At 48.5% G+C, this 137,245-nt stretch overlaps 11 protein-coding genes, 1 long non-coding RNA gene and 2 other non-coding genes across 18 annotated transcripts in view; 10 read left to right on the plus strand and 4 right to left on the minus strand.

Annotated features, from left to right (window-relative positions):
- The first annotated feature begins 1,388 nt into the window (after positions 1-1,388).
- nr1d1 (nuclear receptor subfamily 1, group d, member 1) lies at positions 1,389-13,669 on the plus strand. Its single transcript, XM_085455236.1, has 8 exons — positions 1,389-1,780; positions 6,515-6,784; positions 6,869-6,957; positions 8,062-8,206; positions 8,295-8,935; positions 9,011-9,196; positions 11,572-11,782; positions 12,439-13,669. Exons 1-8 carry the CDS (start codon positions 1,741-1,743, stop codon positions 12,657-12,659), a joined length of 1,803 nt encoding a protein of 600 aa, XP_085311362.1. The 5' UTR covers positions 1,389-1,740; the 3' UTR covers positions 12,660-13,669.
- A 2,827-nt stretch (positions 13,670-16,496) lies between these two features.
- LOC146712097 (uncharacterized) lies at positions 16,497-20,352 on the minus strand. 2 transcript variants are annotated; one of them, XM_085455237.1, is made up of 9 exons: positions 20,297-20,352; positions 19,971-20,064; positions 18,994-19,117; positions 18,711-18,868; positions 18,127-18,269; positions 17,872-18,049; positions 17,538-17,677; positions 17,297-17,459; positions 16,498-16,970 (listed from the first exon to the last, which is right to left on the minus strand). In XM_085455237.1, the coding sequence occupies exons 1-9, from the start codon at positions 20,311-20,313 to the stop codon at positions 16,905-16,907; spliced, it is 1,083 nt and encodes a 360-aa protein (XP_085311363.1). In that variant the 5' UTR covers positions 20,314-20,352; the 3' UTR covers positions 16,498-16,904. The 2 variants fall into 2 exon arrangements, with proteins under 2 accessions (XP_085311364.1, XP_085311363.1); XM_085455238.1 differs by lacking the exon at positions 20,297-20,352 and having other exon boundaries at positions 16,497-16,970; positions 18,994-19,165; positions 19,971-20,020.
- Positions 20,353-23,421: 3,069 nt separating this feature from the next.
- Positions 23,422-32,330, plus strand: wipf2b (WAS/WASL interacting protein family, member 2b). 3 transcript variants are annotated; one of them, XM_085455239.1, is made up of 8 exons: positions 23,422-23,589; positions 24,537-24,633; positions 24,726-25,044; positions 28,730-28,855; positions 29,078-29,725; positions 31,428-31,643; positions 31,854-31,955; positions 32,171-32,330. In XM_085455239.1, exons 2-8 carry the CDS (start codon positions 24,568-24,570, stop codon positions 32,209-32,211), a joined length of 1,518 nt encoding a protein of 505 aa, XP_085311365.1. In that variant the 5' UTR covers positions 23,422-23,589; positions 24,537-24,567; the 3' UTR covers positions 32,212-32,330. The 3 variants fall into 3 exon arrangements, with proteins under 3 accessions (XP_085311365.1, XP_085311366.1, XP_085311368.1); XM_085455240.1 differs by having other exon boundaries at positions 24,726-25,023; positions 32,171-32,329; XM_085455242.1 differs by having other exon boundaries at positions 24,726-24,858; positions 32,171-32,329.
- A 187-nt stretch (positions 32,331-32,517) lies between these two features.
- LOC146712099 (uncharacterized) lies at positions 32,518-34,509 on the plus strand. Its single transcript, XR_014920245.1, has 2 exons — positions 32,518-32,818; positions 32,933-34,509. It is a non-coding gene; the product is annotated as an uncharacterized LOC146712099 (long non-coding RNA).
- A 284-nt stretch (positions 34,510-34,793) lies between these two features.
- Positions 34,794-45,383, plus strand: utp18 (UTP18 small subunit processome component). Its single transcript, XM_085455243.1, has 13 exons — positions 34,794-35,209; positions 36,048-36,196; positions 36,304-36,399; positions 36,474-36,547; positions 36,630-36,721; positions 38,913-39,038; positions 39,116-39,290; positions 39,367-39,467; positions 41,783-41,873; positions 41,987-42,110; positions 42,223-42,397; positions 42,469-42,611; positions 44,917-45,383. The coding sequence occupies exons 1-13, from the start codon at positions 34,991-34,993 to the stop codon at positions 44,939-44,941; spliced, it is 1,590 nt and encodes a 529-aa protein (XP_085311369.1). The 5' UTR covers positions 34,794-34,990; the 3' UTR covers positions 44,942-45,383.
- Positions 45,384-46,320: 937 nt separating this feature from the next.
- btr30 (bloodthirsty-related gene family, member 30) lies at positions 46,321-56,487 on the plus strand. Its single transcript, XM_085455244.1, has 13 exons — positions 46,321-46,381; positions 50,133-50,250; positions 50,622-51,065; positions 51,297-51,401; positions 51,786-51,881; positions 51,997-52,230; positions 52,317-52,515; positions 52,598-52,687; positions 53,413-53,439; positions 53,690-53,716; positions 54,603-54,778; positions 54,858-55,013; positions 55,495-56,487. Exons 2-13 carry the CDS (start codon positions 50,143-50,145, stop codon positions 55,702-55,704), a joined length of 1,872 nt encoding a protein of 623 aa, XP_085311370.1. The 5' UTR covers positions 46,321-46,381; positions 50,133-50,142; the 3' UTR covers positions 55,705-56,487.
- A 1,025-nt stretch (positions 56,488-57,512) lies between these two features.
- On the minus strand, positions 57,513-63,371 carry ube2m (ubiquitin conjugating enzyme E2 M). The gene is made up of 6 exons (XM_085455245.1): positions 63,058-63,371; positions 61,218-61,312; positions 60,858-60,896; positions 58,962-59,065; positions 58,794-58,857; positions 57,513-58,678 (listed from the first exon to the last, which is right to left on the minus strand). The coding sequence occupies exons 1-6, from the start codon at positions 63,170-63,172 to the stop codon at positions 58,538-58,540; spliced, it is 558 nt and encodes a 185-aa protein (XP_085311371.1). The 5' UTR covers positions 63,173-63,371; the 3' UTR covers positions 57,513-58,537.
- Positions 63,372-66,632: 3,261 nt separating this feature from the next.
- On the plus strand, positions 66,633-83,060 carry fbxl19 (F-box and leucine rich repeat protein 19). The gene is made up of 11 exons (XM_085455246.1): positions 66,633-67,359; positions 70,325-70,525; positions 72,636-72,779; positions 73,830-73,916; positions 74,000-74,170; positions 74,341-74,373; positions 74,460-75,682; positions 77,109-77,272; positions 77,700-77,861; positions 77,950-78,171; positions 78,251-83,060. The coding sequence occupies exons 2-11, from the start codon at positions 70,340-70,342 to the stop codon at positions 78,508-78,510; spliced, it is 2,652 nt and encodes an 883-aa protein (XP_085311372.1). The 5' UTR covers positions 66,633-67,359; positions 70,325-70,339; the 3' UTR covers positions 78,511-83,060.
- A 2,145-nt stretch (positions 83,061-85,205) lies between these two features.
- Positions 85,206-95,544, plus strand: kpnb1 (karyopherin (importin) beta 1). The gene is made up of 22 exons (XM_085455247.1): positions 85,206-85,539; positions 86,366-86,424; positions 88,503-88,685; positions 88,760-88,960; positions 89,037-89,189; positions 89,278-89,337; positions 89,406-89,495; positions 89,583-89,693; positions 89,784-89,885; positions 89,973-90,197; positions 90,291-90,482; positions 90,603-90,733; positions 91,071-91,218; positions 91,394-91,465; positions 91,543-91,687; positions 91,791-91,873; positions 92,030-92,137; positions 92,655-92,798; positions 93,019-93,124; positions 93,448-93,562; positions 93,952-94,113; positions 94,195-95,544. Coding segments are annotated over exons 1-22 (2,631 nt in total). The 5' UTR covers positions 85,206-85,499; the 3' UTR covers positions 94,196-95,544.
- LOC146712105 (small nucleolar RNA SNORA79) lies at positions 93,248-93,385 on the plus strand. The gene has a single exon (XR_014920318.1). It is a non-coding gene; the product is annotated as a small nucleolar RNA SNORA79 (small nucleolar RNA).
- Positions 95,545-96,775: 1,231 nt separating the features above from the next.
- trnas-uga (transfer RNA serine (anticodon UGA)) lies at positions 96,776-96,857 on the plus strand. The gene has a single exon. It is a non-coding gene; the product is annotated as a tRNA-Ser (tRNA).
- A 405-nt stretch (positions 96,858-97,262) lies between these two features.
- On the plus strand, positions 97,263-104,893 carry LOC146712107 (uncharacterized). Of its 2 annotated transcripts, XM_085455249.1 has the most exons (10): positions 97,263-99,528; positions 100,571-100,632; positions 101,296-101,400; positions 101,652-101,789; positions 102,062-102,201; positions 102,275-102,443; positions 102,522-102,650; positions 103,156-103,291; positions 103,928-104,086; positions 104,439-104,893. In XM_085455249.1, exons 1-9 carry the CDS (start codon positions 97,838-97,840, stop codon positions 104,064-104,066), a joined length of 2,709 nt encoding a protein of 902 aa, XP_085311375.1. In that variant the 5' UTR covers positions 97,263-97,837; the 3' UTR covers positions 104,067-104,086; positions 104,439-104,893. The 2 variants fall into 2 exon arrangements, with proteins under 2 accessions (XP_085311375.1, XP_085311376.1); XM_085455250.1 differs by lacking the exon at positions 101,296-101,400.
- Positions 104,894-108,218: 3,325 nt separating this feature from the next.
- LOC146712108 (properdin-like) lies at positions 108,219-117,968 on the minus strand. Its single transcript, XM_085455251.1, has 11 exons — positions 117,825-117,968; positions 112,202-112,340; positions 111,937-112,106; positions 111,693-111,860; positions 111,291-111,500; positions 111,039-111,206; positions 110,450-110,641; positions 110,132-110,305; positions 109,859-110,053; positions 109,507-109,618; positions 108,219-108,628 (listed from the first exon to the last, which is right to left on the minus strand). Exons 1-11 carry the CDS (start codon positions 117,883-117,885, stop codon positions 108,499-108,501), a joined length of 1,719 nt encoding a protein of 572 aa, XP_085311377.1. The 5' UTR covers positions 117,886-117,968; the 3' UTR covers positions 108,219-108,498.
- Positions 117,969-128,538: 10,570 nt separating this feature from the next.
- The window catches only part of LOC146712109 (NLR family CARD domain-containing protein 3-like), a 10,498-nt gene continuing 1,791 nt past the window's right edge, over positions 128,539-137,245 (minus strand). Inside the window, exons 2-6 of the mRNA XM_085455252.1 lie at positions 136,288-137,245; positions 134,247-134,420; positions 133,964-134,137; positions 131,323-131,369; positions 128,539-129,484 (exon numbers count right to left, since the gene is read on the minus strand). The exon at positions 136,288-137,245 is cut by the window's right edge and continues 891 nt beyond it. Of these exons, the coding sequence (XP_085311378.1) occupies positions 128,910-129,484; positions 131,323-131,369; positions 133,964-134,137; positions 134,247-134,420; positions 136,288-137,245 (1,928 nt within the window). The 3' untranslated portion in view covers positions 128,539-128,909. The remainder of the gene's footprint in view (positions 129,485-131,322; positions 131,370-133,963; positions 134,138-134,246; positions 134,421-136,287) is intronic.

The following is a 137,245-nucleotide window of genomic DNA, read 5'->3' on the forward strand; positions in this document are numbered from 1 at the left end:
CTTTCGCGCATGCGGGGTACCGATCGGGTTTCCGGTACGGATCGGGTAGTGACAGTCCCACTTAAATCCTGCTAAATGAAACAACTGCACCACCTGCTGTCTCAAATGTCACCCTGCACTGACTCCAGTAACAGCAAAGGATGCTGGGTAATATTCAGTGTGGTAAAGAGAGGACCTACGTACTTTGTCCTTGACCATAAATGCTGGAGCTGTGACTGTAAACCTGTAAAGAGCCAGCAGACGTCACCCAGAGGTTACAGCTGCTGGGCCCCAGTCTGACTCATCACTGTGAGCCACAGCTTAGCCCGCACTAAACAACCAGACCGCTGAGCAGCTGTTTTCATGCAGCGTTTGAAGAACACAAAGTCTGTATGCTCTGATCTTAGTTCAGTAACACATCATTTATGAAGTTAAATAAAATGTCCCTTACTTTTCCTCTTCTTTGCATCTTTCTCCATTTCTGAGTGTCACACCCTGTGTTTCTCTCCCTCTGAACTACAGCACACATGTTTAGTGTCAAACGTCACATAAGCACTTTGTGTGTTTGCTGATGTTTGTTGAGCTGTTAAAAAGGTTGCTGTTGAACTTCCCTGCTGTTTGCTCCTCTTCTGCAGCGCTAACTGGATGCTGAACAATGCTTTGCGACTTTACATCTGCACCATGAACGCATCAACAGTGAGGGTGTGAGTGGAGTGTCGCTATTTTCTTATTGCTGAGTAAATATCTGTAGAAGAAACGCCAGGCTGCAGTTCACAAAACCTCCTGGACAGCTCCATGTTTCCTCTCTAACATCAGTCTGCGATGGTCTGATGGAGGATTCCAGCTGTTCAGCAGTCCTGGCTCTGCTTCGTCCTGTTGTTGCTTACATGATGCTCCAGATGTTGTCTGCTGGTCAGAGGTCTGGACTGCAGGCGGGCCGGTTCAGCGGCCGTGCGGCTGGGACAGATGCAGTCTGCGATTTAGCGTTGTTCTGCTCAAACACGAAGGCCTCCCAGAGACACACGTCAGCACGGAGCAGGTGTCAGAGCAGTGTATAAACACCTGTTTATACCTTTGAGCAGTGATGGAGCCTTTCCAGACGTGCCAGCTGTCAGCTCCGATGCCCCCCATGAGAGCTGCAGGCTTTGACCTGAGCTCTGATATCGTTAGTCTGGAGGATGTGGAGTCCATTTTTGGCTCATAAGTAGAATAAGTCATCATAAATATAAGTAGTAATAAATAACGTTAAATGATTGGTCAAAGCATTAAAATTATGTTTTAAAAACTACAAAAAAAAAATCTCCGCCTACGAATCCCAGAATGCCCCTGTGCGAGGAGCAGCCGGCTCCACGTGCTCGGAGGTTTAAACGAGCGGCTGCAGCGCAGAGAAGGGGCGGGAAAGTGTGTCACTGGGGCACGAGGCTCTCCCCGCGGTCACATGGTCCCGTTTTCTGCCGCGTGCGGGCACGGCGGCCCCCGCACATTCATCATCATCAGCGTCCTGCTGCGCGCGCGCCTTGTTTCAAAACACACAGGCAGGCAGACAGAGGCGCGCGTGCAGCAGGACGGATCGCTTGGTTCCGCGTGCAGCAGGAGCAGTAGTTTGAATTCACAGAATAAGACCCCGCTTCTTCTTCTGTGGTGGTTTCTTCTCCCACGTCTCCGAGCCTGGGATGCGTGCGCAGCGGTAGCTTTCTGGGACTTTTAAACGAGGGTCGCGTGTGTGACTTTTTCTCGGATGTCACAGTGACCACCGCTGCCATGGACACGAACAACAACAACAACAACAACAACAACCCAGGTAAATACGTCCCCTACTCTGCACCTCACGCTTACATTAGAGCTGATAAGAGCGACGCTGTGCGCGTGCGGCACATTTATTTTGACTTTTAACAGTGTGGGGGTCTCTGCTGCTGCTTCAGAGGTCGAGTTTTAAAAGTTGTCAAATTTCACATGGAGTTTGGCAGCAGCGCGGGGTGAAGGCTGAGACAAGCAGGTTACTGGTCGATGAGTAAACTGTTGGTATCGTTAGTATCGGACCACAGGTCGAAGCTTTGAGCACCTGCGGCTGTGTGGCGCGCGAACCTCTGTTCCGGTGTTTGTGTCCGCGGTACAGGTTCTCTCAGCGAGGGGGGCGGGAGCATCGGGTTCAGGTCCAGACCAGGTTCTGGACCCCGCATTGTCCTCACTGCAGTCCCCGTGAGCAGGTGTCCGTGGCCGTGTTTCGGGAACAGCGGGTCCCGCTTGGCACATGTCCGGCGGTGGTCACGGGGACCGTGTACGTGACTGCGCCCGTGTGTTCGGGTAAGTGGGTCAGAGTGACAGCGGTCATGTCGGAGGGTGGACAGGTGTCAGGTGGACCCGCAGTAATGTGTGTGTACGTGCTCGCTCGCTCGCTCGCGCCAGTTGCCGGTTCACATGGACCGGCAAACCGAGCCATGTGCGCTATGTTTTCACGGAGCTCCGCGGGCTGTGATTGGCTGCCACTGAGCCTGAGCTCATTGTATAATTCCGCTGCTCCTCCCCCGGCTCCTCCCCCTGTGTGCTCCAAACACGATCACATTTAAAGATTTGCGCACAGTCACGTGGTTTGACGTTTGCTCATTTTCGCTGACGTCAGGAGCCTTTGCTCTCTTCTTCTGCACTTTTATAGTTTGTATTTGTATGTGATCAGATTATTGATCATGGCTGATTCTGATCGATGAGGATCTTTAGCACACACTGATGGTTCATCGATGATAGTAGTTACAGTCCGGCTCTCACCTGTCCTCACCTGTTAAAGCTGCAGTTTGGGTGTTTTTGTCTCCCCCTGCTGGCGCAGACAAGAACAACACAAACACAGCTGAGCGCTGGTTTCTGTGTGTGGCTTTTATCTGCAGCAGCACAGACTGCACTCAGCTTGTTTCAGGCAGGAGTCACAGAGTTTTATTCAAATGCCACTAAGGATGTTGAGCCGTACACAGAGACACGTCACACACCTCGCCACAGACACCTGCAGCTGACCGCGGTGACGTGGAGCTGCTGGGAGACGCAAGAACACAAAAACATGAATCTGTGTTAAAATAATCCCTCAGGAGTTTTTTCAGACTGCAGGCTTACTGATGTAAATAACGATAATATATTTATCACATGATGTAATAAAGTGTAAACCGACAAATAAAACTCGACATAAAACCTGAACACAGTGACGAACACGACAGGTGAGACGATGTACCTGTGCAGCTGATTTATTTACATTTCTGGGACAAAAGGAGCCAATCAGAGGGGAGTGAGGTCAAGGAGGGAGGTGTGAATGAGTGAGGGAATAAAACAGATGTGAATGATGTATGTGATTTATGGAAGCGTCTCCATGTCTGCTCGAAGTCCGATATTCCTGATCCAGGATTCCTGCTGTATCCCCAGGATAGAGCGCCGCTCTGCTCGCTCTCACAGATCACCGTGTTTGTGGTTTAAAGCTCATCACAGCGGACACTTACTGACACTACACTACCCATGAGCCTCAGCTGCTGGTGCTGAGCTCAATGATAACAGACATTCGCCGCACTGACGTTCAAAGAGCGTTTGGCTCGTGTGAACTTCCTGTCAGCTCAGAGTTCAGCTAACACGTTTCCCTGCAGCACGCCCACAAACCTCAGACCAACTTTAAAAAACATGGCGGCGTGACGCTTAAACACGTACTTAAAAGGTGATAAAGAGGGTTCTTAGAGAACGTTTAGTAAAACATCACTGCAGCACTGTCAGAGAGACTCTCAGGACACGTCAGCGTTCGACCTCGAGTCGTTAGCCGTTAGCCACTTTGAAATTCCCACGGTGAGCAGAGACCCTGATGAAACGCGTTTACGCTCAGTCAAAGAGGGCGAACATGTGTCAGCAGCTGGATCCTCTCCTCTGGAGGTCAGCACAGTGCCTGAAGGAAGCACAGCGTCTTATTCCAAGCACGGATCGTTTAAAACCTTCACGAGGGCCTGAAGATCATGTGATCTGTCCTGAGACCTCGTGAGCAGCAGAGACGGGCCACGTCACCACCGCGAGCGTCAGCGCTAACGGGAAACTTTATTAGAAAATGATTCCCAGCTGGAGCATGATGCTGTTGTCAGGTGGAGGTGAAATGAAGCTTTCTTACCCCACAGTCTGATAGGAGCCTTTGCAGATTACCCAGAATGCACTTTGTGGAGCTTCCTGCAGGGCACGCTGGTTACTGCTCCTCTGAGGATGTGACTGATGAAGTCAGATGAAGGTTATTCTTCTTCTGCGGTTTCAGCTTTAATTATCTCTGAGTGGCTGTCGCTCACGAGACGAAGCAACTCATCTGCCAATTAGAAGGTTGGTGGTTCAATCCCTGGCTCCTCCAGGCTGGGGCAAGACACCAGCCCCAAAATGTTCTCTGACACATCCAACGGCGTGTGTGTGTGTGTGTGTGTGTGTGTGTGTGTGTGTGTGTCACTGTGTGTGTCAGTGTGTGTGCGTGAGTGTGTGTGTGTCAGTGTGCGTGTGTGTGTGTCAGTGTGCGTGTGTGTGTGTCACTGTGTGTGTGTGTGTGTGTGTGTGTCACTGTGTGTGTCACTGTGTGTGTCAGTGTGTGTGCGTGCGTGTGTGTGTGTCAGTGTGCGTGTGTGTGTGTGTGTGTGTGTGTGTGTGTGTGTGTGTGTGTCAGTGTGCGTGTGTGTGTGCTCTGGGAGTAGAAGAATCAGTCCAAAAACAAGCCCCTCCTCTTCGCTTTCTCTTCTTATTCTTGGACTGTGAGCAGCTTTGCATGACTGACAGTTCATAATAATCCTTCTGTATCTGACTCTGGGCTGACTCCGCAGGCTCTCATTCATCCTCTGGGTTTACTCTCTGTGATGTCATAGAGGTCTGCAGTCTGCAGTCTTGGCTCACACTCAGCTCGTTACGAGAAACTCTAGATTGTTGAGTATGAACATCGCCATAGCAACAGCAGATATATGACAGGAAGTGAGGAGGAGGTCACGTTTAAGCTGAAGAATCTTATTTTACTGCAGCAGAAAACGCTGCAGATCTGTGTGTGTGTGTGTGTGTGTGTGTGTGTGTGTGTGTGTGTGTGTGTGTGTGTGTGTGTGTGTGTGTGAGAGAGAGATGAATGGCGGGAACGTGAGAGTGTGTGCAGAGGGAGGGTAGGCGTGGGTGTGGGCGGGCCTCTGGCGCTCCAGTCCCGTTGCAGAGCCGTCTGAGTGGAGCAGGCACGTGTCTCAGGGGCGTGACCACGGAGTACACACGAGCCTCCCGCCGAGGCTGCGTGAGGGGGAGGAGGGGAGGAGGAGGGAGGCAGCAGGTTCAGCACAGACATGAGCACAGCTCGGATATTTCTGTGGTCAGACGCTCAGAGGCCATGTGCAGCTTTATAAACACGTCACGTGACCTTCATCAGCACTCGTTTGTGTCTGCATTTCCACGCTGAGTCCTCTGTCTGAGTGTCTGTGCTGGTCTGTGAGCTCGCTGTGGTTCCTCGTGTAGCGTGAAGGTGATGGCGGCTGCTCTCCTTGTTCCTGTCTTGGTGACCCAGTTTGTGAGCTGGCAGCGGGCCTTGCTGTGTGAGTGTGTGAGCACAGACTCACAAAGCACACATTCAGCCTGAGTCTGAGCAGCAGAACATGAAGGTGATCACAGCTCGCACTGGTCGTGTGTGTGTGTGTGTGTGTGTGTGTGTGTGTGTGTGTGTGTGTGTGTGTGTCACGTGCAGCTCTGACATGTGCAGACAAACATCATCCTCTCATAACAAACAAAGAATCAGGGGTTTCCTCCTGTTAGTGCTTCTGACTCCTCGCCGTGTGTTGACTAACAAACACATCGTTAGTCAACACTAATGCTCTGTGAAGGTCGCTGCGTGTCACGAGGTGAAAGGTGTTTGTCCCAACCTCAGTGGGGTCAGGTAGTTAGTGATATTGTATCATACAGGGACACCAGAAGCTGATACTTAATCAGATAAATTCAAATATTTTGGGAACACTACAAAACAGAGGGCCCATCTCTGCAGCGTGGTCCTGACATAACGTCCAACGCCATCGAAGCCACGGCGGTAAAAACAGGACTGCAGCCTCCCACAGAGATCAAACCTGCCGCTGCACCGATCGTGTTCAGCGGTCACAGTCTGCATGTGCTGCTGATGAAATCGTTGCTCAGAGCTTCACGTGATTTACAGGATGCTGATGGGAGGCAACAGGTCTGCAAACAGTCGCTCTCAGACGCTGTGCACATGTGGCAGCCGATCACTTCATTTTGAGCCCGCTCGGCGGCAGACCAACATTCACGGCAGCTTTCACTGGTGCTTTGATGAAACCTGAGAAGGTGTGAGTCTAAATCCCGCCTCTGCTGAGCGGCGGTACAAAGTCACGCTGCGCTGCACAACGAGCAGAACAAAGAGCAGAAATAAGCACTTACAGGCTTTTATTTTGTAGGAGGAGGCTGTGATGTGTACAAGCAGTAAAACCGAGTCGCTCAGAGCGTTCGAGGAGTAGAGGTGGAACGCTTCCCCCTCACCACTGTCAATAACCTCTGACCTCCCCTTGCTCTCCTGCAGGAGGCGTGATCTCCTACGTGGGCTCCTCCGGAGGCTCTCCCACTCGGACCAGTCCGGTCTCCATGTACAGTGAGAACTCCAACTCCCAGTCCTTCTTCACCTCCTCCTCCTCCCTCACCCTGCCGTTCCTCAGCTCCGGCTCCAGCTCAGGGTCAGCCGGAGACGACGGGTCCTCCTCGGCCTCCTCGTCGGCGGCAGGCTCGCCTCGAGGCCGCGACGACGGCGGCTCTCTGAGGACGTCGCCCAGCAAGTCTGTGGCCAGTCTGACCAGTAAGTACGCAGTTCGTTTGCATGTTTGTGTGTTGAGCTGAACGGAACCTCTGATGTCACTTCCTGTATGTGACTGTGTTTCAGAGCTGAACGGCATGGTGCTGCTCTGTAAGGTCTGCGGCGATGTCGCCTCGGGTTTCCATTACGGCGTGCACGCCTGCGAAGGCTGCAAGGTGAGATCTCACACACACAATGGAACTACCGACTCAATGATAGTATTTGTGTTAATTAATTAAAATCTAAAACTGTTATTCTTATTTTTTGTTTTTGTAATATTTCAGAGTTATTTACTTCCTGTTTATTTTCAAATGCGTTATTTCTTTATTCACACACATCACATGCACACAGGCTTTAAGTGATGATGTGATGAAGCTTCAGTCCAAACTACTCTGCATTTATTAAGGCTGTTGTGTTTTTAACATGTTTTAATCTTTTGTATCTTGTTCTGTTTAATCTGAACAAGCCCCTAAAAACAGTCAGTGATCCCTGTCGGCCTCTCTCGGCTTTTATTACCACTGTTCATTTTAAAGCTCAGTTTTTAAAACCTTACGATGTAGCTACAGCCCAGCCCAGGCAGCAGTATATGAATGACTAACCTTGTATTGTGGATGGATTATCTCAGTTGTTCTCCTGGCTGAAGTTTGGTCCTTTTACAGCATCCTGCCATGCGATTGCATTTGTTCCTGACCACCGAGAACACTCACGTTAACTTTTATCGAGTGGAAGAAAGTTAGCGTTCATCCTCCAGCTTCACTGTGTTTATGCTAACATAGCTGTGTCGCTAGCGGTCACGTAGCACATCATTATATAGCAGCTAGCCCAACTTCAGTAACCCTGCAAACGCCACTGCTGTTTAGTTTTCTGTCTTCATTTATGTTGGAAGTGATAGCAGAGCTGTACGTTTGAATTTTTTTCAGAAATCTCTCAGTCAGAACATGCTATTTTTGCGTGGAAGCTAGCGAGCTAACTTCCGCTAGCTTCCTGCTAACTTCTAACTCCGTTAAATTTAATAAATTCTGTTTTCATGGATGTTAAACTTAACTGTTACACCTGGTAAAGCAGCAACGCTGATCATTTTATTACAGATGAAAGAGTTTAGACAGTTTTTAACTCTCAGTGATGCCGCAGTGTTCGTTTGGCTTTGGAACCTGAAGCGGCTAATGACGTCAGACTTAAAGACCGGATATACAGTCCGCGGATTTTGGCAGTTTTGGGGCTTGGTGGTGATGACGATGATGATGCTGAAGGTGACGGTGTGGGCGTGTCTGGTCTTGCAGGGCTTCTTCCGCCGCAGCATCCAGCAGAACATTCAGTACAAGAAGTGCGTGAAGAACGAGAGCTGCACCATCGTGAGGATCAACAGGAACCGCTGCCAGCAGTGCCGCTTCAAGAAGTGTCTGTCTGTGGGCATGAGCCGCGACGGTGAGCGCCCGCCTCACCTGCACGCCCACCTGCAAGCCCGCACACTCTGAATCCGACCTAACTCCTCCTCTTCCTCTTCTGTCCACAGCGGTGCGCTTCGGGCGGATCCCGAAGCGCGAGAAGCAGAGGATGTTGGCCGAGATGCAGAGCGCCATGAATAACATGGTGAACAACCAGCTGCAGAGCGACTTCCAGCTCGCCAGCCTGTCGTCGTCCTCCTCTTCCTCATCCTCTTCCTCCTCGCCGTGCCCGGGGGTGACCATCGCCCCCCGGCCTCAGCCCTCAGCCCTGCCTCCAGCCCCCTCCTCACCCTCCCCGCCTGCTTCGGCTTCCTCTTCCTCCCCACCGCCTCTTCCCTCCCATCAGAGCTCCTCCCCCTCCTGCTCCCCACCCCCCAGCCCCGGGATGGACTCCACCATTAGCGCCATTGCTCGCGCTCACCGCGAGACGTTCCTATACGCTCACGACAAGCTGGCCAATAACCACGTCCACCACAATGGGGAGGCGGAGCTCTGGCAGCCCAACCGCTGCCCAAACGGTTACCATGCCAACGGCCTCAACACCATCTACCACCACAATAACAACCTGGCCACAGAGTGCTACCTACCGGAAAACAGCCGCACATATCTTCACCGTAGCAACGGGAGGCAAAGCCAGCAGAGCGGTCCCGCTGGTCATGTGACCCAGGAGCAGCGCTGTCCAGTGAAGAAGCAGACGGGGATCGTGCTGGTAAGAGCTCATCCACTGGGGGAGGGTTTACAAGCTGTCACCTGATTGGCTGACGGTGCTGTCCTGTCTCCGCAGGCTTGTCCAATGAACATGCAGCCTCACGCCGACCCCTCGAAGACCCCGCAGCAGATATGGGAGGACTTCTCGCTGTCCTTCACGCCCGCCGTCAGGGAGGTGGTAGAGTTCGCCAAACATATCCCAGGATTCAGCGGTCTGTCCCAGAACGACCAGGTGGCCCTGCTGAAGGCCGGCACCTTTGAGGTGAACCTGTGATGTCACTCGGTTTAGTGGGCGAGGTTTGTGCTGATTGACCCTGTGCACGAGAAAATGCTAACTTCCTGGTTTGAGACCGGATGTGGGGTTGTACATTTCCGGTAGCTTTACTTTGCGGTCAATCGCTACTGCGAAGATATCCTCCAACATCATGTCCAAAACTCGAAAACGGAAAGATGGCGTTAAGTTACAAAGAGCAGAAGGTGGGAACACTCACCGCTGCTGTGTCATAAAAAATCTAATGATCAGTTTTGACGTTTAAAGCGTTTAGATCGATCAGTTGTTTACATCACTCAACACAAGCAGAACTGCATCACTGCAGCAGAAGACACATCGTCCACACTCAGAAGCACATCTCTGTATAGTGACTGGTCTCATGATTTAAACAGGCAAATGTTCAGCATTCAAACTACAGGTGAAGAACAGTCAAACCAGATGTTTCCCGTTATGTCGAGATCAGCTTGTCAAGTACACACCTACACAGCATGTCAACAAACCGTGAAAAAAGCCACACAAAAATGAATGATTGCTGGTAACGGTTTCTATACATTAGTATGTACGAAGGGTATGTTGTGACTTACCTTCAAAATTACAGCGGTCCCTCGCTATAACGTTCACCTTTCACCTCGCTGTTTCGCAGATTGCAAGTTTGCATGCTTTTTTTTTACGTCACATTGTGTCCTGCGTCCTGATCGCTGCAGACGATCTCCTCCGTGACGTCTCTCCTGTACAGTACAGAGTCGCTGCATCGATGCTAGCAGTGTGACTCTGAAGTGCAGTGCTGTATGTCCACGATGTCCACCAAACGTTTGCACCGTCAAAAAATAAAATTGGCTCCTTGATTTCACCTCTCGCTGGTTATTTTTAGAACATAACACCCGCGATAAACGAGGGACAGCTGAGAAATATAACATTTGAATCCCTTTTCTCTTTTGCTCTGAGGCGCGGGGGAAAATATCGACAAGTCGATGAACATCATTTACAGATATATTGGGTAAATGCCCGAGACATCTATAGAAATGTAAATCGCCGCTTGATTCATTCATTTGCTTAACTTGTTTTGGACAATAAACCAGGCGCGAATAGGACACCGGAAACAAAGCTCCCCACAGGAGTTTCCGCACCGGAAGTAGCATATGCTAACGTGCACATAGTCAGTTGGTTGATTGAGATTCCTTAGATGCTGTACCCGACCTGACCACTAGGCAAACTGGGGGCGCTGCACCCACCCTCTAGATATTTACCATGTCTTCTCACTCAGCCAGTTACAGCACTGTCATCCAATCAGAGCACATTTTAGGGAAATGACCTCTGACCTTTGAAAAAACTATTGAGTTCACCCTCGAGTCCACAAGAGTGCGAGTTTAAAAACTCCCACTAACGTTCCCGAGGTCAAAGATCTGAAGCTCAGGTTGCTGTTTAGTTGCATTTGTTCATGGAGACGTAGCGGTCGCAGCAGTTGCTTGTTGCAGCATTTGGTTAAGTTAGTGAGTTGCCGTGTTTAGTTGCAGCATTATGTTTCATTGTGAGACGCAGTCTTTGCTGTATTCTGCCCTCGCACTTAACTAGACAGATGGACAACCATCTTCCCATGTAGAAAAACCACAGCGCTGTTCCTTTCTGGCAGATTTATTTGACTGGATGCTTCGCATGGCTTTGTTGAAATACATGAATGTGCCATAGGGGTAGCAAACTGTCCTTCTCCCGCTAGACAGGAAGTAATGAGAAATAGCACTTCTGGTAGGATGTCAAAATAAAATGAACAGTGTGCCAGAAACAAATAAAGATTGCATGAACTTATATAACACTACATAACATGAGGGGCGAATCTTAAGGAGCCAGAACATGCTGCATTGTCTGTAGGTACAGAAAATGTTGCAGATGTAGTCCTGGAGCTACAGCATGATGTTTACTTGTTGCTGCAGATGTAGTTTGTGTTGCAGTTGCTTGTTTTCTGTGTAGATTTGCAGTCACCCACGTCACGAAAGCTTTCTTTCCCAGCTCCTTAGGCTAGTTGCTTGTTGTTCAGTTGCAAGTGTTGCATACGTTGCAACGTAGTGGTTGCTAGAGTTGCTGTTGTTGCAGGATTTGGCTTAGCTGCAGGAGTTAACGTGTTGCTGCAGTTGTAATGGGCGGTGTTTGGCTGAAGTTGCTGTGTTTAGTTGCAGGAGTTTGGATGTGGCGAGTTTTCTAGGCAGAGGATGTTGATCTATTAGCAGGAGTTGCAGATGTAATGTTGCTGTAGTTACACGCCTCCTCGTTGGTTGCTCAAACTCGTGTCAGGCTGAGATTGAATGAAACCTAAATGTGTCGGTGACATCATCGCGCTTTCACTGATTGCCCGTCCTTGTTTCCTGTCTCAGGTGCTGATGGTGCGTTTTGCGTCGCTGTTTAACATGAAGGAGCAGACGGTGACGTTCGTCTCCGGCGCCACCTACAACCTGCAGGAGCTGCGGGCGATGGGCATGAGGGACCTGCTGGGAGCCATGTTTGACTTCAGCCACAAGCTGGCGGCGCTGGAGCTGGACAGCGAGGAGCTCGGACTCTTCACCGCCGTGGTGCTCGTGTCAGCAGGTGAGCAAAGATCGCCGCCGCCGTAGATTAGCTGAAACGTATCGCAGTTATTTAAGCAACGTGTTGAGTGTTTAAGAAGGAAGTATAGAAAATCAACTTCCTGTTTGTAGCACATAACTACGGCGAGTGCAGGTGTAGCCCGAGTTTGTGTGGTTTAGCTGTTGTTGTTGTTTTCGATGCACGTTCAATCATCCAGATAAGGAAATCGCTAAAAGTTGATTCTTTCATCTGGATGTTTTCAGAGGAGAAACGTTTCTCCATGTTGCTGCTGTAGTTGCACCAACTTGTTGAGTTGCAGGTTGTGCCAAGTTTTGGTGTAGTTGCAAAAGGTACCGTTTGTTCAAGCTGTTGCTGTAAGTGAAGCGTCGTGGTTGCAGTGATTTAGGTAGCAGCGGCGTATGTAGATGTTGTTGCCGTAGTTGATGTCTTGTGTTTAGTTGCATAGTTAATAATTTTTGGTTGTTGTGTGTCGAAGTTGCACATGTCGAGTTTGTTTTTAAACTGTTTAGTTGCAGCTGTTGCTGTAGATGTAGTGGGTGGAGTAGTCACCGGGTTTGGTTCAGTTGCAGTAGTTGTAGACGTAACAGTTGTTGCAGTTGCTGCAGATGTAGTGGTTGCCCGTTGCTCGCTGACCTGCCCTCTCCGTGTGGTTTCAGACCGCTCCGGCATCGAAGACGTGGCGTCGGTGGAGCAGCTGCAGGAGAATCTGATCCGCGCTCTTCGCTCGTTGGTCAACAAGTCGCCCGTCGCCCCAGAGAGCGAGCACCTCGACGTGGACTCGCCACGCTTCACCAAACTGCTGCTGAAGTTGCCAGATCTGCGGACGCTCAACAACATGCACTCTGAGAAGCTGCTGTCCTTCCGCATCGACGTTTGATGACATCACTGCGATGTCACCGCATCGCCACGCTCTCCAGCCCTTAACATCGCAGCGTCATCCAGACCGCATCGGACTGGCAGGATGATGATGTCATCAGCAGAACTTTGCAAGACATGCGTCTCCCCGCCAAAATAAAAGTCTGCTTTAAAACAGCTGGTTGATGTTTTAAAGGAGCAGGCTGCCATTTTTAAACCACACTATTTTAACCTGTGTAAGCCCAATCCGTTAGCTTAGCCTAGCCAGCCCAGTTCTTTGACTTTACTGGAGCGTCGCCAGCAGGAAGTCTGAAAGACAAAAGAAAGAAGCGTGAAGGACGTGGACGACGACAGTACGCTAACTGACAAGCTCACACAGGACAAACCTGTTCGTTCAGCTTCACTTCCACTTCCTGTTGATGTCATCATTCTGTCTGATTTTAGCTTCGTTAACGTTCATGATGAGTTCAGACGCTTTTAATTTGAAAGTTTTCCCAGCTGGAGACAGATGCACACTAAAAGTAGCTCTTTCAAACATCTGGACGCATCCAGCTGCTTTTAATGATTTTAAGGACTTTGGGATCAGCTCCTTCGATTTTCAGCGGCCGGCGATCTGTGACTGCGGCGGCCTCCACTTCCACTCTGCAGGAAACAGAAACTCTTCCAGTACGAACTGATTCATCCTGAACTTCCAAACTGTGGAGCGCCCGGAATGATGACTCCACCTACTACAGAGATGGAGGAGGCGGGGCGTGACCTGGCGACGCCTCAGACAAACCTTATGCAGCTGATGTTCTGTAAAGAAACTGTACATAGCCATGAACACAAAGATCCAGCTATACTTGAACTGTTTCCCTGAGATCTGTTGTACACAACTATTTTTGGTTAATATGAATATATGCCTGTGCAGATATCGTGACTATTAAAGTATGTACGAGCGAGGAAGTGCACCTGATGAAAGAAGATCTCTGATGTGTTTTAATCTGTGGTTTATGTTGTAAAGACGTTATATAAAAATGATATATAAATATATGCACACATGAGTCGTCCTGAATCTATAATATTCACACTGATCATAAAGACGTTACTGCGATGGACTGATGATTGGACGAGTCTGAGCTGAAGTAAAACGACCTTCAGTTTTCTCTCAGCGAAGCTCATTTTACCCACCAGCAGCGGAGGAGAAGCTGGAGTCAGTTACAGCGGCTGGTGGAGATGCTGTAGTGGCAGGGTTTGATGTCACAGACTCAAGCTGCTGCTGGTTGTAGTTGCAGCAGCTGTAGAGCGGGTGATGTAGCTGTAGAAGAGCCTGATTCGAGCTCTCTGTTATTGTACCGCAGCAGCTGTATGTGCTCTCTTCACGCCCCAAATCAAAATTGAGGAGGCTGTAAAGCAGCTCATGATGTTGGGACTAACAGTCACAAAAACTCATTTTACTACAGTAAAAACTTTTAAAAAAAATCTGAAAACTGAACAATCAGTTTTATTTAAGTAGCGCCAAATCCCCATCCGTCCGTCAGTCAAAGAGACCACGCCCCTAATAATGAGTTTATTTTGACACGGAAGTCTATGGGACTGACTCACTGCTGCCTCTGCTGGGCACCACAGGAACTGCAGCTCTCAGTGCTTCCATGTTGGGTTTATTCTAGTTTATTTAGACACGAAGCTTCGTCTGTGTCACCTAGCTCACCTTTATTAGTGGAATATAAAGGTGTTTAGGGTTATATTCCAGTGGGTCTGAGCTCAGCGGCACAGTCTGCCCTCTGGTGGCGTTTTTGTGCCTTGCACTACAGTCACTGAAATACAACATCTAACATCGTCTCTTCACCATCACACATATTTATCTCTCTGTGAACTGTAAAGTATGAGAAGAAAAGAAAAAATATTTCATGTGTAATTTCAGGTTAAATGTTTAATGTTTCATATAAAAACGAGACACGTTGATGACTTATTAATTAAAACAAATGAAAAACATATTTCATATGAACTATAGGCTGTAAATACAGCAGCGCCAGCTTTCTCCTTCACCAGACTCCTTTGACTTTTTCACTGATTTTAGAGCCGCAGACTGTGACAAACAGACATCCACGTGTGTCTGAGCAGCATGAGGTGAAGCTGATCGTGATTGGTGGGTTTTTGGAGGTTAGTGTCCTGTTGGCTCTGAGCTTTCAGCAGTCAGTGGGACAGCAGGAGAAGAAGGAGAAAGTGAGTCACTCTGAGGAGAAAGTAGGTCGAACTGCAGCCTCATAATCAAACTTCCACTTTCTGGATTCTGATTGGCCAGCTGCATCTCGATCTCAGCATCCCCACTGCCCAATGAGCAGCCAGCGGGCGGAGACGAGCACTGTGTCCCAGTTTCAGATGGACTCGCACATCACTTCCTTTTAGTGCTGTGCGTACTTATATAACACGTTTACAGCCGTGTGGTGCGTCACCGTGACAACGGATCACTCTGATCACTGATTTACAGCAGCAGCAGGAGGAGGAGGTCCACAGCAGGAGGAGGAGGTCGTCAGGCAATAAACAATAACACAAACTGAGATGTTGCACACTTGTTTGTATGTGTGACACTGAGCTGCAGGCGCATGCTTCATAACCACACCTGCATGGTGATGATGTTTTCGCGTGGAAGCAGTCTCCACCAGACTCCAGTCAAAAATGTTCCGTTTTCACACGTTCACTTTTACAGTTACGTGTTTATCAGGGTTAAAGCTCCTTCACTGACGCACCAGACTCCACGCATATACGTGTATTTACAGCTAATAATAGCTGCTTTTATTACGTCTGGCAGCCGTCTCAAACCGTCTGCTCATCTGAGGAGATGCTGACAATCAGTAAATGCTTGGAGCAAAAACACGAAGCAGCCTGGCTTTCGTACGCTAACCCTCAAACCAAACTCCATTCACATTTGTGCTCATTTTAAACACGAACAGAATCCTTCACTTAGTCCACTCAGATATTTTCCTGATGTCAGTTTCCTACTGGTGACTCAGCAGCAGTCACACACGTCCACGTTCCGCTGTATTAAGAGTGGGTGAGATGTGCGTGGAGGGGAAACTCCACAGTGATCTGCAGTAATCTCATTCTTCAGCCGGACTCCTGTGCATACACTAACCAGCAGCTGCTTTTACTCCACTGTCCTCTCACCAGACTCCGGGTGGACCTTTCCACACCTTGCTGTGACCAAAGATCAGTGAAAATCTAACTATGTGCCCAAGAGCATCAGTTTTACAGGCTGTAATTTAGAATTATTTGTTACACCAAACTCCGTTTAAGTTTTGGCTGATTTTACACTTCCGTGCATTTGAACCAAGCCCCAGTGAGAAACGTTAAACCTGTTAAACCTGCATGTTCTGCAGACACACGTGAGCTCCGTGGCTGTTTCCGTGTTTCTATGAGAACACGTGACCCGGTGTGTCAGCAGCAGGAAGTCTTCCCGCGGGCTGTGCTCGGTTTTCCTTCAGGAGCCGCTCTGTCTGGTTTCTGACGGCGTGACATGTCCCCGACATGTTATCTAATCACGCGGACATGCGTGTGTGTCTTACGTCACGTTGTACAGTATCGGTGTAGCAGTGCATGCTGGGAAGCAGCAGACAGCAACACGAAAGGAAACAGCGACTCCCGGTGGCAGCTTTACAAAATAAAAGCTTCAGCTGAAGAATTGAATGAACATTTTTTTCTGCTGGATTATAAATGAAAGAAGTTCATGAAATGTTTTCAAACATGGTTTTTTTAAGTTTACATTTAAAAACAGACCCAGCTCAAGCAGAAATGGGCTTTTAAAAACAGCCTTTCTATTAAAAACAAAAATGGTTTTACTCTGCAAACATGCTTTTATTGATTAAAATCCTCCAATAATTGGTTTATTTTTTCTCACAAATATTCCTTTAATTTGACATATTTACTGACAGTTGCATTATTCCCTAAACATTTTTTATACGTTTTTATTTTCAGTAGTTTTTCTTATTCTTTTATAACTGACTGCAAACAGAACTTTGTTAGAGTACATTTTATTAGTTTAAAAATGAAGTTTCTGCTTCTTCTGTGTGAAACTGATGCTTCTGTAAATTCTATAAACTTCTTTATTTATCAGAGACAAACTTCATGTTTCACACACCCAGTTTGTCCTGCAGGCAGAGGTTTATTTTCATGTCATGTGATCACAGACAAAAACACTTCAGGGCAGGTAACACATGTGCAGGTGAGAGAGCGACCCCCGGTGGATGTGTGAGAGAAGACAGGAAACTGTACAGGAGGAAGACGTCGTTCAGAGGAGAGGACTGCTGTAGAGAAACACCAACCACTCGGTCAGACGCAGCTCACCGCTGGGAGGCTTAGACACACACACACACACACACACACACACACACACGCACACACACACACACACACACACACACACACACACACACACACACACACACGTTCGTGTGAGACGCTGCAGCTGGAGCAAGAACACACGAGGTGAAATCAAAACCACTGAGATGAATGTTTGAGGCGGTCTTTGGGAGGTGGAGGTGGTGTCACGCCCCACCTGTGCAGGGTAACCACGGCGTCTCAAGCATCCTTTACTTCCCCAGACTCCAAGCCTCGCGTACTAACACACCTGAAACGCGATAATTTCACCTAAAAGCAGACTGTGAAGCAGCTTCCTGTTACCTTCAGCCCAGATGTGTCCACATGTTGCCCGTCCCGCCGAACGGACAGCAGGCGCGCCCGCCCCACGCGCGGGTATCCCTCCTCCACCTCCAGATGACACACCAGCGATGCCGTCTTCAGGTAGACGAGGAGGCGCTGGGCGGGGTGCCAGTCAATGGCGAAGCTGAAAGACAGATGGTGATTAAACGCCGTGGGAAAGAGGCCCCGCCCACGTCAATTCAATAATTGGTCAGCGCTTCACCTGGACCGCAGGCTCTGGATCTCAGACAACAGCTCGGCCTGCCCAACATAACACCGCATCACCTCCAGCAGGGCGGCGCTCAGCTCTACCCGTCGGCCCGTCAGGCTGTCCTCCGCGAGGTCCGCCGTCCCCTCGCTCACCTGAGGATCAGACGCCTTCATCACGCTCTATTTGAAGTTGGGCTACACATACTCACGGATCGATTGATCTACAGTTTGTAAGACACCCCTCGCATCTGTGACATCCAATCAGTTTTAATGAGTATTGATTGTTGATTGACTAACAGTTCTTAGTGTCGGAGGAAACCTGACATCACGCACACCTGTGTCCTTACCTGCAGTCTGAAGCGGTCGTCATGACTCCAGGTGACTGACAGCCTCAGCGGCTCCAGTTCATTGGACAACAAGTCAGAAGAGGTGCGTGGCCTGAGCTCCACACACAGCTCTGATTGGTTGAAGGCGAGCAGGTTGATCTGCATGACGTCCTGCGTGGTGCTGACGTGCACCTGCAGCCTGCCAGGTGACAGGAAGTCAGGTTAGCGACCAATCACAAGGGCTTCAATAGAGTCACGTGACTTTGTGGCACTCACTCGTCTCTAAGTCGCTGCCACTCGATCAGGTGACCGAGCATCACCTCTGACTCCGCCCTCAACTGGGCCAGCTGAAGGTCACATGACTGCAAAGCATTCTGGGCGTTCAGCAGAGACGACTCCAGCTGCTCACTCTGCTGCCTCTGCAGGGAACAAGGAGACAAGGGCAGGAGGAGACAAGGAGAGGAGAGGATGAGGCGACAAAGAAAAGCAAGATTACCTGATGTTTCACCTCCTCGACTCTTAGTGACTGACGTTAACCTGTGTGTGTGTGCGTGTGTGCGTGTGTGTGTGTGCGTGTGTGTGTGTGTGCGCGCGCGTGTGTGTGTGTGTGTGTGCGTGTGTGTGTGTGTGTGTGTGTGTGTGTGTGTGTGTGCGTGCGTGTGGATACCATGTTTAGATGTCTTTCTGAGGACCAAAATTGGAATGTGACTGTACTTGTGGGGACCAGATGTCCGTCCCCACAAGATTGAAGACATTTTGAGGCTCAAAATATGGTTTTAGTGTCAGAGTTACAGTTAGTTACAGCATCATGTCAATGAGATGCCCCCACTAAGATATGAAATCAAGTGTGTGTGTGTGACCTTGCTATGCAGATGCTGAACCAGCTGTGTGAGTGTGTGTCGTCTGTCGTGGATCTGTTGGATTCTGTCCTGCAGAGATCTGAGCAGCGCCTCGGTCTCCTCCACCCCTGACCTGCTCTCCACCTTCAGGGCCTTCCACCTGCCCCGAGCCCCACCCTCTGACACACACACACACACACACACACACACACACACACACACACACACACACACACACACACACACACAGTAAGTCACTTTCTTTGTGTTCTTTCCAGGTGAGACAGCACCACAGTGTGTGTACCTGGTTGGGGGGGGCAGGACTGTGCCATCAGTTGCTGGGCAGACTCCAGTCCTTCCAGCAGTGACATCATGGAGTCGAGGACAAACAGCTGACGCCACAGAACCTTCTGCATGCGACGGCGGTCCTGAACACACGTGACAGGACGATTTCAGGGACTGTTTTGATCTGTCAGCTGATTGTAGTAAATACAACATAAAAGAGATGATGTCACACAGAAATTAGAGCCAACTTAAAATAAACAATAAAACAACATCATAGAAACATGAGGGTGACACACTGACGGGGCTCAGTGTTCATACCCACTCACAGGAGCACAGGTATACGAAACATATTCCATAAACAAACACTCACAGTGTGTGTGTTCTGTTAGCACTGTGGACTTTATCAAACACACCAAAACATCTGGATCCTGAGCATGAGGAAGAAGACTGACTGAAGCTCAGCTCACTGAACCACTGGCACGCTCCACCCTGCTGCCTGTGGGTCATGTAACACGGCAGCCATTTTTAATGAGAACAGACAAAGCAAAGCCTTCCGCCAGCGTCTCTCCTTATTGACGTTTCTCAGCCTCGTAGCTGCACTTCATGTATTTGTGGTGATTTTCATCAGACCCCCGTCTGTTTCTGCTGTCAGCCTGGAGCTGCTGAACACCTCCTCTACTTTATTCTAACATTGCAAGGATGGCTGTAGCACGGTGACGTGTTACACACACACACAGAGGAAACTGCTCAGTAACTGCGTGTGTGAGTATCAGCTGTCTCTGGTATGAACACTGATTGAAGTCCGCTCTGACAGGCTGGCCTCACTCAGGTGAGAAACTTGAAAACTTGCGACTGAGCCAACTCAGGGTCTGCTCTCCATTTCATTGTTTACGGTTTAACTATTCCCTCAGTGGGGGTCAGAGGTCAGGGTTTTGTGCGTTTTGCGAGGACTCTGATGTGTTGTGAGGTGTAGGCGGACTATTTTCTGCCACAGACCGTAAGGAAGAGCACCATCCGCGCCGCCTGGTCGCAGTCCGGCTCCGGTTCTCCGCGGGGCTCCAGCAGGGCCGGATCACAACGCCGAAGCACGCTGACAGCAAACAAACAAACGAACAAACGTCAATACTGAACCCTCGGTGACGCAGACCGTTAGCTTCAGCTGCTAACAGCTAATAAACTTCAGATTTTCAATGTTTTATTTCATCACGCGAGGCAGAAAACAGTCGCGTGACCCACGCTTCACGTGTGAAAAGGTTTCTGGAGTGGAAACAAACATTTATTGATGAGATTGATCACAATATATTAAATATTTTCAGACTTACGCTCGCACCGCCGCCATCTCTGTTTTCAAATATCCGCGCTCCCACCCGGGAGCTGATTGGCTCTCTGACAGTGACGCTACAGACAGCTAAGCCAATCATCGTGTTGAAGACAGCGACGCTCAGCGGTGAAAATTTTTTTTTTTTTCACTTTTATTGTCACATCACATGTGCAGGTACATTGGTACAGCACATGTGAGTGAAATTCTTGTGTGCGAGCTTCACAAGCAACAGAGTTGTGCAAAATACAAGAATGTAAACAAGCAAAATACAAGAATGGCTACATCTGAAACTAATAAATATATGTACAATATATAATAGTATATGCATTTCTGGATGTGTATACTAAATATTTTTCTACGTGTGTGTGTGTGTGTGTGTGTGTGTGTGTGTGTGTGTGTGTACACATATTTTACAAATTAAATAGAGTAAACAATGAATAGAATATATAAAATAAAATATACAGAGTGAGACATGTGCAAAACAGTGGCATTACTGTACAGTATGGAGTGCATAATGTTGAAGTTCCAGTAGTGAAGCTGAGGTGTCTATGACGTGTTCAGCAGTCTGATGGCCTGGTGGAAGAAGCTGTCTCTCAGTCTGCTGGTACGGGACCGGATGCTGCAGAACCTCCTTCCTGATGGAAGCAGTCTGAACAGTTTATGGCTGGGGTGACTGGAGTCCTTGATGATCCTCCCCGCTTTCCTCAGGCACCGCTTCCTGTAGATGTCTTGGAGGGAGGGAAGCTCAAATTTGAAAAGCACCCATGAAATAAAAGGGTTTAAACGTTAACATTTTTTTTCAATTATTAAACTTTATTGAGAAACAGTATACAGAACATGTATACAACCAGAATGTCTGTGAAGGTTCTCAGTCATCCAGGTCATCGTAGTCAAAGGAGCTTGCAAAGGAAAGCGTCTGGACTTCTTTAAGTTGCTTGAAGACGTTTCACCTCTCATCCGAGAAGCTTCTTCAGTTCTAAGGTCAAATGGTGGAGAGTCCCAGATATAAACCTAGTGGGAGTTTCCCCCCACAGAGGGACAAAAGGACCCCTGATGATCCTCTAATCACCTGAGCCAAGGTGTGAAACTGGGTGTGGGTCCCAATCAGCCAGAGTTTCGGGTGTGTTCATTGTGAAACCTGGCCCCACCTTATCATGTGAATTCCTGAGGTCAGATGGCCCAGGATGTGAGTGGGCGTTAAGGCGTCTGGGAAGGGATCTCAAAACTGGAATATAGATGGCAGAGAGTTGGTGTCGTAAACCCCCACACACGGACCAGTACCTCCTGTTTGACTCCCATCACCCTCTGGAACACAAACTTGGAGTAATTAGGACCCTACACCACCGGGCAGAACATGTTCCCTCTAAGCCTGAAGGGAAAAAGAAGGAACACACACATGTAAAGGAAGCACTTAAAACATGTGGTTATCCTAAATGGGCGTTCTTAAAGTCAGCAAAGAGGCAGAGAAAAGAAGACCAGACACCAGCGAGGGAGGATAAGAAGGACAGACGCAACAACACTGTCATCCCCTATGTAGCCGGTGTATCAGAGAAACTCAGGAGAGTTTTCTCCAAGCATGACATCCCGGTGCATTTCAGACCCAGCAACACGCTCAGACAGAAACTGGTTCACCTGAAAGACAAAACGCCAAAACACAGACTTAACAATGTGGTGTATGCTGTACAGTGCAGCGAGGAATGCCCAGACCTCTACATTGGAGAGACCAAACAGCCACTTCACAAGTGCATGGCACAACACAGAAGAGCCACCTCCACAGGACAAGACTCAGCAGTCCATCTGCATCTAAAGGTCAAAGGTCACTCTTTCGAGGATGCCAATGTTCACATTTTGGACAGAGAGGACAGATGGTTTGAAAGAGGAGTGAAAGAAGCCATCTATGTCCACTGTGAGCGACCATCTTTGAACAGAGGCGGGGTTTACGACACCAACTCCCTGCCACCTATAATCCAGTTTTGAGATCCTTCCCAGACGCCTTAACGCCCACTCACATCCTGGGCCATCTGACCTCAGGAAATCACATGATAGGGTGGGGCCAGGTTTCACAATGAACTCACCCGAAACTCTGGCTGATTGGGACCCACACCCAGTTTCCCACCTTGGCTCAGGCGATTAGAGGATCATCAGGGGTCCTTTTGTCCCTCTGTGGGGGGTCACTCCCACTAGGTTTATATCTGGGACTCTCCACCATTTGACCTTAGAACTGAAGAAGCTTCTCGGATGAGAGGTGAAACGTCTTCAAGCAACTTAAAGAAGTCCAGACGCTTTTCTCTGCAAGCTCCTTTGACTATACAACAAGAACAAAATGAACATATGCCAGGGGGTGTAATACAAAGAATTACATACATTCAAATAATTTGTAATTACTACAAATAGTAATAGTTTTCACAGCCTTTTTGTTAAGTGATCCACGAATCAATTTTATGTAACATAAAACATCATTATAGTAATGTTTAAAATTAGGCTTTTTGTTACTGTATTTGCATTTGTGAAAATAAAATTTAGCTACGATAAGTAACAAGTTTATTATAAAGTAAACATCTTCTTTTTTTTGCCTTCGAAAGAAACAAAATACTAAACAATAAAAACGTATTTTTTCAGGTTTAACTAATCCTGACGCAGAGGGGGAGGAGCCACGTCAGGTCATTCAGGTAAAACATGGAGTCGAGTGAGAACAGAGTGTACAAACTGGTGTATTACATTTAAACTTTTACATTTTTACAAAGGGTCAAGAGTCTTTACCCGAAAGAATTTTAAAAAGACGTTTAAATGTGTTTTATGAATAGAGAAAATGATTGCTGTTTTTGAGATTCTTTAAAAATTTACTTGATATACATTTTATTTGATATTATAAACTCATAATATTCTGATTGAACGCTCGTGATCAAGACAACATTTGATTTCGGGAACTTCATGTTAAAAGAGATCAAAACGAATCTCTGCTTCTCCTTCTCCTCTAACCCTCTGCATGTCCTCCTTCACTACAAAATAAAATAACAATAATCTTATAAATGCGCTCATTTGTCTTTATTAAAGGGAAATGGGTTTAAACTTGTAATTGTGTAATAAGAATGGCAGAATGCCGTTATTTTAGTGAGCATGCGCAGGTGCAGCAGCAGGTCACGTGTTCTTGTAGAGAAAAATAAAGAAATCTCTGCAGAGCTGAGGCTAACGGCGGAGTTACGGTCCTCACGGCGGAGACTCCGAGAGTGAGAAAGCAGCCAGCGAACCGAGAGAAGCATGAGCTAGGCCACAGAGACGCGGTGACGCTCACAGGTACCGTTTATTCACCTCACCTGTCCGAATGTGCTCAAAGCTAACGCGCATGCTAGCGCTGAGCTAGCAGATTGGGCTCGCGATGGAGCTAACTCCGCATACTGATCAGCCTCTGCGGGGGGAGGATTGCACGGATAGATGTTGGTCACTGTGCACACAGCTGGAGGGGAGCGCGGTGAGGAGGATGAATCGTTAGCCCAGCATCCTAGAGAGACCCGGGCCGGTTAGTCCGGAGCCAACCCCCCCGCCCCCGGACCCGGGCTGGTGGGGTCCAGTGGAGGCAGAGAAGCTGTTCAATAGTTCAGGTTTGACCAACAGAAAACTGGTTTAAGCCACCAGGTGAATCCAGGTTGAAGCCTCAGGGTTCAGGCCTCCATCACAGGAGCAGCCGCTCATCTCTGACACATAGGCTGCGTTCACACTGCAGGCGAAAGCGCATCAAATCTGACGTTTCTGACCCTATGCGACCATCTATCCGATCATGGTCTGACAGTGTGAACGGCGCAAATCCGATATTTTCAAATCCGATCTGGGTCACTTTCGTATGTGGTGCTGAATCCATCCAGTGAAACTGTTGGGAAGACAATGTTGGAGAAACGTGAACATTTTATTTGTTCTGTATAATCTGCAGACTGACAGAAATCTGCAGCTAGAAGCAGCGCTCCTCTAAAACAGCAGTAAGGATCATTATTAGGACAAATGTAAATAACAAGATAACTTTATAACTTAAAGCAAAACTGGGAAACGTAAAGTCAGAAACAGTCAAACACTGTTTGTTTGGTCTAAACGGAGCGCGTTGTGTGTGACGTCTTCTTGTGCGCATGCTGCTTTGAGCGTTCACACTAGAGCGCCTTTGCTGTCGCATTTTATTTGTAGTGTGAACGAGCAGACAAAGAAGAACAGCATTGTCAGGAAGGTATTGATCGGATTGTGTGTCTGTGTTTCAGGTGATCAGGTGTGTGTTGTATCAGCTGCAGGATGCCCATCCCTCCTCCACCTCCTCCTCCACCTGGGGGACCCCCGCCTCCCCCCACCTTCAGCCAGGTGAGCTTTCTCTCATTCATAACCTGTGAGCCTGAGAAGACTTGCAGCATGTCACAGTCTGGTTATTTAACTCCACCTCCATCTCTCAAAAGGCTAATACCAGCCCCCCGAAGCTGAGCAAGGAGGAGGCCAAAGGTCGTGGCGCGCTGCTGTCGGACATCTGCAAAGGCGCCAAGCTGAAGAAGGTGGCGGTGGTAAACGACCGCAGCGCCCCGCTGCTCGACAGTAAGACTCAGACACCAAAGAGCCAAACAACCCCCACTGAGCACCCATACATTCGCTTATACCAGTACCTACACCAGCAGCAGAGCCTGCCCAAACAGCAGGGGGCGCCGTCTGAGGAGCAGAAGAAGACGGTCGGAGATAAGAGCCCCACGCTGTCGCTGGAGAGTAAGAACGCCATCTTCTCTGGTACTGGAGTCAGCGTGCAGGAGGCCGAGCGCAGCCTGAAACAGCCGCCGTGTTTCCTGTCCACCGAGGGAGAGGGGCAGACGGGGCCAGACCCGCTGAGGTCAGCTGACCTGATGGTCAGCAGATCAGCTGAAGGTTTACCCCCCGACGGGGTCCTGGGGGTGCTAAGCTCAGCTACGGAGCGCTTCCTTTAGATTCCTGCGTCTAAAATCAGCTGATCGCTCATAACCATGTGACCAGCAGACGCAGTCAGATCAGAGCTGACCTAAACTTGCCTGCACAGCGGAGCACGCCTCACACTCATCCTGATGAATAACTAAACCTGTGGGGGGGCACGGGGTCCTGATACGGCCCCGGTCATGAGCTCACGCTTCAGCCTGTGATGTGTGTAAACATGGCGTGGGCCACGCGTGTGTGACTTGTTAGTGCTAGCGCTTTAGTTCAGACCCTGCGCATTAACACCACAGACTCCTGTTCTGGGATCTGTTTTCCAAAGTTGCCAAAATAAAGTTTAAACATGTTTCAGGACAAACGCTCAGCAGAGTTGAAACAGGAAGTGAGCGCAGGCAGGTAACACGCAGGTAATTCATCGAACCTGCTTGTGTTTCTGCTGCTGGCCAGCAGGAGCAGCCGCACAGACGGCGTTTAAATGTGACCCGGGTCCTTCGGGCTTATATGCGGTCACCCCTGAAGATCCAGCCTGTGCAGGAAACCCCGTTCCTCCTGGAGCTGTCACACACTGGTCCACAAACACGCTCGTCGTCAGTGTGACGTCACAGCGAGGACGCAGGTGATTAATCTGGTATCAGTGTTGGGATTGGAGAGAGCGTCAGAGCTTCGACTCTTCTTCTGCGCACCCTCGGTGGCGGCGAGGTGTGAACAGCTTCAGCTGTACAGGCAGAGACGGCCGGCAGCAGCCTCTGACGCGCGCTCGGTCAGTTTGTAGAAGCAGGCTGAAACGGACTGCATGAGCTGAAAGACTGGAGGAGCGATCGCTCTGCTGCTGCTCCTCCGTCTGTAGACGGCTCGTCGTCTGTTTGACGGGCGGCTCTGAAAGTGGCCGTGACTCCTGCCCGTCATCGGGCTCACAGTTGACCTCCACACACACACGCCGTGTCCCCTCCGGCTCTGACTTCCTGTTTGTTTCTGTTCCACCTTTTCCTGTTTCTCCTCATCTGATCCGTTCTGTCTGTGTCGGCTTCACCCTGAACCTCCGTCATGTCTGTGCTCTAACTTCTCTTCCTTTCTCCGCCGAGTTCAGACTTCAGGTTAAAGTTGCACCACGGCGGTGGCGTGCGGGCTCGGTGGGCAGGTGACGGAGCGGCTGTTGAAACAGATGCTGCAGCTTCCTGCACAGCTGCTGATGACCTGATGATGCTTTCTGCTTTGCTGTGTGTGTTCCTGCTCTGTAAATGTCTGCCGTCCACGCCACCCACAGTTTCATCCCAAACCATCGACGCACTCGCGACCGCACGTACGCGACACGGCTGAGCGCTCACCTGTCAGTGGAGCTGATGTCCTGGCCTGATGCTGGTTTGCAGAACAGGAATGTTTCTAAAACTCTATAACGTGTCATTGAAAGCCGTGCTCGCCGTTTCCTGCGTAGACTCTGTCGGGCGACTGAAAGCCGCCCTATCACACACCGATCAGCAGGATCATTGTCGTTGTTATTTATGTAGCACATTTAACTCCAACAGCAACGTTGACCAAAGTGCTGAACAGAAATACCAAATAACTCTCAAAGTGTATTAAAAGGCAGTGAATACCATAGATTGACAGTCGGAGCCTGTCTGATGTGTGGGGGGAGATTATTCCACAGTTAAGGCACCACGACCACAAACGTTCGATCGCCTCCGTGAACCAGCCTCGAACTGGGTACGGCTAAAAGCAAAAGATCCTTTGATCTAAGAGATCCAGAGGGTGCAGAAGGCTGCAAGAGGTCCGATTAAACACCCAGGAGCCTGTCCGTTCAGGGCTTTAAGTCTACAGTACAATTTTAAAATCAATTCTGATGTGAACAGGGAGCCAGTGAAGACGGCGAGCATCGGGGAAAATGTTCACGTCTTTTAGTTTGTGTCAGAAGACGAGCTGCAGCAATCTGGACCGACTGCAGTCTTACAAGGCAGGTCCGACTAACTGCAACGTATGAGAAGTTACAACTGTCCAAAAGATAAAAATGATCCCACCTTGGATAAAAGCCTCAGTTTGTACAACTGAGCTAATCTGTATTTTAAAGGTGAAGTTATTGTCAAATATAACTGCCAAATTTTTAACGTGCGACTTAATAAAAGGCTGAAGACTGCAGGCGAGAGTTAAAGTGCTGCGATTGCTACGAAACGTTTAGGAAGTTAGAGGCCATCCAGACACTGAAGGCTTTTACTGGAGCAGAGCAGCTTCTCATCAGTCTGAGTGTCATCAGCGTATCAATCAAGTGTTATATTCGTTATGTGAAAGTTAGCTAGAGGCAGCATATAAATAGAGTAAATTGGGCCCAATATGGAACCCTGAGGAACACCACAAGTAAGGGGAACTGAAGAAGACGTGAAATAGCCAAAGCTCGCAGAGAAAGTCCTGAACCACTATGAGGGAAAACCCTTGGACAGAGCTTTAAAACCAGACTGAAACCTCTCCAGAACATTTTTATAACGACAGCTGTGTGCAAAGAAATTTTGTCTCGACTGTAAAGTAGAAACCCAGAACGTGTCCACAGCGGGTGGATGTTTCAGGAGTGAAACTGAGAGCGTGCAGCGGGATCAGTTAGCTTTTAGCTCGTACGCAGACACACCTTGTTAACCTGCAGCGGGACAAGTGGGCGGCAGACACCTCTGACCTTCCTCTACAGCATGAAGCCTGCCGAGGGCTGCACAGCTCGGTCATCCTGCTGCTTTCACTGCTGAAGGGTTGCTCTGCTTCCTGTACCCGTGTGCTCAGACCAGCTACAACTCGAGTTAGCATTTCCACTTCCTGTTTCCTCGCTTTGAAGTCAGTAGGCTTTCCTTTCAGTGTCTGAGAGGTTTACACTCAGGCCCCGCCCCTAACAATGCAAACTCTGACTCACTGCTGCCTCTACTGGATGGTAGAGGAACTGCAGGATTGGAGGTGAATTTATTTGTTCTAACATCGCCTCGTTAACCCACTGGCTTCATGAGCATGGAAAAGGGGCGGTGCTAACTTTAGAAGCAGAATGAGCCTTCAGGTAAAGGTGAAATAAAGACATTTTATCTCACGGGTGGGCGTGGCCACACTTCAGACCAACTTTACATCTACTTCCTGTAGCATGTTTTCAGTCATCATGACGTCTGGTCTGATGGTGGTGACGTGACTCCTTCCTCTTTCGCCCTACCTGACGGATACAATGTCTCCCGTTTGTTCCTGACTGATGCAGCCCTGATGATGTCACTGTGATGTAATAGGTTATAATCGATGTGTTTTCGACTGTTTGTTGTGCTGGCGATGATGTCATCGGAGCTGCGTGGGAGCGTAAAACACTTAAACTTAAAGTCTCACTTCATCTCACCTCATCTCACCTGTGGCAGTCTCCTGACCTCACCTGCATCCTACCTCGCGCACTAATCCATCCCATCGTCACGTTAGTGTCGTAGCTGTGGTGTCGGTGTAAAGCAGTGATGTCCCACCCTCAGGAGGCGGAGCCCTCACTCATCTGTCCGATGGTTGTGGTTCTCAGAGCCGAAAGGAGGTGGAGCAGCAGCTGCAGGAGCCAATGGAAGCGGAGCAGGCAGTCCATCTGGTTGTGCTGCACCAATCGGAGGCCTGTTCACAGGCGGAGTTCCCAAACTGAGGCCAGTCGGAGGTGAGAGGTCATTTGCTACTTTGTCACTTTGTATTTTTTCAATTTCAGATTGGTTTTTATTTGTTTTCATATTTTTTTTGTTTGTTTTTATAAAAAATCTTGTCAAATTTTAATGATATATTTTTTTTTATTATTTATTTTTATTTAATTTACAAATAAAAATAAACGGGTGTTAATAAAGTTTTAGATGTTTGTAAAGTTACCTTTCCATATTTTCCATAGATGGCGCCGTCGGTCGCTCTCCCTCCACTCGGGCTGCTGCGCCCCGCCCTCCCAGCCATCGCCATGATGATGCAGAGAGCCCCTCCCCTCAGGCATCATCACCCATGGAGACATCTCGCATGCCGCGTCCTTCCCTCCCCAACCTGTCTTCATCCCCTTCTCCCTCTTCCCCCTCCTCTACAGCCTCATCCCCCTCCACCGGCATGAAACACTCTTCCTCTGCCCCTCCTCCACCCCCTCCCTTATGTCGCAGAGGTAACGCCCCCTCCCCTCCCACCTCCGCTTACAACAGAGAGAAGCCCCTTCCCCCCACCCCCAACAACACCCCTCCACTGCCCTCCAAACCCCCACCATCTCCTAGCAACAGCAGGCGCCCTCCTACCTCGGGAGGAAACCCCGTGTCCTCTTCCTCTCTGGCCCCGCCCCCTCCACCATACCGCATCACTAACGGCCCAGGTGGAGAGGCAGCACCCGAGCTGCCACAGCGCCACAACTCACTCAGCAACAAGAGGCCCGCCCCCTCACCAGGGGGCCACACCCCTTCCAGAGGCCCTGCCCCTCCACCTCCTCCAGCGTCACCTACACCCTCCCAGCAGGGTGCCAACAGGCCACCGCCCCCTGTTAGAGAGCCGCCAGGTAGAGGAGCAGGTGAGAGGTGATGTCCTTAAGTTACACAGGCAGTAAGATATAGTGCTCCGGGTGCATTATGGGAAATTTAAGAGCAAATGTTCATTTTATTTTCATGAACGCTTTAACAAATATAACACATTTTAATAAAAAAAATTATTTAAAATAATAATGTTTTGCGTTCTGTAGACATTCCTGCAGTTTAACTCATTGGTGTTATCTGGCCTATAATTAGCTAAGACAGGTCTAGTTTTATTTTTTTATTTCTCCAGGCTAAATGATGATCCTCTAAATTTGTGACACGCCATTTCCTCTCCAGATTACGAGTCATCTGCTTTAGGCTACGTGTTTGAGAATTATACCACGGAGTCAGGTACTTCTGATTTGAGACCTTAGTTTTCACTGGAGCTACAGTATCCAGAGTCGTACGTAGTGAGGAGGTGAAATTATTAACAAGATAATCGACCTCTGTTGGCGTAGCGTTCAGATAGCTGCTCTGCTCTGTGTTGGTACAGGTCATTGAAGATGATAACAGTGGGTGGATTATATTCTTAAACTTAGTTACAGCGCTTTCAGAAAGACATCTACTGTGATAAAGTCTACTCTCCTCTGCTGTGTAATCAATTATTGTAAATGTAAATGTTATCAGGAAATGATCAGACAGCAGAGGGTTTTCAGGAAACACTGTTAAATGTTCAGTTTCTATGCATATGTTAAAACAAGATCTAGAGTGTGATTAAAGTGGTGGGTGGGTTCTTTTACATTTTGAGAGAAACCAATTGAGTCTAATAACAGACTAAATGCCATGTTGAGGCTGTCATTTTTAGCATCTACATGGATGTTAAAATCACCTACAATAATTATTTTATCTGAGCTCAGAACTAAATTAGATATAAAGTCTGAGAAATCAGACAGAAACTCTGTGTAAGGCCCAGGTGGACGATAGATGATAACAAGTAAGACTGGTTTCTGAGTTTACAGCTGGGGTGGACGAGGCTAAGCATCAGGCTTTCAAATGAATTAAAAGTCTGTCTGGGTCTTTGGTTGATTAATAGGCTGGTGTGAAAAATTGCTGCCACACCGCCCCCTCGGCCTGTGCTTCGAGGTTTCTGGTAGTTAGAATGACTCGGGGGTGTTGATTCATTTAAACTAACATAATCATCCTGCTGCAACCAGGTTTCTGTAAGGCAGAGTAAATCGATTTGTTGATCGATTATTAAGTCATGTACTACACCGTTCAGCTGCTTTACTTAGTAAAAGTGTGCTTGCTCGCTCTGGCTGTGAGCTCCTCGCTGACGTGTAATTACAACAGTGAGTGTGTGATGAAGTGGGTGTGTCTGCTCTTCAGTCATGGAGCAGGTAGACCAGCTGCTGTGATCTGAGCACACGAGCTGTGGACACTCAGGGTTTAAATTAGATGCAGAGACGGGTTTAAGGTGGAAATACTGGAATAAAAGAAGAGATTCTGAGGTTTTCACCCTCAGGGGAGTTCAAATCATGTTCAACTCTGGACGTCATGTGATGGAATTTATTTAATCGTACTTGTTCTGAAAATATTCAGATTTTTTACCTTTGGTTTCGTTTTTTCTTTTAAAAATTATTATGAAATTGTTGTAACTTCATAAAAATTTAACAAATTATTTTTGATTGTTAGACAATTTTCAGAAGTACAGTCACCTGTGTCGATCACCTGTGTCGATCACCTGTGTCGATCTCTCCTCAGCTCCTCCGGTTCCGGTCCAGACGTCCTTGAGGGCTGGTGGCAGAGAAGCCCCGCCTCCCCCTCCTTACAGGACACATGGTAGCCCCTCCCTCTCTTCCGATCCCCCGACCCGAGGAAAACCTCCTCCCCCGCCCACCCGCACCCCAGCCGCTCCTCCCCCGCCTCCCCCTCCTCTCCGAAACGGGCACTCCTCCTCCGTCCCTCGCTCGTTTGCGGGTGAGTCCGTCTCCAGCAGGCGGTCGATGAAGCTGCTGCTGATTTCCTCTGATGATCTGATTAGAGCTGAATTCGTCTCCCCGCTGCTGTGTCCTCCTCCTGTCTCTCCCCTCTTCTCCTTTTATTTGTAAAGCCGTGTAAACGCACACGCAGCTGTTTGTATCACTCTGAGCTGTTTCCGTGTCCTGACTCTGTGTCGTCCTCCTGCAGATGATTTTGAGTCCAAGTACTCGTTCCATCCTCTGGACGACTTCCCTCCTCCGGACGAGTACAGACACTTCACCAAGATCTACCCGAGCAAGGCCAACAGAGGTACGACCTCGTGCACGTCTTTGTTTTCATTCGTCCGTTTATTCACGAAAATAACACAGAACAGAAAGTGACGTTAGAACGACAAGTTCTGCTGAAACAGAAAGAGGTTCAGTGGATCCGTCACGTTTTATTATTTATTTATTATTATTACAAACAGAATCCGAGCAGACACAGGGGGAGCTCAGAAGTTTAACAAACATTTTTGTTTGTTTCAGTGATGCGAGGAGCTCCTCCCCTTCCTCCGGTCGGGAGGTGAACCAGGAAGATCACACCCTGGACCACACACACACACACACACACACACACACACACACACACACACAGAGACAGACACACACACACACACACAGAGACAGACACACACACACACACACAGAGACAGACACACACACACACACACACAGAGAGACACACACAGAGAGAGACACACACACACACACAGAGAGACACACACAGAGAGAGACACACACACACACACAGAGAGACACACACAGAGAGAGACACACACACACACACAGAGAGACACACACACAGAGACACAGAGACACACACAGAGACACACACACAGACACACACACACACAGAGACACAGAGACACACACACACACGCAGAGACACACGGACACACGCGGACGGACAAACACGCAGACACACACACGCAGAGACGCAGACACACACAGACACACACACCTTACATCCATCATCCTGTCTGAAGTCTGCGGCGTTCCGGCTTCGTCATCCTCGCCTTCTCCATCGCTGCCTCATCTATGCTCACAGCTGATTGGCTGAGAGAGGTCTGACAGACTGACGAGTCTCAGAGAGATGGCGGGAGGAAGCACTGAGGAGCCTGATTTAAAGGGCCAGTATGTCCGTGCACGAGTCCTCCGAGATAAATGTGAAGCTTGGGAGGCGCTGAGCCTCCTCTCTGCACCGTTTTCATGTTTTTAGTTTTGCACCGGCACTTTTTGTTTTCACAGACGTCTGCACGGACGCAGGACACAAGAACAAAGTCACTCAGTGAATGAGCTGAAAGGAGCCGCTCGGCGTTTTAGGAAACCTTCTACAAGGAGCTGATTGACAGGAGACTCGTCGTGTCCCTGAGACCATGACGAAACGTTGAGTCGCTCCTTTAACGAGGCTTCAACTCATGTTTCCTGTAGGAAGCTGGATCGGGACCTGAACGGAACTCACTTCCTGTGTGAGGAGACACGATGGCAGCGTAACTGCTTCGTCATCATCACCTGCCGTGGTGATGTCATTGACCTCTTACTGAGACTGGAGCTGGTCCGTGAGCAGGCGGGTCTTTAAGTGCCAAGTGGGAGTAACTCATCTGGGATCAGCTGACTCCTGCTGCAGGTCATCAGCAGCTTATACCATGTTGTGGACTGTGTGGGGGGGTGATGGAACAAACCATCACAGACAGACTGGAAGTCTCCCACCTGCAGCGAGGACTTCCTTCCTTTTTTCTTCCCTCTAACTACAGACTAAACCTGGTGCATGTTGTCTTTATCTGAGCTGTGTGTGCGTGAGAGAGCACATTTCTTTTTTTAACATGCAGTGTTAAATAATTACCCATGATGCAGAGTGCGCAGGTGTGAGCAGCAGGTCGACACTCGCTCTGATTTCAGGAGCTGAATCTTGAGTTTTGTTTGAGGTTCAAATCAGGAAGCTGACGATGTAAAATAATCTGAGAGCGACGAAGTCGAGAAGTCGCGATGAAGATTCACACAAGTAAAAATGATACTAATGAAAGTTGTTGGAATAATTTGTCAGTAGAAATGCTTTAATGTTTGATGGGATAAAACATTTAATTCAAAAAAGCTCTGAAAATAATTTTGATTTAATGCTCGAGTTGATTAAAATAATGACATTTAGAGAAAATGAGGAGATTTCTGGAAATGAAGTCCGATTACATTTTTTTGATAAAGCTGAAAAAGAGAAACTAATGTGTAAAATCAGGATGTTTTCATTTACCTCGTTTTCTCTAACGTGTCCGTGTCACACTCATGTTTCCAGTTTCTTGTGACTGTTTCAATGTTTTTAAACGTACGTTCATGTTCGATGACTCGTTTTGTTTGTCACATGAAGCCTTTTTCCCGTCGCGTCCTGAATCCTGGTCACGTGACCCATGAGCGGTTTGAGACTGAATCTGATGTGGTGCTCAGGTTTGAGGTGTTTGCAGTCAGAGCAGATTTCGGCTCTTCTTCTTCTCTGGATCTTCGCTTGCGGTCCTGCAGCAGCAGAATGCGGCTCAGTCTGCACCCTTCGTTCCATTTTATAGCAAACTGTCTGATTTTGTGTTCTTTGATGATGCATTTTGAACTGCAGCAGAGCCTCCTGCCCCATGCCTGCTGTGTTCTGCCTTACACACAGTTAGACTCTGTAAAGAAACTACTAAAAGCTGTAACAAAGCGACCCGTGTGCTGCAGGGTGGTGGTAGTGATGGTAACCGTAGTGACGATAGTGTCGGGCTGTCCTGCAGCTTCACTGAGGCTGAACCTTCAGTCCCAGTTTAACAGCATGCTCCTCTGCTCTCAATAAACTCCTCAGCGACTCTCTGTGTCCTGTCTCATCTCCTCACAAAATATTTCTATGGCTCTGTTATAAAATCTGATGGTGTGTAGAAATTACATGAAAGTTAGCTCAAAAATCACATTTTTTAGCAGCAGTCTAAACATGAAATAGGGTTTGAGGAAATAAATATCATTTAGAAAAAACAGAACATTAATTCAGTAATTATATTATTTGATATTTATGTGGAGACTGAGTTTACAGTTAGTTTAAAAACTAAAAATCTATTTTCTTTTTGGCATTTCTGCTTTCAATCACTAGGGGGCGGACTTTGTTTTTCCGGGTTCGGAGGTCATCTCACCGGAAGCACGTGATTGCACTGCGAGTGAGGGGAAAAAACACGCACTGGTCTCCACATGTGCAACACAGTCTGCTTCATGCTAAGAAAAGGATTACAAGTGTTGTGAGGCTGGCTTAAAGTCGCAGTTTTCTGATTGGAGTTTGGTGCAGAGGACGGAACAAACATGGAGGACATGAGCTTCATTAAGCTGCCGGCCGATGAGGGCAAACAGCCGGCCAAGAAGAGGGCGAAACTCCCGCAGTCTAGCCTGGTGGAAGAAGAGGAGGAGCGGCAGAGGAACGTAAAGAACCTGGCGGTGCTGGGGGAGAAGAACAGCTCGGTGAAGCTGCTGGAGGAGCTGGTGTTCGGGGCCGAGGAGGAGCTGCTGGAGAGACTCGTGGAGGTGACGTTCTCACCAGAGACCGTTTAAAAAAACAGCTCATTTAAACTTTTTTGGACACTAACTGGAAACCTCTGCCTCTGAGACCGAGCTGCCGTAACTCTCATGAAACGCAGTTATTTGTGGTAAATTCGGTTTAACTGACCTGAAAGAAAAGTCACGAAAATCTTTGTTACCTGAAAAACTCTGTTTCCTGCGATCGGCTTCAAATGTTCTTGCACAGGCGCAAAACTGTTTACGTAAAGACAAAGTTTGACATTTACAAAAGTTTGCGGGGTGTTTCTGGTAAACTCGGCTGGCTAATTAACAGCCACGATGTCTGTAATCTGTTCAAGCTTAACTTGTATCAACCAAACTCCGTTCAAAATATCCCTGACTTTTGTTCTCGTGCGCATGAGCAGATATTACTCTGAAAACTAAGGTTACGAAGTTTTCCAACAAACCATTAAACCTTTGGGTTTACCGCCAGACTCCATTTAAAAGTCTTCTAATTTAGATTGCCTCTGTTTGTGTGTGAACCAGGCTGACAGTTATCTACCACCAGACTCCATTTAAAAAAAGTCTTGTTTTTCTTTCCCTGCTCAGAAGCTGAAACTTTTGTATATATAAGACGAAGACGACTGTGTAGGACTTTGGCTTAGACCCGCTGAATAACTGAGCACCAGGTGAAGAAGAGTTTTAGTGGTGAAACACTTTAATGTCAGGTCACCTCCCGTTTGAACGATGCTGTAAAACTGGGTGAATTTTTGAATGGAGTCTGGTTTGTGGAGCTTGGTGATGAATCGTGCTGGGTTCAGGTCAGGTTTTGGTTTTTCACTGATGCTTCCTGTTCCCTGAGCAGGAGGACGAGGACCAAACCGGACTCCTGCTGCTGGAGGACAAAGATGAAGAGGAGGCAAAGGAGTCTGAGGATGAGGGCGGAATGCGGCAGGAGCCGCAGGCCGAGAAGAAAGCGGCGTGGGTGGACGAGGATGACGAGCTGGAGGAAGAGTGAGTGTTTCACAATAAGACGTGTTTTAGGCTGAAAGCGGGAAATCAAAGATGATTGTGGTGAGTGAAGACTCGCGTGATGATGCTGAGGTGTTGGTGTGTTTCAGGGTGGACATGAAGCACCGTTTCCGTAGAAACCTGATGAAAGGCGAGGCAGAGTCCACCATGACCAAACAGAAACTGCAGCAGAGGATGAGGGAGCAGTGAGTATGCACGCACACAGATGCACACACACACACCTATAAACACACCTGGACGTGTGCTGCGTGTGTTTCAGGTTCCAGAAGGCGATGGGAGGAACGCCATCATGGGCGGAGAGCAGCGACCAGAAGAGGAGGAGGAGGAGGAGAGGTAGAATCTAAAATGTTTTTATTATTTTAAGAGTGTTTTCAGTCGACAGAAACTCAGACTCTGCGTCTCTGTGTTCCTGAAGCTGAGGAGGATGAAGATGAGGAGGATGACCTACTGAGGAGGACGGGAAACTTTGTGGCGTCCTCGGACAGCCTGCCCAGCGGCATCCTGAGGGTCAGTGAGTCCAGCAGGCTTCTGTTTGTCTGTCAGGCTGTTCCACCAGACTCCATTCAAAATATTGCTCATTTTACGTGTTTGCTGTAGGTAATGTTACAGAGCGATGAGTGTTACACCGGTGCTGGGATAAGTTTGTGTCTGAGAACAGGATGTGAGGCTTTGTAACATCTGCTGAATCTGGTGTGACGTGGTTGCCAGACTCCATTCAGAATATGGATCATTTTAGCAGCAGTGACTGTGTGATTTGATATACCTTTATTAGTCCCACAAGGGGAAATTTCATAAGGCTGCCGACATATTGCACGCAATGGTGGCGCCATCTTACCCCCCGACCATACATACATGACACAAACATCACATGGGGAAGACAGGTCAGAGAGGTATAACATGGAGAATGCACCACATGAGGAAAGATGAGGAGAAAAATAACTCCCCCCAGACTGAACTCCAACAGGGAGATCAGTTTGAGCACAGAAAAAACACCTCTGCACATGAAAACACTCGTAATACACCAAAGAAACACATGACAAGCAGCAGGGGGATAAAGGTGAGAGACCGCTGATGTAGACAGCACATCCGGGCCTGCGTGCGCTGGTCTCCATGATCCACCGTCAGCATCGGAAGGGAATAAGCATCGAAGGCGTTTGGAAAGGGAGGGGGGATGTGTGTGTGTGTGTGTGTGTGTCTGTGTGTGTGTGTGTGTGTGTGTGTGTGTGTGTGTGTCTGTGTGTGTGTGTGTGTGTGTGTGTGTCCAGAGTTCAGCTGAGACAGTGTCCTTCACCCTGCCAGGCTAAGTAAACAGTCTTCCAGCCAACCCAGGTGGCCTTGCATGGAACAGGAAGAACAGACTCAACACAGTCGTTATCAGGGTGTTGTTGTTCAGCTCCAGCCTTGAGGCCGCAGCTGGTGCCAAAGGGGTCTCCTCATGAAGTGATGGTGCTTTTTACTTTAGTGCGAACAGCTCATATGAATTTCAAAGCTGTTCTACAGTCCAACACTGGTCTCTCACTCTCCCGTTGGAGAGCCGCGAGCTTTCTATGATGTTTTCCAAACTTACGTTCCGTGATGTTGTCGTTCTTTTTGCTCAAAGAGCAGGTTGTTACACTCACGACCGCAGTGCACTTCCCCAAGATGTGATCGAATTTGCGCTCAGGGGTGTTGTTCGAGCGAGCCCCTCCAGATGTAATCCAGTTTTTCACTCAGAGCTCTTGTTCTGAGTGTTCACGGCAGCCGTAGCCTCTCCAAGATCTTCTCCGTGCTGACTCAATGAGTCCATTTTGAGAAACTCACGCCTCGTCCCATCGTTCCAATCCCAGCGGGCAGCCTTGTGGGGGTTTTGAACAGCCGGTTCCGCTTCCTTAATTCTCCGATAAGTCAGGGCCAAGCCAGCTCCGATCCGCCAGAACCCTGTTACCATGGTTCATAGGTAGATATCTTCAGCAGTCAGGTTCACCTGAGCCCAGACTTCTCGTTGAGAAAGGGTGTCGAACGCACCAGTTGATCAGTTGATCAAATCCATAATTCTCTTTTAGGTTTTAGAGAACAGACTGTGAGAGAGTTCCAGGGAAAGTAATACAAAAAACACGAGACGAGACAAGGACACAAGAGGCTAGGCAGGGAAGCTAAGGGAGAGGAGGAGGAGAAAAGTGCGAAAGCCTTCGTCAAGAGCAACATGCTAACATGGGCTTTGTTAAAAACATGTTTGATGCCTCACGGCGCTTCGAGTGAATTCTGAGCTCTTCACTTGAATTTTGTTTGTTTTTACAGATTAATAAAGTGAGGTCGGACGGCTGTTTACTGACAGTTTTGCCACCAAACTTCATTTAAAATCCTCTGAATTTTAGATTCTCTTGCACAGCAGTTTCAGGCTCAGCTTGCAAACTTGGTTCAGGTCATTTTCTACCAGACTCCATTCAAAATCTGCTAATTTTCTGTTCTGCTGTTCATGAGTGAGTTCATGTGGCTTTCTGGCTGTCGATGCAAAACCCCGTCCTCAGACTGAAGCTGAAGGGTTCATGTAAAACCTGTGGCGTGCTTCCTGCCAGACTCCATTAGAAAAACAGCTGATTTCTGTTCTGTAGCTCACAGGTGAAGTAGTTTGATGCTGTCATTTGTTATAAACACACACAGACGAGCACTCGTTAAAACATCGGGTCTGACTTCCTGTCGTCTCTGCGTTCGTAATCAGGTGAAGAAGTGTCTCCACGCCAACAGCACCCGTCCGTCTGAGGACAGGCTGACCACTGTCCAGTTCCACCCCAGCGCTCAAGTCGTCATGACGGCCGGCCTCGACCAGTCCGTCTCCCTGTTCCAGGTACGGTCGAGCCTCTCTGCTCAGGTGTTAGGCTCAGGTGGGAGGGGTCACGTGATTTTGACCTTCCTCCTCTTCAGGTGGACGGGAAGACGAACCCGAAGATCCAGAGCATCCACCTGGAGCGCTTCCCCGTCCACAAGGCGCAGTTCAGCGTGGACGGGGAGATGGTGATCGCCACCAGCCTCAAGAACAAGATGTTCTACCTGTACGACATGATGGAGGGCCGCGTCTCACCTGTGCACACCGTCAGAGGTGAGGCGGGGTCAGAGGTCAGGGGAGGAGGAGGTTCCCGGGATTTCAAATTAAGAGCATGTTTGTTTGTCATCAGGTCTGAATGAAGCTCGAGTGAAGGAGTTCTCCGTGTGTCCTGAAGGAGGCGCTCTGCTGCTCACAGGCACCAACGGATACCTGCACGTCCTCACCCTCAAGGTAACTCCTCCCCCTCGCCCCTCCCCTCTCCTGAGTCCTCCCGATAACTCAAGCTGTGTCCCAATCCAGCAACCGCACACTTCATAGTACCCGCACTTCGCAGACTACGTGGGGCGGGTACTCTGAAGTGCGAGAAGGCCAGAAGAACGAGGCTCGTGAAACGGGACGGTCTGGCCTTCGTCGCGCTGCTCATGTTGCCTAGCAACCATGATACTAACAGCTGGAAACGTTTCATACAGCTTTGTGTGACAGAAATGAAGGAGAACAAATGTTTTTTTGTTTGTTTATTTATGAGATCAGCTGAGTATCTGAGGCTGAGACCACGAGACTGAAACATGCGTGTTGGGCTTCATGTCTGCACTGAACAGTGATTTAAGATTAGTTAGTAAATAACAATTAGTTAATGTTGTTCATGAGACTAACGTCATCTCACTGTGGTGATGTAAATATAATATGGACAATATTAAAGTTATTGTCAGATTATTATGATTTATTACAGCAGAGCTTGAACTCTGGGTCAAAGATTCAAGTTGCAGTTATTTATATTTCCTCTCACCTTAAATCTTCACTCAAAGACGAGTATCTGTGACAGTGTGTATATAGATGTGTTATATAGAAGAGACAAATATTGTTTGTTTAATATGTTGGTACTAAATTTGGCTCAATGCTTACATATATGTGTAAAAGAAAATGTAGGAGCTGTGATAACTGTGTCTGATAGAATGAAGAGTAGACTGATATATGAAATATTCCTTTATTGGGTGAGAAAATCAGACCATGTCATAACTGCTGTAAGTCACACAGAATAGATATCAGAGCCTTAAACAGGCTGACGTCTGCTAAATGGGTCAAACTGGGCAGAAAGTCTACAAACACATAACATCCTTATAGAATATGATGTAACACTATAGATCAACTTAGCTCAGAATATATAAAGCATATAAACAATTACAGCAATATGATGCAACAAACACAGCAGCTACTGATCCAAAATACTCAAAGCTTCATAGAACTGAAACCAACATTTATTTTAGCTCCATTCTGCTGCTGATACAGACTTTAGGTTTCTGAACATTAAACTTGTTGCTGCCTTTCATAGTGTGTAACTTGAAGGCCCTGAGTACTCTGAGTACTTTCTCACACACTGGAAACACTGGGATGATCACATTATTTGAACATTACCTAATAAGACTGATTCAGCACAGACAGTTATGTTAAACTTTCCTAGCAGTCCTTCACAAACAGGGAACAGTCTGTCTATTCTCTCCATCTGTCAGCTGCTGCTGGCTCTTCCTCCTCCTCTTCCTCACACACTGCTGAGTTTGTCCTGGTGGATCATCAGGGGTGCAAAGCCTCACAGATGATGTGCAGCAGTGGGTCCCTCAGTCTGTCCTCACTCTGGACACTTGCAGTCGTCACACATGGAAATGAAATGTGTGATAAGCTGCAGGATTCAAACACAAGTGTAACTTATAAACACATGTTCATACTTTTATTCCACAATCAGAGAGAAAGAAACAGAGAGAGAGTGCAGGACAGACAGACAGGTGACAGTCTCAGGTGTACACACTGCTACACAACAGCACCAGAGAAGCAGGATTTAGTGTTTGTGTTATTACGAGTGTAAACAAGAAGAGTTCCAGATGGTGCAGTGGACACATGTGTGACTGCTGTGATTAAAGCATCTTTCTTTCAGCTTAACGAGTGAACCGTCAGCTCGTTCAAACACACGTTAAAGTCCGTTTGGCTCGACACCACCGAACAGAGGCAGCAATATAACACAGCTCACATTAACAGTGCAGTGAATCCTGCTTGTGCCGTGATGTTCAGGACTGCAAACCGAGCAGCATCACTGACTTTCAGCTCGTTGTGTTTGTGGATATATGACTGACATAACTTTGCAGACATGTGGCCAACAGTAATGTTTTAATGTTCTTCGTTATTAAACATTCGCACATAAAGAGACACAATATTCAGTTCTTACTTTTGACAGTTTAACTTTTCGGCTGCCCCGCTTCAGCCATCCACCTTTTTTTTTTCTGAACAAATTATCCACACCCACCGCCGTGCTATGAATTGTGGGATATATGGGACCACGAAGTGCACAAAGAGAACACTTTAGATTGGGACAGCCTTCGTCGTGTCGCTGTGACGTAATCGGTCTACAAATGCGCACTACGAGGTGTGCGGCCGCTGGATTGGGACATAGCTACAGTGTATCTCTGACAGAGGCGGAGCTTGCAATGTGACCAATCGGAAGCATGGACAGGTGAACTGATGAAACTCTAATATTAGAAAAATCTGTGTGTGTGCAGACAAAGGAGGTGGTTCGCAGTATGAAGATAAACGGTGATGTCAGCGGCGTCGCGTTCTCTCCTGATGGCAGCAAAGTCTTTGCAAACTCAGGTAAGTCGAGGAAAGGTGGGCGTGTGTGTTCCTGCTCATGTCATGTGATTAATCTTTGTGTGTGTGTGTGTGTGTGTGTGTGCGTGCGTGCGTGTGCGTGTGCGCGCGCGCAGAGGATGGGGAGGTGTATGTGTGGGACATGCGCAGCAGTCGGTGTGTGAACAGGTTTACGGACGACGGCTGCGTGAGGGGAACTTCCATCGCCACGTCTCAAAACGGGCAGTACCTGGCCTGTGGGTAAGACACGCCCTCGTAACCGTGCTGCTCTCTGATTGGCTGAGAGCTGTGTGTTATTTAAGGTTAAAGACGCCGGAGTGCTCAGTGCTGAGCTCTTTTTTTTTTTTTTCAGCTCTCAGTCCGGTGTGGTCAACGTCTACTCTCAGGAGGCGTGTCTTAATTCAGCCAATCCGAAGCCTCTGAAGGCAGTGATGAACCTGCTGACCTCAGCGACCGCCCTGACCTTTAACCCCACATCGGAGATCCTGGCCATTGCGTCCCGCGCAGAGGACGAGGCTGTGCGGCTGGTGAGAGACGGCAGTGATGATGATGACGATGGCGATGATGAAGAGCATTAACGGTTTACCTTTGTCCTCAGGTGCACCTGCCCAGCCTCACCGTCTTCTCCAACTTCCCCGTTGCCAAGAGGAAGATCGTTTATCGAGCCAGCTGCCTCGACTTCTCCCCGCACAGCGGCTTCTTCTCACTGGCTAACAACAAAGGCCACGCCCCCCTCTACAGGTGAGACAGTCTGTGGTCCCACAGGCGTGACCCTCTGGAGTCCGGATTTTTTAACCTCTAACTCTTCTTTGTATTTGCCCCGCCTTGTGTTCAGCCTCGTGCGTCTGAATGTGCACGTATTTCTTCAAATGCACACGAGCGTCAGACCGGAGTGTGTCGCACGCCAGCATGATGTCATAACTGCAAACAAAAACTGTTTAGAAACTATTTTTACAAACCGTTTACCTGAAAACGCCGTGATGGCCTCGGGCAGGTCTTCAAGCCCGTTACAGAAGCGGTCACAATAGAGATCGACAGACCACGTGACTTTCGCGCATTGCATGCCGGGAACTCGTGGCAAAACAATCCAAGTACCGCATCAAACGCAAGCACTTGCAGCACCGCAAAACGTTCATTCTCCGGTTCCAATAAATTCTTGCTTTTTCTTTGCCCCCCAAAAAAGTTCTGTACAAAACGAAGCAGAACAATGCCGGTCCGTACAAAGACGGACTCGACGAAAAGACAAAGAAAAGATACGAGGAAAAAATCAAAGGAGTGAAAGGGTCAGACCCTTACGAGCACACAGAGTGGACAAAAGACGTCAGCGTGCTGCCCAACTTTCACCACGCTCATATTTATAATCATACGGTTCTTGGAGTGAGTGCATACACTCGTGAAGTTTAGTAACTTCAGGTCACTGCAACAAGCCCAGGTACAGTTTACCGACGGATGGGTGCAGGACCTTGAAATGCACCGTGTAGAACGAAGGACCATCGTACGTATCATAAGTTTACCAGTCTCACAAATCGTCGTCATAAATACACATTCATTAACCGTTTATTAATATAACCTTTGAGCTCAACGGTAATTAATTAGTAGTGGAAATAATTTCTGGTTCATCACAGAAATGTAGCAGTGACAATAATACTGTATGCTGTAATCGTACTGGGCAATTAGTGAGCAGACTAACCTGTGAGCTGGAGTGTTCTAGGACGTTATATTTGATCTTTGAATGGCTGCAATCCAGGCCATCCGTCGCCTCTTTGTTACTTCGGAAACATGGCTCGAACAATTTCTCTTCAACGACGTAATCCGATAAAAACGATCTCTTTACCCGTCGGCTTCCCGTGGCTGTCATGCGACCGGCTATTGCAGTTAATAATACAACAGCTTCTTGACATTTTTGTGTTTCTTTTTATCGCTGTGTGACTGATTTTAATTGAAAGCCTGCGTGCGCTAGTACCTCTTGCCACGAGTTCCCAGAATCCTTTGCAGTTTTACCCCTGAATGACGTCACATTTTCAATCTCTATAAGACGCCGCGCAAATTATGTGTCACTCCAAAAAGTAGTTCCTGTCCACCACAAGGCAGCGGGGCAGATCACAACCCTGAAACCTAAAGGTGTATCCCTCCTCCTGTCCTCTACCTGGATGCAACGTTTACATCTCATGTGCTTTTGGCGGCAAAATCACGAATCCCCCAAAACGCGCCCTCTCACGTCCTCACCAACTAATGCTACGTGGGGTTTTTTATATCGTGTTTTGATTGGTTCATCTCTTCCACAGTGTCTTTCTCCTGTCTTCCTTCTCTCACCCCAACCAATCACAGCAGATGGCCCCGCCCCTCCCTGAGCCTGGTTCTGCTGGAGGTTTCTTCCTGTTAAAAGGGAGTTTTTCCTTCCCACTGTCACCACAGTGCTGCTCACAGGGGGTCATATGATTGTTGGGTTTTTCTCTGTATGTGTTATTGTAGGGTCAACCTTACAACATAAAGAGCCTTGAGGCGACTGTTGTGCTTTTGCGCTATATAAATAAAGTTGGATTTGAGCGCTTGTCGTCATGAATCGATCATGTGATCGTGACCCCGTCCGTGAACAGCAGGAGGTAAAAGTTTAAAAACGGCAGTTTGGACTTTTCTGTGTGATCAGCTGTTAATACGACACAAAGTCAAACAGGAAACTGAGGGTGAAGTCACCGCCACCACATACAGGTCGCCTCAGCAGCAGTGTGACGTTTGGAGGCGGAGCTCTGATGCCATGTACGCGGTCTGCTGACCCCTAATCACATGACAGCTTTTACTTTGAAATCCAGTTTATCCTGTTTGGAGAGTCACAAAGTGAGCGAGTTCTTGGGGTGAAGAGCGCCCCCGTGTGGTAAAGAGCTGGAACAGCTGAGAGCGCGCCAGAGCGAGTCTCACACACACATTTACATCCATGACACACTGACCTGGACACACTTAGGCTTCTGTGAGATGATTACGTGTGTGCGCGTGCGGCTCGCGTCACGTTCCCGTACATGCTAACGTTGACCCTGCTCTCTGTCTCCAGGTTGCTGCATTACAAAGAGTTCTGAGGGGCGGAGCTTCGAGCAGGAATCAGACCGTTTCTGTAAATACTGAAACCTGCAGAGGACCAATCAGCTGCAGGAGGCGGAGTTTGTTTTATTGTTTGTATGATGTGATTTCATAAAGACTCAAAGAGGATCCCTGCAGTTTCCTCCGTTTGTTCCAAACCAGTTTTATGAAACGCTGACGTCGTTCTGAACAGTTTCAAATGAAACTCACTAAAAATCATCAAAATACAAAAATGTCAAAGAAAAAACGTTTTGTGTGGATTTGACGAACTGTCATCGTAGAAATAATGTTTTTGTTTGTCTTAAAAACACAAAGTTTCATTTTGAGTTCAGATAAAATATTTTATTGATAAATAACATCGCAGTGAGCTTTAATTAAAGAGGAAGAATTTAAGCTGCAGGTTCGTAATGATTGTAAATAAAAGTCTTTTGTAGAATCTCATCACAGAAATCACTGATTAGCTCTCATCGTGTAATAAACACACACACTGTATAATGGGTCATTATGACACATACAGGTCGATAATAATATTCTACAGTCTGTCTCATAATTCCTCGCACAGGTGACGTCTCCACTGATCGACTGGTTGGTTTGATTTGATTACATCAAGTGAATTTAGTGATTTTTGAGCTGTTTGGCATCATTGAGCTTCGGTACAGCAAACAGCTGTCTCATGATCAGTCAGCATTGAGGAAGTTGCAGAGGTGACCAATCAGATGACAGGAAGATAACCGTCAGACTGGATTTGCCAGCTCGCTCGCGCTGCTGCAGGAATGTCCTCGGTCCTGTCCGTCCGCCTCCTTCAGGCTGAAGCATGAAAAGCTCGCGTCCCTCCCAAAAACTCGTCAGCGCTCGCTTCCAACCGTCACGTTAACTTGGCCCTCGAGCCAGGCATCACCCAACCTGCTGCCATCACAGTTCCAGAGGTCAAAGGTCAAATTCTTGTCGAAAATAAAGTTTGAAAGATTTTTTCCTGTTTTATTTAAGCTTTTATTAAATGAATAAATAAATCTAATAATGATGTTTTCATTTCATGTTTATTTTATAACATTTATTAAATACGATTCTTTACTAATATTTGTTTCATCAGCTATAATTTAGATACATTTTTGTTGTCATTTCATTTAGTTTGGGTTTGTTTGAAGTCTGATGACATGATTGAAGTTATGAGAAGATCATTTTAATGTTTCTTTGTTTTTAAACTTCGGGACTGAAACATTTTTAAAAACCAATAAAAGGATTCGATCTGATCGATCGGATGTTAAAATGCGTCTGAAAGTGGGAGGAGCAACAATCTCACCCCCCAGCTGCATAAACATCCACCCACCAAACTAACCTGACCGCTTTCTGCACCTGTTGGCCCCGCCCACGCTGACATCACAGAGGAGCACTAACCAGAGTTTCAGGATCCAGAAACGCCTGACCTGACAGAGAGGAAGGTAAGAGCTTTTCCCTGTTTCACGTAGAATGATCTGGACTCACAGACTGATCTTAAATCACAGGAACAAAAACGTGCGGGTTTGGCGGTGTCTCTGATTGGTCAGGTGAGCACACCTGTGCAGGTGTTCCTGTGAGTTTGGCCTCCTGAGTCCGAGCTGCAGGTGGAGCCTGCTGTAGGTTTGATTCCAGACGTCTAACCTGACGTGAGACAACAAAATCTTTACAACCAAAGTCTCAACCTGTTTGTAATCGTGTGGCGTCTGAGCACCTGTGGAGAGGCTCACACCTGAGCGCCAGCTTTTACTTTCAGTCTGGACCAGGGCTGCCCAATCCCGGTCCTCGAGAGCTACCGTCCTGCAGCTTTTAGATGCATCCCTACTCCAACACAGCTGAATCAAATGGTGTGATTACCTCTTCAGCATGCCATCATGTTTGGCAAAGGCCTGATAACAAGCCATTCATTTGATTCGGGTGTGTGGGAACAAGGATGCATCTAAAAGCTGCAGGACGGTAGCTCTCGAGGACCGGGATTGGGCACCCCTGGTCTGGACTAACACTGGGCTGCAGACACGCTGATGTCTGAAAGTTTGAAGTTTCTGGGTCATGGAGAGGATCTGATTGGCTGCTGTGACGAGGTGTTTCTCTGCTTCCTGTTCCACTTCGTCGCTCACTGGACACGAGCAGCTGTGGGAGGCAGAAGTGAAGCTGTGGTGCTGCCGGGTTAAATCCACACAGTTAGTCTGTGTGCTGGTGGAAGAGCGGCGCCTTTACACCGAAACCAACAGCTGCCGGTTTGTCCTGACTGAGTGGGACGCGTTGGTCCTAACCCACCGGTGGCGTGCAGACACCTGACGACGTCCCCCGCCCCAGTGGAGGCGGTGTCAGGCTGGGTGGCTGACCCGCACAGACGCCCCGAGGATGGACTCGGGTTCAGATTTAGCCCAAACCGACCGAGATGTGCAGAGATGCTCTGACGGCTGTCTCAGGATTCAGTTACATGAAGCATTTTTCACTCTCTGCTCGTTTTGACGCTTTGAAACAAACAAACCGAACTGATCACATTTTTACACTGTTTTCATTTCTCTGGCGTTCTGTCCGGTTACAGTCATTTAAAATGACTCTGACTTGTTTCCATGTGCTGATCTTATCCCAGCTCTGACTCACTGCGACGCAGAGCTGCTCGTGGTGAAACACGTAACAGGTGTTGATGCGTCTGAATTCTCCGATGTGCGTGCAGCACTCGGGGCACGCGCAGCCTTTTATCGGTCGCGTCCACGCTCCCACATGTTTTTAGTCGGCTCTCACTTCCTGTTCTGGAAATAATGGAGGAAATTACATGGTCTCGAGTGGGGGGTTATTAAGTCGATTCGGCACAAACATGTAAACACAGAGCGTGGATCGTCCACAGACGCCGTTTCTGAGCTGCAGGTTTCATCACTCTGACCAACACTGACTGAACCAGCAGCAGAAGATCAAACTACGCTTCATGTTTGATAAACATCATCATCATCACTTCCCTCTGACTCTGGCTGTTGCGTCCTGCACGGCTCTCTCTCTCTGCACTCAGAGACCATCAGATCTGCATTATTCTCTGCTGCTGTGTTCAGTGCTGTCGGCCTCTGACAGCAAAGCCTCATCTCTGCTGTTCACACTGAACAAATGTGAACTTCAACGATTGCTCAGCTGTGTCTGTGACTCTTCTTCACTTCAGCAGCATCAGCTCATCTTCACATGTTGATTCATGGTTTTATTTTAAATGGTAAATGGCCTGTGTTTGTATAGCACTTTACACCACATCCAGTCATCCACACATTCACACACTGGTGATGGAAATCCACAGCCACCCTGGGGCGCACTGACAGAGGCGAGGCTGCACTGGCGCCACCGGGCCCTCTGACCACCACCAGTAGGCAACGGGTGAAGTGTCTTCGGGCCTCGAACCGGCAACCTTCCGAATACAAGGCGAACTCTCACCTCTTGAGCCACGATCGCCCCAGGTTTAAGGTTATCTGCTTTAAAAAGCCAGGCCAGGAAACTCTGCTTCATGTGTTTCTGCTTTAGCCTCAGTGACTTTGACACAAAGGCCTCTGCTGTGATGCTCACACCTCTGATCAAGTCTCACAGTGTCAGCTTGGTTTTATACACAGACACAAAATATGGAGATGAACTGATAACTGATCAGAATTAGAATATTTCTGACTGACTGAGTGAAAACTGAATCGAATCAAAGTGAATCGATACCCAGCCCTGGCCTCGAGGGTCAGCTGTGGTAAACAGCCCTGTGATTGGCTGGTGACCTGTGCAGGTGTGGCTAAGAACAGGTGGGCCGTTTAAGTCCATCCTGGTGCTGCTTCATCATCAGCCGTTTGTTTCTCTGAGGTGAGCAGGTGTGGGCTTTATACTTCACAGACGTCATGCGGACGATTCGGTTTTTATCAGGATTCCTCCGAAACTTGCCGATGGATTTGTTTTACATGTTCCGGAGACGATGAACTTTGTCTGGCTCTGGATCAGGGAATTTTTGGAAGCGTTCTTTCAGACAGAGACTGGACTTTTGGATCAGCTGCTCTCTGAATGTTTTACAGTGTAGATGTGCAGATGTTTCCAGATGTTGGCGGAGCGACGCTTTGATCCTGACGGGAATGAAATCAGCTGAAGCTCAGAGTGAAGATGAGATGAGTTTGTTTGAAATGATCTCATCACAGATGAATCGCCTCAGGCTCGTCCTGGATGTGCCCTCTGGAAAAGGGCACATCCAGACGAGCAGCATCAACCTTTCGGGATTTCCTTACCTGGATGACTGAGCATGAACACAAACTGGAGGATCGCGGTGACGCTGCAGCTGAGGCGCTCGTGCTGCTATCAGAACCAGTTCCTCCAGCGCAGTGACGCTGAATAAACCTGCTGCCGATCTCCTGTGACCAATCCAAACTCAGACGTCACGGAGGAAACGGGCCGAGGCGCAGCAGCCCACCTGACTCGCTCGGCTGCCTCTCCATCAGCATCCAGAGCGTCCAGTTCAGTGGGAGCTCACGCAGCGTGATGCTGCAGGGCGCCGAGGCCATGCCTCTCCTCGCAGACACGCCTCTGCTTCACTCTGAACTGCAGTTTCACGTGTCGGCTTAAAAACACAGTTTTAATCTTTTAAGGCCTGGAAGCTTCACCTGTGACCTCACGGGAACACAAAGGAGCAGGTCCCTTTAAACAGCTGGCCCCGCCCTCTCCACCTGTCCAGGCCTGAGCAGGTGTGCCATGTCTGTCCCCGGGCTCTGACTTATTGCTGTTTTTTTTTTCTGGGTCAGAGTTCAGTGCGGTTTGGCGTGGGCATCCTGCAGGTCTGAGCAGATAAACATCGCCTCCTCATCCTCCGCCCGCTCCACCATCGCTTCACCGCAAAGCTGCTTCATGGCCACCAACCTGACACCACTGGAAAGCCGGGTTATTGATATGCAGCAGCATCTGTGGGTGGATTTGATGATTGAAGAGCGTCGAACACCAGCAGCCTGACACCACCTGCTCCGTGTCACAGCTGTGGGAGACGCCCACAGACTCGGGTCTGCTGCTGCGCCCACAGGTCTGGTTGGTGGCCATGAAGCATCGTCACGGTGAAGCGATGGTGAAGCAAACCCAGATGTTCTGACTGAAGTTTATCAGTCAGAACATCTGGGTCGCCGGGCGGTGACGCTCTGAAAGGTTACAGATGTTAAAGCGCCTGATCCTAAACCCCGCCTCCTCTGTGTCCTCCTCCAGGAGCAGCACGATGGCGGAGTCGACGGAGCTGTTCACAGAGCAGGAGCTCACCTGCTCCATCTGCCTCGACCTGTTCACCGACCCCGTCTCCACCCCCTGCGGACATAACTTCTGCCAGGTGAGTCCACCTGCAGGTGTGAGCACAGGGGGCGCTGTGCGTGGAAGCTGCTGCTGAAGGTTCACCCAGCTGTAATGATCAGGAAACGTAAACAAATCTGTGATCATTGACGTGTTTCTGCTGCTCGGCACGTCCTGAAATGCTTCATTTGTACAAGCTGCTCTCGATTCTGAGTGTTGTTGTTGTTGTTACTATGACGACGATGGTGTTGATTAGCTGCTGTTTTTGGCAGGTCAGGTATTCGTCCTGCTTTACAGCCTTTTAAGAACTAACCAATCACAGGGTCTGCAGCAGTGTTAGTAATGCAAACAGAAAACTACCTGGGGGTGCGTTCAGGTGCAGTGGGTTACTGGTGCGTCCTGTGCCCGCAGGCGTGTATCGGTGGTTACTGGGCGTCCAGTGCCGTGTCCACCTGTCCACTGTGCAAACATCAGTTTGAAGGACGTCCTCAGCTCAGCATCAACAAAGTCTTCGCTCAGATCGCAGAAAAGTACAAACAGACTCACTATGCACCGTTACCGTCGCCCTTCGGTAATGGGGCGCCCGGCGCCGCGATGGCAGGCGCCATGAACACCAACCCCTTCCTGACGCCTGAGCCATCAGTAGCTCAGGCGAACGGGGACGTAGTGTGGTGCGACGTTTGTACGGGAATCAAACAGCCCGCCGTCAGCTCCTGTCTCACCTGCACCGCCTCCTACTGCACTGAGCACGTGCAGCCACATCACACCACGCCATTCTACGCCAAACACCCCCTGATGGACCCCCAGGAGGCCCTGAGGGGCCGCACCTGCTCCGTCCACCGGCGCCTGATGGAGGTATTTATTTTTCTCTATGATTGCTTGATTTGATGTTTATGTAACATTTAAATATTTGAATGTTTTTTTATTTTAAAATGGTCAGTTTCAGATGTTACAATAATTTTTTATATTTTGAACAAATTCAAAAATAATTAGTTTTATTTTAATAACTGGTTTTATTTTATCATGTAAGTAAAACTTTTTCATATCAGTTCATGTTCTGCATTGATGAGCGGCTCACCTGTGCAGGTGTACTGCAGGACGTGTGAGAGCTGCATCTGTGCCATCTGTGTGCTGGAGGAACATCGGATGCATAAAACTGTCTCCGTGCAAACTGAGAGGCTCAGCAAGCAGGTACAAATATCCCAGATTATTCCCGGGAACGCCATTTATTAAAGTAATTTGATTCTGTTTTTTATTTCATCTCATTTTGGTTGACTGTTATGTTTGTTAATGCTGCTCATTACATTTCATTACAATTCATCATTTAATTTATTATTACATTTATTATTTGTTGTAAATTTGTAAATTTTATTTGAAATTAATGAATTTTTGCAATTTTTGCAAAATTTTTTTTTGTTTCTTTTTGATGAAAAACAAAGATTTTAAAATGATGAAAAAACATTCTGGAATGAAAATAAATCCTTGGAGATGGATACAAAAAGTAAATTCATCGTTTGGTCCAAAGTGATTTTTGTTGCGGCTCTTTGACTCGACCGTGTCCGCCTGCCTCTTCAGAAACAGGTGTCCAGGACGGAGCAGGAGATCCTGAACCGGATCAAGGAGAAGGAGATCCGTGTGACGGAGCTGAAGAAGAAGCTGGACAGCCTGCAGGTGACTCACCTGTTTGCTCCTTATGTAAAAACCTGGCGGGGCGGGTGGAGCCTGTGGAAGACGATGGCGTTGTCGCTCTCTTCTCACCAAACATCTGAACCCGTCTGTGTTTCAGAGCCATGCTGACAGAGAGCGCGGCGAGGTTGAACACCTGCTGAACGACCTGTCCGGCTCGTTGGACCAGATCCGGTCTCATGTGGTGGGCGGGATCGTGACCCAGCTGGATGCTGTGATGACAAAGGGGGACGGGATGGTGAACCGCCTGGAGGAGGAGCTTAGCCAGCTGACAGAGAGGAGAGCCGCGCTGGAGGCGCAGGCTACCAGTCAAGATCACATCGCCTTCCTGAAGGTGAGAACGCCTGCAGTCACCGATCCCAGAATCACAACAGAGGCCTGCTTCATCACCCCTCTTCATCACCCCTCTTCCTCCCTCAGACATACGAGGCGACCACGGCTCCTCTGGCCGAGGATCTGCAGGCCCAGGCGGATGACGACTCGCAGCTGGTGCTCCACTTCCATCTGGGCGAGGTGAAGCTCGCTTTGTCCGAGGTCAAGGAAAAGATGGAGGAGATCCGGACCGGGGAGATCCGCTCGCGAGGACTGCGAGGACCCCGAGGATCCCGAGCGGACTCCTGTGAGTTCCAGATGTTACAGCACAGTCTGCAGATGTTGGGTTCCAGATGTTTCCTCTGAGTCGTTTCTTTCACCTGTTTCAGTTTCAGCCGGTGACATGATGGCGGCCGAGAGCATGCTCAGTCTGAGAGCCAGCACGGCCAGTCTCAGGAAGAGCCAGTGGTCCCTGAAAGGTGAGAGGTCAGAGGTCACTTCCTGTATCTACCTGCAGGTGTGCCACAATCCGATCATTCCAAGCTCCTCTGTGGAGCCCTGCAATAAAGAGTGACTCTATTCTACTCTATTCTCCTTACTGAGGGAAGAATTTATCCAGTCAGAATAAGCCAGAGAAGCGAGCTCCGTCAGAGGCAGTTACGGCCACGGTGTTGGATGGAGCGCTGTTGCAGACACTCAAGACACCACCCACGAAAACACATGCTGATTATAAATGTACATTATCATCACCTCACTGCACTCTGTGTACATATGAAAAAGGAAACTATGGAGCGGTTCTTATATAGCCCTGGTCTACTCTGAGCACTCAGAGCTTCCCGTCCTCGTACGTGCACACATGTCCTCGCACGTGCACACATGTGGACATGAGTCCACACATGGACACTCTGATGGGGTCAGTATCATGCCCAGTGATATTTGGCACGATTGAACCACAAACCTTCAGATCAGCAGATGTGCATGCGCAGTATTTTGGCTCTTTTTGTACTTCACTTTTCTTCCTGTGCCCTGTGAATGTCCACAGTGTCTCTGTCTCTGCTGTGGGAACATGTTGCTTACCTCGACAGGTTGACTTGTTTAGGGAAGTGCTGCTCATCCCACAATTTCTTATGTTGAGGAAATGAGTTACAAGTTGTGGGGCTTTTATTGTGAAAGAATAACTGAGTGTTTTCCTGTCTACTTTCAGACCTAAAGAAGAGCAAGCAGGTGTCAGGTACGTACCTGTGTGAGTGTGCAGCAGACATGGATGCTCACCGTCAGCCTTTCAGACACCGATAACGAAATTATGAATCAAATCAAAGATGACAGATTTTTTAAAATGCTGGTCGTTTTTAAACGACACAAAGATGAAGTGAAAGGATAAAAACGCTGAGTTGTTAGAGAAGCTGTAGCGGTGGGAGGTTTGTGAAGAGATGAGAGCTTGTTTCTGATTGCTGATGAAATGTGTTCGTTTGTTGTTGCAGGATACAAGAAGGCCCGACTCTACATGGGTGAGGTTTTCAGCGTTTTGGTTTCTGGGTGATTCGGTTGATGCAGGTCGGGTTTGGTTATAACTGCATTCACACAGACAGACAGCTGCCAGCTAATGCTGGGCAACATCCAAGTAAAACACTCTGGCTCCGCCCCCCCAGATGCTCTCTTACCATAGTAACCTCACAGCAGCCACGTTACTGGTCACATGATCTCATTAAACAGCCTAAACACGGTCCAGAGGTCCAGCTCAGGTGAAGCTAGCCACCTGTATCACCATCCACCTCTCAGTCACAGAGGCCACACCCCCTAATAAAGCACATTTTAAATGATACACAAACAGTTTCAGGCTGTAAACGTTTGTTTCTGCTGTAAGTTTGAACATGCGGGCTGACTCACTGCTGCCTCTACTGGAGGAACTGCAGGTTTAGCCTCATGGTGAGGTCTTCACATTATATATTTCTAAGCAAAGATACGTAATAGTGCTTCATTGGATTCAGCGTTGTTACATATATTTGATTTCTGGACTGTAGAGGAGCTTTGCATGATTCACAGTTCAAAATAATCCTCCTGTATCAGATACTGGGCCTCAGCGCAGGTCCTCTCTTCATCCTCTGAACGTTGTGATTGGCTGCCCTTCATAATCGTCAGATGGGTTCAGCTCATGTGGTAGAATCGACCGTAAAGGGGATGTGCCCTCGCTACCTTTAGATTCACAGGGTTACTGAAGCTGACTCTGAGATCACTGATATGAAACTCCAAGGCTCAAACAGGGGAAGTCCACCTTTACTCATCCTGTGGTGAGGTGTCGGGATCGTCCTGGATCGAGTTCTTCAGCCATTGTGATGACTATTTCAGCCTCCAGGGGACCTTGCTGTTATGTTTACCTGTGCTTGTTGCTTCCAGAGGACTTGACGCTGAACCCGGTGACGGCGTATCCCTTCCTGATCCTGTCCGAGGACCGTAAGCAGGTGAAGAGAGGAGAGAAGCTGCAGTTCTACAGAAACAGCCCGCACAGGTTCGACGTCTGGTCCTGCGTCCTCGCCAAGGAGGGATTCAGCTCCGGGCGCCACTACTGGGAGGTCAGGACCCAACCGGCCTTGGGACTGGGTTCAGTAATGGCTAGCAGGATCCAAGTCTGATCTCAGGTGTGTTTTTCAGGTGTGCGTCGGGGAGAATAAAGACTGGAAGCTGGGCGTGGTCAGCGAGTCGGCTCAGAGGAAGGGTCTGTTTGATATGTGCCCGTCTCACGGATACTACGCCATCTGGTGGAGCAGCAGCCAGCTGAGGGCGCTCACCACGCCGCCGCTCACCAAGGTCCAGTCCACGTTTCACATGCACTTATGTACGGAAGGCCACTGGTGCCGCAAGAAAGCAGCCACTCAGACTTAAACATTATTTTGGTCAGCATGACTTTAACATAGAAAATCTCTAAATTTAATTGAAATAAGTTGGTGCAAAAAGTACCCAAAATCCATCATTTCCACACATTTAATAACTTTAAAATCTGATGAAATTAATTCTATTGTGTGTTAATGACAAAATTTTAAGGCAAGAAGGATGCAAACAAGCCCATCCTGTAAAGCTCAATAAAAAAATACAAATTAAATTTATGTTTATTTATGTTTATGTCATTTATGTTTTTAATGCAACAGTTAAACGTTGAGTCCTTTCATGAATACAAAAACACCACAGTGTCTTTTTGGCACCAGTGGGCTTCCACACCTTGAGGCTTCTTGACAGTTTGCAACTTCTGTCGACTCGTCTTAATCGTATTCTGTTTGCGTCTCACCTGCAGGTCAAAGGTCACCACCCCAAGCTGCGACAGGTGGGCGTGTTCCTGGACATGGAGGAGGGTCAGGTGTCCCTTTACAATGTGAAGTCGGGCTCAGAGATCTACAGCTTCCACACATCCACTGAGTTCACCGAGAGGATGTTTCCTCTGCTGGGGACCGGAGACAAAGAAGTCCCCCTGATCCTCCTCACCACGCTGCAGCACCCGGCCTGAGGGACTGGGACCAGAACCGGGATCAACCGGAGGGTCAATGCTGAGCGAACTAAGAGCAGAGGAACTGCAGGTGGAGTTGAATCGTCCTCACGTTGATCTCCAGACTCTGCAGTGAGACTTGAAACAACAAAGGATGTTTGTCTCGTTTTGTCCCCGTTAGATCCTGACAGGCGATGGTTTTGTAATATCGATCACTGAAGAACGATGTGCTCTTACAGCCAGAGCTGCTTCTTAAATTTGTAAATATGGTCATAAAAATACATCAAATGAATCGAGGGAACCAACTTTTTTTTTTTAACAATTAAAATGATATAAAGAAGTTTTCACTTTGTGTAACCAGTTTGTTTTTGTAACGCTGTGAAACTAAAAGATTAGTAACACTAAACCTTTACTGAGATTTTGTGAAACATAAAATTATTAAACTCAAAGCAAATAGTTGATGTCATGAATACGTCACGTTTAATGTAACAGCTTATCGAACAATAGTTAAATTCTGTTTTCATATTTTTTCTAAATGTGTTGCCTTTTTTTGGCAACATATTGGCAACCTTCTTTTCGGGGGGCGGGCGCAGCAGCTTCTAGTGGACGTCAGAGGAACTGCAGCCATGGTGATAGTTAATAACTGACAGTTAAATTATTTTATGAAAAACAAACGTTTCAGCGTGACCTCGGATTTTTGCCAGACGTCCGTGTACTGTAAAGCTTGTTTTTCCAGTAGATTCTGAGAAGTGTCGAATAATGTTGGAAATAAAAGTGAACTTGTTAAATAAAGAAAAGAAAAATTGAGGTTGTTGACGTGTTTTTTTTCTTCTTTTATTCATGTTGCTGAAACACAAACTTACTGTGATCAAAGGTCAAGGTTCAGATCTGGGATCACACCACAATCGCAAAATCCCTCCATGCGTCCAGACCCGACCCTCACATCACAGCTCGGATCAGAAACTCTTCGTTTCATTTCTTCATTTTCACCTTCTGATTGGTTTTACTTCCTGCTGCTCACTGCCATTGCTCCAGCTTGTTTCTCTGATGTGGGACGAGCTCAGGACCAGTCACATGCTTTTAAACAATGTATTCCTGACACTCGTTATTAGATTAAAAGAACCAGGTAACGCACGCTCGCTGCACGAGTCCATGGTTGTCATCGGTGACGCTGAAACAGAAATTATGTCCCTGTTTAAACCTTTCACATGTCAAACGTCTGCTGCGTGCTCCGACCTGCCAGGCAGTCCGACAACTTCCTAAAAGCAGGTTATTAGTTCAGTGCCCCCTACTGTCCCACCCATGTTACTACAGCTCCAGCTCCTGGTCGTAACGAGCTCACTGAAACTGAGCGTGGTGCTGAAACGGGACGCCAGGGCCGCTGTCTCTCCACGCTCAGCTGATTACCGTAGGGCAGGGTCTCAGGGTGCTGAGGCGTCTGCTCAGGTATTAACATCAGCACAGAAAATATGCACCACGAGCTTCATGCTTCATGTTATCCTTACACCACCGAGCACCGATGCGTAGAGCCCGCCGCAGAGCCTTACCCGACCATCTTTAAGCTCCTCCCCCCACACTGGTGATATCATCTGTGGCGATCGAGGACGGAAGTGACGTCAGCACAGCTCTACTCATTCAACTTCATATTTTATTTAACATAAATCATACTGCAGTCAGTGTGAACAGCCGGGGTTTCAATATACACAATAGAATCGTAACATTTTAACCCCCTCCCCCTTAACCCCACCCACAACCCCCCCAAATGAAAATCGACCCCCCCTCCCCCTGTAACCCCGCCCCCAGACCTACAAGCCTTTAAACATAACCCTCCCACCCTATAACAGCCCCACCCATCTCACACAGCTCCGCCCACCAACCCTGTCTTCATGTTTCCATCTAGCAGCGAACTCCAAACTTCTCCATCCGCCACACCTGCAGAGCGTCATGTGACCACCTTAAGCACAATGGCACTAACAAGCCCCTCACATAAAATCAAGCTCCACCTCCACACCACCCGCAGAGTAACAAGCCCCTCCCTCCAGTGTAGGCACACACAAAAATCAAAAACATGTAGCATCTCCTAGCATTGCTAACAGACTCCGCCCACTCCCACAAGCCACTCCCCCTTTGCTGGAGAAGAAAAAAAATTAAAAATGGAGCATGTGCTTAAGGCCCCTCTCCTACAAGCCCCTCCCCTTGTGCTGACATTATCATTACACCTGCAGGTGCAGCAGATGGCTTTAAGGCTCCGCCTACAGGTGGTCACAAGCGCCACCCACAAGTGTCCATACAACACTGAAGCTGCTAGGGTTTGGAGTTTGCTGCTAGTGGACTTGCATGTAACCAACAAGGGGGCGGGTCCATTCTAACCGCCCGTCTAATGTCAGGCTCCCTCGCCAAAAACTCGAAAACTAACAAAAAGAAAAAAACAAAATCACATGAGTATCATCATCACCAGCATCATGGCCATCACTGACCACCCTGCCCTCCCCCTCCCCCGTCCATCATCATCATCATCATCGGCGGCCGTCTGCTGGCAGCCATCTTTTTGAGTCCATTCAGGTGTGTGTTGTGTGTCGGCGTCCCGCGGCGGCATGTCGACGGTTCAATGCTGCGTCTCAGAAGTTAAACAGAGACAAACAGGAGGGGAGGGAGGAGGGCAGAGGGGGAGGATGAGGTTCTTCTTCTTTTGTTTTGAAACAGAAAAGCGTCTTCTGGTGTGCTGCTTCCTGTCGCTGCAGCTCCTGCTTCAGCCAACGAGCAGGACCGGGGAGGAGGGGGAGGAGAAGTAGTGAAGGTGGTGGGAGGGGGGAGGTGGGATGGGAGGGAGCTCAGAGGATGATGGGACGCTAAGTTATTTAAGACATCTCTCAAAGTAGGTGGCGCCCACGTAGCCGCCCCTCAGGGAGCGATGGACATTCTGCTCGAAGAGCCGCCGGTTCGTCTGCAGGACCTCCGCCGCCTCCTTGTTCAGCGGATCCTCTGGGTTTGGCTCCTGCGGGGGGAGACGGGGAAGCAAAAGGCGACAACGGTCGTTAAATGTCTCGTTACAAAACGTTCACCAGCTGAGGGCAGCACTGAGCCGCAGAAGAGAAAACATGCGCACTCACTAGAAATAGATACTGTAGGCCGTAGATGATGGAGTTTATTGTCAGCACGGGCTTCCAGTCCTCTCTGTGGAGAAGAAGGAACAGGTGAGCAGCAGAAGACCTCACCTGGAAACGCTCACCTGTCTGACCTCAGTGTGACCTCAAGTTTGATTTTAAGAACGCACACACCTTAGGATGTTTAGGCAGACGTTGCCCTCCAGGTCGATGTTGGGGTGATACACCATCGTCTCACATTTTACCTTTGGGGGGTCGTGGGGGTAACCCTGTCCTACCTGAAACACACACACACTGTCAGATCACCTGCTTCTTAACGAGCCCCCGGCGATGACCCTCGAAATGTCGCCGGACCCTCTGAGCTGAGATTAGCAGCCTCTACAGGTGAGGTCAGAAGTCTCCGCCAATCACAGGCGTGGATGTCAGGATGGAACGACTGTACAGCAAACATCAAAGGAGTTGGAAGAACAGGTCTGTGAAGACGTTTCATCCCAGAAGCTTCTCCGTCACAGACTTTAGTGGGAGTGGCCCTAAGAGTATTCATCATGTGACTCATGTGATTATCAGCAGATGTCTTGGAACCATTGTGAGACTTTGCCCCACCCCATCATGTGACCCACTGAGGTCACCTGATGCAGGTTGTGAGTGGGCGTCAGGGGTCTGGGAAGGATCTCAGACCAGTGTAGGTGGCGAATGTGAACACTGGCATCCTGGATAGAGTGACCTTTGACCTTTAGATGCAGATGAGTGTTTTGCTTTTAGAGCTGAAGAAGCTTGTTGGATGAGACGAAACGTCTTCAACAACCAAACACGTCTGCTGGCTTTCTTCCCGAGCTCCTCGGACTTCCCTGAGCTGAATGATGTACAGCAAACTCCTTCAATGACTCTAAAGAACAAGTTTGCATTTGCTTTTCTCTGATCCACACAGGCCCAGATACACAGACATCTTTTATTAAGCGAGTTTTATTTTGACACGGTCAGGTTATTCAGATGTGTCACCACTTTGGCCTGGAAGAAGGCCCAAACTGCCCCCCTTCAGATGACACCACATTGGTTGGGATGTTCAGGAACCACCGAGACTCAAGCCTGCCATGACCCACAGCGAAGCCAGTTTCACATCGCCACGGACCGAGAGGGCCCCAACCAAGAAAGAAGCACCTGCTCCAAAATCAAAACCTTTAAAAACGTGTACCTGCCCACATGGATGAACCAAATGCCTCCAGGAGAAGAGTCTGATGGTCAGAGACAAAGACTGAGCTGTGTGGCCAAAGGTTAGTGGTGGTGTGTTCATTTATTGGCCCCGTGTGGAGCAGGGAAACGCCAACACTAATTCAAACCTGTTTTTTTAGAGTTTGCTGTACAGTCACTTCAGCCTGGAACAAGAACATCCAGGCCCATGACGACTGACCACAGCTACCAGTCGCCAATGGTGACGGTCCACCCCGATCCTGAAATATAAAAACTATCATTTAAACGCATTAAAATGAGCCACGCACTTATCAAAACGTCTCTTTGCCTTCCTGTAAATCATCAGCGACGAGCCTCCTCTCCTGACCCCCACCGGCGTTCCTACCGGCCTGCAGCAGCCACCGCAGGAAGTCTGCAGGCGGGCCAGCAGGAAGACCAGGTGGACTCAGGAGACCTGTAGGACCGTGGAACGTCACACAAGTCTGTCAGCGATTATGATGAATCCACCTGCTAGTCCTTTACGGGCTCACCTGCAGAAACCTCAGGACTTCTTACAGCTCAACCATGAGGACATCTAAACACTGCGTGAAAGGCAGCACCTGATTTATAACACCAGAGAAAATGAGAGCCTCGTGGAGAAAACGGAAGAAAAAAGTGATTTTATCATCGCTGCAAGCCAAATTCATAAATAAAGTGATAATTAAATAATGGAGCTACATTAGTGAGCCTCTTATTGATGTTCTCAGGGCGCTGTGGGCCGGACTTTACACAGGTGAGACCTGTTGTTAGACCAGTGGAGGCTGCTGAGGGTCAGACTGTTTCAGGATTATTTCAGCATGAAGAGCCGAGGGTGGAGCAGAGAGAGAGACGGCTGTTTCTCACCTTAAAGCTGAAGACAAACTTTCCTCCTTTGTAAAAACCCTGAGAGACAAAAAGACAAACAGAGGCAGACTCGTTAGCTCAGCATCATCTTCATCTCCCGATTCAGCCCCTCATCCTCACTCTGTACATCCTGAGGTTTCATACACCTGTGTGCCACATGAGTGGGAACAATCGGCTCTGGTGCAGCAGTGTCTGAAACTGGTCCTGCGCTCACAGGTGGAGGTGTTTCACTGCTTTTACAGACAGCACTGCTCGTGTTACTGACGCACACCTGCAGCTCTCACAGGTGTTTGTCCTCAAAGTCAGAGAGGAATAAAGTTTTTATGCAATCACGTCTCTGAATGAAACGCACACACGCACCTCGTCCGGTGAAATGATGAGTCTGAAGTTGAGGAGGTCGTCATCATCGGGGAAGTTGATCTCACACGTCTTTGGTAAGTTCAACTCATTGATGTCTGAAAAACAAACACAGGCAGGTGTTACTGATTCTGATTCGTCCTCGGGAATCAAAGACGTCCTTCATCTCTTCTTCTTTCACCTTTCAGAGGCTCATGAAAACATCTGGAGCTCTAAATACCTTGTCTGTATGCTAGGACCTGTGAAAAGCAGTGCTGACACGAAGGTCTCTGAACTGTCCCAAAAGACTTAAAAATCCAGAACAACATCTGGAACACTTTCAGCTAGAACTGGAACCTTCTCCAAGACCACCTTCAGCATTTCTCAATCTCACCTTGGTATTTAAGGACTTCTAAAACCTCTGGACCTCTTTAAATATTCTTAAAAATCTCCACATATTGTGTTCTTTAGGACTTCAAAAATGTTATGTCATCATCTCCAAAATCTCAATAACCTCCAGAGAAGAACACAAACCTCCTTAATCAACTTAGATGAGCATCAATGAGAAATGACGGCCTAGACCCACGAGGTAAAGAAATAAAAGGACCATTATGAAACAAATCTAATCAACTTTTATGTGTCAAAACGTTTTTGCGAAAATGTGGAAGAACAACTTCCAAATGTAAAAAACCCTGATCTTGTCGCAGGTTTAGGGGGTGACTCTGAAACCACTGGATACCTTCTTGTTGTTTAAGGCACCAAAACATCTGGACCATCTTCAGAATTGCTTTGATCCCGTGTGGTGGGTCAGAGCGGGCCCAGGTGGTCACTTAGGTCTGCTAAACACAGGTTGGAACCCAGACCCACGGGCCTACAGATCCCCTGAGGACCCCAAACCTCTGCAACCCCATGAATCGCTGAGATTCAAATTGTCATTCATCAGGTGGGTGGAGGCAAGAAGAAGTAGGTGGTTGGTGTCAGGAACATGTGCTTTTTCTTGGACACTTGCTGGGGCATCACCGCCCAGCCTTTTGGCCTGTGTCACTCCTGCTCGGGTTATGCTCCAGATAAGAGACCAAAAGGTATGAAACCACCGACAACCAGCCAATCAGATCCATGGAAACCACAGAGCCCATTCCAGCAGATCACTTAGAAGTTGAGAAGGGTTTCAGACCTGTCCAGGTCAGATGCTGCAAAGTAGACAGATAGAGCTGATAATTCGGACAGGTGAGCTGGACTCTGAGAATAGGGACCTGAGGCTGTTCTCCTATTGGTCACCCACACCAGGTGACTCACAAGGCGTCTGACAGGCAGGCAGGACCCTCAGAGTCTACTGTGATCCACCACACAGGTTCAGCCTGGTTCTAACCCTGCAGTCTAAGCCGGGCTCTGATCTGCGTTCACCTGTCGCCCTGCAGCCCCTCGGGTCGACCTGCACCTGAGGAGGATAGAGGGTCAGGAAGGTGGGCGCTGTGCTCAGGTGTTCCACTGAGTCCCTGTGTCCCTAACTCACCTGGTGTTAGGTAGAAGTGGACCCCGCGGAACTGACACAGCAGTTAGAGGCTAGCTGCCGTTAGCCGTCAGTGTTTACGGCTATCCGGCGTTAGCTGTTAGCAGCTGTGTTCCGGGTTAGTGTTGTTAGCTGCTAGCTGCTGCTAACTGCGTGCTAACACCTTTAGCCTGCGTTTTGTTTTCATGTAGCACAGCCGGGCTAGCAGCCCTAGCTAACACCAGCTTCAGCCGCAGTTAGTCGGCCAGCCGTTAGCCCGAGTGAGCTACAGCAACACCGGGTCTGGGTTTGAGAGCCCTGGGTCCCGTGGGTTCGGTGTCGGCCGGTGGGTAACTCTCGGCTAACAGAGCCTACCTTTCTGTATTCGGAGCTGGGCCGCGCTGGCTTTCTTGCCCCCGGCTCCGGTTCTGTTTCCTCCAGCAGATTCCTCGTCTTTCTTCTGCTGCTTCAGGGAAAAGAGCTTAATCATCTTCAGTTATTTGACACACGAGGCGTCCCTTCTGTGAGCCGTCAGCGGGTCTGAGAGGGTCTGAGAGCGGGGTGGTTTCCCAACAGCACCGTGATGTGAATGGAGCCGGTGCGTCTGATCACGGAGGCAGGAGGAGCTAGCAGCGGAGCTAGCAGCGAGCTGGCTAGCGGGAGAGAGGGGAGGGGAGGGGAGGAGAGGAGGGGGGTTGAGCGCGCGCGCGTGTGTGTTGGTCTGAAACACGTGAAAGTCCACTGGTGCCAGAAGAAAACAATCGCGAGATGGTCTGGGGGCTGCTGGAAAGAGTGAGGGGGCCACAGGCAGGTAAACCCAGCTTTAAAAACTCTGGGTTCAAGAAAAGTGATGAAAAGCACCTGAACGTGAGTTTGAAGGTGTTTGTGATGAACAGCTGTCTCTTCAGTGAGGGAGGAGAGTGTGCTCAGCACCTCCGGCCTCCGTGCTGGTGTTCCAGTTCAGCCCGATGCAGATGTGGAGTGTAGGCTTCCTGTCTCAGGACAGGTGCTCCATGCAGTTACCCTTTTCCTTCAGAAGCTGTAGGGGTCATGACCCAAAGCTGAAGCTGTTCAAGGCAGACAGGAATTCAGCTTTACAAAAATAAAACTTGTTTTTCGTGCAGTCTTCTCGTATTAAATCAGAGTCCCATAACTGTCTGCCTGTAAGTACAGGTGGGGTCTATATGGCAGCACAGGGCGCTGAAGGTGGAATTTAAAACATTGACCTTTAACCTTCTGCTGTGAAGACTGGTTTTTGCTGACAGTTTGGATCCAGGTGGATGTGACCAAGAAAGCGCAGGTAGACTAAAAACACTGCAAATAAAAAAACAGCAGTGTACTGATTCAGTGTAGTCTGCAGTTATCACAGCGAGGAGTCTCAGCATCCGTGAGTTATGCTTTACTATTATCCATCCCAGACTTCTACAAACTCGAGACCAAATAAACGCAGTCTGGTCAGCTTCAGCAAACATCAGCATAAATCCTATTTTTATGGCAGGAAACGTCCAGCTGGCCGTCACTCAGTCAGAACACCGTCAGCAGAGCTCGTCGTCACAGACGTGAACCTTCAGGTTTGAGCTGGAGCTCAGATCAAAGATCCACTTTCAGCAGAGCCACTGTGCCCTCTGAGGAAATGCTTATACCCAAGTGTCTGAACCCACAGAGGAAAGTCACTCACGTTTACAGAGGAGAACAGTACTCCACACATCACATGACTTTGTTCATACAGCAGACAGCGACCAAAGTCAAATGTAAAATTACATCAGTAAATAATAAAAACAGAAAACATGCACTGGGAGAAATGACACAGTAAATCAAATCAATGTAGATTAGATTAGATTAGATAGAACTTTATTAATCCCTCGGGTGGGTTCCTCTGGGAAATTCGATTTCCAAAAAAGCACAGCACCGACAGAAGTTACAGAGTTACAGAATATTATATATATATATATATATATATATATATATATATATATATATATATATATATATATATATACGTATATATATATATATACGTAGAGAAAGCTCCTTACCATGCATGGAGGGTTTCACCCCAAGTCCAGCACCCTGAGGCTGTACGCTAAGCGGAAGGAAGGGGGCCGGGGACTGGTGAGTGTCAGCACCACAGTCCAGGATGAGACAAGGAACATCCAAGAATACATTGGGAAGATGGCCCCAACTGACCGAGTGCTCAGTGAATACCTCAGGCAGCAGAAACCCAAGAAAGAGGATGGAGACGAGGAACCATCATGGAAGGACAGGCCCCTGCACGGTATGTACCACCGGCAGATAGAGGAGGTGGCTGATATCCAGAAATCCTACCAGTGGCTGGACAAAGCTGGACTGAAAGACAGCACAGAGGCACTAATCATGGCAGCACAAGAACAAGCTCTGAGCACAAGATCCATAGAGGCTGGGGTCTATCACACCAGGCAAGACCCCAGGTGCAGGCTGTGTAAAGATGCCCCAGAGACAATCCAGCACATAACAGCAGGGTGCAAGATGCTAGCAGGCAAGGCATACATGGAACGCCATAACCAAGTAGCCGGCATAGTGTACAGGAACATCTGTGCTGAGTACAACCTGGAAGTCCCGAGGTCAAAATGGGAGATGCCCCCAAGGGTGGTGGAGAATGACCGAGCTAAGATCCTGTGGGACTTCCAGATACAGACGGACAAAATGGTGGTGGCTAACCAACCGGACATAGTGGTGGTAGACAAACAGAAGAAGGCGGCCGTAGTGATCGATGTAGCGGTTCCGAATGACAGCAATATCAGGAAGAAGGAACACGAGAAGCTGGAGAAATACCAAGGGCTCAGAGAAGAGCTCGAGAGGATGTGGAGGGTGAAGGTAACGGTGGTCCCCGTGGTAATCGGAGCACTAGGTGCGGTGACTCCCAAGCTAGGCGAGTGGCTCCAGCAGATCCCGGGAACAACATCGGAGATCTCTGTCCAGAAGAGCGCAGTCCTGGGAACAGCTAAGATACTGCGCAGGACCCTCAAGCTCCCAGGCCTCTGGTAGAGGACCCGAGCTTGAAGGATAAACCGCCCGCAGGGGCGTGCTGGGTGTTTTTTTTTTTTTATATATATATATATACGTATATATATATATATATATATATATATATATATATATATATATATATACGTATGTATATATATATATATATATATACGTATGTATATATATATATATATATATATATATATATATATATATATACACACACACACATATATATAAATACAGAGACAATATAAATAAAATATACGAAGGGGATAAATAGAATAAATAGGAATAAAAATAAAAATACAAGTGAATTGCACATTTCAAGTATTGAGTCTATTGCACCGTTGACTATTTACAAAAGTATTGCACAAAAGGTATTGTGCAGTGAGGTGCAGAGGCACTACAGCTTAGTTGTTCCCCCCTCCTTTGTCCTCCTGTTTCCCCTCCCTCTCCCCTCCAGAGAGGAGTTAAACAGTCTGATGGCGTGTGGGACAAAGGAGTTTTTAAGTCTGTTAGTTCTTGTCTTTGTAAAGCTGGAACGAAACAAAAAACGTGTTTTATGGAATAAAATATTTATAAGATATATTGTGAATAAACCCTGCGGTGAACTCAGGAGTCAGCACTGCTGTGTTTCTTTATAAAAATAAAAATCTCGGTTTTTATGAGCTGTAAAGTTATTCACCAGCATGTTTTAGTCGTTGATTGATTTCATTTTTATTGCACCAACATGTATTTGCATGTGTTTGCTGCATTTTTTAAATCTTTTTTTTTCTTACCTTGAATTTCATTTTTATCCGGATTCTACTGATCTCTATATTCTATTATATTTCAAATGTCTTGTGTGGGCTAAAAAACATTTTAGCTCAACGCTTTTTTGTGGAGAAGCGGGACAACTACAAGTCCCACAATGCCCTCCGCACTGTGACGTGACACGGAGAGGAGGAGCGTGCATATCGTTTGTGCCTATATTTTATTTAGCGGTTTATTTATTTATTTATTTATTTTATTTTCCGTCGCTGTCCGAGGCTGAAGCAGCGCGAGCTCTGCGGTCACCTGCATGATGTCATCAATGCGGGGTTAAACGTGCCGCGAGCCACCGGCCGATTCGCGACACTGAACCGAATCACGCGCAGCACCGCAGCCTCGCGCCACACAATAGAGTCGCAGAACAATAGCCGCGCGCGGCGCTGCTTTTCCAGCCTACGACGGCGAACGGGCCTAGTTCGTGCGGAGGAGTATCACCGGGAACGCGTTGAAAGCGCCGCGCTGCGGCGAGAACGGGCCGTTGTGTGTATTTTGGAGCCCCTCGGGAGGAAGAGCCGCGGAGCACGCGGAACGCGCTGCGGGGGGAGAGCGAGGCGGATCGAGTGCAGAGAGAGAGGCGGACAGAGAGGGGAGTGAATGGGCACGACTGCGCCCTCCGCCTCACCGATATCCATCCGTTCTCTACCGACACAGTTAGACCACCGCGGTCCTTCAGGCAGGCCAGCCTGGAGAACCGGAGCCAGCGGCAGCCAGCGGGATGGCATGCGCATGAAGCAGCGGCGGGCGAAGAAACAAGGAAGCGGACGGCTAGCTGCGCTCAGCACGGGCTAACGTGGGCTGATTGTTGGCGGATACCGATTCTAATGAGCGACCCAGGAGCATGCGAGCTGATTCAGAGAGGTGAGCGGGGAAGGGTTCGTGAGGGTCGGGTTTGTTCACCTACACCTGCCCGGCAGCTAGCTGCGGAGCGGGGACAGCGTGAAAGAGGAAGCTGCTGCAGGGGGCGGACGGGCTGCTAGCGTGCTAGCCTGTTAGCACGCCTAACGTTAATGTTTTAGGAGAGGCTGGGGAAGGGAAGGGGGGCTGCCCTCCTACATGTGATATTAGGTAATTAACAGGGCAGACGGTGTGTACAGGTGTGTTGTCCGGGCAGGTATGCCCAGGCTGGCTGTAGGTGACTGTGACGGGATAGCTGCTAGCTGTTAGCGGTTAGTCTCCAAACGGTGCCAGATGCGCATCTTCATTATTATTGCTGTTAGCTGCTGTTAGCTACAGCCAGCCTCTGTTTCCGTCACATGTTTAATGAGAAAATCGCGTTTCAGGTGATGTTCTCATACAGGTGTTTCTGTGGGCTCGTGCTGGCCTGGAAGGAGGAAGCTGGTGAAAACGATCCTGGGATGTTAGCTTCACACAGGAAGCAGGATTGCTTCACCCTCTCCGTTTTCATTCTTTAATGTCAGGAATATTATTCCCTTGATTACTGACAGGCACTGTGAGACTACAGCAGCCGCAAGAATACCCAGAAAATACAATAAATATTATAAGTAACGTGAAAGAAACAGAGTGAAGCTTCAGAGCATGCTCAGCAGCCCGTACAACCAAAACACCTGGATTTGAAAACACCTGGATTTGGACCAGATAATGAAGCAGATCCGGTCTGTTAGTGATTTCAGTATGTCGAGGTCCACCTAACAGGTTTAAATAATAATGTAGAATCTTTAAGCATGTGGCTGCTCTGCAGAGGACTGCTTGCTGTTTTTGGTTCTTTGACTTTGCATCTTTTTTGGAATAACACTGTGTCCCTGTTGGATTTATGCAACTGTAAACCTGCAAAGATGCACTGATACGGCTTTACACTCTCCCCCTCAAACTCCAGGAAGTTCTTGTCTCACTGGAACAAAATAAAGTGTCTGCAGGTGAGCTGCTGTGCACTCGCCTTTGCCTGATGGGAAAGCAGGTGCAGCAGATTTATATAAAACCGGTTTTGTCGAGTCCTTTCACTGCTCATACCGAGGCCGCTCACCATCAGCTTTGAGGGGGACTCTAGTGTCTGATTAGAGTTGTTGTGAGGAGCGTGTTCTTGGTCTCGCCGCAGTGAACTTTGAACTCTGACTCTAGAAAGTTTTATAGTTTTTACCAACAAACTGAACAGTTTGAAGTCGAGGATGAAGAGAACATAGCCTGAGACTTCCAGATGTTTACAGCTTAACACACACTCCAGTCCACAGGAAGTGGCCTCGGCACTGCTGACACAAGTGCGTGCAGCAGACCCTGAACTGATCATCGTTTACACAGAGGAAGCTTTTTGAAAGTAATTATCAGTTAGAGCAAATGTGTGTTTTAATGCTCTGCAGCCACTTTTTGTATGAATGGGTTTATACAATAAAATATCAAATTAATGTCACTTTAACAAAGTGTAAAGCTGAAAAGTTGTTTTAAAAATAAAAGGTACAGAGATCAATCGCGTCTGTCCACACAGTGAACCGTTGTTAACATCGACCACATAAGTGATGATTAGTTAATCGAGCAGCGCCGCGAGGCTGCTGCGAACAGCATGTCAGCTGCATGTTGGTGTTTTGGTTTTATTCTTACAAAATGTTTTTTGTGCCACGTGAGAAAAGGAAAAAACCCAACAACAGCCAACGGCTCCTTCTGGTTATCGATCAGCTGAACCTGATCAGTAGTCAGTATCAGTCAGGAGGAGAGGGAGGCGTGTTCTTCAGGTTTAAACTGCGTTGAATTGGCTCCGTAACCTGACGGGCGCCTTCTTACAGAGCGACTGTGATTGGCCGTTGAGGTCTGCCACTTCCCATCTGGCTGCTTCTGCTGCCATGTTTCGAGTCAGCTGGAGGGCCAACTCGTGTTTGGGTGGTGAAACTGCAGGGCGGTGCGGGCGGAGCAGGCACATGCATAAATGGTGGCTGTGGTGGGCGGCTGCGCAGGCTGCGCCGCAGATTCAACACTGAGTGTGAGCTTTACCCCGTGCTGTGCGAAAGTCTTGAGTCACCCCTCATTAATCTGCTTCCGGGCAGCCAGACCTTGTTGTTCCTTCTAAAGCGCTCTTGAGCATTAGTCGCCCAGTTTCTGAAGTTGTTCTGTGGACACTGACTGCTTTTTCACTCCAGTCCTCGTACCTGACCGTTTCCTGTGAAGCACGGTGGAAGTTCTGTCATGGGTTGAGCTCATTTCCAGCGTGAGACGCTGCCAGTCCAGGGAGAGCACACCTGGATGGGCCTCGTCAGAGCCCGGACCTGCAGTGTGAGGTCATCCTGACAGAACACAGGCAGAAACATCCAAAAACTAATAAACATTCAAATACTGAAAACTCAGAGGGTGTTTTAAACCAGTCGTATTCAAATCACCAGTTAATTACATGACTTTCTGGGTCCTTATGATATGAAAAATGTTTTTCCTTTTGTTGAACCTCAGACGAGTTTCTGCTGATTGAATTTTCATTTTGTGAGACGCACATTCTGCTCCAGCCGTTTAAACGTCTTCAACAACACGTACGACGACTTCAGTCCACCTGTAACGTTTCAGGAATAAAACTAAGTGTTTGTTGGATTTAAAAAAGCGTCGTGATGAGTCCAGATGTTTGATCAGCACATTATTGGTGTGATGATGTCATTAAAAGGCTCGGACAGCACAAACATAGTTCAGAGGTCCAGTTCAGGTGAAGCTAGCAGACAGCCTGTCAGTCAAAGAGACCACGCCCCTAATAATGCAAACTTTCAGCCTTAATACGACTGAAACAGGTGTTGTGAGGGGTTTATCTACATGCTGTAAACGTCTTTACCTCCACAGGGATCGTCTGCTGCTGTCCCACATGCTCATATCTCTGTCCTCTCGCTCTCTCTGGTTCCAGCTGACTTGTTCGGTGATGTCGGGCAGTAAGGCGCTGGGCGGGGGGGCCGGCGGTGGGGCGAGGCGCAGGCGGACGCGGTGCCGGCGCTGCCAGGCCTGCATGAGGACGGAGTGCGGCGAGTGTCACTTCTGCAAGGACATGAAGAAGTTTGGCGGACCCGGCCGCATGAAGCAGTCCTGCCTCCTGAGACAGTGCACGGCGGTGAGACGCACACACGACACGACAGCAGACGCTGAGACTGTAACCTGAACATGAACCACACTGGCCTTAAAATGAACTGAGGTTAAAAATACATTACAGATCCTCATTGTTAGACTCTACACAGCAGCTTTGCATGATTCGGTTCAGAATCAGTCTTCTTTGTCTGACCTACATCCCTCGGAAAGCTCTTACACAGAGCTCTTGTTTAACCCTGACAGTGTTTGTGTAATATTCACAGCGAAGTGGACATGCTTCTGTCACACGGTCGCCGTTGGCTGATGTTTGCTGCGTGCCGTCCAGCAAAAACCTGCCGAGAAAGCAGGAATGTGTGTGGCTCGCAGACTGAAGGGTGACCTGTGCTTTTAGCTTTGGATCATCCAGCCCAAACATGTCAGTAACGCGTGACCTACGCAAACCAGCAGGAGACACGTCAAATCTCGCAGGGCTCGCTCAGCGGTCCTCGCCACTGCTGGCACACCGGCCAGCGAGAAAGCCCCTCCCACAGACTGTCAGATCAGGTTCAGTTCGTCTGCAGGTACGCCTCCGCGGTCGGACCTCAGGCTCTGTACACTCAGGTATCTCTGTGGCTTCAACTGATAAGAAGCAATGATTGATGAATATTATGCCCTTTGACCTCTGAAGCCTTCAGCTGGAGTCAAACCCAGCTCAGCGGTTTGCTTTCAGGACAAAGTGTCAGAAGCATGTGACTGAGCAGATCACGGAGGCGTGTTAGCTGCAGCGTACATGCAGCGCTCCATCATCCACAAACATTCAGCTCAAAAATCACACTGCACTTATTTATGCTCAGATCTGCAGTCTGAGTGAAACAGGTTTCCATGTCAACACGGTCCTCCATTACACCTGCTGCTGTCCCTGACGGCAGGAACGCGACCCATGCACAGGTGTGTGCGTGCTGAAGATGTGCTGTATTCTTCTTTCTGTGTGTCGATTCTTCAAATGGCATCAACCAAGAGCCCAGCGGGCGACGATGCTGGGTTTCCGTGGCAACCAGTGATGGTTGCTGGCACTGTGAGCGAGAGCGAGTTGGCTTTGATCCATTGCCATTTCACAGAGCTGCTTAAAACACACACACAGTGAGACGGTCTACGGCTCACATGATGGAGATTTATTTATCTGTTGTTGGAGCTTTGTGTGGAGGAGGAGGGTGGTGCAGGTTAGGATGATGCTCCTTGCTTTGCTCCCTCAGCAGGAGCAGAGACGCCCCCTGGTGTCTGCTGAGAGGATGAGGAGCACCAGCTGCAGGTGTTCTGAGTGCTGCTGCCTCACTGAGGTCGAGCAGTGACCTGGCGACCTGCAGCTCATCGCCTCTTTAAGTCATTGCGAGCCGTTTGAGGCCTCAGACCGCAGGTTTGGGTCTGCGCGGGTGTTGGGGGGTCGACCACCCTCAGTGGGTTCGATGTGTGAATCTGGTGTTTCTGAGTACATGAAACACGAAAATAAAACCGGATCATGCGTCTGTGCTGTTGACCTTTTGGTGACCTGCTCGACTTTTAAAAGGTTGATGGGTGCATGATCATGTTTTTAAAAACGCAAAATGCAGCCAAGCGTCACTGCTCGACTAACGAGGCGAGATTGTAGAAACACACTCGGCTTCTGTTTGGATGACAACAGCACAGGTTACAGACCCAAACACAGCAGAGCTCCACGATTCTGCGCTCAGATCAATAACCGCACAGTGTTGGATGCCAGAGCAGCCAGGTGAACGCCGAGGGGAACGGCCCACCTGCAGGATGTGCAGGAGAAGAAGTCTTGATCGATCGATCAGATCCCGACTGAGCCCTGAGCAGGTCGGGAGGGTCCTAAAGTCACAGGAAGGAGTCCGCCCCTCACCTGTGGGCCTGATCGACCTGCTCTGAGATCCAGATGTTTCTCTGAGAGATGTTCAGTCCTGCTGTTTGATTAGGAAGCAGGAGTAGACATTAGCGCTCTAAAGGTTTCAGCTTTGTGTGGTTCATTCAGGTACTCTCCTCCCACAACATCTGCATCCACGTCTTTAACTGTCAGCACGTTTCCGTTTTTACCCCCCTGTACACGTCTCACCTGTCTGTCTCACCTGTCTGTCTCACCTGTCTGTCTCACCTGTCTGTAGCCGGTGTTGCCTCACACAGCCGTGTGCTTTGCGTGTGGAGAGGCGGGGAAGGAGGACACGGTGGACTCAGAGGACGAGAAGTTCAGCCTCTCGCTGATGGAGTGCACCATCTGCAACGAGATCATCCACCCCAGCTGCCTCAAGGTCAGTTTGCCTGGAAAGGGCTTTTATTTTGAAATGCCGGTTTGTTTCCTGTGAATGAAAGTTTAATGATGCTGAGGAAAAAGTGGGTCGATGCAGCAGAGCTCTCAGAGCTGTGAACGAGGACGGAGATCTGTGCTCAACACAGAGACGGACTCGGATCCAGATGTTTGGCACTCAGGCTGCACATCATCAGCGTGCAAACACGCAGCATGCTGCTGGAGTGCAGACACGGGGCTTCATTCTGGCTTCTTACTGTCCTGAAAACAAAAACCTGGAAACGATCGCTCCTCATTTTATCTTTTGGTTTCACTCTGCTCGCCCTCTGTGGCTGCTGTGCGGGCCTGAGATTGATGGCCTTTCATCTGTGTGCGCGGCAGCATTAATCCACACTAAAAACCAAACAGAGGTGCTCCTCCTTGGTTTCAGGGAGCTGCTGTCACACACTTCCTGACTCAGAGCGAGTCCACTGAAAGCAGCAGTGACTCAGCAAAGTTTAATCTGTGTAACCTTGTAAGTTTTCAGCAGCTGCACACTGGTCACATGATCAGGTTAAATACATTCAAATAGCAAGCTAACGTTCCTTGGCTCGACCAGGACGTGAGTAACACGTGGCGCTCATAAATGTGCCTATAACAGTGTAATTCCAAAAACTCATTAAATGAATGATCAATAATCTGTCAGAGCCACCGACATCTTAAATGTCACATGACGGTGTCTGACGGCCACAGACAGGGAAACGCTCCGGGCGGATCTGGTCCACACGGGGTACGGTCTGAATTTGTATTTGGCCGACCAAGTTTGTCCAGCAGCAGCCACCGTAGCTCTGGTTACGCTGGAATTGGGAGAAGGAAAACAGACCTCAGCTCTCTGAGTCGGCTGACGTGGTGAAAAATTAGTTGCTGTAACTTCAAACTGAGAATATTTCCTCGCAGCGGCTCCATCACATGACCCGCAGTCGTGTCGAGCTGCTAGCATCTCCTCCTCTGCAGTCACTCGCTGCTCTTCCTGATGTTTCCAGATGTGCTGATGTGTGCTGCCTTTTGTCCTCAGATGGGCAAAGCTGAAGGAATCATCAACGACGAGATCCCGAACTGCTGGGAGTGTCCGAAGTGCCACAAGGAGGGCAAAACCAGTAAGGTGAGAGTGGGACCAGTACAGGGGACCGGTTCGGGGCAGTGGTGCGCTCGGATAGACTGAACCCTGCTTCTGTTTGTGTGCAGGACCAGGCGGACGGCTCGGGCAAACGCAGGCTGGATAATGGTGAGGTGGGCCGGTGGAAGCTCACCGATGACCCGCCTCCTAAAAAGAAAGCCCCACCCACCTCAGAGGAGGGCGGGCACAAGAGGAAAAAGGAGAAGGAGCTGCCTGCGGACAGCGGGCCCAAGAAGAAGGTGACCTTAAAGTCAGATTGAACGAGTCACAGAGTTGATTATAGATTATTGATCGGTGTTTAATGTGCTCAGATTTAAGACTGGAGGAGGAGCCAGTTCACAGCTCCCTCTCCAAACCGCTGTTAATGACACTAATGATGTTATCGATCTGCTTCCTGTTTGTTCCTCAGATGAAAGGAGGCCACGAAAAACGCCTGAAAAAGGTAAGACGTCCACCGCTAACCCACGTGATGTCCTCGAGCTCGGTTACCGCCCGCTTTCTCTGACATGTCGTCTTTTCTCTCGTCAGAAACCCAAACAGGAGGCGGCGGAGTCCAATGGCCCCTCCTCCTCTGGGGGCGGAGCCTCAGGGGTGCAGGGTTCCTCCACGTCATCTTCCTCGCAGCCCGGAGGAGGCGGTGGTGTGGGCGGGACGTCGAGCGCCGACCAGCGTTCCCATCACAGAGAGAAACTGGAACGATTCAAGAGGATGTGCATGCTGGAGCGCCGGCCCTCCTCGTCCTCGTCCTCGTCCTCCAGCTCAGAGTCTGACTCGGAGTCTGACTCCGACGACTCCCTGAGGGCGGAGCAGGGGAGAGTGTCTTCCCCGTCATCGTCCTCGCCAGCCCCACCCCCTCCCGTCGTCTACAGCAACAGCAGCGGCAGTCGTGCGGAGCGGGAGAGAAGGGAGAGGGAGCGGCGTCTGGCCGAGCTCGGCTTCAGTGCCAGCGAGGAGTCGGAGGGGGAGGGAGGGAGGGGCGAGGAGGACGAGCGGGAGGACGAGCAGGCCGGGGGAGACAAGTCCCGTCGGAGAGGGGAGGCGGGGCTGTCCCAGAGGGGACGCAAAGGTGGGCTGATGGATGTAGAGGATGACGACACGCCCACTTTGGACAGGACCAGGAAAAACTCCGCCTCCCTGCCCCCGCCCTCACCGTTGTCCTCCAGTCAGATGGCTCCGTCCTCGCAGCATGACAGCTTCACCGGGAAGCAGCGCAGCAACGGGCAGGAGGCGCGCAACGGCCGGACACGTGGAGGCACGGGGGGAGGAGGGGGCGGGGAGAAGGAGAACGCGAGCGGAGCTCTGACCAATCACAGACACGGCGGGGGCGGAGCGGGTGGGACCAAAGGTAGCGGCAACCGTGGCAACAAGATCCGAAACAACAAGAACCAGACGTCTAGAAACAGCACCTCCTCCTCCTCCTCAATCCCCACCTCCAACGGCGGGGGGGGCGGGGCCAGCGGACTCATGATGTCAGCCATGGCGGCGTCGCCTTGCTCGCAGCCGTCCCGCCTCGGCCCTCGCTCTCAGATGATGAAGCGCAGCCCGCCGGCCGTACCCTCGCCTCCCCGCCCCGTGCAGATGGAGAGGCACCTGGTGCGTCCCCCGCCGGCGTGCCCCGAGCCCAGCTGCCTGCCGCTGGACTCTGGCACCGCCCACATCATGACACGGGACGTGTGGCTGCGAGTCTTCACCTTCCTGAGTCACAGAGAGCTCTGCGTCTGCATGAGGGTCTGCCGCACCTGGAGCCGCTGGTCAGTCGCTGTGAGGTCACGGGTGCGAGGGGGCGGGGTCTCGTACGATGGCCTATCAGAGTCGCTGTAGCTTTGGCTGAAGAGCCGAGCACGCCCCTTCTGCTGATTGGGTTTAAAACTTTGTTATTGGCTGGTTTTAATAATTATGAGGCTTCTGCAGGTCCTCAAAGGGTTAAAAAACTAATAACAATAAAATAAACGCTGTAAGAATAAGAAGCGTCCGACGAGTCGGGCAAACCGTCAAGACGACAGCGTGTTAGCCGACCCAGCAGGAGGTATGTCGGCGCCTCGACCTCCGCCTTTGTTGCAGCATTCGTGTCGCATACTCACTATGTCATGGGACCCTCGGCCGTGTTGCTATGACGACAGCCACACACATTAGGTGGTAGGGAGGGTTTTAATCATCGATTCATCGATTAAAATGATTCTGGATAACGTGATATCGATTCATTAAAATCCTGAATCGATTTTTAAATATAAATTTATTTTGCCCGAAACGCCAGAATCTCAGGTTAAACCTCACAAAACTTCAACAACCACCAAAGATGAAAACAGTAACTGAGAGCAGGAACAGGCTTCTGCACAGAGACGTGAACACAAAGCTCGACCCGCCGACGCATCAGGATCAGCGAGCTGTGACTTTCTCAGCGACGGCACGGACACGGTCGGGGCTGAAAGCCGACAGCTCGCTGACTCTGTCGGCGGGTCGAGCTTTGTGTTCACGCCCTTTTTGTGCTGATTCTGAAGCTGAAGGTTTGATCTCTCTCCAAACAACATTGATCCAAACTACGCTTCACATAAACATCGTCATGGATTCACTTCGTTTTTGATCGACTGCAGAATATTTTTATAAAATCCCAGAACAGGAAAATCTGCTTCATGTTTTTCTGTTTTATCTTCAGCTGCTGTGACGCTCACAGATACAAAAATATGTAAATGTACTGATCTGAATTATATTTCTGACTGTCTGAGGCAAAATTTCCCAGATTTAAATCGAATTGAATCGAATCGATTCTAGAAATCGGTGACGATACCCAGCCCTAGTACTCCAGTAGGGGGGCTACAGTTGCACTTTTACGAGACAAAAGTGGACTCGCTTCGATCAGAGCTGGAGAACAGCGGTAGGTCCGAGTTCATCCTGTCTGGTTTGGATTTCCAAGTCGATGCGTCTCGCTGTACACGTGACCTGTGCTTCTGCATCGTAGCTTACGCCATAAACGGAGCCCCGTTTGAATCCCACGCTGCAACCTTCCACCTAACCTGACGTGAGCCTCGCGGGTAACTACACGTTGGGTCGACATATACCGCCGTATCTCTAGTGGCGTGGAAGGCTGCGGTGCGGGGACTAAAGGAGTTTGCTGACCTCAGTGTAACCCCCACGGTCGTCAGCCCTGCGGACTAAAGCTGTGGTCTCTCCCTCCCCCAGGTGCTGCGATAAGAGGCTGTGGACTCAGATCGACCTGAGCCGGCAGCGCTCCATCACCCCCCCCATGCTGAGCGGCATCATCCGCCGGCAGCCCGTCTCCCTCAACCTGGGCTACACCAACATCTCCAAGAAACAACTGATGTGGCTCATCAACCGCCTGCAAGGTGACGGTGCCGCCACCTCCACCCGCTGCACACACACACACACACATTACCCCCACTCGCAACACGAAGACTGAAGCGCGAGGGGAACTTGAATTATAAAAACGCTTTGATTCTGATAACTGCTGTGGATCCCCGTCTGACCGAATCAACTTCGTATTCATGTGCTCACGCTGTGGGGCGGCAGATGGAGCCGAATCTGAAGGCTTGTTTTCAAGGCCTCGCACAGGTGTAGCTCGCCTGCCCACACCCTGCTATAAGTTGCCGTGGTTTTCATTTTTTCACCTGATGGTGTAAGGCTTATTGGCCAAACCAGGTCACATGATACTCTTGAAACCTCCCACTGGAGCCGTTTCCCTCCTTCCTGTGAGGCAGCGAGTGGCTCCACCTCTCACCTGCGAGTCTCACCTGTGTCTTCTGTCCCGCTCAGGTCTGCTGGAGCTGAATGTGTCGGGCTGCCCGTGGGCGGCGGTCTCCGCTCTGTGTCAGGCCGTGTGCCCCTGCCTGAAGCTGCTGGACCTCAGCAGAGTTGAGGACCTCAAAGACTCTCACCTGAGAGAGCTGCTGGCGCCCCCACCTGATACCAGGACAGGTGAGACACCCACATCGGAACACCTCCGCCTGCACAAAGGCTCTGAGGTTATCACGTGTTTGATTCTCTGCTCTGATTGGGCCTGCAGCCCACGGGGAAACCAGAGCGGGGCGTTTCCAGAATGTGACAGAGCTGCGTTTGGCGGGTTTGGACCTGACGGACGCGTCGTCCCGCCTACTGATGCGTTACGTTCCTCACCTGGCCAAGTTGGACCTGAGCCACTGCGGGAACATCACCGACCAGACGGTGCACACGCTCACCTCCCACATCTCCCCCCTGAGAGAGAGCCTCACCCACATCAACCTGGCAGGTAAGCGACGCCTGAGCCTCACCGTTGTCCTGCTCCACCTGTGCCGCTGCTCCGCCTCACCCGTCTGTGTGTTTTCTAGGTTGTGTTAAGGTGACGGAGCAGTCCATCCCGCTGCTGCGCCGCTGCACCTCCCTGCAGACGGTCGACCTGCGCTCCTGCTCGCTCCTCTCCTCTGAGACCGGACAGCTGCTCTCCTTCCCCTCCAATGCCACCACCTCCTCCTCCTCATCTTCTTCCTCTGCTACCACCACCACCAGTGTCGCCGCTACATCCTCCTCCACGCCTGCCGCCTCCTCCTCCTGTCCTCCTGAAGACAGAACGCTGCTAAAGAACAGCTAAAGTCCGCCTTCATGTTATGTGACACTCAAGTCCAGGTGGCCTGTGAGCCCGGCCTCGCTCCTCATTACACTACAGACAGGTGAGGAGGAGGAGGAGGAGTTGTGCAGCACTGCTCCTGACGCTGGAAGAGGAGGAGGGACGTATTTTGGGAAAAAGTTGTTGGTTATAGTTAAAAATAGAAACCCTGAGCATGTATATATTTGTTCTCTGTATAATTTGGGTGTGTGTATATATCTGTAGGTTACTGTAAATGACCCCTGACCTTTGAACCATCATCCCACACCTCCTTAAACTCCCCCATCTCCTTCCTTTCCGTCCTTCCACCCTGCGACCGATCATCACGCCGGTCAGCTGCTCGTCGAGCGAACTCGTCGAGCGAACTCGTCGAGCGAACGCGCCGCGCTCCGTCTGTGCAGGTCAAGCTTTCCCTCTGCTTCCTGTCTCACAGCATCGTCCGCCTTTTTCTCGTTTCTCACCTGAAGCGTCACTGACCTCACACTACACTTTCCATGTCCTCCTCTGCACAGACCACAAATGCATCGACCGTCAAAGTTCGTTCAGACTGACCTTTACTGAACTTGGTTTATTTAACGTGACGAACTCGTCACATCTCAGACGCTCGCGCTGCCAAGTGACTCAAATTCAGGCAGAAACCATCAATCGACTGTTTCTGGCACCTCTTGTGGTTTCTCTCTCCAAAAGTTTGCCGTGATTTGAGTAAAGACTTAAACATGCTCACAGCAGGTCATCGCTGATTTAGTTTCGTTTTCTCTGTTTGACCTCTGACCTCACCGATGACTCCCCTGTAAATACAAACAGCTGAGTGCGTATGAATCGATTAATTGCCCAAAAGATTAGAAAGAGTCACTGGAAAAACTTTAGTTTGGTTTGGTCCAGCACGCCGTCCACGACTCAGACGTCACCGTGACCGACCGACATCGGGAAGGAACCAGAGGGAAAATGGCGAGGGATGGATTTCTGCTGACGGGTCGCTCGTATTGGGTCGTTCACGTAGGCGAACCTCGAGTGTCGTTTTCGTAACACTGATTTCTTCTGCTGCTGCTCTGCAGCTTGCTTCAGGCAGCACAGGCACGTTTTCTATTGTGGAGCCCATTTCTTTTAACGAGACCATGATGAATGTACTACAAACACCACGATGGAGCAGAGGTCCGTGTTCGCTGGGCTCAGTTTAACCTGCAGTCTGAGCAGGCTGTGGAAGCGTGTTCATAAAACACAAGTGACAGACCAAAAGACCGCCGCACCACCCGAGGGGACTCGATTTCAGACTCAAATCGTGCTGTCAGAGTCCCATCACCGGCCGAAACATTGGCGCCAACTTCCTGTTACTCCCCGGCAGGTCCTCCAAGTTCCTAAACCGTGACGAAATCTTCTGCAGTCAAAACGGAGGCGTGGCTTCCCTTAGCGCGCAGGCGACCTCCGTCAGCTGACGACATAAGGACAGCCGTGTCTTAGCTGCTTTAAATGTACCGACGCGGTCCACAAGGGGCCATCCTTCAGCTCCTAATATTTGATGGTCCGCTCCGAGACCTCATCTTAGGTCGCCCCGCAAACAACAGCTGTGGAAGAACGTGAAGGTGAAGCAGGGATCAGTGCTGATTTAAAAACCTCTCTGTAGCTCCGCCCGCTCAATCAGTCGCATGCCGTTGAGACTGGTGGGAGGCGGAGCAAGGCTAGTGGTCTCCCCACGCTTCCGGTGCTCGTGCCGAGCTAGGCTGCAAACTTCACATGCGGTACTATTAAAGCATCGCAGTCTTTGTTTCCTGTATCGCAGGTGACCTTTGGCCATGTGTGGGGTGTGTTCAGGTGTTCCTCCTCCCTCTGAGCGTGTGCGTGATCCGACTGATCACGCTGTTTGAAACTGAGCCTCAATCATCCCCCTTTGATTTTATACCCTGTGTCCATCACCTTCGATCAGCTTCCTCTGGTCAATCATCAGTTTTCTCAGGAGTATTTGTTGTCTTTGATTTTCTGTTTTCTATTTATTTTGTGCCACAGCAGCGCTTCCATCTGCTCCGATCGGAGACATTCCTGTTTTTGGCTGCTCGCGCTCCATTTGATCAGCTTCTGTCGTTGCATCGTTCAGATTACTTTGAGAAATACGAATCTGTTTGCTGAAGAAACCTATTTCTGCCAGGAAAAGAAAAACATGGATGAACAGTCCAAAATCGAGTTCGCGGAAGTACGTCTGGACTTGTTTTATAAATCGTGTGTGTGCGTGTGAGATCTTGCTTTTGTTTTAAGAATCTTAATTTAGCATAGACTTATTTTATCATATCCCTAATTTTTCTTGTGATTTGCCATCAGTTGATCTTGTTTCTTGTTGTGTTCTTGACTTGTCTCAGGTTATTTCTTAATTTTAGTCACTCTGTAGTTGCGACTGAGAAAATCAAGATGATGACTTTGGGTCTTAAGTTGTTTCATTCATGAAGCGTTTGTTTTCTTGGCTTAAATGGGCTTCGGTTGTTTCTTGTGGGCGTCAGTTATGAAAAAGCATTCAGTTGTATTTGAGCAAAGGTTTTTGTTTGTTTGTTTGTTTGTTTTTTCCCCCGTGTTTCCATGGATAAAAGCAGGGAATTTCAATTATAAAGTCGCACAGATGTTTCATAAATCACGTCCAGATACTCAGCTGTAAATGTTGGGTTTATTTTTCTTAATGTATGTGAACTGCCTGAGTTTCCTTTGGGTGGAGGGTGGTGTTAAAAATGTTTGTTTTATTTTATTTTATTATAATGTTTGTATTTTAAGATGTACACGTCTGCGACACATCAAATGGTCGATCAAATCACAGCGGTTTTAATGACTAAAACTTACTTTTCAGGGTAGACTAGAGTAAATGGATTGCCTTGAACCAGCTGGCAAGTTGGTTAGCTGCAGTCAGTGCTGCTTTACCTCCGCTGCTCAAATATCACTCAAACTATTAAAACTAGTGGACAACAATGTCAAATTAGTGAAAACGTCCTCTAGCTAGCCCACATTAGCGACAATACCCTTTTTAATTTAGGGATTTATTGTTGGTAGTCAGCTAACACGCTAACACTAGCTCTTTAAGGATTAAAAATAAAAACTAAAGAATAATTGAGTAAAGTGCATGGAGCAAATTAGCTAATAATATAACGTTGGAACTTACATGAGAATCTAGACCGGAATATTAAAAACAGGGCAGGAAATAATTTGTCAAGTTAATTTATAACCGCTAAAGATAACAGAATTAGTTTTAGCTAGCTAAATTATTACAGTATAAACTAAAAAATACAAACATACTTTTTAAGGGAGATTTTTATTTATCAATAAGCTAACAAGCTAATTCTGTTTAATTTTAGCTTTGAAAGTTGTCAGGAAAATTCCAAAACAAGCAGGAAAAGGGTCTGATTTATCAGGCTAGCTGAAGGTAACTGCAAAGGCTGTAGAGGTTCAGGGTTGGCTGGCTAAGAAGACCCGATACTGTTAAAGTTTAAAAAAAGAAAATGAGCGGGAAAATGGCTACGTTCTTTAGGCTAGCTCAGACGACCTAAAATACCCAGAGGTTTAGCTAACATTGATTCAGAACTTGGTCAGAAAAATAAACATGGAGGAAAAAATTAAACAGGTCTACAAGTTTGTTTGTTTGTTGTTGTTTTTTTTGTTTTTTTTTTACATGATTACATTTTCAAGCTAATTGGTGTTAGCTTGTTGGTTTAGAATAAAGTGTTCACATATTTCTGGGGACATGATCATAACTGTTTACTGTCTGCTATTAGTCATTTTCTGCTGTTTGTTTTAAATATGTTAACCGTTACCCGTGTTCAATTCTTAGGAAAAAAATGCAGCGTCAGCACCTTCTGTTAGTTGGTATGAGTGAATATTGCAGCGCTGCAGCCGAGGTATCGCAGTGTTTCCTGCAGCAGTGCGTTGACTTTGGGCTGCTACCAGCTGTGAAATAAAAGTATTATGGGTAAATTTGAAATCGCCTGTGACGCCTTGTTGTGCCATAAACGCATCAGATCAACATGTGAATGGGTCATTTTGTTTTTTTAATCTTTTATTTTTTTTCTATTTGTTGAGTTGTTTTCTTTTGTTTATTTGTTTTTTCCGTGGGGGTGGTGTGCTCTCTGCCGCTTCAGCTAGCAACAAATGAGGAGGTCAAATGTGATTGGACGATAATTGCTAAGTAATGGAAACTGTTTTCCAGTCGGACACCTGCGCTCTCCTCGGGATCTTAGTAAAAACTGAATCATGTGGTGTTTGATGTCTTTTTTTTGTTTTTGTTTTGTTTTTTTAAAGATGCACTGGATCATCATCTTCATCCTCACCTTTTGCCAAATGTAGTTTTTGTTGTGAAAAGGGGCATTTTATCCTGTTTTCCCTCTGTTGGGTTCTTTTTATACTTTGTCCATGACTCTTCCATTGTGTTGATGTTTTAAAAAAAGAAAAAAAAAAGAGGAAGATGTTGGAACAAACGGTAAATAGACACAAAAAGACCAACTCCAGGCAGCTACGTATGAGTGACTACTGTAAAATGACTAATAAAGAAGCAATGGGTTTGTTTTTCAGCTGCGTGTCTTTATTCAGCTCGACGTGTTTCATTCAGACAGACCTGCGTCACTTCACCTGCGCTCACCTGGCCGTGGCCTCTCTCCTCTAATTATATATTTAAAACATCTAATTATGAAGCACTTTTCTCAAAGTCCTAAAACAGATCAACACGGAGTCAGACACACAATCATAAATGTGTCAATATGAATGTCTGCAGCTGTTTTTAGTAAAAACCTCTGAATCAAAGTCGAGGAGTGACACCCAGCCTCTCTCTCTCTCATATATATATATATATATATATATATATATATATATATATATATATATATATATATATATATATATATATATATATATATATATATATATATAAAATTTAAGCGCAGAACATTCTAAATATCCTGTCACTGACTGGAGCAGATTGGGATGAACGCAGGTTTTCTGGGTTTCCGGCTCATGCTCGAGTTCTCCAACATCGTGGCAGAATGTGTGACTCGGGTGTGACCTGTAACCCTCCTCACCAGAGCCATGTCTACAGCTGTCCATCACCCATCAGTGCGAGTCCAACTTATACTGGCAGCTGCAGGTCGGCCTGATGATGTGTCCATGCAGTGAGGTGATAGCTCCACCAGGGCCACAGAGCGCTGTCACAGTTCAGTTTTATTCATGTCGCTCCGAGTCATCACGGCGGTGTCCTGAGACCTTTTAATCGCGCCTGGTTTCAGAACTCTGAGATGATGATGGAGATGCTCGAGGCTTCCAGACAGGACCGACTAACGACAAGAGTCCGATCTCTCCTTCAGGAAGTCCTTTCCTTCAGCAGCACTTCCTGCTGCCCTCTGCGTGTTTGACCTGAATGATCACTTTCTGGTTCAGGCCTCACCACCTCCTCACAGCTCGGCCTCCCACCAGAGATGAGGAGCGGGGAGTCTAGGCAACAGAAAATAAAGTGAGCTCTCCTTTAATGGAGGCCACAGGCAGGAGGACGGAGGAGGAGCTTGAAGATCGAAAGGCTTTGACGACCTGAGGAGAAGCTGCTGACAGAACTGCTGACTTCCTGTAATTGCTTTTATACAGCGCTTTCATGTGACGTCATTGTTTATGTTTTTGTGTTTGGTGTCTTCTTCCTGTTTCACTCAGTCTGAGGACAGAAAACATGACATAGTCCTGCAGCAGGTTCACCGACACACTCACAGACACGTGAATCCAGCACCAACCAGCAGCTGGAGCGCAGAGCAGCTACAAGTACAAGTACTTAGTTACTTTCACGAGAGACTCCGTACGCCGAAAAGATCCAAGAGGCGCGTGCTGCTGCTGCGTTCCTGTGTAGCTCGGAATCCACAGCGCCTAGAGCTTTTATTCAGTTCGTGTTGGTCAGGCTTACATTAAAAGGGATCTTTGAAGAATGATCCCTTTCTTTTAAGAAAGAAAACGTTTTCAGCTGAGCAAACTTTAACACAATGACTGCGCTCAGTGTACTTTTTCCTCCAAACGTCTCATTTTGTCAGCTTTGGGCTCCATCCACCTCCCATCGGAAGGAGGCCCCGGGGCAGACCCAGGACACTGCAGAGATTATATGCTGGCCTGAGAACGCCTTGGTGTTCCTCCGGATAAACTGCGAGACGGAAGTCTGGGCCTCTCTGCTTAGGCTGCAACCCCGCTCTGGATAAACGGAAAAGAGTGGATGGATGGGTTCTATTGGGGGGAAGGCTGGAGCATATCCCAGCTACCAATTCAATTTAATGGAAAGGTATTTATAACACTAACAGCTGTTAAGATGCATTTTAAAAGAAAATATTTTCAACTACATGAATAAATACATAAAAAAAATAAACTGTGTGATTCAAACTGCAGCAAAAATGTAATCATTCTTTTAGTGTTTTAATAACGAACATTAAAAACTAAGTAGAATAAGATATTATGTATTTGTGTAGTTTAAAAGTGATGTAATGATATCTATATTTTCAGTCATCAGCTCCTGCTCCTTTTCATGCATGGATGCAGTGTTGTTTTAATTCAAAGGAAGGTTTGTGTGTAGGAAATTAATTACTGTTGCACCATGTGTGAAAAATTACATGAAATGAAATCTCAGTGTACTGAGACAGGATGATATGGTGTCCGGCGGTCCCTGAAGGCAGCACGTTTTTTGGCGTCACTGCGTGATATCCCTCCGCGGGAGAGAAGCGCGCAGCCCTTTCCCTCCCTGTAGCACAGGATGCGAACGGGCGGCGGTGAAGCGACGAGACGTGACTCTGCGCCGACGCTGTCAACATTTCCCGCAACATCCGAGTGAAAATACGCCGAACGAAGACCGGGGAACCTCCGCCACCCGTATCACCGACTGAACCCGTCCTGTGCCTGACAACGACCGAGCTCCGTGGAAGAAATATAATCCGCTGTGGGCGCTGCGCGGCAACCGAAAGTGTCGGACTGAAGAGAGGCAGCCGGGGGAAGGAATGGAGCTCATCACGATTCTCGAAAAAACCGTCTCTCCGGGTGAGTCCCTGCATCACGCAGCGCACACAGCCGGCGGCCCGGGCCCGATGCCCGGCCGGGGGGTGCGGTGTTTGCGAGACGGCGGGCTGCCCGGAGCACCGGGGAAAGTTGGAAGCAGGGAGGAGGGAAACCATGCTAGCTCACTGTGCTAACCCGTTAGCGTTACGGCCTGACGCCGCTGGTGACTTAGCACTCTACCGGGCGTTTAAGCACACTTTAATGGCATTGGTAACCCTTTAGCCTGTCGACGGGAAACCAGAAGACGTTGTCATATCGCCATCACGCGGATTCGGGCCCACATAGGCCGTAATGCCGGCTGTGTGTCCCCGATCAGAAGCCGCGACCCTGCCCATGCCCGGGTTAGCCGTTAGCTTCTTCGCTAGCTCGGGCCATTCAAACTGTCGGCCGCTTTCTCGGCGTGTTCTCCTGGGTAACGCCGCTTTAGAGTCGCTGCGGGCACAGGCGAGCGCCCTGGTTGTGAGTTGACCTCTGCTCCGCTGCTTTAAGCGGAGTTGGCGCAGTTTTAGCGGCTCCGCTGTTTGCACATAAAACTTCATGCGCGTCTCTGGAAACGTGTCGGCTAGCGTTAGCCTGCTAGCACAGTGCAGGTGGCTAGCGCGCATGTTGTAGGGTCGGTGTGCTTCTCGGTACCACCGATGGCTCTCACCGGGGCGGGAGTTAAACTTTCTGAGTCTGAGGTGAATCATTAGTGCGGGACATCCACCCCGGGGCCGGGTGCTTGTGTGTGAACGTCTGGTGAACACGTTTAACCACCGTGCGTTAGCCCGTCCGCTAACCAGCCCCCTCCTCTCTCCTCTGTCCGCAGACCGGAATGAGCTGGAGGCGGCGCAGAAGTTTCTGGAGCAGGCGGCCATAGAGAACCTGGTGAGTATGGAGGGAGAGCAGCTGGAGCTCAGGCTGCTGCAGGAGAGGAGCGGACAGGGACCGAGGACTGCTGGATCCCGCCGGCTTTTCCTCCTTCCTCCTCCCCTTCCTCCCTCTGCATTGGCACACACGCACGCACACTCTTCACATATGTGTCACAGTGAAAGCCTCCATTGGCTCCTGATATGACCGTGCCAGGGTCTGCATGCTTCAGCCACTTCAAGGTCTTCATCAGAGGGCGAAGCTGATGCTCCCACATTTCTACATACCCTTTGTGTGGTCCTGACCTTTGACCTTGCCCTCATATACTATTTAAGTACACATGCTAACTTCAACCAGAACAGGAAGTGGTTCATAGCGAGTGTCTGTGAAGGTTCATAGCGAGTATAAATATGTATGTTGAGCGAGTATATCTCTGTAAACGGGCTGTCTCTGCTGGTCACATGACTGCAGCTTTCTGTGACCAGGTGTGACCGGCAAGTGCGAGCAGGTGGGTCTCTGTGAAACATCAGTGTGAGGGTCACAGCTGTTCCAGGGTTTCTGTGAGGGTTGGATGCCGTCTCCACGGGTCGCCCTTCTTGACTGTGTGGTCAGGTTTGACTGATATTCTGTAGTGAGGGTGGGGCTTGATGAGTCAGGGTGTTGCGGTTACGTGGCTTACTTGTTACTCAGGGAAATGTTTAAATGTGTTGTCAGATGTGGTGACTGGCATGTAGAACTCCAACTAAAAGGTGCAGGTGGTGGGGGAGTCGGGGTAGGGCCGGTGGGGTTTGCAGTAAAGCCGCCATGGGGCTGTGGCGGTGTAGTTTGTGACCATGTGGGCGCTGTTGTCACGCGTCACTGGGAGACCAGGTGAGCCATCCTGAGCAGCAGGTTCACCTGAGGAAATGTTTCTTCCTGTTTATACACACAGACACTCCATACGATCGTCAGCTGTGTGAGGTGATGTCATCGTCGGCGGGAACCAATAAAATCAAAGATGACTTTCTGTAGTTTCTTATTTTGTAGTTTTTGCTGTGTCAGGAAGATAAATATCAGACTCTGTGGTCAAATGGTCTCTGTGTTAGAGACAAAGGTAAGAACAGTTACCGTTTATCTCGCAGTTATAAATTAAGCCCCACCCCTTCGCTTTACAGTGTGTTGACAATAAAACTGTAAACTCGGCAGAGTGTAACCCGACCGAGTCAATAACTCCTGCCAGACGCCGCCATCGTGGCCAGAAAGTCCACTGATCTGATATTTAACACTGACTGTTCAAATCCAGATGTTTCTGCTGGATCGTGGTTTCTGCATGCTAAAGAATATCTGCACACACACACACACACACACACACACACACAGTGCTGCTGTGGTCGTCTGCTCACTGCAGAGAAACAGTTAGTTGTCTGTCCAGAGAAAAATAAAAGTTCTGGTTGGAGCTGATTGAGAGCACCTGGACACCTGCAGGAGGCGTGATGCTGATGGCGTCCTGCAAACAGAAGAAACGTAGTTGGCAGTTCTTTGCTGTTTGCCTCTGTCTGCGTGTGCTACTGCCACCTTCTGGCAGGAGGAGCACGCTGCGTCTTGTCAGGTGTGAGGGGAAAAGTATTTCAGTCCAAAAATATCTTCGGTCAGCTTTCTTCTCTGGTCTGACGTCAGTTGTAGCTCGCCGTCCTTCAGCCTGAAGCAGAGCGACGGGGTCAGGTGTGCCTCACCTGTGCAGACAGAATGAATGGAAGCAGAGCGAGCAATCAAATCACTAAGTCTGTTTAATGCTCCGCCCAGCAAACTGACAGCGACTTAATGTTGACAAGCTAAAGTAAGACTTGGTTCCAGGTCGGCGACCGATCTCTGGTTCCTGTTAGTGCTTCCTGTCTGTGATCGTACCTGCTGCCTTCTTGTTCACACGTTTACACCTGAAACCAGAGACGCAGAGCAGCTGTTGTAACGAGAAGCTGTGTTTCAGCTCCAGTAAAAATCCCAGCGTCGTCGCTTCTGCACAAAGCTTCCTTCACTCTCACTGTTTCACCGTAACTCAAACCAGATGTTTGACGTAATCAGTGACGCTCATCATGTGACCTTTGCTCCTCCTCCTTCAGCCCACATTCCTGGTGGAGTTGTCCAAAGTGTTGGCGAACCCGGGGAACACTCAGGTGGCTCGAGTTGCTGCCGGTCTGCAGGTGAAGAACTCGCTGACATCCAAAGACCCCGATGTCAAGGCGCAGTACCAGCAGAGATGGCTGGCCATCGACATCAACGCTCGCCGCGAGATCAAGAACTACGTAAGGGCCGAGCAAACCCCGCTCACCGTCCGCCACCGCCTCCACCTGTCTAACGGTTCCCGTGTCTCCGGCAGGTTCTACAGACTCTGGGCACGGAGACGTACCGGCCCAGCTCGGCCTCGCAGTGCGTCGCCGGCATCGCCTGCGCCGAGATTCCCGTGAACCAGTGGCCCGAGCTGATCCCGCAGCTCGTCGCCAACGTCACCGATCCGTCGAGCACGGAACACATGAAGGAGTCCACGCTGGAGGCCATCGGCTACATCTGCCAGGACATCGTGAGTCACGGCGAGCACGTTAAAGCACGCCGCCTGTTGTTACCCAAGTGTTCGCTCACCCAGCTGTTTTCCGCAGGACCCGGAGCAGCTGCAGGAGAACGCCAACCAGATCCTGACGGCCATCATCCAGGGCATGAGGAAGGAGGAGCCCAGCAACAACGTGAAGCTGGCCGCCACCAATGCGCTGCTCAACTCGCTCGAGTTCACTAAAGCCAATTTCGACAAGGACGTACGTTGCTTTCTCCTAACTCCTCCCCCTTTTAATGTAACTTTATTTGCAGGGAATCACGCTGACAAATGTGTACTTCCTGTTTCAGACGGAGCGACACTTCATCATGCAGGTCGTCTGTGAAGCCACGCAGTGTCCCGACACCAGAGTGAGTAACGCCAGCGTAATGCCCGTGACCTTTGACCCCTCAAATGCACTCACCTACTGCTCTTTCAGGTGCGCGTGGCGGCCCTGCAGAACCTGGTGAAGATCATGTCTCTGTATTATCAGTACATGGAGACGTACATGGGCCCCGCCCTGTTCGCGGTAAGACACCACAAACCTTTATTTAAACCCGAGAGTCAGTCGGAGTCGTCTCAGCAGCGCCGCTACTCTTGTCACTTCCTGTTTCAGATCACCATTGAGGCGATGAAGAGCGACATTGATGAGGTGGCGCTGCAGGGCATCGAGTTCTGGTCCAACGTCTGTGATGAGGAGATGGATCTGGCCATCGAGGCCTCAGAGGTCAGTGTGACGCTTCCTTTAACCAACAGGAAGTTGTTTTTTACTTCCTGTTTGTTCACGGTTCGCTCTTTCTGTCTCGTCCAATCGCAGGCCTCGGAGCAGGGACGCCCCCCCGAGCACACCAGTAAGTTCTATGCCAAAGGTGCGCTGCAGTACCTGGTCCCCATCCTCACCCAGACCCTCACCAAGCAGGTAGCTCAGCTGTCGGAGCCTCATCCCGTTTACCTGTCTGTGGCTTTGAGTCTACCTGTTTAGCTCCGCCTTCTCCTCTTCCTGCAGGACGAGAATGATGACGACGACGACTGGAACCCGTGTAAGGCGGCCGGCGTGTGCCTGATGCTGCTCGCCACCTGTTGCGAGGACGACGTGGTTCCCCACGTGCTGCCCTTCATCAAAGAGAACATCAAACATCCCGACTGGCGTTACCGCGACGCCTCCGTCATGGCCTTCGGCTCCATCTTGGAGGGACCCGAGCTAAACCAGCTCAAGCCGCTCGTCATACAGGTGAGACGCTCGAGCAGCTCGCCCAGCTCGCCCAGTCTTCTGTCTGTCACACAAATCCCTCTGTGTACTAAACTCCGCCCCCTCCTCCTGCAGGCGATGCCCACCCTGATCGAGCTGATGAAGGACCCCAGCGTGGTGGTGAGGGACACCACGGCGTGGACGGTGGGCAGGATCTGCGAGCTGCTGCCCGAAGCTGCCATCAACGAGGTCTACCTGGCCCCCCTGCTGCAGTGCCTGATCGAGGGCCTGGGGGCGGAGCCCAGAGTGGCCTCCAACGTCTGCTGGGTGAGTCGCCGGTCCGCGCTGGGCGTCATGTGGCCTTTGAGAGAGCTCTGTCAAAACGAACCCGACCTCAGATTTCGTTCTTCTTCGGTGGAAACCTTAACCTGTCGTCTCCTCCCTCAGGCCTTTTCGTCTCTCGCAGAGGCGGCGTACGAAGCCACGGATGCCGCCGAGGACCAGGAGGAGCCGAACACCTACTGCCTGTCCTCGTCCTTCGAGATCATCGTGCAGAAGCTTCTGGAGACCACAGACAGGTATGACGATGCTCACACATGCGTCTGTGCCTCTGACGACCGCAGCCTGATGGCGGTGTGACCACTTCCTGGTTTCAGAGCGCAGAGTGAACTGCATAAAGAGCTGGCAGACGGCTTCCTGTCGGCTCGCCGATCGTGTCACAGCTGCTGTTTCCTTCACTTTAACACTTCGAGTTAACCGCTTAAATGATGATGTCATCACAGAGGTTTCTGTGATCGTGTCGACGTTTGTGGGCGGGGCTCGACAGCTGAATGCGCTCAGTCATCGGGCAGCCGTCGTGCCTCCTTGACAGCGCTCTGCGTACTCGTCTTTGATTGGTCTGTTCCTGTCTCTCAGGCCCGATGGTCACCAGAACAACCTGCGCTCTGCGGCGTACGAGGCTCTGATGGAGATCGTGAAGAACAGCGCCAAGGACTGCTACCCCGCCGTGCAGAAAACCACGCTGGTCATCATGGAGCGGCTGCAGCAGGTCCTGCAAATGGAGGTGAGGGCGCCGTCTTAGGGGCAGAGCGATATCGATGCCGTTGTGAGCATCGCTTGGATCTCAAAGTCATTCAAGAGAAAAAACATAGAGCTGAAATAAACTGGTTTGAGCAGACCAGGCAGCTTTTAATTTGAAAAGGCACTGGCTTCACGTCTCTTAACTTCCTGTCTTCCAGTCTCACATCCAGAGCACCTCAGATCGGATCCAGTTCAACGACCTGCAGTCGCTGCTGTGCGCCACTCTGCAGGTGAGACGGGACACCTGAGCCTTTCTGTGCTCATGCTCTTATTATGGCGGTTCTGAGTGTTTCCTGTGTGTGTGCAGAACGTCCTGCGTAAAGTGCAGCATCAGGATGCCCTGCAGATCTCAGACGTGGTGATGGCGTCCCTGCTGAGGATGTTTCAGAGCACTGCCGGCTCCGGAGGCGTGCAGGAGGACGCGCTGATGGCCGTGTCCACGCTCGTCGAAGGTACGCCACAGTTACTTGAGTGACTACACGGCGAGGGCAGTGACGTGTTGTGTTCAGAGGGCGCGGCTCTCCACGTGTCTCACTCTGCACATTTCTCTTGCAGTTCTGGGCAGCGACTTCCAGAAATACATGGAGGCCTTTAAGCCGTTCCTTGCCATCGGACTGAAGAACTACGCAGAGTATCAGGTAGGACTCGCACAGCTGATCACCACTTCCTGTTTCACAGTCGCGGTCTGACCTCGGAGCTGAGAGGCAAGTTTGCTGTTTATGGAGGAGGAGCTCTGATGTCATCACTGACTCAGACGTCACAGTGTTGATGATGTCATTGACGTGTTGCTGCAGGTGTGTCTGGCGGCCGTGGGTCTCGTGTGCGACCTGTGCAGAGCGCTGATGTCCAACATCCTGCCGTACTGTGACGAGATCATGCAGCTGCTGTTGGAGAACCTCGGGGTGAGGAGGGGGAGGAGCTCCTTCGTCTTTATTGACATGCACCACACTGACCGTGATGTGAAAACCACGTTTATCTGAGACTTCCTCTCTCATCACTTCCTCGAGTTTTTCTGCACATGCTCAGTGGCAGGAGCACTTCCTGTGTGGCACAGATTTGGGCCACAGCGCCGTTAGCTGGCTGCTCTGACATCAGTGAAGCTGTAGAAATTCAGTTCCATTCCAGTCAACCTTTGACCCCCACACAGTCAGCTGGTTCAGTTTCCACATTAGCTCCCGTCTGCCCCTCACAGGGTCGGTCCAGATATTCCGACCCACAGTCACATGATGATCCAGGTGTAGCGAGCAGCCCACCTGTTCACAGGTGTGGATTATTGATCCCAGACTTCACCTTCCTCTGGTGCTGTTTGATCACCTGATGGACATTTAACAGCTGCCGTGTTCCAAAGCAGTCTTTGTGCCGCTCACCTGTCTGACCCTCTCACAGGTGTGCAGATGTTAAACGTTGGTCTGTTTACAGAACGAGAATGTGCACCGGTCGGTGAAGCCTCAGATCCTCTCTGCGTTTGGCGACATCGCTTTGGCCATCGGGGGCGAGTTCAAGAAGTACCTGGACATCGTCCTGGACACCCTGCAGCAGGCATCGCAGGCTCAGGTGGACAAGGTAAAGCCCCGCCCCTTCAGATGTCTGAACACACACTGAATCTTGAACTTGGGCTTCGAGTGTAGAAATGCTCAGCTTAGATTCGGACGTCTGTGATGAAAACTCATGCACCACGCTGACCGTGATGTAAAACCAACCACGTGTATCTGAGACCTCTGACCTCACAGATTTACTTCCTGTCTGTCCGAGTTCACCTGACACATCTGAACCTGTGTTTCAGACGGACTACGACATGGTGGACTACCTGAACGAGCTGAGGGAGGGCTGCCTGGAGGCTTACACCGGCATCATCCAGGGCCTGAAGGGAGACCAGGAGAACGTCCACCGTAAGGACACACACACACACGGACAGACGGTCTCTCTGGCAGCGTCTGTCCTCAGGTGTCTGGGGCTACCTGGTTGTCTAAGTGCTAACGGTTATCGCTGTGATCGCATGACCACAGCTCCAGCGACGTCAGTTCCTCTTCCTGCTTGCAGTCAGCAGGAGGCTTTAGTGATGTCGCAGACAGACGTGGGTCCTTTTCACCCGGGAAGCTTTAGGCTGCCGCCGAACTCACAGCTTCCTGGTTTTGCGGGACCCAACAAATAAAAAAAACCTCCTGTTTGCTTTACTTGCTCTCTCACCCTCATCTCCTCTCCACCCCTGCAGCCGACGTGATGCTGGTGCAGCCTCGGGTGGAGTTCATCCTCTCCTTCATCCACCACATCGCCGAAGACGAGGACCACTCTGACGGCGTGGTGGCCAACGCTGCCGGACTCATCGGGTAAGCAGGGGGTGGAGCTGAAGCTCGACCATGTTGGTCCAACATGGAGATCTTATCAGGAGGTCACAGCCAATCAGAGGGTTCCTTTACCCCAGAACACTTCATGCTCAGATCAGATATCACAGAGCAGCTTTTATGGTTTTATTTTGAAGGAGCTAAACTTCCTGTGGTCTGCACCACAGCTGATCAGCGAGGGTCACATGGTTCAAAGTCTAAGGCGTTGTGGTCGGTGAAGAGAAATCATGCACCACGCTGATGGCGTGATGGAAAACAAACCGCATCCTCTGAGACCAGCACGGTTACCCTGGCGATGCTCCAGTGTCCAGCTTGAGAGCTCAGATTCTTTTCACATTAAAAGCCTCAGTTTGTTTGACGTGTGTGTTCCGTAGTGACCTGTGCACAGCATTTGGGAAAGATGTGATGAAGCTGGTGGAGGTTCGCCCGCTCATCAACGACCTGCTGACGGAAGGCCGGCGCTCCAAAACCACCAAGACCAAGACGCTCGCCACCTGGGCCACCAAGGAGCTCCGCAAGCTGAAGAGCCAGGCCTGGTGAGGGTGGAGGCATGCTTCTCGTGGCTTCTCTGCGTCACTTCCTCTCTAACCCCTCCTCTCTCTCTGTGTCTCCTGCAGATGGCGGGTGTCGTGTCAGGGCGAGATGAGACTTCGGATGACATCACTGAGGACAAATCGGCCGCTGGATTAAATCTTCTGTGTTTGTCGGCGTTTCGCTCGAAGCAGCAGAAGAAGAGATGAGTGTCTGTGTGTGAGCGCGAGAGAGAGACGTGTGAGCGAGCGAGAGATGATGACATCACACCACCTTCAGTTCCTGCAGGCGATGACCCCGCCCCCCCCCCCCCTCCCCTCTTGGATGGCCTGTGGACTGGACTGTGACTCCTCCCCCTTAAAGAAACCCCCTCTCCTTCCACTCCTCCCCCGCCTCTGCCCGCGATCCGCCTCTTTCGCTGTAGCTGGGCTCTCCTATGACATCGTGATGATGTCACCGACCTGCCGCCGCCACCCCCCCTGCTCAGGGGGAGGGGGAGGAGGAGGGGAACTGTGTGGAATCAGCTGATCGAGTGACTGCGTGGACTACTTCTTCTGTGGAAAACTGGATTTTTGTTGCTCTTACGTTTCTTCTTCTGAGCACTAAACATGGCGGCGGAGCTGTGAGGGACGGATGCCTCCGCCCGCTCGGTCTCCTCCAAACAACGGCAGCACTAAATTCCTTCAAAATAAAAGCCGAAACGATGCTGAGAGGAGCGAGTGCCAAATGGGAATAGTTTAGCCCGGGCGTGAGCGAGTGCTGCGAGCTGCCTCGGGTTTCCTCGCCGCCGCGCCTGCTTTGGGAACGGGTCACTCACCTTTTTGCTTGTTAAGATTTCAGATGATTGAAGACGTTTGTATGAGGTTCTATTTTTCCATTGCTATGATGAAAATAAAGTTAAAGTGATACAAAACATTCCCCGAGCTCTTCTGTGCTTTCGCTCTTCTTCTTCTCGGACTCCTGGACTCAAACGTTTTGGACTCTGCTGATTGGACGCTGAGCTCTGGCTGTCTCCCACTGTTGGCTTGTTTATTCGACGCTACAAAGAACCATGATTTTTGTTTTTTGGAACTCACTAGCAGTAAGGCGGTCGCTCCTCGCTACTGGGTGACTTCCTGTTGGGACGGTTTCAAGAAAAACAACAAAAAACCCCAACACTGACACGAAGCTTAAACGCTGCAGAGCGCGCTCATTGCCGCCTCTACGGCCGGAGAGCTTTGCTTTCAGTTGGTAAATATGATGGTCACTGAAAGCCAAGTGGCTCTGGCCTCGGAGGCTTTTATTTTGTAGAGGCGCGGCAGCTGTAGGGAGGAAGCACTTCCTGTGTTGACATGAACCTGAAAGTTTTATTTCTGAATTGTGAATCATTTGAAGCCGATCTGCTTTTTCTTTCATATTCAACTTTAGTGAACTAATAAAGTCTATATTGTACTGACCGTCTGCTGCTTCTTCACAACGCTACTGCTTCCTGCTGGAGTCTGACAAAATAAAAGCCTCTCACTGCTCTACATCGGGGCTCAAAGTCAAATCCTGATGCGATGGGTGAAGCAGTGTGTGGTGTCACGTGACCTCATGAGTGTTTTATTTTATCTGCTTTGCCTCAAAACAAACGCTCTTCCTCTGCACCAGACTGCATTCACAAAACTCCTGATTTTACCTGAGTACAGGTGAGCTGCGACAGTTGGGACTTCAGTTTAAAACATTAAAGTACAACACTGAGGATTCAGGTCCCAGCGGTGCTCAGACGTGCTGCTAAAGGCTGGCGCAAGCTCTGCAGCACCGCTATAAAATCGACATGAAAAGCTAGAGTATTGTAAAGCTCGTCGGGCCTGTGTGTGTGGAAACGGGTTATTCATAAGAATCTGCAGGTAAGGGGTGACGGGCTGGCTCAGCGTGCGTCACGTGTCGCCTCCACGGTTTCTGAGCAGCTCGTTATGCGCTCAGCATTACGGAATATCCTTTAAATCTTTCTAAATGTGTTCTGGATGGTTCAGTGTTTCCTGCAGCGCGTCCTTGCACTGCAGGGTTAAAAAAAAAAAAAAAAACTGGTTTTGGCTGTCACAGAGCACCGGACTGGACCCCGGGCCACATGTTGGACACCCTGTCCTGCATATACACACAATGGAAATGATAAACCAGCTCTCTGTTGCTGTGGAAACAGCTGAAAAATGAGAAATGCACAATAATGGAAAGGTTTTCTGTTTCGCTCGCCAAAGCAGCACCTGTGGGCTCTAGAGGCTCACCTGTTGAGCTTTGAGTTTCCCTGCTCTCCGCTGTAGCTCAGGTCAGGTGTTCCTGCTACGAGCACAGGTGAGAGCAGCAGGGCCACCTCCTGTCGATGAGCCATACACTAATAATACAATGATGACCACCCACGGGCCTTACTTTGAGAACCTGACTTTCTCCTTCAGACCTCAGAGGGATTTTCGGGAATGATGATGTTTTCCATTGATCTGATTGGCCCGTAGGTTGTTCCTGATGAACCACCTTTGAGACCTCGAGAATCAATGATTCACTTTTTGTTTTTCTTTACGTGGTCATCGGACATCAGTTGTCGACTCGTCAGCCTCTCAGTCTGCGTTTCACATACAAGTTACTGACTGTTGGAGAAGCCTCTGACGTCACTCTTAGCTTCAGTTTCCCGGTCAACTCACTTGCTCTCCGGTTGCTGCGATGGCCGAGAGGTTAAGGCGTTGGACTTGAAATCCAATGGGGTCTCCCCGCGCAGGTTCGAACCCTGCTCGCAGCGACTTTTTAATAAAGTTCAAACACTCCCCTGAAAAAGCTGCACGAGCCGGAAACAGCCCAGAGAGTACGCGTCACACCAAAATAAAAAAGGAACTGTATGAGGATGAATTAAAACCAATGACTGTAGAAACCAGTCATTGATTAAAACACACAGACACAACACCGATAAGTAAAATAAGTATATTAATAATGTTTTGTAAACTCAAAGAAGAAATATAAAATCAGAATCAGAATCAGAAAGGGTTTTATTGCCAAATGTTGAGCAGGTTTACAACATTAGGAAATTGCTGCGGTGCTTCAGTGCAAACATACTGTCATAAAAATATAAAAATAAGAATAAGAATTAAAAGTGCTAAGTGGATAGATATATACATGATATATACAAAAAACAGAAACAATAAAAGAAATCATTAAAAAAAATCCAACCAACTGAAAAACAATAATTAAAAATAATACCTGTATATTACTGCATAATAATTAAATGAAATAAAACTTTACTACTGTTCGTAACATTAAAATTTTAAAGTGATCCACTAAAAGCGAATTATTTTTTTTCCATAAATCTTCATTTTCCCTCAATAAACGACAACAATCGTCATCATCATCATGAGGCTGTCAGATCCCGGCAGGTGTTCGGTTCCCTCCGTTAATCGTTTAGCTATGATCGGTGATCGATCCTGCGTGCGCAGCCCCGCCTCCCGCCGTGTTGTCTGACCGGAGGATGAGGAGTCTTTAGGAGGCTAACAGCTAACGTCACGGAGCGGCGGCACCGGGATCGTTTCTCTCGTTCCTTCATGTTCTGACGTCGTCCAGCGGAGCCTTCGCCGTCACGAACCGGACCGGACTTCACATGTCCGCGGCTGTGCGCTGCCGGCGGCCCGGGTAGCTCTGCCGGGAGATGCGGCAGCAGCTAGCCGTTAGCCCCGCAGCTGTTATGTAAGAGCGGAGCGACTAGCCGCGCAGCTAACGTTAGCCGCCGCCATGAATGACGCGCAGCAAGAAATGTCTCCGGACTTCGTGCTCATGCGGCTCGTGTCCGCCGCGGAGTACGACCGGCTGGACGACCCCGACGAGCTGATGTCCGGGGGCGGCGGGTTCGGCCCCGTCAAAGCCGTGCTGGGCCGCCGCGGCGGCGGGTTCGATGTGGACTCTGGCGGCCCTTCGGCAGGCCTCGGCTCGGCTTCCCCGCATTACAGCTCCCCGCTGCCCGGGAAAGGAGAGCTGAGCGGCGGGCTGGGGCTGACGCACGCCCCGTCGGGCTCCGAGGCGCCGTTGTCGCCCCCTCCGTCCGAAGACTTTGTGGACTTCCCGGTGCCGCGTGGGCACGGCTCTGCGGGGCACGGAGCGCAGCTAATGGTGCTCCAGAACTTGCTGCGGTCCGGAGACCGGATCCTGGAGTGCGGGCTGGAGCAGCCGCCCCCTGGCTTCCTGCAGGAGGAGGCAGAGCGACAGAGACAGCAGCTGGACCCGGTGCCGGGCACGGGTCCTGGCAGCGCGACAGCTGGTCCCGGGGGAGGAAAGGACCAGAACCCCCCTGCACAGGAAAACCTGCAGCCGCAGCAGCTGTTGCAATGGCACCCGGTCCTGAGGCTGGGCTCCCAGGCCCCCCAGCGGGGCGTCCCGGCTCTGGACTCGGAGTCCGGGTCAGTCCTGTGCCACACACACCACCTGCTGACAGACCGGCTGGCTAAGTGGCCCCCGGGCCTGCTGGACCAAGCCCTGCGGGCGGGGCTGCTGGAGCCCAGGAAGACCTGCCCCCCCAGGTGTCAAGACCCGGTCCTGGCTCCGGCCCAGAGGCCAGTACACCCGGGCGAGGTGAGGGAAGGAAGTGGCGGGCAGGAACTGGTGCTCTCGCTTCCTCGCTGTTCCTGCCATGGCGTCCTGGCCTCGGGGTCCGGGGGCATCGGGCCTGGCGAGGACCCCAGCGAGACGAGCGACGCCCTGCTGGTCCTGGAGGGTCTGGGGTCAGAGGAGGTGGGGGGACTCGCGGCAGAGTCCAGGGATGCGGAGGACACAGAGAAAACAGAGCGGGTGGTGGGTGCAGGGATGCCTGGGGGGGCGGGGACTGTGTTCTCCAGTGGGACTCTCAGCGGGCTGATGCGGCAGGTGCACAGACTGGCAGAGGAGGCGGGAGTGTGCACAGATCAGAGCTGCCGGTCCTCACTCGCCGTTCTCGGCGCCACCGTGTCCCTCCCCTCCTGCGTGGACCCCCAGCCCCTCATCGGCAGCACCGCCACCCCCTGCCCGTACCTGCCTGTCCGCCCGCCACTGTCCCAGGCTGCTGCGGTGCTCCCCGACCCCCTCCCATCCTCTGACCCTCGCTCTCGCCCACAGCATCAGCACCAGTCGCGCTCCCAGCCCCAGAGCCGTGCCGCTACCCCCAAACTGGGTGTGGCTTCTGGGGCAGCGGGTCGGTCAGCCTCCCCTCTGGTGGTCCTGGAGGGGGAAGGGGGTGCAGGAGGAAGGGAGGGGGAGAAGATGCCCCGGGGGAAGTCGAGGAAGGGGGGGTCACTGAAGGTCCGGCTCAGCAAGCTATTCAGAACCAAGAGCTCGAGTGGCGGCTCGGGGGGGCTGCTGGACAAGAGGCCGTCCCTAGCGTCGTCCACGTCGTCGGGGGGCAGCCTGTTGGACGTGTGGGGGTCCACCTGCAGCAACCCAGACCAGGATGGCAGGTGAGGTCCCAAACTGATCAGGTAGTATTGATTAATCAGCTGCTTAGTTTCTCTGACATCACAGAACGGATCAGAGCGAATCGGTGACCTTGTTTTTGTTCAGGGGCGACTCACTTCCTGTTTCCTCGAAGCGGGGGATTTCCTGACAGTCTCATTTTTCTTGCGGCCGATCGAGTAGACTTCATGTTTCGTATTCCTGTGCAGCTCACAGTGAAAGTGTCTCTGATCATGTGACACTGATTAGTGGGGTGTATTGTTGTAACCATGGATACTGAAAGCACCTGGGCAGGTGAGAGTCAGGTGACACCAGGTGTTAGATTGGATCAGTTTTTATTGCCAGATAAACACTGACTTTACCTGTCGGCACACAGGAAGTGAAACTGCCGTCTCCTCAGGATGCTTCCTCGAGCAGCAGGTTAGTTTGTGTTGACACAACTAACCTGCTCACCTGCAGTCAGTGTGACGGTGTACACGTGACATTTCACCCCCACAGTCACACTGACTGTAGTGTGAAACAAAGCAGTCGCTGTCCACCAGACTCAGACCACAGCGAGCGGCTGTGCCTCTGTCGGCAGGTGTAGGGCGTGTTTTTGTGTCATGCTGGTGTTTGAAGGGGTCACTTTGGATCTGAACGAACTCCAGGCGTCGAGGGCCGGTGTCCTGCAGGTTTTAGATGTGTTCTTGAGCCAACACAGCTGCTTTAAATGACCTCCTCAGCATGCCGTAAAGTTCTCCAGAGGCCTGGTAATGAACTAATCATGTGATTCAGGTGTGTTGACCCAAGGTGAGATCCTAAACCTGCAGGACGCCGGCCCTCGAGGCCTGGAGTTCGACACCCCTGCTTTAAAGCATCAAAGTGTCCTGAAGCTTTTCTTTGAGCTGAAATGTTTATTCTGAGTGGAGTCGGGTGGTTGCTGATTCTCACTCAAGATCGCTCCCGTGGATACGAACATGTTGACGAGTTGCAGCGTTAAAACCTTCGTGCCTCGCTCTGCAGTCAGGATGAAGGTGATGGTGCTGATGGTGTTGTTTGTGTCTTCAGGCTGCAGGTATCCAGACCTCACAGTGCCTTCTCTCCGGTGCCCTTCACTCCGGCTTTCACCGGTGAGTCCACACAGCTGTGAGTGTGTGAGAGGTGAACAGGTGAGATGTTTTTACCTGAGTTTGTGTGACTGAGTGTTTTCAGCAGCTCTGAGTGGCCAGTTTATTAGGAACTCCTCTATAAGCTCGTTCACGCGTGCTCTGCAGCCGCGAGAACGTTAAACGCTCTTTAATGTGCGAGACCAGGTGAGCAGAGGGCAGGTGAAACTCATGTGACCTGCCTCTGATCAGCAACCCAAAAATGTCACATTAAATACATCAAGTATGTTTTTAAAAAATATTTTTAATATTTAATTTATTTCTGAATTTGACAGTTGTGGTCCTCCCAAACTTGTGTGTGTGTGGGTGGAGCCAGGTGCTGGGGGCGGGGCGGTGTGGGTCTGTGCAGACCTGCCCGCGGTCACAGTCGGGCCGGGTCAGAGACTCCTCTGCTTCGCGGTGTCAAACATGCGGCCCGGGGACCAATCGGCTCTTCATCGATTATTATTTATGTTTTATTCCGAAAAACGAAACTTTTTTCCTGTTTTGCTCCTGACACGCCCCCCTCTCCTCTCAGCTCTGCTTCTGTCTGATCACATGACTCATCAGGTCAGCTGATCACTCTGCTCACTAATCTTTCCCTCTCTCCTCTAACCCCTCCCTCTCTCTGCTTTCACCTGTGTCCAGGTGAGACGGTCTCTCTGGTCGATGTGGATATTTCTCGGAGGGGGGGGAACTCTCTCCACCCCCCCACTCCTCCTCCCCCTCCCAGACGGAGCCTCAGTCTGCTTGGTACTTCCTCCTTCTTTCTGCTTCCTGTTTGCACTTCCTCCTTCTGTGTGTGTGTGTGTGTGTGTGTGTGCGCCGTGACTCTTAGGTGAGTTTCTGCTCTCACGGGTTTTCGTGGAATTGTTTTAATCGTCTCATTGAAGGATTTTAGTCCTCTGAGGACCAATCAGAGGCAGTTATTCTGTTTTAGAATTGTTACTTCGTATAAAGTTGCATTTTTTGGCTCTTTTATTATTTTAAATGTTTTTTTGCAGATGATTTTGGGGGTCCTCCTCAGCAGCACGGCCCCTTCATGGAGCGCAGCGCCGGGGCCTCCATGCAGTCGCTGCCCCCCCGACCGATGGCCCTGCCCCCCTCCCTCAACACCATCCAGCACAGCCTGAGCCTCAACGGTAGCGCGCACACACACACACACACACACACGTCATTAATGGCATGTGTGTTTATTTGCTGATGCATTTCCTGTTCAGGTTTATTTTCTGTTTTTTACTGTGTTGATTTTTAGCTTTGACTCATGAGCACATTTGTCATTGTTTTGCTTTTCAATAATTAAACTTCAAACATCAGTTGTGACAGTTTGTTTTTACGTCCTGATTTTCGTTTTTATCTTTGTTCTGTAGCTGTATTTGTTTATGTAAACTCATGCCCCCCCCATCTCCTTCAGACACCTTCCTGCGAGGTTTACCTCGACCCGTCCCCCTGCGGCCCGACGGGCAGCACCCGCCCCCCCGGCTCGCCCCTCGCTGCCCGCTCAGTCGACCCGATGCCGGCAACTTCGCCACCAGCCTCAGGGAGCTGGAGAAGGTGGAGCTACTATCGCCTGCTTTTGTAGCCTGCTGTGCGAGTGGGCGGAGCTAACCTGTGCATCTGCTTTCAGTGCGGCTGGTACTGGGGGCCGATGAACTGGGAGGACGCTGAGATGAAGCTGAAGGGGAAACCGGACGGCTCGTTTCTGGTGCGGGACAGCTCAGACCCGCGCTACATCCTGAGTCTGAGCTTCAGGTCGCAGGGAATCACACACCACACACGCATGGAGCACTACAGAGGTAACGCACACACACCTGTGCAGCGCCACGCCTCGCCTGTGAGCCTGCGTCCCCGTCTCACGGTTTCTCGTCCTGCAGGGACGTTCAGCCTGTGGTGTCACCCAAAGTTTGAGGACCGCTGTCACTCGGTGGTGGAGTTCATCGAGCGAGCCATCATGCACTCCAAGAACGGAAAGTTCCTGTACTTCCTGCGCTCGCGAGTCCCAGGTACCAGCATCCAATCAGCTCCAGGATATCTGTGGCTGCACAAGCGCGTGACATAGCCTCGGACGCACCACAAACACCACAAACACGTGGCTGCAGCTGCTCGTCATTAGATTCTAACAGGGAGCCTCGTGGGTCACAGCCACACTACTCAACTACGCAGCCAGTGTGACCTCGATGTTTGTCCAACCCTGAAGCTGCGTCCATGTTTCGTGCTGTCAGTGATGCTCCGTGTATTATATTATATATGGGGGGGGGGGTTGATAGGTTTATAGGATCCAATGAAGACATTAGTTCATCTACATTACCTTCACAGACAGGACATTTTACAAGTACACTCAGTAAGTATCTGGACACATCAGCGTTAGTTACAAAGGCTGGCTGTCCACAAATATGTTCCTATAATAATTACTGGACTTTGAATTGATTCGCCTTTTGTCCGGTTCACTTTCCTTGATATAAAATCTTTATTTAATATATTTTGAGTTTCGTGTCCTTGTGTGTTCAGGTCTGCCGCCGACCCCAGTCCAGCTCCTATACCCGGTCTCCAGGTTCAGCAGTGTTAAGTCTCTGCAGCATCTCTGTCGCTTCTGCATCAGACAGCTGGTCCGGATCGACCACATCCAGGAGCTGCCGCTGCCCACGTACGTACCCGCCTGAGCGCTCCCACGTCAGACACGGTCCTCCTGACCTTAGAGACGCAAAGCTGACGTTTATCTGTCCCGTGGATCTTTTTCATGACACGAGATCCCGCGGTCCTCGAAGGACGCCGGGCGAGGATTTAAAACAATGTTGAAAATAATCATATTGACCCAAAACAAAACGCATGAAGGGCTGCAGCGTGACTGAGACCAGTGGCGGGTTTCTCTTTAAAGCATCATTTGGTTTAGTTTCCTTGTGCAGCTTTTGTTTATTTGATCCTTCATGTCAGTTTCACATGTTTGGTTTGATCATGTGATGTAACTGCAGGTAGAGTCTCACCTGTGACTCATTACAGCCCGTTTCATGCGCTCTCACGGTGACCTGCTGTTAGCGAGCACACCAGAACATGACAAAAAGCTAAAGCTAGCTGAGAGCCTCGGTATGAGTAACGGATCGAAGGTGATCTAACGCCGTCGCTGTGATGGAGACGATCCAGAACGGCGTCCTGTGATCTGCTGAATTGCTGTTACTAAAAAAATCAGTCGGTGCGTGTCTGCGTCGAGGTCCATGTTGTAAAAACGCGCCTGAATGTCGGAGAGTGTAAGCGAGCCGCTAACATCTGTCCTGGCTCCCCTCAGGCCTCTGATCGCCTACCTGAGGAAGTTTTATTACTACGACCCCGAAGAGGAGATCAGCCCCACGCTGAAGGAGGACAAGGAGCAGAAGGTGCGGGGGACGGAGGGCGGCGGCCAGCCGGGGGTCGAGTCACAAACGTAGCACCGGAGCCCGAAGCCGGCGTGAGTCATCTTCACGTTTCAGACACGCGCTCAGATCAAAGCTTTTATTTTTATTTATTTTTTAGCTGTTTCAGAGCAACTTGAAAGTGTCAGTTCCCAGTGATGATCACTGTGTGCTTTATTAATAACTGCTAACAGGACGCAGATGCTCTGTTAGCATGACGGTTTGTTTCTTTTAGTTTGTCACAGAATTTTATTATTTTTTCACCTTAAACAACTGATTTCCTTACAGACAGAAGTAATGAGATTACATTCATGATTAGGTTTTTGTGTTAGACTGTTGATGCTAAGCTAACACAGATAAGTGTGCACTGTAGTGATGACGGCGTCTCCTCTTCTTCTCTCTCTGCAGTTCTTTCCTTTTCTTTGTTTCTCGGACTCGAACACTGAAGGATGTTCAAAAATCAAGCTGAACTCTCAGACTTCAGCCAATCGGCTCCCTCCGCTCAGTCCCGCATCCGGGCGGGTTTCAGATGATCCACCCTCCTTTGAGCTCTCTGATCGGCTCACGGGGAGTCGACAGGGGAGGGGCCGGGGATGTGGAGACTCCGCCTCTCTTTTGATGTCATCGCTGAGCAGCCAGACGGCGATGTTAGCTAAAATCAGTAAAAGAGAAAGGAGCTGAGAAAGTGTCGGTCGCCTCTGGGGTCCTCTGACGATACGAGAGGGTCTCTGATCCCGAGAGCAGAAGGCGGTACAGATTTATCCCAGCTCAGAGCTCGGCGCAGCACAAAGTGTGAGAGCGTCCCCTGAATGCACCAAAAGGTCTTTAAATGAATAAAACATCACAGAAATAAACGAATGATTGTAAGACGGACTTTTGCGGGACCTCGCAAAAGTTTTAGCCGCATTCTTCGGAGGCCGCCGGCTCGAAGCCGACCAGGAGGTCGAGGCACGATGTGCCGGGAAAGCGGTGTTCCTCCCGGCCGTAGTAGGTCTCGACCTCCTGTCAGCTTCGAGATGGCGGGTGTCAGATCTCCGAAAACGTCGGAGCACTTTTGCAAATATGTGATGTCTTGTAAACCGAGCAGGTATCTGACGTTTACACAGCTACATTCACGCCTCAAAATATCTTAAGTGTATTTTGTGACCCAGAAAGAGGAATGTTACAACTAAGCAGCTGCCGCCATTGTTGGAATTCAACTTTTGCGCAATCTCACAAAAGCACGTCTTAATTTTTTTTTCTCCCATGTCCCCTGCGGGGCTCCGTATGATTGAACCTTTTAAAGCTAAATTTAAGCAGCTTTGATTCGTCGGATCAGCTGATTCGTAGCTTGATTGATCATTAAGATTTGATCGGCTCTAACATGCAGAGCGGTCAGCTGTGAGCTGGGAGTCTGATCCATAGATCCTCAAACGTCTGCCATCTGTAAGAATGTGGGAGACCTTTCTGGGTTGAGGATGACGTCCTTGTGATGTTCGCGCTGCCGCTGAAGCGTGAGCAGCTCTCGTCTGATTGGCTCGGAGACGTCCGCCGTCTGCTGCGCCGTCGTGTAAAGTTGTTTACTTTCATATTTGCACTGAGCGACTTTTGTGAGTTTGGCCCGATCCTGAAGATGAGTCCTCGCAAACCGCTCCCCGTTCGTCGATCTCGTGTACGCTGAAACCTTTGGTACGATTTTTGCACTGCAGGTGAGGAAAGGCGGAGTCTGAATGTAGGTGTGGAGCTCCAGGAAGAGGAGCGCGCTGTGAATGTCACTGAAATATTTCCTGAGTATGAGCCTAGGTCAGCTTCGGGGTTTTATCATTGAGCTAGTGGTACTTGGCCGTCCTTTAGTTCCCGCAGCGGCGTTTTCTCCACGGTCTCGAGCCGCGGGGAGTCAGCTGACCCTTCAGAGAGCGACAGGTGATCGTGGACGCTCGTTTTCTTCCTTCAGCTCGCTCAGATATGAGCAGACTTGGACGTTGAAGGCAGAAACTCTGAAAGTGATTCATTCACCTATAACACGTCCCAATGAGATCAAACCCCGCCCACTCGCACACCTTTGCACACCTGACCAACCACCGCACAAAACAGAATCGTTCAAAGTTACAGAGAAACGGACAGAAACGACCCGACTCCATTAAAAGTGTGGTGTGAGGTGGAGGGGTCGGGCGGTGTTTGAAGCTCAGTTTGAATATCGGAGTTGAATACGAACAGCACAAAGCGAGTGTTTCCTTCATGCATCTGGCCTGTAACGCGTCGGTGTGTGAGGCGGCGCGCTCAGTACGGCGGCCGGGATCCTGGAGGCGACCACCGCTCCGCCTGTCGGGGCGTCATTACCAAAAAATAAGAAAAGAAGAAGAAACAGGACGACTACTGTGACGACTACTGAACTACAGCTTCCCCAAGCTGCACTGGAACAAGCTGGCGTTCAGATGAACTGGACTTGAGTGCATTCAGACACTGGGAAGACTGGAACGCTGGAGCTGGGATGTGAGTGCCCTGCGGGCACTTCCATGATGTCAAACGGTGAACGTGGGGGTGAACCTGCACCTGCAGGTGTGCTTGTCTGTGGTGTGGGGGGCAGTAATCTGTGCTTGTCACCTGTTAATAAAACAGTGTGGGCGGGACCAAGGCGCTCTCCTTCTTTGATCTGTACACAGGTTCCAGGAATGGCATGATACGGCAGCCTGGCTTCTGTCAGTCTGCCCCAGGGCAGCTGTGGCTGCAGCTGTGGCTGCAGCTGTGGCTCAGTGTGTGAATGAATAGTGGCATTGTAAAGCGCTTTATAAATCCAATCCATCATCGTCATTATTATTATTATTATTATTATTATTATTGTTATTATTATTATTGTTATTGTTATTAATTCCAAAGGCAATCCTGAAAACCAGAATCTGCTGTGCAAAAGTCTTGAGCCTCAGCTCATGTCTTTCTGTTTGCAAAGAGCCGACTCGGTGATTGTTTAAGTTGACCAATACTTCTTTAGCTGCTGAAGGCTTTCAGTCCAGTCCTTGGCCCTGACTGTTTTCAGACCAATGTTTTTGTTACGCTGAACTCTGACCTTTGAACCTTTCAAGCGTCATGAGGCTCCGAGGAGGTCCAACAGTGAGTCTGCAGCCGTCTGACGCATGGTGGAGGCGCGGTCATGGTTTCAGCTGCACGTCAGTGCTGTTCTTTGATAAACTGATGAGCTATGAGAAAGCGGAGTTGAGACTGTGCTCACACCAGCTCGTTCGTGTGATTCAAACTCTTCCTCACTGATATTCTGTATTTCATGAACACGGTTCACAAAATCACTGCAAAATATGAAAAAGTGAGGGAGGCTCGAGACTTTTGCACAGTAAAAAGTCTGTGGAAGTGACGGAAGTAAAAGTACATGTGTGTGTTCGGTGTTTTATTAATTCATAACAGCCCCTCGAGGTGCTTTATATAGAACTGAGAGATGATACAGCGTTAGGAGACCGAGCGGTCGGATGATTGCAGCACTCGGTGAAAGTAGGAAGGAAAAACTCCCTTTTAACAGAAACGGGCTCAGAGAGGGAGGATGAGAGAAAACAAGCTCTGGCAGAGAGCTGATGGATTTATAAAAGCATATTTTAAAGGACCTTCGTCCGGCCCTGAAAATGCTCCTCCTGCACAAAGAAGTCCGAGATCACAGCGAGAACTTCCAGCTGTGTTTCAGCTCCAGGCTGACAGTGCTGCTTCGCACAGATCTGAGAAGCAGAGCAGCTTCACCAACAGCTGCTGTTCATTCGACTCTTCCTCTGAACCAGCTTCAGTGTTTGCTTCCTCCCCCGAGGTCTTACCTATTATTACCTTGATGCAAACAAAGTGAATTGATGTGCTGATGCATGCTCAGGCATCCAGGTAAGGAAATCCCAAAATGATCAGAGGTGATGACAATTTGGATATTGATCATAAACGGACCTCCCAGCTTCATTCAGTGGGCGGGTTTCAGTCACTACTGCTTATAAGGTTGGAAACCTGCAGTCAGCTGAGACTGAAGGAGTCACCAGATGAACAGAATCAACAGTTTGAGTAAATTAATCTGTGTTGCCATCAGTGATCGTGCAGTTATTGGTGTTTTCGAGTCTGCTGTGATGAAAGTGCCCTTCTCTGTTGTCGTGGTTACAGTATCAATGAGCTGGATCCATTTGCAGCTCATCAGAGGATTCGATCCTCCGTCATGACTCAAAATGACCAAAATAGACTTGAAATCATTTAATGAACCAAAACTTTCAGCACAGGTAGAACGAGCCAACATTTCACAACAAAAGTTAGATTTGTGTGGCTGGATGTGTGCGTCTTTGCTCCCATCAGCCACCTGGGCCCCAGGCTGGAAACCATTACAATAACTATCATCATTACAAACACGCCGCTGAAGTTTTGACTTCACAGGTCAAATGTAATCTACGACATCATTCTAATAACAGCAGCACAAGCTCCGCCTGCAGTCAGACGTCTGGACTGTTGGTAATGTACGAGGTTAGGCACAGGCGGGGATGTTGATGCAGGACTCGCTCTGGTCCTGCTGCTCGCCGTCGGGCAACGGGCCGCAGTTGACATTTGGTGTCCCATAAAATGAAGCTTTCTCCGACGAACGAGGAGGGAAAAGGCTGCAAACACACAAACACACGTTGTAGTATTCGCAGAACGGCAGTTTGACACTAGTTTCACTAAAAAACCGTCGTACTTGGATTTATTTCACTTTCAAAGCAACTGACGACCTGAACCCGGATAAGCCGGAGACCACGGCTGCAGGGGCAAACCTGTATTTTATTCACAGTAACGTGCAGAAAACGTGTCAAATGTTCGAATCATCCTATTTTAATGTGCTGCTGCCTGACGGCCTGCAGATCACAGGTTATTCCTCCAGATTAGTGGAGTTTGCAGAAATGTACTGCAGACGAGACATTCAGTTTTTTGCAGAAACTTTTTTCTGGGATATTTTGCTGACATTAATATTTGTCATGAAATTTTAAAAGGTTTGTGGTAAGTTTTGTGTTCTGCCGTGAGCATTGTTTGGGTTTGGATCTCATGTTCTTCCTTCACACAGTGAAGTCGAACCGCGGTTGGAATCAAAAGATGACCAAAGTGTGTAAACCTGCTTCTTCTGCCCTCACCTGTTTTTAACAGAGCCGAGTGAACACTGAAGCGGTGAAAGTGAGTTAGTCTGACCAGCTCACGTGTACTTCAACCACAGCCAGCTACCATCCGTGACGCTTTGGCTTTTTGTTATTGCTCTTTTTTTAAATCTGCGTTTTAACAGCGGCCTGTGCACAGGTGATATTAGCCCAGGTAGCATCTATTACCTAACATCCAAGATGCCCTGGAGCTCACAGCTGGTTAAACTGTGGCTGCGACTATGAAACAAGGCTTCAGACTTTAAGGTTCTCACTGTGATGTTAGAATCTTAGCTCCCGACTGGATTTTTAACTGCACGACAGATTTGATTTGGTTTGCTGTGTCTTTGTTTTCCAGTCTGTAAACTGACTTGTAGCCGGTGTAATCAGGTTTGCAGATTCTCTTCCTGGACCGGACCGAGTTTTCGCCACAGGGTGGATCACAGAGACTCCACGGTGTCCAGGCCTCCCAGCGGCCGTTCACTGTAACACAAAAATGTGATGAGAAAGCAGCAACCTCCAAAAACTCCTGAAAACGAAGCCGGTGAGCCACCAGGACCTGCAGTTCCTCTACTGGCCAGCAGAGGCTCCAGCAGTGAGGCCACACCGGTCTCCCATGTTACTCTAACAGGTTCCGTTCGCCTTTCCAAACACGAGGTGTAGCTCATTCAGCCTTTCTTTAGAAAGTCAACATAATGTGTTGAAAGTTGAGGACAGACTCACTGTTGCAGCCTTTGATGTGGTAGCACACTCGTCTCTCAGTCAGGTTTTCACCTTCGCAGAGGGACCCGTTATGAGCCCGATGGAGACACTCGCGCACTCGTGAATGGCTGCCGTAAGTCTTCCTACAGCGGATGTCTCGCCCGCCCGGGTACTTACAGTCACTCCACTCGGACCACTCGGACCACACGCCGTCCACTGAAAACACAGAAGTTGGACATGAATCAGAAGCTTGTGCCGCAGTCTTTTCCTTTCACCTGCGCTGAGGTACCAAACCTGGACAGTGGCGTCTGGTTGAGCAGATCTTTGTTTGACGTGCTTCTCCCAGACATGGGCTACCACCATGTTGAGGGGAGGGGCTGTCACATCTCCTGGCTGATACATGAAGTCCTAGCCCGCAAGTAACAGGACAGGAACTGAAGGGCGACCATGACCCCCAACTTCCATTCACTGATGGAGAGATTTTTTTTTAAAAAAAAAAGTTGGGAAAACCGGTTATTGTCTTTGTGTTGACTCCAGGGGGCGCTACTGACTCCTTTTATTTACTGGGGAGTCATAAAGGACTTGTACAGGTAGGGAAACACACAGGTGTACCTGGGCAGAAGGGCAGGTGGTTGCAGCTCTCTGTCTGGTGCCTGTCACCTTGACAATTTTGACCAGGTGGGTTGGATGAAGGGGCGGGGTTAGAACAGGCGCGCTGGCGAGTCCTTCTAATGGCTCTGCCTTGTGGGATGCAGGAACCTGAACACTCGCCCCAACTCGACCAACCAGACCAGAACCCGTCAACTGTTAGAGACGCAGAGATCCCGCTAACACTAACTGTCATGTCACCTGACATGCGTACAAACTCCAGGAGAGGCGGCATGCGGAGTAAAACTTTAATAAAATAACTTTAATAAAAAGAAAATGACCTAATTTTGAATGTTTTCTGTTGTAAATAAAATGTGTGTTAATGATTTTTGTAAATCCTTCTGTTGTTATTTACATTTTACACAGCGTCAGCTTTTGTGTTTTAAAAGATCGATAAGGAGCATTAAACCACAGCATCACAACATCAGCAAACAGGGATCCTGCTCAGACGTCCAGGAAGCGTGGACGAGACGCAGCAGGGAGGCTTTCAGCAGTAACGTCACTGAGTGTGTTGCAGTCCAAGGCTCCAGGTGTTTGTCAGTGTGTGTGTTACCTGGACATGGACTCTCACAAATCTTGCTCTGAGTGCTCGGCCCTTCGCAGACTTTGCCTCCATATCGAGGGGCGGGGCTATCACATTTCCTTTCTGACAGCTGCAGCCCCTCCCCACAGGAGACTGAGCATGGCCTGAATGGAGACCACGCGCCCCAGCTGCCGTCCTCTGCAGAGACAGCCAATAAGAGCTCAGATAATTTGATAATTTTGACCTTTTTCGGATCACATCATGAGTTGGTTCCTCTCTCACCTGCACAGTTGGGAAGCTCGCTACAGTGCTGCACCTGTAAGGCGTCTCCAGGGCAACTGTTGCCAGGTGGCGATGTGTTGTCTGACGGGATGGGGTTAGAGCAGGCGCGATGTCGCACCCTGGAGGGAACGATGACATCGCCATCTGATTTAGCGATGCACGTAGCAGAACAATGAGACCAGCTAAACCAGCTGGACCAACCACCGTGGACTGAAACGCACAGGTGAGACAGAGAGACAGGTGACAGGTGGGAACTGAGTATCGGAAAGACTTTACTGAACCGCTTTAAAAGTAACACACACCACTTACCTTTGACCTTTATCAGAAACACACCTGTCCCCCCAAAACTCTCAACACAAATAAGCCTGTGAACCCTGAGAGCATGAATGACATCAATGTTACCTGGACAGGTGTTTTCAGCTGCACATCTCTCTGTTTCCTCTGAAGGACCGCTGCAAGCCATGCGACACTGAGGAGGACTGGAGCATTCTCGCTTTCGCTTCCTGACTCCGACGCCTCCACAGGTGACTGAGCATGGAGACCAGCCGAGCCACGAGCTCCACCCCTTATCTACACACACACACACACACAGGTAATTAGCACATTCAAACACAACGTGTACGTCTCTGTGTGTTTCTGTGTGTACCGTCGCAGCAGACGCCATTGCAGGGTTCAGTCTGCAGTTTTTCAGAAAGTGGAGCATTCTCGCACTCTGACTGGTCGATACCGAAACACTTCCTGCTTCTCTGCCTCACTCCCTGCCCACACAGCACGTTGCACAGTGACCATGACGACCAAGAAGACCACTTGAGGAGACTGAAAACACAACAGACACACAACACAGTGTTGGTGGAGGAGCAGTTATCAGCAGTTTTTACTGTGTGTGTGTGTGTGTGTGTGTGTGTACTCACCCACAGGACTCACACTGTCCGTCTGTTTCCATGTAACCATAGTTTGGGTTCTGACAGCAGTCGTCTTCGTCCACCTCACCGATCTCCTCATTACACTCACCTGTGTTCAGGTCGAAGCGTGTGAAACACCTCACACAGTCTGCAGAATCACACACACACAAGGGTGACAGGAAAGATGAATGACGGACACACCTTTGAGTTCTTAGCCATCTTTATAAGAGCATTTTTGCCTCATGCTCCATTATTATTGTGTAGAAAATATATTTTTTAAATATTTTAAAATCAACCACGAATCAGAGAAAACAGGAGAAACTTTGTGTCCATTCAGAACACATAACAATCCAACACTAGCATTACGTCTTATAAGAGTCACTCAGACTCAGTTATATTTGGATCTTACGGACTGGGGCCTCTGCTAGATGTTCCCAGCACACCCTCACTACGCGTTTAGGTGCACCGGGTCTGTCCAGCGTCCTCCCCCACCACCTGATCCAACTCACCACCAGGTGGTGATCAGTTGAGAGCTCAGCCCCTCTCTTTACCCGAGTGTCCAGAACATATGGTCGCAGGTCTGGTGATACGATTACAAAATCGATCATCGACCTACGGCCTAGAGCGTCCTGGTGCCACGTGCACTTATGGACACTCTTATGTTCGAACAGGGTGTTCGTTATGGCCAAACTGTGATTAGCACAGAAGTCCAATAACAAAGCACCGCTCGGGTTCAGATCAGGGAGGCCGTTCCTCCCAATCACGCCCCTCCAGGTCTTGATGTCGTTACCCACGTGAGCATTGAAGTCTCCCAGCAGGACAACAGAGTCTCCAGGTGGAGCACCCTCCAGCACCCCCCCCAGGGACTCTAAGAAGGCTGGGTACTCTGAACTGCCACTCGGCGCATAAGCGCAGATGACAGTCAGGACCCGTTCCCCGACCCTAAGGCGCAGGGAACAAACCCTCTCATCCACCGGGAAGAACCCCAACGTACCGGCAGCAAGCTGAGGGGATATTAGAATACCCACCCCAGCCCGCCGCCTCTCACCAGGGGCAACTCCAGACTGGGACAGAGTCCAGCCCCTCTCCAGGAGGCTGGTTCCAGAGCCCAAGCCATGTGTAGAGGTGAGCCCGACTATATCTAGCCGGTACTTCTCAATCTCACGGACTAACTCAGGCTCCTTCCCCACCAGAGAGGTGACATTCCATGTCCCTATTGCCAGTGTTGGCAGCCGGGGGTCAGTCCGCCAGGGCCTCCGCTCCTGGCCGCCACCTGGCACACAATGCACCCGACCCCTATGGCGCCTCCTGCGGGTGGTGGGCCTGCGGGAGGATGGGCCCATGTCTCCTCTTTGGGCTGTGCCCGGCCGGGCCCCACGGACCAAGGCCCGGCCACCAGACGCTCGCCCTCGGGCATCCTCCCCGGGCCTGGCTCCAGGGCGGGGCCCCGGTAACCCTATCCCGGGCAGGGTAAACTGTTCCCTCGATGGTATTTTCATAAGGGTCTTCTGAATCGCTCTTTGTCTGGTCCCTCACCCAGGACCAATTTGCCATGGGAGACCCTACCAGGGGGCAAAAGCCCCCAGACAACATAGCCCCTGGGATCTCAGGGACACACAAACCCCTCCACGATGATAAGGTAGCGATTCATGGAGAGGAATCGCTACCTTTGTAGCTGCCCTTTGTCTCCGGTTCTGTTCAAAATTTTTATGGACAGGATTTCTAGGTGCAGCCAAGTGGCGGAGGGCTTTCACTTTGGTGGCGTCAGAATCTCATCTCTGCTTTTTGCGGATGATGTGGTTCTGTTGGCTTCATCGGGTGAAGGCCTCCAGCTCGCACTGGAACGGTTCGCAGCTGAGTGTGAAGCAGCGGGAATGAGGATCAGCACCTCCAAATCTGAGGCCATGGTTCTCAGCCGGAAAAGGGTGGAGTGCCCACTCCGGGTCAGAGACGAGTTCCTGCCCCAAGTGGAGGAGTTCAAGTATCTCGAGGTCTTGTTCGCGAGTGATGGGAGAAGGGAGCCGGAGATCGACAGACGGATTGGGGCTGCAGCTGCAGTAATGCGGACGCTGCACCGGTCCGTCGTGGTGAAGAGGGAGCTGAGTGTAAAAGCGAAGCTCTCAATTTACCGGTCGATCTACGTCCCTACCCTCACCTATGGCCACGAGCTGTGGGTAGTGACCGAAAGAAGAGATCGCGGATACAAGCGGCAGAAATGAGCTTCCTCCGAAGGGTGGCTGGCCTCTCCCTTAGAGATAGGGTGAGAAGTTCGGCCATCTGGGAGGGGCTCAGAGTAGAGCCGCTGCTGCTCCACATCGAAAGGAGCCAGCTGAGGTGGTTCGGGCATCTGACACCCCCTGGCTGCCTCCTGGGTGAGGTGTTCCGGGCATGTCCCACCGGGAGGAGGCCCCGGGGCAGACCCAGGACACGCTGGAGAGATTATATCTCTCGGCTGGCCTGGGAACGCCTTGGTGTTCCCCCGGATAAGCTGGAGGAGGTGGCTGGGGAGAGGGAGGTCTGGGCCTCTCTGCTTAGGCTGCTGCCCCCGCAACCCAGCCTCGGATAAAGCGGATGAAGATGGATGGATGGATGGATGGATGGTCTTTATGGTTTACGGGGACATTTTGTCCTCAAACCTTCAACAAAGGGTTTTGTGATTTATTCAGATCTCATTTTTGGCTTCATTTTGGAATCAAGGTTAAGGGAGATTGAAAGCAATGCAAGCAGTGCTTGTGCTCACACCCTGCCAAAGTGAACGCGACCTCAGGCCCTTAAAGCTTCTCTCACTGCCTGTTTGCAGCCATCCTTTAGCTTACTGCCCTCTTGTGGCGTCAGTTGGAAACAGGCACGACTCTGCTTGACTGGTTGATGATTTCACTGGCGTGCTGGTGTAAACGGTGTCTGCAGCTGGTCAAGCTGAGCAGCTTTTTCTGATCGTTTAAACATACGTGATTAACTTCTGCTCTGCTTTCACTGCTCTGAGATCAGTTATAATCTGATTAATTAACTGATCTGTTATTGTATATTTCTCACATGTTTGTACGGGATACTGTATTTGTTTTAAATGTTATATACTTATGTGGTACATGCTCTCATGGAAATGAGACTTTTACCTGGATAAATAAAGGACTAATAATAATAACAAAAAAACAATCCAGCATCAGTGTTTATCATCAGATACATTTTCTCCTAATAACCAACCTGTGATGTAGAAGAGTGCAATGTTAGACAACATTAGTAAGGAAAGCCTGGGAGACTGCTGCACATGCTGCTGTGCACACGTGCAGGCAGCATCTCCGCTCGAGCCGTCTGCTTCATTTCATGCTTTATTTGATTAATCAGTCTTTGTTTGTCTTTGTGTGTGTGTGTGTGTGTGTGTGTGTGTGTGTGTGGGGGGGGGGGGGATGTCGACATAGGGGAAAGTTCGTTTTTGCTTCTAGTGAAAGTTGCACAATTTTCAGGCTCACTTCCAAAAACAGAAGCAAACGAAGCACAAAGACAGTTTAATGTTCGTCTCACAGTCAGAATCATTGATGTCCGTCTAACTGCTAACCTGGAGGATTGTTGCTGAATGAAAATCCGACAAAGTGACAATTAAAACACAGTGTGTGTGTGTGTGTGTGTGTGTGTGTGTGTGTGTGTGTGTGTGTGTGTGTGTGTGTGTGTTTGTTCAGGTTGATTATTTACAGATTTAGATCTGATCTCCTGAACCAACAACTCTACACTTTGAGTGTTTTCCACAGAAAACACCCGAACCCGTCACGCTACAAGCCGCTGTGGTCCTTTTGTGAAGTACTTCCACTTAAAGTACTTTTACTCTGTAGTGGAGTAAAAGTACTTCACTACAGAGTAAAGTTCTGCACTTAAAAACTTGATTCAGTAGAAGTGTGAAGCAGTAAGAGCAGTCACTGAGCACTGAAGGCCGTTTTTGGTGAAAGTTGAATGTTTTTTCTGTTTATTTCACTTAAAACCATCTCAGGCCTGTTCTGTTTTCAGCAGATCCAAGAAGTCCTCTCGACAGCTTCCAGACCCAGGAGAACGTCCTGTGGCCAGGCTGGAACAAACGTCACACGTGTGTTGTAGTACAACACTGAAATTGTCACACCAACTTTTACCATGACTCTGCTGTGAATGAACACGGGCTTCACGGTCGTGATTGTTTCAAGTTTTTATGATAAAATAAAAATGTGGGATGAAAGGTATAAAACACAATGTTAAGAATGTGATTCTGTTATTACGGCTTTCAGGTTTTTAGTCCCGCAGCTTCTCTACGAGCACCTCACAGCGTTGTGCGATTCACGTGCTGCTCACTTTAACGTCTTTACTCGTCATTCATGTCTGTTTGCAGCGCAAATCTTTGTGAGGGGGCAGAGTTCAGGTCTGACAGTTTCATTTCTTCTTCCTTCTGTGGAGGAGCTGCGTCCACTGTGTGTGTGTGTGTGTGTGTGTGTGTGTGGAGGGGGGGGGGGTTACGCTACACTGGCTGACACGTAACGAAGGCGTAAGCAACAGTCGCGTTAATTGTATGGAATTTCCCAGAGGAACCCACCCGAGGGATTAATAAAGTTCTATCTTAACACAGAAGGGACGATACTGATCTATGATATCGTTACTGTCTGTATTAACCACGTTCACACAGACTTTAACAAAGTGGAACCCATGATGTGCCACAGTAGCCACCTAGGCTATGTGAGCTTAAACAGATTTATTCAGTGCATGTAGCTCGTCCATCATCTGCTTTGGCACCACAGGATTGGGAGTCTATCCAGTTCCCAGGTAGACGCCTAAATCCGAATCATCACTTGACCTGCAGGTGCACATGAACCCAGGACCCCGTTACTGTGAGGTGATGGCGCAGGTTAAGAGTCTTGGTGTCATCCTCGACAGCCCTCTGTCCTTCACAGCACAGATAAATAATATCACTAATATTAACCGCCTTCGTCCCTCACTCACCTCAAACAGTACCGCCACGCTCGTCACATCTCGTTTAGATTACTGTAATTCTCTTCTCTGTGCTCTGCCTCATAAATCCCTCCATAAACTGCAGTTGGTTCAAAACACAGCTGCTTTATTTCCAGAACTAGATCCACTGAACATATAACACCAGTTCTTAAACAGCTCCACTGGCTCCCAGTTCACCTCCGTGTCAATTTCAAGATCCTGCTTCTCACTTTCAAAGCGCTTCATAACCTCGTTCCTCCATATTTACCTGATCTTCATACATACTCACTCCATCGTACGCTCCGCTCTTCTTCAGCTTCCCTTCTGTCTGCTCCACCTGCTCCCCTGACTACCACGAAACTCAGAGCCCATACTTTGGATGCACCTCCACCAGATCTCCAGACCACCAGCTCTCTCAATAAATTTTAAATCACATCTTAAAACCATCTAGAATTTCATACCCTTCATCGTGATTCCATAGTTGTTTTTATTTTGTTACACTAATGTGAGGAAACCTTGAGGATCTTTAAAGGCGCTTCTAAATAAAATGTATTAATATTATTACCATTATCACCTCCATGTTGTCAAATATGATTCACTGTCAGTTAAAATGATACAAAAGCATCACAGAGTGACGCAGACTCACATCTGCTGAGCAGGTTTAAAGGGAAAGCTCCACATCTGGACTCACCTGAACGCGGCACAGAGAGCAGCACCAGAACCAGAACCAGCAGACCCCTCAGACCCTCCATCGTCCTTCTTCTGCAGCACAGAAGTGACACTTAACTCTAACTGTGCCCATGTGACTGCTTCCAGCTCGGGTCCTCCCTCTGACCCTCCTCTGACTGGAACTGCAGGGCGCCGTACGATGAACCGTCACAGCTGCAGGCGGTGACATCAGCGCTGGTTAATGGGTACTCAAGTGTTTCAGGGTCTTCAAGATGTCAGTCAAAAGTCAGTGTAACGTCCTCGCAAAGGACAAAAACGTGTGCGTGTGTGCATGTGTGCGTGAGTAAATACAGATTTTCTCTTCACCAACCTAAAAAAGAAACTTGACATGAGGCAACTGCTTATCTGATGACACCACCCACACCACCCACCCCCACCCATGTTGGTGTTGGTCACTGAAAACCTAAAACCCTCAACAGACCTTTCAAACCTGTTCAGTGAAGCCAAATTTATGTATAAAAATGTAGATAAAAGTGATCTATAGAATTTTATAGTATATCAAATGTATTTCAAATGTCCACGACTGCAGCACACAGACACACAAATGTGTGTCTTTGATGTAAACACCAGCCGGGTCAGAGGTCGTGAGGGGAGGACCGACTCCCTGTGTGAAAGCAGTGGTTCACACTCAGCCAGAGCAGCGCAGCAGATCTGAGCTGATTTCATCCAACAAACATCTGCAACAAAGAAACTGACATTTGAAATGAGAGCAAGCACCAGAAACATTAGTGGTGCTGATGAAGTACTTTGTTCATCGTCGGTGTTATTGCTCTTTGAAAACAGTCAGATGGGATCATTTAACTTTCTTTTTGTCACTCAGATAAAAGGTTGAATAACTGGCGTTAAAATACAGTCGACTTCTACAGTGCTGTGAAACAGTAACTGCAGTTCTTTCATCGTTCCACAGTGAGGCGCTGCAGCCCACACACATAAAGTTACTACATGAAAAAATACATGTTGTGGAAATCATGGGGACCTCGGGTGGTCCTTTTTGGGCTCTCGTCTCTGAGGGGCCTCTAGATGCCTGGGCCCTGAATCGCCTCCATACCTGCTTCTAACCTCGGGGGCGGGGCTCCCCACACCTACTATTACACACTTAGGTGGAGAAACCTTTTGAATAGTACCGTGCTCACGCACACCTGTGTGCACCTAAGCATACCGTGTAGTATCAGTCCTGTGTGCTGCTCAGAAACATTCAATATTTATTATTTACTGTTATTGATGCTTATGTTGGTACATATTCTAACCTTAATTACTGGGGAGAATAATGAATGATGCTCATAGTGAGTAAGAAGTAAACTGAGTGGATTTTTTGGACAGAGATTCACATTTGTGAATGTGGTGGTCAGAGGGCCCGGTGACGCCAGTGTCCAGCACCAGTGTGTGAATGGGTGGATGACTGGTTGTGTAAAGCGCTATACAGATACAGGCCAGTTACCATTTTAAAATATATAAAAATACACTCCAAAAACAGAGTCCTTGAAATGTACAAAATATTGATTAGAAAAATTATAAAAATGGAGGCAACTTTGCCTGTGGTACACCAAAAAAAGATCTTATTGCTACTATGGCTCTATAGACTTTTCCTTTTATTTTAACCTATGTGGCCTCACCTTGAGGTTGGCAAATCTGTCTCTCACTTGTTGGTGATCAACTCTCTCAAGCAGTTTAACAGTTTCTGCCTGTCACTGCTCCCTGTCTGTGTCCTCACCTGGTTCTTCCTGACCTTGTACTTTCTCCTCACGTTCCCTCTTTGGACTGACAATCATACACAAATAGATTGGATTCAATTAGATTAAAAAATACTATTAAGATCACCAACAAAGAGTCCTCTCAGTGTACTTTCAACCAAAAGGCAAATAACCAAACCACATGAACATCTAATAAAAGATATAAATATTGAAACTGATCCAACATTAATCTTTATTGACGGATGATTTGTTTTTACACTTTTACCTGACGTGGCTCCTTTTTTTGAAAAAACTTCCTCATATCCATTATGAACCTGACTGTCTCTGTACACACACACACACACACACACACACACACACACACACACACACATAAACACACACACACACACACACACACATAAACACACACACACACACACACACACACACACATAAACACACACACACACACACACACACATAAACACACACACACACATAAACACACACACACACACACACACACACACACACACACACACACACACACACAACAGCAGTTATAAGGTTAATGGGAATCCAGTCAGTTAGCTAGTTAGTACCTTGGGTTTAATATCGGCACATATGACAAAATAAGCAGCTTCTCTCATTCCTTTTCAAACAGGACAGTGGTAACAACAGCAGGCTACAGACAATGTTACGTTTTAGATTTTAAATAGGCTGTATACATTTCAATGGGAGCAACAGGGCGGTCAAATATCACTGATTTCACTACAGAGCAGGACGGATTGTAGGGCAGCAAACATCGTGGGGAAACACGTTTCCCACACTGCAGGTTACCTGGTGTCATGTTTTTCAGCTAAAAGAAACATGGTCTGACTCCTACCAACTGTACAAAGAGTAACGCAAGGTTAAAGGCAGCTAACATGTCCTGTTTTAAACCAGGCTCTTCCACCTCCCTCTGCTGCGTCTCAGCCGCCATCGCTCTGGCAGCAACGGCGCCAGAGCCAGAGCAGGGGAGAGCTGGAACAAACCATTTTGGGAGGGGGGGTATCTATACTTTTGTTGTTAAAATGTTCCATCTCAATTAAGTACTGTATGCTTTTTGTATTTTTAGTAGTGTGTCCCACAAACAGCAAATATTGTCAAAGTAAGAACTCTTTGGGGTGCTTTGATTCAAATGGGCTGAAATCGCCCCTGCCCTCTCTCTCTTTATTCTGACGTTTAACTAATTCAAAATATATTTCAATATTTATTTATCTAAAACAAAACAAGTTTACACTAAATTTAGGTTTAACAGTAAAATGTTTTTATGTTTTCCCTAAAGTGTAAATATCTGGTTTAATATGAATATATATGTATCTGTGAATATCCTGCTGTGTATTGAAGTTCCTCTTGTTTTGCAGAGAAATATACTGAACAACATACAAAGCATAATATATAAAATAACATCTACCTGAGTTTCTTCTTTGAAAGAAGCTCCTTATGTCCAGTGTTGTGTTCATCAGTACTTTACTGAAACCGGATGAGAGTTTGTTTAGCCGTGGAGGGAAACAACTGAAAATATGAAACAAACACACGTGTGAGCTGAGACTCTCTAAAAGTAATTAAATCATGTAGCATCTGCATGAAATTCAGCAACTTAATTTGTTCTTGTTGAGATGACATCATACAAACTAGTAAGAGCGGTTAGTTGCTTGGATCCAGCCAGTCTTACTAGTTTGTATGATGTCATCTCAACAATTTCAATGTTTCATTGAACAGCCCGAGTGCTGACTCTGTGGTCAGCTCGTTCACACATAAATCAAAGACAAAAGATTTTACTCATTGCGCTCATTGCTATTTGATGGAAATGAGAGACGTAAGTGTAAGAATATGCTCAGTCAAGGATGAGCTGTATTTCCGTGATCTCTGAATGATTCCCAGGTGGGAAGTTCTCCTGGCATGCGGCAAGATTCAGCAGGACTTTCTTTCCTTTGTTGCAGTGGGTGATTAGTCATGCAGTTATTAAATACAGTTGATGCATTACAGACTTGTCATCTTTGGGGATATGAGCTATATGTGTTCTTTTTTTAGGCGGTTCACTCCTTTCTCAGACAGTCTGCGTTAGATTAGATTAGTCTGGGGCTTACTAAAGTAATTAAGGTTGAAATAAGTTCTTTCAGAGACAGAAATACTTCAGTTCAAAGATATGCAATCCTTTTGGAGTGTTATAATTCCCAAAGTTTCAAAAGAAATGGTGCAGTGAAGGGGATTTCCCCTCAGCTCAGTGTGTGCCAGCAATGACAATAAAATAAGGATCTACTCGTGATCCCTCTCAACTTAGTTTAAGTGTGTGAGCAAACTTAAGCGCAATTTACTCCAGGTTATTTAAACCATTTGTCCAGAAGTCTTTGGTAGCTTCTGTTTTCTTATTCTTTAATTTCCAACAACGTTCTGTAGAAAACTGGTGCCAGAATCGACCAGAATTCTTTGTAGAATTCTGCAGGAAAGCCATCTGGACCTGGAGCCTTATTATTGTGCATACTTATCAGGGCTTCCTGGAGTTCACCTGATGTCAGTGGTGAATCCAGTGCCATTGCTTGAGTGTCCAATAATTTTGGAAGAGTTATGTTGTCCAAAAACTGATCAATTTCTTTTTTAGATGGGTTTATTTGTGGTGAATACAACGTTTTATAGAAATCCCTGAAAATGTTGTTTATTTGTATCGGTTCATATATTGTGTTCCCAGATGAATCTTGAACAGCACATATAGTTGTTTTTTCTTTATTTATTTTTAGCTGGTTTGCTAGAAATTGACCGGATTTATTACCATGTTCATAATTTTGTAGGCGTAGTCTTTGTACTAAGAATTTTGTTTTTTATCAATTATCTCATTTAATTCTAGTTTTGTTTTGTGTATTTTGTTCAATGTTTCCTGATCTTGGTGGGATGCGTAGGCTTCTTCTAGTGATTTGATGGTTTTTTCTAATTCCTGAATATTTTTGTTTTCTTTTTTCTTTTTATGTGATGAGAAAGAAATTATTTTACCTCTCATCACAGCTTTCCCTGCTTCCCATAGAACAGAAGCTGATGTTTCGGGAGTGTCATTATAGTCTAAATATGAAGTCCACTCTTTTTTAAAATATTTAATAAAGTCTTCATCTTTAAGTAGTGATATATTAAATCTCCAGTTTTTTCTTGGCGTAGTATTATTCTTGTGCATTAGTGTTAAAGATACAGGAGCATGATCGCTGACAGCTATAGGATGAATCTCAGTGTCTGAAATGTCGTTCAGCAGTGAGCTGCTGACCAGAAAATAATCCAGACGAGAGTAAGAGTGATGGACATGTGAGAAAAAAGTATATTTCTTACTGGTGGGGTGAAGGGAGCGCCATGCATCGCAAAGACCAAATTCGCTCATATACTGTTTGATTATATTTGTGGACTGCCAGTTACGCTGAGTTCCTGCTGAACTGTATGCTGTATCCATGTCTTCATTTAATCCAAGGCTGAGGTCGCCTCCAAGAACAAGTGTGCCATCTAAGTGTTCAGAGCGTGCACTGAAAAAACCGTGAAAGCACTATTTATGACGGCGGACCCGTGTCATCCTTCGCTGGATCGTCGAGCCATCAGCGTCAGTTCCCCTGAACCTGAACCTGTGAGTTTGAGACTGTGCCTGACCTGGACTTCTTTCTCTTGTAAATGCTCGTGCACAGCAGCAGTGCTGTTGTGCGTTGCAGAGTTTTCATTTAACTTGGTTTTCTGTGAAATGCTTCCATATTTTTTTAAATGTCCATTTCCGTTTTCTTCTGTCCTTCTGTTTCGTCATGCCCGCACACCAAGGGTTCATTTATCAGCAGTCGAGCGGTTTCACTTTCGTCATGAGCAGAAAGAGGACTCTTTAAAGGCTTCTGTGTGCGCTGTCATTACTGCTGTTTCACTTCTTTATCTCATTGTGCCACTTCCTGTTACACACAGTGGGTTTGTGTAGCGCTTAATTGATTACAAACTTTTACATAGCAGCTAATATCTCTAACCAAGCAACATGGCCTATGCTTCTTTTAGCATTAATGGTTCTTTTAATAAATGTAGCCTGTAGGGAGGTATGGGGTCTTCACACACCCCCGTTCTCTGCTGGCCATCGGGGCGGGGGGGCTCAGAGGAGGTGTTGGCCATCCGATTGGGATCTGGGATGCGGGCCTCTCTGCTGCTGCGGAGTCGGGGCAGACTGCTTGCCTCCACCCCGGGGGAAAGGGTAACATCTCCTGGGTCTAGGTGCCGTTTCCCCCTCTGGGGGTGAGGGTACCTGGACCCGGGGTATAGAGTGTGTTTGGGGAGTGTGATTGTGTGAACATTTGTGTCTATCTTTATGTTGGGTGAGTGTTGAGTATTTGTATATGTGTGCATGAGGGTGGGAATGCATGTTTGTGTCTGTCTATATGTCAGGTCGGGTCTTAGACTCCACCTCTCTGGGAACTCCCAGGCCCTCCAAAGTGTGGAGGCCTATCTCTCCCTGCTGGTGACTGATGCCCTCAGGGGTCGGTGCGTTGGTGGTTCTTGGTGTCCAGGGCTGGGCGCTCAGGTATGTACCAGCTCACTCCCGGTGGCTACTTGGTGGGGCCTGGTGCCTGTTGCTCGGTCAGGCCTATTCCGGGGCGTAGGGGGCCCTCGGGCCTCCGGCCTCTGGGCCTGCGGCTCGGCTCACTCTGGCACAGCTGGCGGGCACGCCAGTGCAGCCCCCTCTGGTTTCTGCTCCGTGGCTACTGGGTGACCCCTTGTCTGGGGCTCTCCTCAGCTCTTCCCAGGAGGGTGGCACGGATGCCCCCCTGGTGCTCCTCCTTGGGCTCTCGCACTCTGGGGCCTCTACATGTCTGGATCTCCTCCATGCCAGCTTCATGCCCTGGGGGCGGGGCTATGGCTCTCTACACCCTCTTGCAGACGATTACATGGGGAAACCTTTTGAATACAAGCGCGCTGATCCACACAGGTGTGCACACAGGTGTTCACTGTTCATAGACATAAACTACACCTTTCTTGGCTGCTACCTCAAAGCACATTGTGCGCTGTCGGTCCTGCTTGCTGCACAACAACATTCAATATTTAGTATTTACTGCAGTTTACACTTAGCTAGATTAACGTGATGGTGTTGTGTTTAGTATGTTGCTCTGGTTTTTTTGCTTGTTTTCTCTTCTTTTTCTCTCAACAGGTGATCAATATTGAATCGGTGTGCAACTTTGCCAAAACAATGTGGGACTCTGTAGTTTTCTCTGGTCCCCTCCCCAATCAGACCAGGAGTGACATGTTTAGCCGCATGTTCTCCTTAAATTGCTGGCTGTCTGAGTGGTGTCCCAGAAACAATGTGGGCTTCATAGAAAATTTGGAAAGCTTCTGGAGGAAACCTGGTCTTGTTAGGAGAGACGGCATCCATCCCTCTTTGGATGGAGCAGCTCTCATTTCTAGAAATATGGACAAATGTATCAAACCTCTGTCGTGTTCAATATTTTCAGAAGGAATTACAGGAGAAAGTTCTGTCTGTTAAAAAGATTTAATTTGCGTTGGCAGTTGAAATTACAAGTTTCCACAGCTCTGGACGTCTGTGTGAAATCAGGCATTTGGTTCACAAAAAGGATGACCCTCAAACGGGCCGTATAACTTTATATAGTGAAACAAAAACAAAGATTATCATGGCTTTCTGGCTCCTGCACGGATATGGCAGTCCGGCTGTCTCCCTCCCCGTCCACGTCTGACCTCGTCCGGTATCTGCTCGCTCCTCTGCAAGAGGTAGAAGAGGAAAACACCTCCCGCCTAGCCTTGATAATCTCATTTTATTCTCCATTGTTCTTGTACTGATTCTACGTTCTGGTTCAGAATATCTTGCTCAGACTCTCTAACCCAAAGACTCATTCTAACCATTATCCGTGTGTCAGCGTGTTTGCCACCAACCGCCTGCACTCTGTGTCACTCCTACAATATATCAATCTGGACCGTCACGCCGAACGAAGCTTTCGACCTTCAAAGGAGTGCCAGCTCGTATGAGCACATTTGCAGTGTGTATACAAAAATGATTAAACCAGCTTTATTTATACTGAAAACAAACATTTTCAAATTTTCAACACCTCCCAAAATATGAGTATCCAGAGTTGGGACCAGGAAGCAGAGCTGCAGTCTTACACGCCTCTCTGCAGCTTCTCTCCATAGAGACTGTGTCAGCTCCCAAACAGACAAAAAACAAACTAAAAACCAGCAACAAACAACTTAAACATAAAAATATGATAAAATAACATAAGCTCTGTTATTGTAATCATACCAAACACATAATGAAACTGGAAGAACTGCTGAGCTTGTGTGTATAAAGACAAACTAACAGTCACACTACTTGAATGAAATGGCACCGTGAGTGGATCTGTGCAAACTGATGGGATCAAAGTCACAAGGAATGTGTGTTTCGTCTTCTGCCCTGAAGGCAGAGTTGCTGGCTGAACTTCACATATCATCCATGGTTTCTTGTTTGGATAAAACATAGATGTGTTTATCAGCTGTGACGTTGTCCATACATAAGTGCAGGTCCTGGATTCTTAGGTATTCTGTACTCTGTGGCACTGAAGCAGTCCTGCAAACGAGTGACTGATCTTTCTGTGCAGGCTTCAACGCTCTTGAGTTTGATCTGATTAGTTTTTGTTTTTTAAATTTAAGTGTTTATTGAAGTTATGCATAAAATAAAACGTACAGTATTTGACGGCTTCCTTTGTTCTAAGTACAGTAGTCTGGATCACTTCAAGTGCTTTTCCTTCACGCAGGTATGAAAAAAAGAGAAAGAGAAGGAAAAAACAAAACAAACAACAAAACAAACACATGTAGAGACAGATACAGTTTGTAACTATATCCATGCAGAGAGAGGGCAGCTGAAAAGCCAACACACTCAGTAGCAGATGGTGACAGAGCATTAGTACATGTTATTATAAAAAGCAAACAAAAACTGAAACAACCGTTCCTTCGATGATGAATATCAGCGATATCAGGCCTTACAGGACTCACAGAGCAGTTTCCCCAGTGTTTTACAAATTTCTCACACTCAAAGTTCACAAAAAAAGTAATCTTTTCTTATAAATCTCAAACGTTACATCAATCCAGCTGTTTAATGTTGGTGGATCCTGTGTTGGCCATCTTTTGGTCAGTGCCTTTTTACTTGCAGCCAGCTGCACACCAAGTAAGTATTTATCTATACTTCATGCCTGAGGGTTTGTATCCTAAAAATATGGGTTTGAAATCAAAATATGTACCAAATATGTTTTGCATCACTTTGTGGACTCCTCTCCAGTAGTTCTTAATATTCTTACAAAATATGTGGTAGTGGTGTGCTGTTTCGTAGCCACAGTTCCTCCAACATTCACAACTTCCATCATCATAATGTGCCTTTATAGCTGGGCTGATGAAAAACTTTTCCAGCAGAGCTTCCATATGTGTGATTTTGTACTTTTCCAATGAAAAGAACAAATGTTCTGCCATTCCTCTTTCTTCCATCGTTCTTTTATATACTTTGTTGAATAATCGCTGAGATCATGAAGACGATTGTATATTTATGAGATTACACCTTTCTTATAAGCATTTACAAAGAGTTGGATAAGTGGCCTCGCTGTAGTGGCTGTTTGGTTTTTAATGCTTCGAGTATAGAAGTTTCTTAACTGCAAGTATCTATCGTGGTCTCGGTTTTCTAAATGAAACGTTTGCTTTGAAGTTTGGAAACTCATAATTTCATCTTCCTTTACAATACCACACATCGATGTAATTCCTTTATCTCTCCAGTTTTTAAACTGGGTCTATTTGACCTGATTAGGTTGATTCTTCTTCTCAGGGGAGTATAGGCTGGGATGAGGATAAGTGGTGGTCAGATGTTCCCGGCTGTGGGAGGGGGACTCAAGTAGGAATAGACTCCATCCAGTGTGTTTCCTCTGATGGAAAATTGTCTGCGGTCTTACTATTACCTATATCTATATTATCTATATTCGCACCAGTTGTTGTGAATATCGATACACAGTCCACCCCACCTGCTCCAACCCAAGTCTTCATTTCAATCATGGCGGGGAGTTGTGGGGCCCACTAGCTACACTGTAGCATCAGGATAAAACAATGTAGCCAGACCTGTGGGATGATCAGAAGCATGCTGGGCAGTGGTGGTTTGAATGATTGTTTTCTTAGCACACCATTTTTGTCTGCGCTCCACATATTACTTTCATCACTTGCCGACTGCACACCTGGGAGAATCTGGCAGTGTGCGAACGATTAAGATTGGCTCTGTGAACATGTTTTATTGTGTTTCTCCCCCTGCTGGCCCTGCTGCTGTCTTCTTAAAGGATTTTACAGATTTTTTATCTTCTATTATTATTTTGAGAACGTTCTGATTCTTGGGGATTTTTAACATGTTGATGAGGGAAGCATCAAACTCAACAGCTGAACTTTGATCTGTATCTGATTCCTTTTACTTTGTTGAACGTGTTTCTGGACCAAAACATCTGAAAGGCCGTACCTTGGACCTTGTGTTTGTCGAGGACGTACCTGTACTTAAGTCTAGCTCTAAATAAATACTCTTCATATTAAATCTCACAGAGGCATAATGAATTAAGAATTTTTTGTTGATAAGGTCAAAGAAATCAAGGCCAAGATCTCACCCCAAAGCTTTCTTGTTCTGCTAGCGAGGCAACCCCTTCTCACTCTTGGTCTCATATATATATATATATATATATATATATATATATATATATATAACTACATTTAAAAAAAAAAACATACATGCATAGGTTGTGACCTGGTCTGAAAGTTTCCTGGGCGGAGCGTAGTCATGGCGACATGGTGGATGCTCCGTGGATCCATACTTACTGAAGATTATGAAACACAACAGAAGCTGAAATACAGTTTTTACAGTCAATACACAAAAATATGAAGTCCATGACACCTGCTTGCATGCTTGTGTGTACTTCGCAGGAGAGGTAACAACACGTGATCAATGCTGTGAGGACTGCAGGATGATTATTTCTATGCGTGATGGACCTCTACGTTTTATTACCATACAAACAAACCCTTTTCCCCACATTCAGTCTTCAGTTTGTTTCCACAGATTTTAATGGATTTTGCTGTTTCCTGTGTTCTTAGGATGTTTCCTTGGCTTTATACAGCTGTGTTATAAGCCCTTGGTCAAGGATGGGCAAAGGGCTTATAACACAGCTGTATACTCTCTATTCCCAATATTGTGCATTACTCTGAGAAGAACTGGCAGTTTTTCCAACTCTTGTTAATCAGTAAAAAAACAAAAATGCATTACTATGATAAGGTGTTATTTGTTGTGTTTAAAGTGCACGAACTTGACTGATTCATACTCATCATTTACACTCATCCTCCTACAGCTTGCACAGAGACACTGAGGACTGGATGTTAAACATCAGGTTAAAGCCCAGCCTGGAGTCACAGCCAAAGCCTGCATACAAAGGCTCGGTGAAGGTGGTGTTGAAGGTGTGAAGGTGGATCAGACTGTCACAGGAGACTCTGTAGAAGGACACAATGCCGGCAGGATAGTCTACATACACTGCTATTCTCTTAGAGAAAGAAGATGAGGATGAGGATGAGGAAGGGAAGTACATCTCTTTGCCTTGGTTGTTGTGGCAGACAGCGTAGCGGTCAAGAAAGCAGCTCAGACTCCAAGACTGATCATTTCCTCCAAACCTGCTTCGAGGGCTGTTGCCTTTTCTTTTGATTCCTCTGTAACTCACACATATGTCCACTAGTCCCCTCCACTCCACCTCCCAGTAACAGCGACCGCTCAGTTCATTTTCACACAGAAGCTGGGGCCAACTGTCGAACCTGTCTGGATGATTCGGATATAACTGAAAGTCTGACGCTGTCACCGTCATGTTGTTGTGGGACAATCTGAGGGCTCGGCTTACTGTGTTTGGGTCTATCTGCAGCTCGCAGGCATCTGATGGAGACAAAGAACACAGCAAATCACATTAACTGGTTTCGTTTCTGTTAACAGTGTGCGGGCAAATATTCCAAGATCTTTAAAAAACATACAGTTGATCATGAACTGTTAATTCATGAACCTGAGTGGCACGGGATCCCACGGAGGTTGTACCGCACCGGGTAAAAATTCAAGTATTCAAGTGACAGCAAACGGTTTGTGAGGTTAGGAGAATGTTCCTCATTATGCTTGGACATCAGGTATTCCACCAGGTTCTGTACTGGGTCCAAAACTACTCATTAGGTATCGATATATCAAAATTAGTTTTATTTGCAGATGGCACAAATAAAAACCTAATGAAGCTGCTGGAGACGGTGGCTTCAGAAATGTGCATCAAAAAAACTGGTGTGCCAGGAACAAAGTACCGTTGAATCAAAACGTCATTGCAGTGTTATTAGGGAGTTCTCAAACACACCCACAAGTGCAGATTCATATGAATGGATCCTTTTCCTGTAACAGGTGTAGGCTGCTGGGGGATTCCCATGATGCACTGGGTGTTTCATCTTCACTCACTGGGGGTGTCCAGATTCACGGGCTGCATCCTCCTGAGGCCGCATTTGTGGGCCGATTGCGTCACAGCAACGTGACGAAGGCTGTCCAAATTGTTGGACTCTTCCGAATGCAGCCGACAAATGCGTCCTCCTTTTCCCCGAATTTGAAGGATGGGTCGGGTGTGTCCTTCGTGGCCCACCATATCCCAGAATCCATAGCGTGGCCCAGCCGATTCAAGTTTCCGACAATGGCGGCTGCTACTAAGTTTTAAAATTACTCTTATTAATCTTTCTGGGTCACAAAATAAACGTTTAACATATTTTCAGGCAGAAAGTAGCTGTGTAAACATCAAATATCTGTTCTGTTTATCAAGATGTCGCATATTTGCAAAAGTGCTCCGAGGTTTTCGGAGACGTCTGTTACCCACCAGCTCGATAGCTAGCTGGGATGGTCAATGGTCACTAGAGCCGCCGAGAATGGCAAACCCCCGGCACATCATTTTCAGATCACCGCGGTCTTTGGCTACTCAGGTTAAGCATGATATATGAGTCACTTAGATAACTTAAACATGTTATTGTTTGGCTTTTTTCAGTGTTTCTTTTGTTTGTGAGTAAATCGGTTTGGCTGAGATCAAAGTTATGGTTTCCACACAGCTGAACATCAAACAGAAAACTGATTAAACAGACGTGTGAGATGGTCGAGAGTTTACTCCAGTGTCCTGTTATATTTTAGCTAGCAAGGAGCAGACGGCCGAGTTTATTAACTCCACCCAGACAGCGGTGACGCTAATCTGAAGGCTAGACCGTCACATTTCACAGCTGTTTACTTCCGGCCTACCCGACCTCCTGAGGACCCGGCCCACGTAGACCGCGAAGGCCGGGTCCTCAGGAGGATGGAGCCCATGAATCTGGACACGACCACTATGTGTTAACAGACCTCTCTGCACTGAATCATATCTGTTATTAACCTCTGTCTCTCTTCCACAGCATGTCTTTATCCTGTCTTCCTTCTCTCACACCAACCAATCACAGCAGATGGCCCCGCCCCTCCCTGAGCCTGGTTCTGCCGGAGGTTTCTTCCTGTTAAAAGGGAGTTTTTCCTTCCCACTGTCGCCAAAGTGCTGCTCACAGGGCACTCTGTGATAGTTGGGTTTTCTCTGTTTTCTTTGTATTATTGTAGGGTTTTTTTTAACATTACAGTATAAAGCACCTTGGGCATTTCCTGGTAGATAAATAAAATTGAATTCAATTGTTTTTTATATTTTTTCTGTGACATGTCAGAATAAGCTGAGTAAAATCACTTACACTTCTTTAAGCCCGGTTTCAGCCTCTGCTCTCCACCATGGTCCAATCTGCATAACAAAACAGCCATTTACAGATGCAGTTATGAACTGCTTCACACTTTAATCATTTGAAATGATTCAGGCTGGGAATCATAGAATAGCTCACAAAATAATGCTATCACAACATGCAATCGTGTAACTGAAAATGAAAATTTACCATCAAATGCAAAACGCATCATTATGCAGTGTAATGTTCCATGTTTGTCAGATTCATTGACTGCATTGTCTACTTAATGATAACATATCAGAACTCTTGGTTTCAATTTCAAGTTATTTATATATCACTCTTCACAGGATAGAAACCACAAAGTGCTTCACAGTGATATAAAAACAGATATACATAAAACAGCACCATCAAACGTTCAGCACAAATCTAATTAAAAGCCAAATGTAACATTATCTCATCACCGGGTTTTTAGTGCATGCTGGGTAACATGTGGGCAGGCTGCTGTTCTTGGGAACCTTTTTCCTCTTTCTTTCTCTCTAAAGACTGTCTCTGGGTTTCAAAGGGGAGAAGTAAACTCTCCACACCCACCACCAGACTGTTAAATGGAGAAACCTTTTGAATGCAAGCGCAATGACGCACACAGGTGTGCACACAGGTGTTCAGACACACTATCTTCCTTGGCTGCTGCCTCTAAGCATACCATGCGTGGTTGGTCTTGTGTGCTGGTCAGTAACATTCAATAGTTATTAGTTATTGTTACTTATACTTATCTAGATGTTGCTGTGGTCTCCCTGTTGTGTTGTTCTCTTCTTGCTTGTTTTCTTTTTTTCTTCCAGCTGATTTTTAGTCTTTTCTCTCTGCCCCTCTTCCTCTCACCTTTTCTCGAACTTGCCTTGCATCTTTCCTTTTCCTATTATCCCCCATCATGTCTGTTCCGATTGTAATAACTAAATAACTAAACAACGAACTAAAAAAATAATAATATAATTAACCAATAATAATAAAGATCAATCACGTAGACCAGTATGGCGAAGCTGCAATGATCCACTTGGAAACATAAATCCGCTGGGCAACAATAATTCTGATTGCTGCCAAACGAGACAGGCACGAAGTACAAGTAATTTATTGTACCCAAGTACAATTTTCAGCTATCTGTTCTTTACTTGTTTGTTCATAAACCTGCTGCTAAACAAACTGGAGGTCAGAAGCAGGTCATGTGATCACAGCCTGTACAGTAAGAAAATCTACTCCAGCTCTATTTTCGCTGAACCTTGCAGCTGATTTTAGGTTCCTGCTGAATCCACTTTGACCCCTGACTGTGCGCATTTTCCTGTCAATATATAAAATAAAGATTGTTTTTCCTTCTTTAAACTAAAGTCAGACTAAAGTTTGTATTCCCCTCAACTAATATTACTTTATCTTTATGTTAACACTACACAGGGTTCAGTGAGCTTTGCACAAGAAAACAGAAATGTCCTCTAAAGACACTACTCTTCATTTCTCAGTCTGAGTACATTTTTACTTTTACTAGATGAAAGTAAAAATCAGTGTTTCCAGTTCTCCAAGCACTAAGGAAAGGAGTTTCAATGCTACCTTACTTGCTTCCTTTAGCAGAGGATACGCTGGTCCATCCTTTGCAATGGGCCATCTGACCATTCATGAAAGAAACAATTTAAAAGAGTGGCGCAGCTCGTATGTATATTAACTGTAGTTGGATGTCCATGCCATAACTTGATGAAAATTTTTGAATTTTGTTAAACTCACAGCTGAACATCACACTGCTGGAATAAAAATTACTTTTCTTTGAGCTGTTGCTGCATGAAGAACAAAGTTCTCCAGATTATATTAACTGATAAACGTTTACGCTTCTGTGGGGTCAGTTTGCATTGTTAATGTCTTTTGCAGTATTGCAGCCTTTAAGATTATCACAGATTCATGTTTACTTCGGGTTGGCTGGGATAAACGTGGAATAGAGCAAATTTCCCTGCAGTCACAGGAATCGTTCTACGGGATGACAGCAGCTAATTATAAGAAAACAAGACGCATTTAATTTTATTGGCTGCGGCAGATTTATTAAGCAGGGCAAATTATTGTGATGCCACAGGTGATCTACTAACTTTCTCCTGAATTTCTCCGCAATTTAATGGCTCATAAATCCACAAACCAGAACAGGGAGAGTGTTGGGCCCATTAATCAAAAGAATAACTCAGGTTGTACACATGTGTTTCTCTCAAAAACAGTGCAGCAATTTAGATAAATGAGAGGAAGCCGAAGGAGAGTCAGCACGCTTTTAAGCAAGTTCTTCTGGCAGAACTCTCCGGGCATGTGCAGAGGGTCCTGAGGACTGAGACTCAGGTGGAGCTCAGAGATTATTCAGAGGAGAGCTGCATTAGTGCAAACTCTGTGTCAAACAGCTGACCTGCATGATGTGCAGAAGAAGAAAAGACTGCAGTCCCGTTACTGTTATTGTAAATGCGCAGATTGCTGTTCGGACTTGGCCAGGACTTGCATATTGCAATATTAAATCTAACACAGTAACATGAATTCATTAATAGCAGCTTTGTCACTGACATTTGTTATACTAGGGACCTTTGGCATCCAACGTATGTAAAGATTACATCAGGACACGTCTGCTTCTCGTTCTTTCCGAGCATACCTGAGAGTGTCCAGTCTCCAGTTTGGATCATTCAGTCGAGCAGACAGCACATCTGCTGCCGTGTCACCTGGATGATTGTAGCTCAGGTCCAGCTCTCTCATATGTGAAGGGTTGGTGCTCAGAGCCGAGGCCAGAGAAGCACAGCCTTCCTCTGTGACCATGCAGCCTGACAGCCTGAAAATCATGAATAACATTTCATTTTTAAGCTGAAGAATTAAAAAAAATGTATTATCAAAAATCTGCAAAGAATACTATGTTTTGTTTTTTAATGATAATGACTAACTTGAGAATCTCAAGTACACAGTGTGGACTCCGCAGTCCAGTGGACAGTAATGTCACTCCTGAATCCTGAAGATCGTTGTTACTCATATCCAGCTCTCTCAAACTAGAGGACTGGCAGCTGAGAGCTGAAGACAAAGCTTCACAGCTTCTCCATGACAGCTTGCAGCCACTCAGCCTGATGACAAACAGACAAAACTTAAACACTTAAAACATGCAAAGAATTTCTGCTTTTGTGACCACAAGTCACACTGCTTCATTTTAAAATAGTCCGACTAGGAGTAGCTGCATATGCATTTTTAAGAAATGGATATCTGCACTGTTGATGGTTCAATACACAAATCCAGCCTCACTGGGTCACAAGCTCGCACACTCATAGTGTTACTCTGTTCCCAAATGGGAACGTTCAATCTGGAAGAACCTTCAATATAAAATCTGTGCCAAATCAAACATGTAGGTCTGACCCACATATCTCCAACCTTCCTTTATATCAAACATCCTTGAAAGAGTAGTTGTCAAACAGCTAACAGATCATCTGCAGAGGTTTATTTGAAGAGTTTCAGTCAGGTTTCAGAGCTCATCACAGCACAGAAACAGCTTTAGTGAAGGTTACAAATGATCTTCTTATGGCCTCTGACAGTGGACTCATCTCTGTGCTTGTCCTGCTAGACCTCAGTGCAGCGTTCGATACTGTCGACCATAATATCCTATTAGAGCGATTAGAACATGCTGTAGGTATTACAGGTACTGCACTGCAGTGGTTTGTATCATATCTATCTAATAGACTCCAGTTTGTGCATGTAAATGGAGAGTCCTCTTCACACACTGAGGTTAATTATGGAGTTCCACAGGGTTCAGTGCTAGGACCAATTCTGTTTACATTATACATGCTTCCCTTAGGCAGCATCATTAGAAGACATAGCATACATTTAGAGACCTGGATGGCTGCTAACTTTCTGCTTCTTAATTCAGATCAAACTGAGGTTATTGTACTCGGCCCTGAAAAGCTTAGAAATATGGTCTCTAAGCAGATTCTTACTCTGGATGGCATTACCTTGGCCTCCAGTAACGCTGTGAGGAACCTTGGAGTCATTTTTGACCAGGACATGTCCTTCAATGCACATATTAAACAAATATGTAAGACTGCGTTCTTCCATTTGTGCAACATCTCTAAAATTAGAAATATCCTGTCTCAGAGTGACGCTGAAAAACTAGTTCATGCATTTATTACTTCCAGGCTGGACGACTGTAATTCATTATTATCAGGAAGTCCTAGAAACTCCCTGAAAAGCCTTCAGCTGATCCAAAATGCTGCAGCAAGAGTCCTGACAGGGACTAGAAAGAGAGAGCAGATTTCTCCTGTTTTGGCTTCCTGTTAAATCCAGAACTGAATTCAAAATCTTTAAAATGTTAAAGATTCCCATGATTCAGTGAGTGTTTCTTCTTGACTCACTATGTGTTAATAGACCTCTGGGGATCGTGGCTCAGAGTTGGGAGTTCGCCTTGTAATTGGAAGGTTGCCGGTTCGAGCCCCGGCTTGGACAGTCTCGTCGTTGTGTCCTTGGGCAAGACACTTCATCCGTTGCCTACTGGTGGTGGTCAGAGTGTCCGTCAGCCTCGCCTTTGTCAGTGCGCCCCAGGGTGGCTGTGCCATCACGTGAGGGTGGATGACTGGATGTGTAAAGCGCTATACAAATACAGGCCATTTACTCTCTGCACTGAATCGTACTTGTTATTAATCTCTGGCTCTCTTCCACAGCATGTGTTCATCATCTTACTTTATGTGAGCGAACACCCACTGTAGGTTTTCAGCAAGCTATAAAACTGACATATTCTGTATTTACAGCAGCGCAAAGATACCAAAAGCATGATGATAGAGAGGCAGAAACATATCTGTAGGCCTTTTTGTTATTGGACTAGTAAATAACATCATCTTGCTTGCTGTGACTTATAATGTCAACTCTGTAAGGCCTGTAAGCTGATTTGTTTGGGAGAAGTAACATTATATTTGGTTTCGTGGGTGACTCACTTATCCATGAACTTACAGAAGTTTTCTAGAGGTTCTGATCACTGGCAGCAGCCTCAGAAGAGCCTCCTCCGAAGCACAGTATTTCTGCAGGTCAAACACATCCAGATCTTTTTCTGAGGACAGTAAGATGAAGAGAAGTGTCGACCACTGAGTGGGAGACAGTTTATCTTTGCAGAGACTTCCTGAGCTCAGGTATCGTTGGATCTCCTCCACCAGAGAACGATCGTTCAGTTCATTCAGGCAGTGGAACAGGAGGATGCATTGTTCTGGACCAGGATTCTTCCTGATCCTCTTCTTCACATACAGGATTGCTTTTTGATTGTTATGTGAGCTACTTCTAGTTTGTGTCAGCAGGTCTTGTAGGAGAGTCTGATTGGTCTGCAGTGACAGACCGAGGAGAAAGCGAGCAAACAAATCCAGGTGACCGTTTGGGCTCTTTAACGCTGTCTTGACTGCATTTTTTTGGATATTCAGAGCCGTAGAAGAGTTTGATTTACTGAAACACGTGAACAGACTTTGCACGGTGAGTCGGGGGACAGGCATCACATTTCTGTTGTGGCTGAACAGTGATATGGTCACGTAAACTGCAGCTAGAAACTGATGAATGCTTTGGTGAGTAAAGCTGAAGATATTCTTCTGGGCCTGTTCCTTCCTTTGTCCACAAACCTGCTTGAAGATCTTTGTGAACAGTCCTGCGTACTTTGACGCTGCTCTGACATGAATGCCACTGCAGCGCAGCTCCTCCTCAGTAAAGATGGCGTTTCCTCTCAGCAGCTGGTGAAAAGCCAGTTCAGCCAATGACATAATGTACCGAATGCACTTTTCTGGGACATGCTTCTGCTTTGTGTGGTTAATCTCAACCATCAGGAAGTGGATGTACATCTCAGTCAGGGTGTTGGGCAGCTCTCGTCCCTCGCTGGTTTTCAGCACATCCTCCAGAACTGCAGCTGTGATCCAGCAGAAGACTGGGATGT

The sequence above is a fragment of the Copadichromis virginalis genome, linkage group LG4 (assembly GCF_057382275.1).
Source record: "Copadichromis virginalis isolate Kocher_CV1m ecotype Utaka linkage group LG4, C_Virginalis_male_GT1.1, whole genome shotgun sequence".
Lineage (NCBI taxonomy): Eukaryota > Metazoa > Chordata > Actinopteri > Cichliformes > Cichlidae > Copadichromis > Copadichromis virginalis.

What these genes read in the sequence shown, in the direction of transcription:
- nr1d1 (XM_085455236.1), top strand. Translation starts at nt 1,741, where the DNA reads ATGGACACGAACAACAACAACAACAACAACAACAACCCAG. An exon ending in TGTGGGCATGAGCCGCGACG is followed by an intron (nt 8,207 to 8,294) that starts GTGAGCGCCCGC and finishes TTCTGTCCACAG; the next exon opens with CGGTGCGCTTCGGGCGGATC. An exon ending in AGCAGACGGGGATCGTGCTG is followed by an intron (nt 8,936 to 9,010) that starts GTAAGAGCTCAT and finishes CTGTCTCCGCAG; the next exon opens with GCTTGTCCAATGAACATGCA.
- LOC146712108 (XM_085455251.1), bottom strand. Translation starts at nt 117,885, where the DNA reads ATGGAGGGTCTGAGGGGTCTGCTGGTTCTGGTTCTGGTGCTGCTCTCT. An exon ending in AGCTGAAAACACCTGTCCAG is followed by an intron (nt 111,501 to 111,692) that starts GTAACATTGATG and finishes TGTGCGTTTCAG; the next exon opens with TCCACGGTGGTTGGTCCAGC. An exon ending in AACCAGACGCCACTGTCCAG is followed by an intron (nt 110,054 to 110,131) that starts GTTTGGTACCTC and finishes CTGTGTTTTCAG; the next exon opens with TGGACGGCGTGTGGTCCGAG.
- kpnb1 (XM_085455247.1), top strand. Translation starts at nt 85,500, where the DNA reads ATGGAGCTCATCACGATTCTCGAAAAAACCGTCTCTCCGG. An exon ending in AGGCGGCCATAGAGAACCTG is followed by an intron (nt 86,425 to 88,502) that starts GTGAGTATGGAG and finishes CTCCTCCTTCAG; the next exon opens with CCCACATTCCTGGTGGAGTT. An exon ending in TGGGCCCCGCCCTGTTCGCG is followed by an intron (nt 89,496 to 89,582) that starts GTAAGACACCAC and finishes TTCCTGTTTCAG; the next exon opens with ATCACCATTGAGGCGATGAA.
- LOC146712097 (XM_085455237.1), bottom strand. An exon ending in TGGCAGCGACTTAGAGACGA is followed by an intron (nt 18,050 to 18,126) that starts GTGAGTGCCACA and finishes GTCACCTGGCAG; the next exon opens with GCTGCAGGTGCACGTCAGCA. An exon ending in ACGACCGCTTCAGACTGCAG is followed by an intron (nt 17,678 to 17,871) that starts GTAAGGACACAG and finishes TCTGATCCTCAG; the next exon opens with GTGAGCGAGGGGACGGCGGA.
- fbxl19 (XM_085455246.1), top strand. Translation starts at nt 70,340, where the DNA reads ATGTCGGGCAGTAAGGCGCTGGGCGGGGGGGCCGGCGGTGGGGCGAGG. An exon ending in TCCTGAGACAGTGCACGGCG is followed by an intron (nt 70,526 to 72,635) that starts GTGAGACGCACA and finishes ACCTGTCTGTAG; the next exon opens with CCGGTGTTGCCTCACACAGC. An exon ending in TGCCGCACCTGGAGCCGCTG is followed by an intron (nt 75,683 to 77,108) that starts GTCAGTCGCTGT and finishes TCCCTCCCCCAG; the next exon opens with GTGCTGCGATAAGAGGCTGT.
- LOC146712107 (XM_085455249.1), top strand. Translation starts at nt 97,838, where the DNA reads ATGAATGACGCGCAGCAAGAAATGTCTCCGGACTTCGTGCTCATGCGG. An exon ending in ACGGAGCCTCAGTCTGCTTG is followed by an intron (nt 101,401 to 101,651) that starts GTACTTCCTCCT and finishes GTTTTTTTGCAG; the next exon opens with ATGATTTTGGGGGTCCTCCT. An exon ending in ACGCATGGAGCACTACAGAG is followed by an intron (nt 102,444 to 102,521) that starts GTAACGCACACA and finishes CTCGTCCTGCAG; the next exon opens with GGACGTTCAGCCTGTGGTGT.
- ube2m (XM_085455245.1), bottom strand. Translation starts at nt 63,172, where the DNA reads ATGATTAAGCTCTTTTCCCTGAAGCAGCAGAAGAAAGACGAGGAATCT. An exon ending in CCAGCTCCGAATACAGAAAG is followed by an intron (nt 61,313 to 63,057) that starts GTAGGCTCTGTT and finishes TTTGTTTTTCAG; the next exon opens with ACATCAATGAGTTGAACTTA. An exon ending in AGTTTGTCTTCAGCTTTAAG is followed by an intron (nt 59,066 to 60,857) that starts GTGAGAAACAGC and finishes TGTGTGTTTCAG; the next exon opens with GTAGGACAGGGTTACCCCCA.
- btr30 (XM_085455244.1), top strand. Translation starts at nt 50,143, where the DNA reads ATGGCGGAGTCGACGGAGCTGTTCACAGAGCAGGAGCTCACCTGCTCC. An exon ending in TCCACCGGCGCCTGATGGAG is followed by an intron (nt 51,066 to 51,296) that starts GTATTTATTTTT and finishes TCACCTGTGCAG; the next exon opens with GTGTACTGCAGGACGTGTGA. An exon ending in CCACGCCGCCGCTCACCAAG is followed by an intron (nt 55,014 to 55,494) that starts GTCCAGTCCACG and finishes TCTCACCTGCAG; the next exon opens with GTCAAAGGTCACCACCCCAA.
- utp18 (XM_085455243.1), top strand. Translation starts at nt 34,991, where the DNA reads ATGGAGGACATGAGCTTCATTAAGCTGCCGGCCGATGAGGGCAAACAG. An exon ending in TGCTGGAGAGACTCGTGGAG is followed by an intron (nt 35,210 to 36,047) that starts GTGACGTTCTCA and finishes TTCCCTGAGCAG; the next exon opens with GAGGACGAGGACCAAACCGG. An exon ending in ACCTGTGCACACCGTCAGAG is followed by an intron (nt 39,291 to 39,366) that starts GTGAGGCGGGGT and finishes GTTTGTCATCAG; the next exon opens with GTCTGAATGAAGCTCGAGTG.
- wipf2b (XM_085455239.1), top strand. Translation starts at nt 24,568, where the DNA reads ATGCCCATCCCTCCTCCACCTCCTCCTCCACCTGGGGGACCCCCGCCT. An exon ending in GCCGCCAGGTAGAGGAGCAG is followed by an intron (nt 29,726 to 31,427) that starts GTGAGAGGTGAT and finishes ATCTCTCCTCAG; the next exon opens with CTCCTCCGGTTCCGGTCCAG. An exon ending in CGTCCCTCGCTCGTTTGCGG is followed by an intron (nt 31,644 to 31,853) that starts GTGAGTCCGTCT and finishes GTCCTCCTGCAG; the next exon opens with ATGATTTTGAGTCCAAGTAC.